The following is a 144,179-nucleotide window of genomic DNA, read 5'->3' as shown; positions in this document are numbered from 1 at the left end:
CAGAGCAGTATTTTGATTCATTCTTTATTATATGACGCAAGCGAAGTTGCGGGGGTCGGCTAGTATTAAACATACAAGGTATTTTATCTAAATACATTGTATTATCATGTATCTGCAATTGTTTGTATTTGCATATCTGGCTCTAAAACCGTTCCCGTGTTTCCGAATCTGTATCCAACAACCAACAATGTAAGACACGGATGAATCTACCGATAACTAACGACGCGATGTACAATTTCACTGGAATGTTCTATGCAATTCAAATTTGAAGTTTCTAGTACGTGTATCTATCTGCTTTGTTTTCATCTCAACTGTACAAAATTCACTGATACATCGATGCAATGGTTCGACAAAAAATAAATAAATAAATATTTTTGGACAACTCACACACGGTCATCTAATTCCAAACTAAGCAGAGCTTGTACTATGGTAACCAGACAACTGATAAACATACTTATATACTTCTAAATACATACTTATATAGATAAATTAACATCCAGGCTCAGAACAAATACTCGTGCTCATCACACAAATATTTGTCCCGGGTGGGATTCGGACCCGCCACACGCGGCACTACGGTTATTGCGGCGAGGTGACCGCTTAAACCACTGCGCCAAACGTGCAGTTAAATATAACCTATTTGTACAAATTTGATGAAACATACGTACATATGACATGGTATTATATTTATAGTTGTTAAAGAAACATCTGTAGTAACACTTTTGTAGAGCTTATAAACCTTTGATAACTCATAAAGGCGTATTCTCGTATTCATCGTCATTTTTAGGCATTCTCATTTCTCCTCTAACTGCTGTTAATTTTCACGGACAAGAAACACAATTGTTAATTGTAAAACCTTATATATTGCTATTAATGAATAACAAACTCCCCGTTCAAAGTGACTTCTGTAAAAAAATAGATGAAATTTCAGTTTTATTACTAAGTTCCTAGTACCTATTCTGTTAAAGTTTGCTGTCAAGCTTTTCATTGAAAATGTTGTTGTATGTACCTACATTAAATATAAATAATTATCCTTATTTTGTTTACACATACAAATTTCATTAAATCTATCACATATATATATCAAACTATTAGATATCGTGTGATTTATTTTTGTGATAAAATATTATAGGATTTTGATACTTTTTCGAACAGCGTATCTATGAGCTCTTGTCCGGGATTACAGTTGTATAGCTTACTAGCTGACCCGGGTAACTTCGCTTGTGACACATAAGAGAGAATGGGTCATAATTTTCCCCGTTTTTGGTACATTTTTTACTGGTACTCTGCTCCTAATGGTCGTAGCGTGATGATATATAGCCCATAGCCCTTCCTCGATACATGGGCTATCAAACACAGATTTTTTCAAATCGGACCAATATTTCCTGAGATTGGCGCGTTCAAACAAACAAACTCTTCAGCTTTATAATATTAGTATAGATAGATGTTATGCAACGGACAAAACCGCGTAACAACGGACTGACATACGAGTAAGTTGTACAATAATATCAAGTCGCGCAACTGAGTTCTTCGGCCATAAAAAGTTGTGAGATCCCTGAAAAGACATAATATCTCACAAGTTTTACAAGTTATTCATTCCCGGACGAAACCACGTTAAAAACCTCTTATTTCTACAGCTTATGCGTTTTTATACCTAAGCTGCAACGCTGCCAAAATTTTTCAAAATCCGTTTAGTAATCAAAACATATATACTAAAAATATTAGTTTAGATTGGAATGTACCAAACCTTAATAAACTACCAAAATTCAAACTAACTAACAGTACATATGTTTAACACTAAAATATTAATTGTGAATATAGGGTTACCTCTCGCTCGTAGTATTCTCTGAATTTCAGGAATTTAAACTGTGGCTCAGAATTTAAAGGCATTTTAACGTGAGAACACTTTTTCTAAATATTTTATTATGCAGCTTGTAAATTCGTACGTACGTTAATAAAGGTAATTCGGATTGGTAGTATAAAAATCAATTGCAGCTCTTATCAAACAAGTATTAATGTTATAAAGAAAAATATTCAAGTTATTGCAATTTATTTGGCTTATTACACAGTAATGTGGCATTTAATCAAGGTTTCCTAGTTTCTATAGCCAATTGAATCACCTTATGCTTGAATTTCTACGCTATTCAATACTGAACACGGCCTTTCAATTGGAAACGTAGTCAATTGCGCAATATGCCAATTTGTATCCTGCCATGCATTTGGGACCAAAATGCAGCTAAACAGAGGCTGTTTGGAATGTACGTGCCGACTACCAACCTGGTGTTTAGTTCGTTATGACGTCAATAATAATATTTAACTATTTATGTAACCCAATTAGTACCTGGCTGTTTTATTCAAGCACTAAACTAGTGTTCTTTATTTTTTTTTCCTTTATTTATAGATTTAGGAATGATTTCATTCGTTTATGAACAGTTTATTATTTTTTATTTTATACAGCTTGTATTGACATACTTCTGAGAATAGGTTTTCAATACATTTCCAAACTCGAAACTAATCACATACTGATCTCCATAACCCATATTAATAATGAATGGTTTTCATGCCAGTAATTCTGTGGTCCTCATTCAAGATGATTTCCATCTTCAGATACTCAGTAAATGCTAATCCTTGGTTCAATTAAGATGATCCTTAATGCTACAATTGTTTTGGAACTTTGTTTCTTTTTTCTGCATCTTCACTTGCAAAAAATCCCGCGACATCGATTGATTTATTATGTGTAAAAATTCATCGATGATGGAGTTGTCTCTAAAAATCAATTCGCATGTTTCAAATTGAAGCAAAACTATGCATCCATAAATTACTATCAATATTCTATAAGACGCACCATACATCAACTTCTTCAGTAATCTTGAAGACATTATTACAAGTAAACGATCCACTAATCATTTGAACATCGAAGCACTCGTATTCATCAATAGTCTAGACATTCGTAAGCTAAATTGATTGAATAATGTTTTGAAACTGCAGTGATAACACTTGAAATATATTGCGTGGAAAGTTTTTGCTCTACGTTGTTGAATCATTAAATTGTGGGTCATTTGTATCTTTCTAGGCGTCAATAGACTAATAAAACTACTTGAAATGTAGAGACTATTAATCTATAAAATAAAATACTTTTGATGCATAGGTACAGTTGTAACTGAATGGAGCCCGAAAGTACAGTATAGCAGATTGATGTTGTATATTTTGAATGATGCTATAATTTTAAAAAATAGCCAAATTGTCGTAAAACCTGAACGGCCTTTTAGCTTAGTATAAATGGCCTATCATCTTCGTTTTCTTCTCTCTTTAATCCCGTCTGGCGACTGTCTCCAATTTCCTACTGCTCTCCATTAAATTAAGCCATATACAGAAGACATCATATGCCTTAAGATCACATCAAATGTATAAATATTAAATATCATGAATCATTACAATTCTTCCATTAGTATCACAAGATCACGCCACCGTTCACGATCACGATCACGTTCGCGTACAAAGCACCGTGTTTACGCGTGATCATATTATTACACGGGATGCGGTTAGTTTCCGTTTAGGAAAGTAAAAAACAAATAGACTGCCTAAAATGATGCAGTTTATTTGCAAATACTTTGTTGCTGACGTCAAAAAATGGCAATGACTGATTTAGGTACATTTTTGATTAGTAAAACATGAGGTTGAACGGTGACTGAAAGTCAGGATACATACTTACATACAGTCTTTAGCGTCGGGCACAAACCTGTTGATTAAAAGTAATTTACATTATATTTTTGCACGTTGTCAAGCAATTATTTTGTCAATATGTATTGGATTCATAACAACTGTTCCCTGTTTAAATCGAACCTACAACTGCATGCGCCGCAAAAGCATCGTTTTCGGCCCAGTCGTTTCGTAAAATTATTTTGGTGTATTATAACTGTTTCAACTAACTAGCAAACATACGGATGAGTCACTTGGTCAAAAACTTCCTACGGCTTTAAAACTGTATCATACAGCTATCTGAGATAAGAACAAACCGGAATACGAAACAAAAACCATATCGTTTTACTTATCTTGCTATTTTTCCATAACACTTATCGATGGTAGATTATAAAGTCTGCGTTTCAAAGTACAATCCCTTACAATCTTATAGACGTTTTGACCGCAAGTTCCTACCTCAATTCAAAGACTGTTTGGCATCTAATAAGTGCGTGTTACTATTAGCTTATATTCTTGATAAGTCCTTATCGTTATTAACGAACAAACACACGTTTCCGCTAAATGATAAACAAATAACATTTTATGTTTTCCAAATACTAATATTGGCTAAGATTTGTACAAGGTTAATGACCATAATATTTGTGAACTGGCTATCCTTAGTCTGGTAACTTGTAGAATATTCTCAAAGTGACTTCCGCTCCTTTCTTTGGTTTTAAACGATTGTTATTTGTAACTTTCCCCTGCTGGTTTTTATCTTTAAATGCATTTGTTTTACAAACAAAAGACATGATACCTTGCTGATTTAGATATTTGTTAATATAATAAAAAAATATATCATTAGTAGGTTTGGTATAAGATACATTATGTCACATTTGTTCGGATTAATTCAGTAGATATGTTTTCGTTGATTAAATAAATACCGCCTCAGTATATTCTGGTTATATATGATGACAAAATAAATTCAAGTTCTCTTTTTGGACACTTTTCTCACAAATTAACAAAATACTGCCAACAATAGAGGAACTTGCATCACGTTTTTGATCTCATTATGTACCAATTGGCTTTAAAGGAAACAGCAACAATATAACTTATAGTAGCAGCAGAAGGGTAGAAAACACTCGATAACTACGTGGCGTGGCTAACGAATACAGTGTTGTTAATTTCCCGCGAGCCTCGTAATTGCCAACTACAGAACTAAGCTGAGAGGACAGGACACGCCACAGCAATGCGCTGGTCTTTGATGAAAAACAATTGCAGAGTTTGGGTGAAAGTTCCTTTAAAATTATAAACTTTGGATCCGGCTTAATAATTTTGCTTTTTTATCTTCGAGATAGGCAATAATATTGGTATACTAATCGCTATTTATGTAGGACACAAATCAGTATTGTATTTTATACTAAAATTGGATTCACTACCCCTTTTGGTGTCGAGGTACCCATTGTAACCACTCGTGGCCAACGTAACCATTGGCGACCAATCATTTACATCATTAATAATATTTAATCATCAAGTTATTTTCTAGTTGTATTTCTCTTACTAGAAAATGCTCTGCAACGAACTTAGCATTCTAGGTGAAATGATAGCTGTATAGAGCTGAGTTCATAATATAATAAGTATTTACTTGTAAAATAAACTACCATGAACTAGCGTGCACTAAACTAATTCACTATGTAGAAACAAATTGCCACTTTGCATTTCTTACGACGTCATTATTACACTCACATTTAGTTTAGCTACCGTCAGAGAAAATTGTTTGGAATTTCGCAACTTTATTTAGTGTAGTGCAAGTTAATATATTTTAAAAGTGTCTGAACCTGAGCGCAATAAACAGCTACATTGTATATTTCTACACACTTACAGTCCCATGAGACAAGAGACTAACAAGATTGGTGAAAAGTCAGTTGCAGGACCGACCAGCTACGACCCCAACTTTTATACAACACCCGGTCAACCACCAAAAATTTATTGATAGAAAAGTTCTGCAAAAATCGAAAATTATATAGTTAAAGAAGAAGACGTTTGAAAATATGCAGATTATCGTACATAGCAAGATTCATCGTCCGTAAGTCAACGTTGGATGAAGAAACCCTAGAATGACTTACACAGATCATATCCATGATGTCTTATAATAGAGAACAGTTGCCCGTAACGACTGGTTACATAAATATGACACAATACAATTATATTTTATTTCTAAATGCAGGGAGTATAACAAGCTACGTTCTTTGGTTGTTGCCTACTCCCATGGGAACCAAGCGTGATTTTATTTATGTATGTACATAACAAAATTACAAACAAAAATAAATGTTTATATCCTTAGGTACCTAACTTGGTAATGTTTATACGGTAAGTGCTGCCTCGGGCCTTTCCCCATAATAAACGTAATGGTGGTCATAATTCTTAATTCACTTATTCACATGCGTCTAATGGGCGCTTTCTTTTAGGTAACACGTGGTGCGTGGAGAAAATTGCAATTAAAAGCTTTTTGGAATAATTTGGTCTTTTTTTAACTGCAGTTATTTGTTTTTAGCTTTTGTAACAGTCACTTCAGATACATCAATCATTAATAAATATTTTTAAGGACAACATCATAGATTACCAGTAATACCAGTGACCTTACGTATTGACAGGAACTAAGAATCAAAAGCATTTGCGGTTGTAGCTTCTGCATTTCTTCACAAACGGTTTCGAGAAATCTGATGCATGCAAAGATTTTTTTAAATGCTTCTCTTCACCTCTCTTAAAGAAGAAGAAGAGCACAGATCAATATTGCTAGTAGACGTTTAAAATATCGACCACTTGCATGGCAAAACCCTTCAAACACGGTAACTATGAACTTACATGCCATCATTACAGAAATTAGTCCCCCTCTACTTACTGCATAGAAACATAATATCGTATATAATGTTGTTATGGGACAATAATATTACCTTTAACAGGTATTTTCCGGGATGCAAGATCGGTTATTATCGTATTATGTTTGGGATAATCGTTGTACTATGACGTTATAGCACACTGAATTATTTTACAGCAACTATAAATGAGATTGTATTTAGAAGGCTTGAGTAAGTAGAGAGCTGACAAAATATTTTTTTGTAAAAAAATATTTATTTATTTCGTAGGTCTGTAACAGAAATATGTTTGAAATAGCATACACGAAATATTTGTTTTCTTCATCTACGAGAAAGACAGACATGCTAATTCGAGCATGCATTAAATGATGCACTTATTGCCAGGAGATTTTAAGCATTGTTCTTTTGACAATATACCTATATAATATAGTATAACACATCAATTCTATTGACAGAAATACGCTCAGCTATGAACTACAATTTAAAGTTTCTCATAAAAATTTTGCTGAAAGCATTTCAGCTTATATTTATAAACCTATTGAATCCTTTCAGAGCCGTACGTTCCTGAAAAGAACAACACAAAAGGTGAATAGTACAAAACTTCTATACAAGTTTTAAAAACTTTCACAAATACTATTTAAATCCGGGGAAAAATGGAAAAATATCGACAACAAAACTGTATTACAAAAGAAATGGAGTGGCGCATATCTGAAAGTTGCCATGCAATGGATTCAGTGCAGAGAGAGGCGGAAATTGGTATAGCGGGGCGCATTTGTTGGATTTCATTGTTACCTACCGTGACGTGTGAGTTTGGAACAAGCCATGAGGGATTAACATGCTGCACAAACGATATAAGTTTGAAGCTATCAGTTTCACGTTATTTAGCAAACTCTAAGGAGGAGTAAAATTATGAATACTGGCTATGTAAAAAAAAATCATATCATCTATTAATGCGTGGAATACTAAATCAAAAAAATCTTCTATTTCTATAGATTTCCGTGCCCCTTCTACTTCAAAGAAAAATTGGATTCACCTACGCGACGACTCTGCTATTTATATTTTATACCTGAACTTTGGATTCGCCTTTGATTTTTTTTTTTTTTAATAACAGTGTAATATTGTATTTTAATACACTTCGTTTAAGTGTCTTTGACGCACTTCTATTTTGTAAAGACTCTTTTTTAAAGCAAAACGCATTCACTCATAACTTGTACATGCAAGGTAAATCGTTCCGTCTCTAAAAGCGTGGAGGTCCGCGCAGCGCCTTAAGTAACATTTTTATTGGTTTCCCCCAGCTCGCCAACTGCCTGGAGGTGCCAACAGTTTATTTGCATCAGAACCGCACAATAATATCGGTTTTCTATTGAGTTCTAGCTTAATAGCAGTCATTAACAGAGATATTCGTATAAATCTAAAGTGATATAGGCATATTTTAAAGTAGTTACGTTAGTACAACCGTAATGTGTATATAGTAATATGTTATTTGCAAAAAAACTTTGTATACGTATTGATAATTGAGGCAAACATTTATTAAAAACTATGAAAAATCTATACTACGATACTGCTTACGTTTTTTTTTACGGTTCATTAATTCAACTAAATGATTTGCATACATATAATTAACTAAAGTAACAGCAAAATGGTTTAAAAAAAATAGATAATGCTACAAGATTTCTCCGCAGCTCTCACTTTAATTTAGATTTCAAAAACGTTTATTAACTTCTAACACATGTCACCGAACAGCCGCCTGAGACTCAGTACATATAATATTGGCACCAGGTGGCAAATACTAGGTATTTTCATTTAAGATAAAACGCCAAGGCTTTATCTAGATCGGATTCAGGCAACGCGTGGAAAATATACTCTGGTTGATTAAAATACGCAAGTCATTCATCATAGTTTACCTTTTTGAGGTTATTTGTGTACTTTGTTCTGATTAAATGTTGCTGTTTTTAACTCTGTAAGGTCATCAAGATAAAGGAAAATCTGAAAACATAATCCAGGTCAATGTCGTGAGGTGGTCTGGAGCTTACTCAGAACCATATAGGTTGGAATGTGGGGTAAGGCAGGGAGGATTATCCTCTCCCAAGCTATTTAACCTCTATGTTAACGCGCTGATAGAGCAACTGAGCGGCGCCAGGGTCGGTTGTCATATTGATGGAGTCCCTGTAAATAACTTGAGTTACGCTGATGACATAGTGCTGCTTAGTGCCTCTATATGTGGCTTGTCTAAAATGTTGAGCATTTGTGAACGCTATGCTCTTAAACATGGCTTAGTTTATAATGTTAAGAAGAGCGAGTTCATGGTCTTTCAAGTCAGAAATAGAGATCTATCTGTCATTCCGGCAGTGAAAATGAATGGTAGTGTCCTAAAGAGAGTGGAGAAATTTAAATATCTAGGGCACTGGCTCACCTCTGACTTGAAAGACGATGAAGATATAGAAAGAGAGCGTAGGGCGTTGTCTGTCAGAGCAAATATGATAGCCCGCAGGTTTGCTCGCTGCACGGTGGAAGTAAAAGTTACTCTTTTTAGAGCATACTGTACCTCATTCTATACCAGCAGCCTGTGGGTTGATTACACGCAAAGACAGTACAGCGCCCTTCGTGTACAATATAATAATGCTTTCAGGATGTTGGTGGGGTTGCCACGATTTTGCAGCGCCTCGGGTATGTTTGCAGACGCGCGCGTCAACTGCTTCTACACACAATGCGCAAACGTTACTCGTCTCTGCTAAGCAGAGTACGGATTAGCCCTAACAGCATCCTGAAAGCATTTGCGCAGCGTTTCGACGGTTGTTACTTGAATCATTGCTGTATGATTCATATGCTTCCAAACAGATGATCTTAATATGCTTTGTTTATTTTAATTATTTCTCTAATTTTGTTCTTCTGTAATATATATATTTTTTTTTCTTTTTATATGTGTATGATCGTTTGGTCGAAATAAATGATTATTATTATAAAAAAAATATTTACAAGCAAGCTATCCGTATTTTATATTATATTATAAATACCCTCATATAATACTTTCTGGAAAACGATTTAAATCATAACACAGAACATTAACCCAAGAAAAAAATAGCTCCACAATATCAGCGATGTCTTGCAAAAAGGTCAGGTTTCTAGTTCTCTTAACTGGCGGACCTATATGACGGGATTTGTAGATGTGAATGAAGCAAAGGAAGCCTGAAAGGATCGTACGAAGTGATTTTCTCTGCCTACCCCTATGGGAAAGTGTGACTTTATGTAGAGCTATTAAATACGTACCTTATCTATACTAATCTATACTAATATTATAAAGCTGAAGAGTTTGTTTGTTTGTTTGTTTGAACGCGCTAATCTCAGGAACTACTGATCCGATTTGAAAAATTCTTTCAGTATTAGATAGTTTATTTATATTGAGGAAGGCTATAGGCTATATCATTACGCTACGACCAATAAGAGCGGAGTAGCAACGAGAAATGTTACAAAAACGGGGAAAATTATGACGCATTCTCTCTTATGTGACGCAAGCGAAGGTGCGCGGGTCAGCTAGTTTTTTATACAGCACAAAAGGCTGAGTACTTTTAATGCCTTCGCCACAGTAGCTTCACAGTCGGACGTAACCAGAGCCTCTAACACTTATTGCTTGCGAACCTAAAATCCTAATATGTACAAGTCCTTTTCAGTCCCGTCGTAACTTGTTGTGCAACGAATAGGGGCGGCAGTTGTCAATCCGCGTGACAATTTAGTAGCAACCCGAACCCGATTGGTTTACAGGCGAAACATTGTGCCAACCTTAGGGAGATAATCGTTTGTTTGGTAATAGATAGTTTGTTAATATCATTAGATGTTTATGAGGTCGGTTATAAATTAGGAACAACGAGTATTCCTAAAGAGTTAGTAGTTAGTCCTACTGATATTTAACCTTTCTGTCTCCGTAGTCAAGCTTATTTTCTAAAAAAATATGTTTATTACTTAATCACACCTAAACTTTTTGATGAATTTAAATGAAATTTGATACACATATTGTTTATAACTAATAACAACATAGAATAACACAAACAAGTTCTTGTCCCAGAGAATCTTCTCAGCCGGACGAAGTCGCGGGCAGAAAGACATATTGAATGACTGGTGTATTTTTTGTACACATACATAATAATAACTGTTATGTACCCCCTTTGATGACACAAACAAATCCCAAGTGTTGCACTCTGTTTAAAACCAACGTAAGCTCTTACACTTCTCCAATCTAACGTAAACAAATGCAATATGACAAACAAGAAGTAAAAGAACGACAGACCGAACAAATTGCAACAAAACAATAGAAGCAGAAACGCCATTCAAAGCGGCAGTCTTGCCTTCTATAACAACGTTAAGACGGGAAGCGGAGGCGAGACCAGCAATTCTATTGACCAAGGATGTTGAGTGCCTTCATAACTGTAACCGAAATTATCGGATATCCGAAATAAAACACTACGCTCAACCATAACCAATATTTATTTATGTATATTTTCAAGTTGTATGAATTGTAGTGGTACTTAACGCATCAAGATATTCTCTGCCAGTCAACTATTTGTAGTAAAAATGTAAAAAGAATTAAAAATAATATAAACCTTTCGGATAATTTCGAATAAAAGTTATAGGTTTTCATTTTGGAGTCTACCTTTTTACCGAAACTTTTCAAAACTGAGAAGTAATTCAAAATAGTTTCTCATTCGTCACCGTATCTGAAACTGATAATGTTATTCATATCAATATCAAATCCGCAAAAACATCCGAAACTTCATATCTATACCATCCCTACTATTGACTTAATTATCGCTAACGGTATTCACTGACTGAATATAATTCGGTAAATTTGAATAACGCAGTCTTTAGGTTCCTAATCCAATTTACACGTTTTTCGATACTAAGATTGTAGCCCTACCTGGATAAACCAAGATGGGAATGGATTGCCTAAATTTGGGTTCAAGGGGTCTATTTGATGAATTGATACTATTTATAAAGTTTGGTTATTTCTAGGTCTTTGAGTGGATTGGGGTTTCCACAGTTCTTGGTATATTAAATGAATGTTGATTCAACAAATCATTCGTTGGAAGTTATAGAGTAAGTAAAGCTAATAGCAACGGAGATAGAAAATGGCCGGGAAATTAGGTTGGTTTCTTTGAAGGATATTTTTACTAAGGGTATATTCGTATAATTAAGATTATATTTACAAATTGAACTGAAATGTTTAAAGATTTGGGTAATAAATTAAGGCAATTTACACTAAACTCAATCGCAGTTTTATTTAGACTTAGACACCTTATAAATGTAGGCCAATCTTTTAAAAGATAGAGCAATACCCTAAACTATTTTCTGAACAGTCTTTTGTAACAATTCTTCTCCTTTAATTGAAATCAGGTATACAATTGCGACGCTACAAGATTTCGATCACGTCCCCAATTCAAGTATTGTCAACAGTCTCCTTAAAATCCGTGACCTGATTTCTACTAAGTCCAATAATACTAATCATTTAAACATTTCTGCCGATTTGAAGACAAAGTAGCTTATTTGCAAATTCTCAAGACGGAATAATTAGCTTTTCGAGCAATTTAATTAAACAATTTCATTCTACCTGTGAGTATAATAAATTTGAGTTATTACTATGGAAAGTTCACTTTGGAATAGAGGTAATGTTTCCGAAATTCCATTAGTGAAGTCATGAGGGTTGTATATCATGTTAATAGTCAATTGAGAGAAACGGGCTTGTGTCATGACCGATATTTTAGTTCTGCATTGAATAACTTCATGAAATAACAACTATTTGCTGTAGTGGAAAATATGTTCGTCATTGTGAAATAAAAAAAATATTTTGGCTACGTAAATAGTGAAGGGTAAACACAATACTTTTACGTATTATATACTAATTATTATTTTAATGAAAGCTCCGCGTTGTATATTGTCTAATTACGAACGAAACGAAAACTCAAATTGTGACAACTTCGATGAAGCCATGTTTTTCTAATCGACGCAAAATAAATAAAGCGTGCTTCTGATATCTAATATTTCATCATTTATTTTAAAACATTTGCATCACTAACAGAGTTCCGATCCAATTACGTAAAAACATCCACTTTGCTGTCAACCCTTTGACCCATAACTCCCGCAAAAAATATCTTAATAACTTCCTCAGGAAGGGAAGTTTTTTACTTGTTCTGTCTCAACCAATTTCCAATTTCATCGCACCACCGAGTCCTTTTACTTTCATAATTGAAACTAAGTCAACTGAAGTTTAAAAGGCCAATATCTCCAATGAAAACGATAGCGTGATCAATAAGCATGGCTTTTTCATCACAAGTTTCGTTCAACGAAATAAAATTAAACATTTTGAAGAAGGTGAACGAAAGTGAATTATATAAATTCGTTATGATGAATACTGTAGAGTTAATCCTATTACTGCGAGTTAAGTAAATGAATAAATTTGAAAAGAGATATGAAATTTCTTATTTTAAAGCATTGAAGGGTGAAATATCATAACTTAGTTCATTAGGATTAATTAATCAAATGATTTATAACACACGTTTTAGCATAAAGCTGTGAATATTTTAAATTTTAATTTTAAAAAATCGCTTCTATATGCTTCTACACTTAAGAAAAGGCCAGTTGTACTTACGGTATTAAGGTAACATAGTCAATGCTATCCAATAGTCAAATAAAACCACACATGAGCCGATATATTAATTAGTGCGTTGGTCAACAAAGAGAGAGTGTAGCAAGGGTGATGGATTGATAGTGTGACGTCATACACAGTTTTGAAGGTGGTTATTATTATTATTATTATTTGTATGTCTGTTCATTATCTCGGGACTATAGAGTCCCGGACATTTGGAAGGCGTGCGTGGGGCCGAAGCCAACACGTAGAGGCCCATTTAGACAGCTTTAATATTAAAAAAGTATGTAAGGTGTCACAATGCGGTGACTATCCCTGTCTACACTATAAAGTGCACCCAAGGACAGTCACCGGACTGTGTGGGACTATGGCAAAACTAAAGGGAAAAACTACTTGGGCTATTGGATGAGGTGCTTATGGACTGGGAAACTAGGAAATTACGGGAACTATGGCGCCTGCCGTAAACAATGTCAATAACATGTAAAAATGGCAGGCGGAGACTTGCCAACTCACAAACTGGGCCACCCTAATCAAGTCGCACGAATAGCAACAAGGGGGCAACAGGGACGTGAGCGGCTGAAGGACGGAGAGGCCTCGCTGGACGTTAAACTCAGATCACTTGCTCCCTGAGGGTCCGGTATCACTGGCCCACTAGCCACTTACGCTCAGCATCCGTCCTCCGAACAGAGTGGGAGCTCTGCTCTCGCGACTCCACTCTGGACGGCCAATGAAGGCAAGCCAGAGGCGGGGGACCGCTTCCTCGTCAGTTTTCACTCCGACCAGCCAACTAAGGCAAGCCGGAGATGAGGAAGGGTGACTTCCCCCTGGAGCACTCAGGTACCGCGGGGTCGCTACTCCCCGTCACCTCGCCTCAAGGTGCCCTGCGGGCTTATTATTATTATTATTAGCCTATATCGTCCCACTGCTGGGCAAAGGCCTCCCCCATTGCTTTCCACTGCAAGCGATCGTCGGCGGTCTGTACCCAATCTGGTATCTTTGAAGGTGGTTGCCAAGCTAATATTTGTATACGCTATTTTATGATTGTGAAGACCTCCGTTATGGTATACTCCTGTAGTTGTCAATATCTTAGGAAGCAGTCACCGGTTGGTAAGTGATCTGTGGGCTTATGGTGACTGCTGAAGAAACACCGTCAGATTTTTTGTCGGTATGACCAAATTTAAAAGCCGGAACGCCTAGCCGGTGGGAGAGTCCGACAGACCCCCGCTTCCTGCCTGGAGCAGGACATGCAGTATGCAGATCCGTGGGCTAGGTAACTTCTGAGCTAACCTATAAAATGATTTCCATAGATGACTTAGAAGTATGTGAGCAGAAAGTCGCTGTGTTTCACAGAGCACATACAAAAGGCGGAAGCGGTACTCAAGACTTGTCAGAGGCTTTTCTGGTGGGTTGAACCACTTTGATCATAATGCTATAAAAAAAACACTTGTACAAAAAGTATAAAATAAGAGTAAATAAATAAATAATTTTACCCATTAATGTCCCACGGTTGGGCTAGTGTCTCCTCCCGCAATGACGGTTTAGACCTTGAGTCCACCACGCTGGCCAAGTTCGGGTTAGAGACATACCACGTTGTGTTACGATGTTTTCTTAACTAAATAGTAACTGTATCAAAAGTAATAAAATAAAGTACATTAGTACTGCAGGTATTTACTGAAGTATTCAAGATTTCAAGAGCAGTTATAAAGTAATAGTACTGTTTGTAAGTAGCATGTTTTCTTAACTAAATAGTAACTGTATCAAAAGTAATAAAATAAAGTACATTAGTACTGCAGGTATTTACTGAAGTATTCAAGATTTCAAGAGCAGTTATAAAGTAATAGTACTGTTTGTAAGTAGCTCTTCAAACTGGTTGTAAGTTATTCAGAACTAGTTATTGTTTCCCGTTTTCTCTTATAATGAGTCTCAGTAATCCTTGTGTTGTTATCGTTTTCAATGTCGATATTTGTTATAAGTAATACTTTAAGTACTTGACTGACTTGAGTTTAAGGCGATTAATAAAATATTGACGCTGGACTCAAAGGATCATCAGAACTCAATCGGAATTTCCCAGAAAAAAACATTATTGAAGTTGCTTTTATTGATACCAGTCTTTTAATTGGCGCTGACAGTGACTGCTGGTTCAATTTATACAATTTTATTCAACAATTTTAGTCATTTTGGCAATTCTCGTATTAATGTCGCATACATGTGAAATATTTATTAGAAGCACGCAACAGAATTTGATGGAATGGTGTCATATCAAAGTTTAATAGCCAGTATCGCATACAAAAAACAACCAATTACTTTACTAGATTAAATTCTGCGCCGAAAAACAAATATTTTCTCAATTCCTAGTAACGATCGTAATATCGTAAAAAAAAATTTAAAATTATTTGAATGCACGAAGTGTTTTAGACTGAAAGCGATGGCTGTATTTTTTTAATATTTCAGATAAAGTAGATGCCATCAAAAACATCCTGTAAAAAACCCAAGTCTCGCAGCTCGCAGTCACTCTGGCGTAAAAAGTTGTATATGTAATACCAAGTCGATTAATCTATTTAGTCTCTCCTTAAAGGACCTTCTGTCTTAAGTTATTACATGAGTTGTTTTCATGCCCATATTAAAAATATTTTACGTTTAAAACAAATAAATCGACCTGGCTTAAAAACCATTCACAAAAGTAGTTCTACATTATTCATTGTCTCTATGACCCCAAAATTGTACGATGAACTAAATGTTTAGGAAAATTGAATAACGAACGTAACATATTGTACCGGGTCATTTACTCGTGAAACAATTGTTTCGACATGATTCGATTTTGTCGAACATCGATACGGGTCAGGAAATTGAATATTTTTTGTGCTTCATTCATGGATAGAAGTAAAAAATGTATAGCAATTTCGGCTGGTGCCAGACATATTTTAAATATTTCGGCTTTTTTATGTAGGTACATTGTCTACGATTTTCTTTTTACTTAGAGCACTATACTATGAGTTCGCATGTAGTGGCTAAATCAAACAATGTCAATTGACAGTCTAAAAATATATATGTATACATTTATACTTTGAGTACATTGTGTAGCACAGTTGACAACTACTTGAATGCCACTTTGCTGTACAAAGTTTTCTCCCTTAAATTATGGTTATTAATGCGTTACATCAATGTAGTAATGTACTGGATAGTGACTTTCATTTGGACCTCACACCATCTGGACACTAGCAGTCACGCAAGCAATTATAGTACGAAACTATATTAACAGAAATCTAATTCGATTAAATTCAATCCTGTGAGGAGTAAGCCAGTAAAAGTGCTCACACATTTGTCGATACCCATTGGATTCAGTCGGATGTCTATTACCAGCTTTACATACGTGTATATAAAAAACGTTTTGCTTTCATTCCCCTGTTTACACTGAAAAAGGATCCTTTTAATCTGAATCTTTTAATTTATATGTTTACCAAGTAATTTGTTTGTATTAGTAATGGAAGCTTTATGTTCTTTTATATGTTAGGCACCATTGAGTTTTTTACTCATTTATTTTTGTAAATTACGAAGGATTTGCCGTTAATAGATGTTTTTATTTGGACGGACGCTTTTCAGGGAAATTTTGGATTTACTTCTGTACAAAAAAGTCGATTAAAAGCTCGTAAATGTTTTAGATAATAAATTTAACTTTAATTGTCCAATACACTTCCAAATCTGAGGATTAACTTGTGTGTATATTTTTACATACAAACGACACAAAATATACTCAGTAACTAAAGTATTCTGTGGCTCGATTCTCTACTACTATCGGCTACCGACAATCGGCCTGTCATCGAGAAATTTTGTATGAAAATCTGATCAGCGCCTCTGCCTGGTGTCGTAGAAAATAATATATTTTGGCAGTACATTCTAAATGTCATACTTTCGATACTCGACAGTACTGACTGTACAGAATTGCTACTGCTAAAGCGACTTATGAATTACCGTCAGAAATATATAGCATTACTTAGAAAGACTTTATAGCGATATATTGAACTGTTTCAACACCTCACCAAACAATTGTGGACGACGGAAAATGTAACCTTTATTTAGGGTGAATATGTACAATAATATATTATTTACAACATTAAAAATAAGCTTACACTGAACGAGTATATACCACGCAAGTTAATACATTCTTCAGCTGTTTTCTTATACTTGACTACCTGAAGTAAAAGAGGTTCAATGGCCTTCCTTCCTCTCTCCTTTATTACCTTTATATAACTTGCACCAACAACATTTACATGGCATTCAGAATGCCATTCGAAGCAAATATTATTAAAACATGAAAGACCTCCCTTCCACGAATCTTTCGTCCTTTACAGGATTACAAGACCGTGGCATTCTTATTAAAAATAACAAGCTTAGAAGCTTTACGTGAAATGAGGATGTTTATTTAGTATCTTAATATAGAACGTGTTACCTTAGAGTACCCTTCATTATTGAAGAAATTTTCCTGTTAGTGTCATGGTAACACGTGTTATTTAGATAGTATAAGAATTTGGTTGAGTAAGATCAGGATTCACAATCTTTCGGTAATGAGGAATTATTTCACAGTCACACCCATTTAAGTATAGTAATTGTTACGTGCGAAAAGGATGGCTTCATCAAGGTGGAGAAGAAAAAGAGGAAGCCATCTCGTCGCAATCAGTGCGGTACTGCACCGACCGGACCGAACCATCTGCTGCGTCCAGCCGTGCCTGCGACGCTGTTGTACGTGTCCCGCCTGCACTACTCTACAAAAGCCGAAAACATTGTAGAGTACATCCAACTGAAAAGCAGTTTCAAACGGTCGAGCAGTTGCAGTCTTGTCACAATGTGAATTTCAACTCATTTGTGGTGAGAGTGCCGACTGAGCATCTGTCGACCTTCATGAAGGAGGAATTTTGGCCGAGAGGTGTTGTGTTCCGGCGGTACAGAGGACGGCTACCCGACACCACGCGTCAGGCGACACCTGGATCACGTGTCACTTAGAATAAGTTATATTTTGTATGTATTAGTCTATTTATAGTTTGTATTTTGTTTATTGTACTATGGGCCTTAGTTGCCTGAAATAAAGGAATAAATAAATAAATAAAATAAATAAATAAAATAAATTGTATTATATTTACCCGATATTAAAGCTATGTAGGGGATGTTGAATGCCTAAAACTTGTACTCAGGTGTCATTTACATAGTGGCCGCAAATCACAGTTGAGCACTCCGGTAACCTAATCACTGAGTTAAAATGTTGCAACACTTAAATAAAGAGATATTAAACTACACTACGAAAGAAACATTTGCAAGAATACAAAAAAATAAATTGTCATAATGATTGCTTGAAAATATTCACAACTAAGACTGCACTTAAGACTACACCACTCACAAATAAAGTTGTTCCAATAGAAACAAGAACTGACAAAACTTTACAAGGGAAAAAACCTCGCAAACGGAAACTTTGTTCTTTAAGGAACGAAGTAATTAGAAAGCACATTGTTTTTATGCGGTAATAACAGCAACGTTAAATACAAACAACTTTGTTGCACAGACAGTTCGTGTTTTAAACTGTAAAGAAAATGTAGACTATTAAAGTTACATGACGCCGCTATAAAACTTATCAAAAAGTTAAGTTATAACGTTCTCCTAAAGCCTCAATTTCCTTAATTTTTAAAGCAGGTCAAGGCTATCAGAACGATATAAACAAGTAAAAAGTATCAAAACATTACAGTCGCTTCACAATTTCCATAAAATAAAAGAACGAAGATGACTGATTGATCTCAAGTTCTTCCAAACTTACTCGATTTTTCTTCAAAGAGGACGTAATGAATAACATTATTTTGTGTGATCAACCAATAAATATAAATAAGAAGTGATTGCAACGCGCTGAAAGATGAATCCGTATGATATATCATGTTTACTTCGGATATCGGATTCAGGTCACTGTGACAAACCTTTAGGAGAATCCATTGGTGGAATAAATTCTGCTTCGAGGTCATATGTTCGGATAATATCTTTGTAGATTGTTGATAGACGTGTTTTGGGGTCTTGAGGAAATCTTGGACAAATGTGCTTATGGGTGTCCTAGATTAGGTGTTCACTGTCCATATTTTATTTTAACAGCGAAACAAATCATGTTTGTCGGACTTTTATTTATGGGATAGAGATGAGAAAGACATAAGTTTACAAAAAAAAGTCAGGCGAACCTCGTGAAAAAAAAACAAATAATAATAGTCTTTTCTAGCAGGAAGCACACGATATACGAAATCGACTTAGACATAATTATCAGTGCTCAAGCTACTTTCTAACAGACATAAATCTATAGATTGCTTACTCCTATAGCTAGTTTTAAAATGCAGAGCTAAGATTCGAAGTTAAATAAGTTGAGTAATATTCAAAACGTATCTAAGTTGGCACGTGTGGAACATTAGGCAAGTGATCAATCACCTAGCCGCATTGCACAGTTTGCACCGGGTTCGAATTCCCACCGAGACATCAATTTGTGTGATTGCACGCTCCTAATACGTGTGCATGACTTGTATGTACCTATGTATAGTCCTGCATCTCAATATTATTCATTTCAGTAACTGTTCTAGCCAGTCGTATATTAATTTGAATCTAGGGAATATACTTATACATTGCTGATACCCAGTTTCTGACGTACATTGAGCGGTAGTTTATCTATTCAATAGCGTTTAAACTCATATAAAAAGAACGATATTGAATTGATAAACCGGGGGTAAATCTATGTGTACTTCGTGAATAGCCCTGAACTAACTGTCGTTGTGGTGAAATTAACAGCTGTCTAGGTGCTAAATGAGCCCTTAATTGGTGATACCAACAGAAACTGAGGATACCATCTAACAAACAAAGTTATACCAAGGGTCTAATAAAACTGTAAGTCGCGGGTGATATTTGGTATCGGTCTTTCATTCAGTTTCCATACAAAAAATCCAGTCCTTTCACCAAAATCAATCGTTAAAGACTTTAGTACCCCTGAATAGTATGACATATAAACTCTATAGTAAGCACAAAGCTTCCGAAAAGGCCCTGTATTTCTGTCAAAGAAAAATATTGTGAGGAAATAATATATTCGCAACGTATATCGCCCTTTTGAATGGCAATAGGACTTAGAATATCTGAATGAAATAAAAAGATTTATATAGAAATGTGAAGGAATTGTAGCCGTCGGCATTTTCACTTTGCCAGTCTAGTGAATAAGTTATGCTTGAATACGTCACTAGTTCTAGCCAGGGGCGATTTATTAATGGACGATTTTTAAATTAATAATGGCTAAAATGCACTTCTTTTAAATTTCGTATAGCAAACGAAGTATGTGTAATTTTATACAGTTTTTTTTTTTTATTTCAATCTTTACCAAATTGCATAAACTATAATATAATAGTCCAACTACCCTAAAGTTTGCCATTACGCTTCAAATTCTAATTTGTAGTAGGTGCATGGTTCACATATTATTACGTGAAACCCATGAATCCCTTAACTAAAAGGTTACATCCAAGTTACAGAATAAAACCCTTTGTAAAATATAACACTACATAAAATGTTCAGCAAACTTTTCTCACAAGCTAAAGTATTTTTCCGCGTGTATGAGAAATAGGGAAATTATACGGACCACCAGATTCCATTAAAACGTTTCGCGGTCCACTGAATATCTATATAGTGTTGTTACAAATTTAATATTTCCTACAACTTTATTCCAAAAGTCTTGTTTCATCGGGGAAATTGAAAAAGCTGAGAAGTTTTTGTTTTTACGCTATTTTTTGCTCGAGCCTCGACAAGTTTCTTTTTAGTTTAGTCTTAGGTCGAGGTTGTGGAACGAAATATTGGGTTCATGAAAAAAACGTAGCCTTAAAGGGTTGTGTTTCGGCATCATGATGAAGCGATATAATTCAAATCAGCAACCTTAATAGAATTAAAGGAGGTTTGGATTCATATTGCAATCGATAAGACTGTCTAACTTCGCTCTAGTTAACTTTGTTGTAAAATTATAGTTGCTATCATTGATATTTGCTATCATAATTCTGGTTACACAATTTGCTTCAAAATTGTTGTTCACACTTCTGCAGTACAGGGAAAATCGTGTCAATACCATCACACTACACAAAATGCAATCAATAAATGCACCTATTTCCACCGAAAACGAGATTAAATTCCACATTCGAACCACAAAATTCATCTCAATTCTCGCATCGTATTCCTAATTGAGTAGCCATCAAACATCCCCAATATTCGCTCTCAAATATGAGTAGAATGCACCAAATGGCTAACGTAATTTATTCTAGAGAACTTAGGTGTATGTAACGTGAAGCATTTCACGCTAATGGTGCAAACGGTCAAGTACTTAATTATGCCAAAGTTGGAGGTAGCAGTTTGAAAATTTTCAACACACGATCTAACAGAAGTTGAGAAGTGCTCCAAAGTTCGGATTAAAATAAAGTTTGAACATTTGGCAAGCCGTCAAAGTGGACTGCACTGGGTTGAGTGTAAAGAATACGTTTTCACCTAATAGGTTTTGAAGACTGTTGTTTCAGTTTGGTATACTACAAATTATTTGGTTTAAGATCCAATATAAGAATTCAATTTTGGATTTGATTTTTGATTGAGATATAATAATAATAAAAGAAAATGCATTTTAAAAGAACACTATATCACATATAATTATCTGATCTCGAGGTTTATAGTAGTATTCCTCTTTTTTGTTCCCATACAAATTTAAGCCTAGATAAGAAAATTAAGGTAAGTAAACCGTAACCTTGGCTTACTGTTCCAACTACCGGTTCTATGAGCAACTTTCTTCTGAAATCTATAAATATTCTCCAGCCGAACAGCTAGAAAGTTGTACAAACAATCCATGTTTTACACTCAACCTTTCGTTGGAAAGCATTGAAGGCGCTATGAAAAATATCACTGCATACGGGACGCGGCGAACTCATGAATACATTTACAAAGAAACTATTGGGAATTCGAATCACTTATCGATGAAAACTGGATGCTTTTTATTGGAAAATATTGGTGTTAAATGATGCAGAACTTTGAATTGAAGTATGCTTGTTTTGGTTGCCCATTTTTCACTGCTGTTTTCAACTTCACTAGTTCTTTGCAGCTCTGGTTCTAATGTTGGTCTTTTTTCTAGGAAACAAGACTATAACCATATTGATTAAGTTCCTAAAATTAATCTAAGATTAATAGTACTCAATAATTAGATGCCGCTCCGCACCGCTTGAACCAAAGTTAGTACCTGATAAACAATACTAAGTAATGAAGTATTACCTAATTTTTGAATATTATTTATGTATTTATTATTTAAGATGAGAAAGCCATATACAAACAGTAGCTATATTATTGTTTCAAGCGAATAACTTGAATCCCAGTGCATTATTCTTAAACATTCAGAGTTTATTCATACATCTTCCAAAGCATTCCTTTGTTGAGTGAGAATGACGAATGTTTTCCTTTTCAGCGTAAAGCGAGCAATTTTAAAAGGAAATGTTGTATGTAGCGGACCACTGTGTTGTCACTTGTAAATTATATTTATTGTAGTCAAAGTTTGTTGGAACTTTGAAATAATATTACCGTTGCTTCTCTGTGAAGGAGCATGCAAAGCATTTTTCGTTTACTTAAGTTAGATTTATGCATATTGAGTTGCAACAAAGTAAGATTTTTTTTGTTATCCTTTATTTAACAGAGGTATCACTAGTTCTAACAGTGAAAGAAAAATATCGTGTGCAACCCTGCATGCATGATAATTTTCTAAAACAGTTCTTCGAAACATGCGTACAAAATCTCCAACCGTCTGACACTATGCCTAAATTTTATTCCAGTCTGAGGGTAGACCCATACAAATCAGTGGCACAATAATGAGTTTTCTTTTTTATCTAATGGTTGCTAATTCCGCAACCCACATATGAAGCAGAATGAAGCCGATTTCAAGTAGGGATTTAGTAATGGGTTGAATAATTATAAAGAATTGTTTTTATGTGTAGGTTTAGTGTTTGGAGCTTCGAGGTCGAAAAATATATCCTAAATCCCGTGTATATGTAGCCAATCCATTAGAAGCCGCCCAGATAGAAATAAGTATAAATGTGTACCATTTTTTAAACCTAGAAAGTCTAATACAAACCTATGAAAATAGTCTAACTTCGACCAACCCGTCACAATCAAGATCAAGTTTTGATTTACCACAATTGTAAAGTTTTAGGAGTATTATTCTCTTACATTACTAATATTACAATTAAATTACAACTTTTTATTGAAAACAAATCAAATCTTAAGCTTTATATCAGCGTATGTGCTTGAAATATTTAAGTTACCCTTACTTTACTTCCACATCATTTATTTGGAATAGTATCAAATGCAACACGTCAAACAGTACCACTCTTTATTACAATTTCGTAAGTACTATACCAGTGTTTACTTTTTTCTTTAGGTCACTGGAACTTCTGTCATTTACCTGTGCATTAGACAAAGGATAGTGGTGAGGATTGCCAGCGATGAATTGCTAGGGACTGTAACATGGTTTAGATTAAAAAATACGTTTGAAATCCTTTGAAACATATCCCTTTATCCGCACCTGCTCATCACTAAGTTGATATATGATGTAAAGTTAAACATTTAAATGACTATTTATTTTGTTTTAGGCAAAGATATACGAGATTCACCAACTTTACGCAATTTTTAACCAAGAGTAGGCAAGTCTCTTGACAATACTAATTAATATCTAGCACTTTGCCTGATACGAAAATCGAACCCAGTACCAAGCGACTAGCAGTCGCTTACACTATCAGTCCAGCAACTGAGAAAAGCCTAATATTTTCTTGGTGGTTCAGCAAAAGTGTATTCACACGTTTCGATATGCTTTAATTAGAAATAGCAATAAAGATTTCAGCGCTGCAGTATAAATATTATAAAATGTCACTTTATGTGCGATACTCAAAAAACAAAATAATACAGCGATCAAAATAAACTTTGATTTTAAAAGTACAGACGGTATATAACTAGGCGATAGCTTAAATACTTTTAAACTAATAAAGCAATGTTAAAGTAGCCTCTAATAAGCCCACTTCTTTGTAAGACTTGTTGGTATTTATTTCAGATTTTGCAAAATATTTTCCTATACTCTATAATCTAGCAAGCTATTATAATAGCTAGTTAGTTCCATTTCAATAGACATTGAACTAAAAGCATATTTGATATAAATACTAATTAATATCAGAGAATATCGGATAACGCTTTGTTTTAAACACATTCCATCGCGCTCCATTGATATGCATTATTCATTTCACAATGAAATATGATATTATGGAGCACAATTTACAAAGTTCAAAGGTATTTTAAAATACATTTTTACTGAAACACAAATTGAAAATAACTGGCTGTTAGTGACTTTATTTCTTTTGTCTGATTGCGTGTAATGTAAGTTATTAATCGATATGATTTTATTTCAATAGAATACGATGCAGACGAATTGACAGGTGGCGTTTTTATAGTCGCCTACGACCCCTAGGATATTGGATAGAAAAAAAAATACTGTCAATTTTTATAGTTACAAGTGACAGCAAATAATCATACTGTTATTGTCATAAGATTTTTAATAAAATAAAGCAGGGTACATGTTTCTAAAAATGTATACAAATTATAGTAGTCAAATAGATAATAATCTATTCAAAGTGGTTCAAACAACTTTCGATATTTTAACTTATCTGTATTAATTACATAATATTTGAGCACAAAGCAATCCCGCACAAATGCATCAACACTCAAAATTCACTAAACAACAATGGAGGTGAATCTAGAAGATTTCCACTTGCAGCATATCGTATGACGTGAGCTGCATCTAACCGAAAGATAATGCAATCCAAGGCTTTCAACGTGTATTCCGTTTCACCTTATCAAATATACTGGGTTTCGAAAAGCTCTGCGCGCTTCGTATTACAATGTTCATAGATTTTCTGAGGAATATATTTTGAGTTAGACGTAAAACCTATAGTGCTTCGGGAGAGATCTGTCGAATCTGGTTTGAATTTTAATCCGTCTGGTACTGAGTAGAATGTATACCGAGAAATGTAATGTATGTGCTCGTTTTGCGAATGGTAGTCTACAATCGTATGCACCTAGCGGCTAGTACAGCTTTAACAGAACTGAACAACGAAAACATTTAAAATCATGATTCATTTTGTATATCGTTATGCCCCTTTCCCCCTAGATGTAGATCATCATAATCGTTCATGAACTTAATTAGCAATTTTCAGAATGGTAGATTTTTTTGCAAACATTTTATCAGGTTTTTATATTGTTCAACCACTTGAACAATACAAAAATCTGAGAAAATGTTTGCAAAATCTATCCACATAGAAAGCAAGTTTATTGACACATTAACAATCCCAAGAACTAAATCGAGAGCGAGCTCCATAGGTTAGTTAACTAATAATCGATTATCCATTTTTCCGAGCATCTTCTTTCTTTCATTTCTTAACACCTTGCAAGATCTTTATCATCTACATGTATGAAAGTACTCTTAATACAATAATACCACTCATTGTAATATAAGTAAAGAAACATAATATCATGAGCACATTTATTACAGCGCTTGTTTGCACGCCCGAGGGATGTTGCTCCTAATGTTCGAGATTTGCCTGTATGGTGTTCGTTATCGGCTTATAAATATTGAAGAGGCATTTGTTCTATAGATTTATGGTTGTTGAACGCAAATAAGATACTTTATAGTGACGTGTGAATATATTATGAGGTTTTGTTTGTGAGGAAATATGGATCTTTGTGTTGTTGTTTGTGTACTGAGTATGAGAAACTTTTGTTTATTTGTTTTATGTAGAAAATAAAGGATAAAAGTAAATATTTTTTACGACACTTACTTTATGTTGTTATAAACTGAACTTTGGTAAATAAATTAAATTTCAAGATGTTAGTTGTGCACAAATGTACTGATACAGCCCTTTAGCTAATAGATTGTATTAGTGAATTTATACTTTTGGTTTTTATATTTTTGTCTCCCACAGAAATGAACGTTTGAAACAATATCAATCACATTGAAAAAAAATCTTCTAAAACTTTCCGTTAATTTCTTTTACTAAGTTAAAAAATAAAAAAATATACGACTCTTTAAATCTATATAACGCATTTATTTAATATTTTAGACAGACACAGTTTAAAGCACTCTCCATTATTATAAATTCATTAATTTCTATTCTATGTGGTTAGACACAAAAGTCAAACTCATCAGAATATATTATTAATCAGACAACAAACTAATATGTACATTGGTGGCTGTCTGCCAATGTATTTGTATTTATTATGATTGATAATTGAAATTGTTATCCATATCGAATGTGAACACGCAATATCATATTTGTTCTACAATCATTTGGCTAAATAGAAATTGTAATAAATGGAGAACGGTGGATTTGTATACGAGTACAGTGACTTTGAAATGTTACAAGCATTGTGGTATATAATAGTATTATATTGTTTTATAATCTAAGCGTGTTTGTTAGTATTTGGTAACTCTGTACTATAAACGATTTGTAATAGACATGCAATAATTATTAAACTACTTACTCAGCGATTCAAAACTTAATAGTTTTTTGTCAGTTTTTCTAATAGGTTATATTTTCCGAAGTGATGTACATTTATTAAATGTAACCCATGCAATTATAAGTATAATGACGTGATTTATGATTGTGGTAAAACGAGTGTAACGCTAAGGGACTCACATTTACACAGCAAAACTGTAAACCTATTAATATTTAACTCGGCAGTGCAATAGGTAGCAATTTACCAGACATCAAGCTTGATAATGTTCACATAAGGCGATTGCAAGTCACCAAAATCGTAAACATCATCTGTTAATATTATATTATTACTAGCTGACCCGCGCAACTTCGCTTGCGTTACATAAGCATTAAAAAAATTCCCCGTTTTTGGAACATTTTTCACTGGTACTCTGCTCCTATCGGTAGTAGCGTGATGATATATAGCCTATAACCTTCCTCGATAAATGGACTATCTAACACTGAAAGAATTTTTCAAATCGGACCAGTAGTTCCTGAGATTAGTGCGTTCAAACAAACAAACAAACAAACAAACAAACTCTTCAGCTTTATAATATTAATATTAATATTAATAGTATAGATTACTCAACCAAAATTATAATAACATTTAACCTGTATGTAGCACAGATTAATTGCATACGGTCGTCAATTGCAAACTAAATCTGATATAATCCTATCTATTTGGGGAAGCGGTTTCAATATTACCTGCTTAATAGGTTTCATTTAACCTATAAATCAGTACTAACTATTGTTGTTGAATGTTCTTTATTACTGTAAATGTTAGAGTTGATACTTTTGTCTGATAGAAAAATATCTCAAAATAATCTTTGGAATACCCTCATTCTATATGGCAAATTCGAAGGCTTGATAGGAAAATCTGATAAGGAAAAATTTCAAAATAAATATCTTAAAAAATACATGTGGATTCCTATTTATTTGCTTTCGGACTCGAAACAGAAACTTGTGATCTTCGTGCAAATGTATACAGAAAGTTAGTTAGCTACCAAACGCGAAAAATATGGTTATTGTTATTAAAATGTCAAGAACAACATACTTTGCTTGGCCACTGTAAATTGTACACATGGCTAAACGTCCTATTTAAAATTAATAAAGAAAGAAATAAGCACTTTTACTTACGTTAGTAAACGTAGACCTAAGAAAGCTAGTATGTAATCTCTTGTTTTAAATAACAATAGTTTAAAACAGGTCACAATAACGTAGGTGCGTTTAATCAAAACATGTACTTAGTGTTAACATTTCCAAGTATTTTCTTAGAAGATACATGAAATGAAAATTGCAGCTCGACGTTTTCTTAGAATGAACCTGGAACAATTTCTTTTCAGATTAGTTTTGAAATAAGGTCACATTTTTTTTACAAACCTGTATTCTTCTAAGAAATCTTATAAACCGAACGGAGTCGCCTCGTACAATAATTATTTTCAAATTCGTTTTATTCCTTATTTTTTTACGCTTCCCCTACTGGGCAAGGGTATCTTTCAAAACTCTCCGAAATTGACCAAGTTCGAGATGGAACTGTTAATACCTATTAACTTTTAACGCACTCATATAAAGTTACAACACATTGAACAGATAATAAGCAAACCACGCTATCTAAAAACATAGGAAATACTAATAATACTCGTTTGGCCGGTTCCGTAACATTAATTTTGACTATCTTTGTCGTGGTTAAAAGGAAAACCAAACAAATTTGTCGACCGTAACACTCAGCAAGTTAGATAACTACAAAGTTGATTATAACATCTAATTTAAATGCATTTTGCTAGCACTATGCGTTTTTGAAAGGATTAATGCTATTGCTAAATTATGATTAAATTTAAAATCGTGGAAAGAAGATTATTTTTGCTATTAATTATTTATATCGTAAACAAATAAGACATAACATATGATTTATTTACTTCTGGCCACGTCACTTTATATTTGCTGAAAGAAATACTATATGATAAATTAAATAATACCCGAGTATAATTTACCATTTACATTAGTTTTGCATTCAGATTTTTTGTCAAATAATGTGAATGACCTTTTCTCAACATCGAAAGTCTGTCACAAATCAAAGCTTACATTCCTACACATTTATATAGAAAAACAATAAAACTCAAATCCCTCCAATCACTTCAACTGTCAAAGTTAATACAGCACCTTTGTCTCTCAGTCTTAGCTAGAATAGACAAAACTTTGCAAAAGGTCAATATCAAAGCTGACCTTTTCTAAATATAGTCGCGATATCAAGATAGATTGGATTAGTAATGGAAGCAGAGATTTAAAACTTATAGAACTTTGGATAACAAGCGATCCGTATGACTCCGCTTGCGTACAAACCTTCATCTGCGAATTAAGTCTCTAATGGAGAATCTTTTGAAGGAACCGCACATTCGGTCTATGGACTCCAAATAGGTACCTCAATATAAAATATTATCAGAATTGCTTCAATAGTTTAACCGTGAAAACCTAACAGACAAACGGACTTTCGCATTGATATAAGTAGTAGATGGTATGAAATCTCCTTAGTTTTATGTCCATGGATAAATGTCAAAATTGATGCACCACCTTTGGTTTATGACTTTAGGACAGAAATAAAAGTTAAATGAAAATCGGTGGGTACACAATTGGAATTTCTTGTTATAAAATAACACGAAATTAGAAAATGGGCATTTTACGAGTTTGGTTATTAAAGAACGTGAAAACTAGTGCTCGATTGATCCGGTAGTTTCACAATTTTTTATATGAATTTGATTTGCCTATGACCAGTATGCGCATCACGTATCTCAGTTATAACGCGTCTACAGTGGAACTTAATTATAATGTAATTGCCCACGAAACAGTAATTCTAGAAGCTTACCTTCCAAGTTATTAATTAAATAAGTTGGTCCGGTAAGGGCGCGAAACTTCGCCAAACGCCGCATATTTTATAACATACATTTTTAATGGGATATCACATGGATGCTTGAAATTTTAATGCGAGTCCGTCTGGGCACTCGGCCGGTGGAAATACTTTCATGGCTGCTATTCAGCTTAACACAGAGATAATCTGAAATACGTTTTGTGGAAACATGTAACTATTTCTAAGCCTTATGTACTTATTTTGATTTAAAATTTAAAGCCAATGTTTTTAGTACATCACTATTCTCAATGAACTGTTAGTTTTCATATTACGTTGACAATTTATTTTAAAATCACATAAAATAACCAACCAAAGCAACCAGAACAACATGCTTCACTATAGAAAACTATAGTTATTTCTATCAAAGATAATCTCATTGATAATACAATCTTAAATCTATATAATATAGTCTCATAACTCCTCCACAAAAATGTCCACAAATATTCGACCTATAAATATCGACGTCCTATTATCTTAAACTTAACCACGCACTGTTCTAAAAATAGACATAATATTATCAGAAAAATATTTCAGATACTCTCTACATTAAAAGATAAAGGGTGATCAAGACATACTTAAGCCTTTTCATATTTTTTGTATCGACTACTTAAGTACATAAAGCAATATAAACTGGTTCTTTGCTACTGTTTAGCAAATAATATAATATTATAAAGAAGAGAAACGCGCAGTCGTTGATGCTCCTATACAACTATCACTAGGAGTATTTAAGACTAAGACAAAATTATGGTGAAACACTTTCTATTCTACGACGTAGCAAGTCATTAAGGCAATCATTGACTGCTACGTAACACACTACGCGCTACGCAAATTACGCGCTACGATCCGTAAATAGCCATTTTTCATTACGAATTTCATTGCCTTTGAACGTTATGAAGCGATTTAAAATGACGTATATTGGTTGTCAAATCAAATGGAAAATATATTGTGTACCATTTAACTTATAATACATGGTCAAGTTAAAGTAATATTTCATCTTACAATCCAAAGAATTCAGAACAAATGTCTGCAATAAAAAGAAGTCATCTGGTGTTCGTAATCTATAGAATGTTGACCCAAACGATATATCAATGTATCTAATACTTCAAAAAATGTGTAATTTTCCACGCAATATAATACACAAGCCGTATCGGTTTATTTGACAAATAGTTACTAAGTTTTTTGTATTTCGTTTTTTATCCGAATGTTAGTCAATTTAATGGAATCGAAATTGTTATAGATTTCAGTTTAATTTGACAGCCTTCTTGTTAGCCGAGTGGTATAAGTTGGCACCTCCCACGCAAGTGGTCGCAGGTTCGAACCCGAGGCAACACACCAATGACTTTTCGAAGTTATGTGTGTATATTATATTTATTTATTTGTTTAATACATTTATTGAGGGCATGCAAAGTCCCCAACCCGCACTTGGCCAGCGTGGTGGACTCAAGGCCTAACCCCTCCCTCATTACGGGAGGAGACCCTTGCCCAGCAGTGGGACATTAGTGGGTTTTATATATTCTTGTATTGTATTTGGTACTTTACTATCATGATGTTAGCTAATTAGCTTTAACAAACCAATTAGCCTTTAACGTAATTACACCAAATTTTATTTTTAACAAACAATTTTTTTTGCTTGCCAGTATTATATTTTGATATAACTTTTACCTAGCTTCTACTCCTTAAAATCTTTTAACTATCTCCAAAATTTTGGAGACTGCAATAACTTTAGATTTCCCTACAGTAAACAGCTGCATCAGGACAGGAAAAAGAAGAAAAACTACTTCTAAAGTTTCGAGTCTTTTAAGTAATATTAAATGAAAACTTTCTAGACAATATCGTTGAAAAACTGACGTATTTTATTATTAAAATAGTTCGTTGACAAGTATTATTGCAATACTTAAAAACTTGTAAACGAAACCTGTTAATGAATAACTTTTTTTTAGTTTATTAAATTAATCAATCATTTCCATTTTAAAATTTTGCAGAAATGTATTAAATAGGATAGCGGCAAGACTTTCCCAGACCGTTTTTTTATATTTAGTAAAAAAATATTATCAAGTTATCTATGAAGTAACAATACAATATCAAATATGTATACGTGTATAATTTATACATTTTTATTAGTAGTATACTCATGTTATATTTGTCTCATAGAACTCGTTGAGATTATAGAAGCAATGCAGTATTAGAAGCAGTATTAGAGTAGTCACATATTTATTCTCTACTTTGTATCTTTTATCTTTACATAACGCACCACAATACACATACGCATTATAGATAATGGTAAAGTAAAAAAAATCTTACCATTATTTCGGACTAATAAGCGTATCTTTTTCAATAATCAGCAATCAACTGCTCAGCCAAAATGTTCTACAGTCAGTTTAAAAGAAAAACATTTTCACAACGTTAACATGTAATGACCAATCATCCCATATCTCGTTTTCCAACTGCAGCAAAGGTAAGCACAGATAACACAATCCGCCCATTATTTCAACCAGCACCTGACACGCTGTTTAAAGTGTAACTGTGTTGGTTATTGTGATTTTTATGATGTCCCAACACATTCGAGTCCCCTACAGAGCCGTTATGGGAACCTTTTCTGAGAACATTCGCAAGCAAACCATAATCATTGCGTATACTGCAGAAGGTTTTTAAAAAATACATAATATTATGCTTGCTTTGCTGTTAAGGGTTAGGTCAATATGTACATATAGGTTGGTATGAAGAATTTCATGTACAAATATTTTCTTTAAATGATATATAATTACCCCCCCCCCCCCTCGTTTGCGAGGAGACCCTTGCCTTGCCCAGTTGGTCAAAAAGAAAAAAAGTACAAAGTTAAATCACGCGTTATAAAAAAAGATTGATCGCCGTTCGATGACATCGATCGAATAGCATCGACTAAAATCTACTATGATGATCATTGTCCATTCAAACTAGGTCTCTTTAGAATTAACATTCTTTATAAAATATTTATTACAACCAAAATAATAATCCTACATGAGTAATAATATATTTCATTAAGCCAAATAAAATAAGAGCTCAGCGGTCCGTAATTTTTAATTTGAACGAGAAAGAATTTACGACGGCAATGAATTAAACACATTATCTCATATTTCAACGCAAGTTATAATTTCAAAAGTTATTTGGGCGGTTTAGGTACTCGAAAATGGCAATAAAGGTCCAAAAAACCTTTGTAATAGTGCTGATTGCGGAATAGTTGCCAAACTGTTCTTATTTGGGAAACGAGGTCATATGAAACTAGTGTCCGCTTGCAGTTTCTCTTGTGTATATTTTTTCACTGCTTTTATAACATTAAGCATGATATAAATTGTATCGGGTTCATATCAAATGATTGTCGTTTGGACGATACTATGATCGTGATTTTCTGCAACCTATTCGGTAAAATTATTGTAATTTTAATTTGTTTATATATAAATTCGTTCCTCTGAAACCCGCTAGAACCGCCGTTCAGTTCTCTACATAATCTCTCAACAGCTACTTGGAGATAGATATAAAACTATTAAACAACTCCAGGAAAACTTGTTAATACGAAACATGTTTGAAAATGACTAAGTAGAATAAGAAAATAATTTATTCTGATTACAAAACAGACGAGCAATAAAAGTGTACAATTATTTACTTTTTAGTGCGATAATGTATTTTTTTAACACTCAGTAAAATGAGCTTAATTTATTTATTTCTACCAAACAAAGTTGTTATAAACTTCATAACTTTAAATAACGTTGACTAGATTTAGACAAAAAGATCATAAATAAAATAAATATGACGTTGTTCACGCGTGCACGGGGGGCTACAGACGCGCGGGGCAGGCTCGCACGGGGGGCTACAGACGCGCGGGGGAGGCGACGCGAACGGCGAGCGGTCGCCGACGCATGCATTCGCCCATGAATCATACTAAGCTACGGTTGTAGCGTAAATTATTAAATTTAATTTTGAATTATTGTATTGTACTTGCATTTGTTGAAGTCAATAAGAATTGTAATAGTGTCATTGTCGTTTAATTGAAGAGGCCTTCCTCCCTAACATTTGGCGACCGTGTACTAAGTGAGAAGCTGCAAGGAAGCGAAGGGCCAGAGCGTGGCCATTTTCGAGAGTCACCCACGCGGTACGCCACGCCGCGGCGCCGCGCCATCGAGACCACCTAGTACTACACGACGGCGAAATTGCTGGAAGCGGGACCAGAGGAGGCTGCTATCACCTATAGTGGGCACCGCGGCACGTGGTTTGTCCTAGGGAAGTATTGCTCGTTCCTATCACTTTCCGTTCCCGATTTCTGCCTATATTTGTGTACTAAGGGTTTGCCTGCTTCCTCGGGTATAACTTGGTTACTATTTTAACCGCATTTGGCATGCTATTTTATCTGGTGATTCAGTTTACGTAAGGTGATTCAGTTTACCTATTTTAAATACGTCTATATACGTGTGTTATTTTTTTTCTAGGTAATTCAGTTTACCTAGGCTGTATTATATTATTTGGTGCCTATACATAAGCCATATACCTAAGTAAGGTTTAGGTATTGTGTTAACAGGTTACGCTTTTTCTATTTTCTATTCTGTTAGTTGGCTTTTTCGACTGCTTTCCTGTATGTACTAATATTTAGGTCCCTATTCAGTGTTTATATAAAAACTGTTGCACCGCTTCAAGCCTTGCACTGCATCCGCTTCAAATCGATTTGCCGAACGCTTTCAGGAATCGTCGGCTGTACCTACGCGCTCCCTCCCGGGTCCCTCCAAAGACATCACGCCTCGTGCCGCGCGGGCGTCGCGAGAGTAGCAGGGCGGCCATCTTGTCGTGTATCGTGCGCACGGCGGGCGGCGGCGCCGTGTCACCACGTGGCTGCAGCCACGCCTGGAGTTTTGGTTTGATGCACAAATCATTACCTATTTCATTGTTTGCTTTGTCTCAGATATTGTGTATTTAAAATGACAGATACGGAATGCAAAAGTGAGTTAAGTGAACTTATTAGAAAACGAGGGAATATTAGAGGACGTTTAACTAAATTATGTGATTATATACAGGAAATTCAAAAGTCAGGTAGTGCTCTAAGTAGTGTTAACATAAAAGAATTAAGTAGACGGTTAGATAACTGTCAAGAACTATTCAGGCAGTTCGATCAAATTCAAACGTTAATAGAAAACAGTTGTGATGAATCCGATATAAATGATCAAATATCTCTAAGGGATTGTAGCGTACTTACCATACATATTACCACCAGTACCAAAATACCAGAATACCACACCTTACATTACCTCCAGGACAAGCCATTACCATAAATAATAGACAAACCAGAAGAAACCTTTATTCAAAGAAGAGCAGTTGACTTTTAATGTTTACGTCCTGACAAGGACCACAGAAACAAGTTTGACTTTCACCAGAAACAGGATTGACTTTGATGTTTACGTCCTGACAAGGACTTCAGAAACAAGTTCGACTTTTATGTTTACGTCCTAACAAGGACTGCAGAAACAGGAATGACTTTCCTGTTGGCTGTCCTGAAAAGGACAATAGAAACAATAAGGAGCTTCGAGGATACACAGCAGAATCAGCAATTCTTCACGAATACTCGTATCGTCGCCGACTCGCCGCAATCTTCCAAGACGTCCACACCGCGCTGCGCCGCCGATCAAAATGAGTGCGCCCGCGCGGAAGACGCCATATTTATACCGAGCCGCGAAACGCGGGGCGCGCCTGCGCGACAGTGACTCGCGCCGCGCCCGCGCTACACTAGCGCCGCGATGCGGTGCACAACACCCACTACTTCTAAGCTTAGTTTGTAAGATATATATACGATCATTTTGTAAATAAATTATGGTTATACTCTTGTCAAGTTCTTTTATTTAACTCAAGACCGTTACTCTGCTCCCTACATTGGTGACCCCGAAGAACCATCAAGACTCAAGCAAGCCGTCCTCCAGCTCCAGCCACAATGGAAGAACAACATGAAGCCCAACACAAAGAAGAAATCTCCACCATCGCTCTGCAAGCTCGCATACCCAAATTTTGGCGCGAAAACCCCAGCCTCTGGTTCATACAATTTGAAGCCGCCGTCGCCGCACAGAAAATCAGCGAACAACACAAATACAACATAGCCATCACTATGTTAGAACGACGCGACATAGAGCAGGCAGCGGATATTGTAAGAAACCCGCCCTCCACCGGAAGATATGAAGCCCTCAAAACTCGTCTCATAAGTGTGTACGAGGAATCTGACGAACACCAGCTGCAAAAATTGCTCGCAGGAATTGACCTCGGTGATCAAAAGCCATCACAACTATTACGGCAAATGCGAGAGTCTGGCGGCACTCTACTCGGCGAGCAAGCATTGAAAGTCCTGTGGATGAACCAACTGCCAATTCAAATCCGCGCTACACTGTCAATCGACGCCGAATCATCACTCGACTCACTGGCATTTAAGGCGGATAAGATGATTCAACACACAAGTACTAACAACATCGCCGCAGTTACATCAACCTCCGCCGCAAGTAACAATCAAGAATTCGAGCGCCTGACTACACAACTCGAGAAAATGTCAATCGAAATCGCCGAACTTCGTCAGCAACAACGACGTCAAGACTACCGCCGAACCCCTCCTGCATATAATTTCAAACCACGCTCTCGATCACCAACACCAGTTAGAAGCTTTCGCAACGGGTTATGTTTTTACCACGCAAAATTCGGGGCCAGAGCACGTCGTTGTGAACCGCCATGCACCTACACGTCAAAAAACTGAATAATACATCGAATGTGGCGGGCGTCGATGTACCCATCTCAAACCACCGCCTATGCGTCGTCGACAAAAGAACAGGAGAGCGTTTCCTCGTGGACACCGGCGCCGACATCTCCGTGCTCGCATCTCGCTCAAGAAATCAAAACCGCAGCTCTTCTACACGCGACTACAAACTATACGCCGCAAACAACACGCCGATACGTACCTACGGAGAGCGCACACTCGAGCTCAACATAGGTTTACGTCGAAGTTTCAAATGGACTTTTGTCGTCGCCGACGTAAAAACATCAATATTGGGCGCTGATTTTCTACGTAACTACAAACTTCTCGTCGACTTACACCGGAGGAAATTGGTAGACAGCGTAACAGATATCACTATCAACGCAGTGCGAATACGAAGCAACGAATCAAGCATTTATCTGGTTAATCAGAACCACGCTTACCTCGATATATTAAAACGCTACCCAGACGTCCTACGGCCAATGTCACTCAAGACTCCTGCAAAACACAACGTAACGCACCACATCGAAACAACCGGACCACCGTTATATGCAAGACCACGCCCACTTCCACCCGATAAATATAAAGCTGCAAAACTCGAGTTCGAGCGCATGATGGAGATGGGAATATGTCAACCGTCTAACAGTCCCTGGGCAAGCCCGTTACACGTCGTTAAGAAAAAGGATGGCTCACTACGTGTATGCGGCGATTACAGAAGACTAAACGCGGTAACTATTCCCGATCGATATCCTATACCCCGCATTCAAGATTTCACATATCAACTACACGGCAAGAGGATATTTTCAAAACTTGATATAAAAAGTGCTTACTTTTGGATACCTACTGCAAAACAAGACGCACCGAAGACTGCAATAACAACACCGTTCGGGTTATTCGAATTTAATTGCATGACGTTTGGTTTACGCAATTCCGGACAAACATTTCAACGATTCATGCACGAAGTGTTAAGAGGCTTCGATGATTTTGTGTTCTGTTTTATCGACGATTTACTAATCAGCTCGGAAAACCAGGAAAAACATAAACACCACCTCGATCTCGTACTTCAACGTCTCAACACCTACGGAGTCACACTAAACATCGACAAGTGTAAATTCGGAGAAGAACAAGTAGAGTTCCTCGGCTATGAAGTTTCCCAACACGGCATCAAACCAACCGAAGATAGAATCAAAGCAATTGCAAATTATCCGAAGCCCCGAAACGTGCAAGAACTACGAAGATTCCTCGGTATGATAAATTTTTACCGCAGTTGTTTACCTCATCAAGCCGATCATCAGCACGAGCTAAACAAATATTTGCATAATACAAAGAAACACGACAAATCACAAATAACATGGACGCCGCAATCCGAACGCGCTTTTGAAAATTGCCGCCAAAGCATTCTCAAAGCGACAACACTCACTCATCCCGTGCACAACGCGCCTCTGTGCTTACTCACCGACGCCTCGGATACCAGCATAGGTGCCGTGCTACAACAGAAAGTCAACAATATATGGAAACCGCTCGCCTTTTATTCAAAAACTATGAGTGAGACACAGCGCCGCTACAGTGTGTACGACCGCGAACTATTAGCGATGTACACAGCTGTTAAACACCTACGAAGACTAATAGAGGGTAACGACTTAACAATATGCACGGATCATAAACCCCTAACGTATGCACTAACACGTGGTCCAAACAGCACCGACACACCGCGACGAGAGCGCCAACTTCACTACATTAGTCAGTTTTGTAACAATATCAAGCACCTGCGCGGAGAACAAAACCAAGTAGCCGATGCATTATCTAGAATCCATGCAATAGAGTGCCCAAACAACATCGATTACGACAAATTGGCCGAAGATCAAGAACACGACGCCGAGCTGACAGCACTACGAACAAAGCCGAATTTAAATTTCACGACAATCTCACTGCCGGGTTATCAGCGACCGATAACGTGCGAAACATCGACCGGCAAGATTCGTCCGTACCTACCGCGCGACTATCGCGTGGCTACGTTCAAAGCGCAACATGAACTTAGTCATCCCGGAGTGAGAACTACTAGGAAAGTAATAACATCGAAGTTCTTCTGGCCTGCAATGAACAAGGACGTCGGAATATGGACTAGAGCGTGCATCGGTTGTCAGCGCGCGAAAGTACATCGGCACGTCGTGAGTCCTCTCGGCGAGTTTCCCGCTTCTCAACGGTTCGAACACATACACATCGACATTGTCGGACCGCTGCCCACATCAAACGATTATAGATATATTGTCACAATGATTGACCGCTGTACTAAATGGCCGGAAGCAATACCTACGCAAGACATAACCGCGGAAACCGTGGCAAACGCGCTCTACGATGGGTGGATTTCAAGATTCGGTTGTCCGCTTCGCTTAACCACGGATCAAGGACGTCAATTCGAGTCATCGTTATTTAAAGAGCTCACTAAGAAACTGGGAATAACAAGACTGCGCACTACACCCTTTCACCCACAAGCCAACGGTCAAGTCGAAAGATGGCACCGATCTTTAAAGGCAGCGCTGATGGCGAGAAGTGCAAATGCAAACTGGAGCAAAGAATTACCAACCGTGTTGCTAGGATTACGCACCGCTCTGCACGAAGATTCAAAAGTTAGCCCCGCACTAATGACGTACGGAGCGACATTGCGCCTACCATCCGATTTTATTATGCCCGCCAAATCAAATATCGACGATTGCGAATTTGTGCGACAACTTACTGAAACAATGGCAACACACTCACCAGTGCAAAAGTCTCACGCGTCGGAGAAAAGCACGTTCGTGTACAAGGACCTCGCAACTTGCAGCCACGTGTTTCTTCGCAACGACACAGTACGAAGCCCGTTAACCCCACCTTACGACGGGCCGTATGAAGTCCTAGAACGCAACCTCAAAACGTTCAAAATACAGCTGCCACTACGTACTACGACAGTCTCAATCGACAGACTTAAACCCGCACATATATTCAAGGAAACTACTTCATCGAACATGTTTTCGTCGCCCGCTACAGCTGTGAGGTCAACACTCTGGATGCCTACGCCGCCAGCCGCGCCGCAACCGCCACCGAACGAACGATACATTACGAGGGCCGGCCGAACCGTCAAGCCAAACGTACGCTTCGCTAGGGAGGGAGTACTGTAGCGTACTTACCATACATATTACCACCAGTACCAAAATACCAGAATACCACACCTTACATTACCTCCAGGACAAGCCATTACCATAAATAATAGACAAACCAGAAGAAACCTTTATTCAAAGAAGAGCAGTTGACTTTTAATGTTTACGTCCTGACAAGGACCACAGAAACAAGTTTGACTTTCACCAGAAACAGGATTGACTTTGATGTTTACGTCCTGACAAGGACTTCAGAAACAAGTTCGACTTTTATGTTTACGTCCTAACAAGGACTGCAGAAACAGGAATGACTTTCCTGTTGGCTGTCCTGAAAAGGACAATAGAAACAATAAGGAGCTTCGAGGATACACAGCAGAATCAGCAATTCTTCACGAATACTCGTATCGTCGCCGACTCGCCGCAATCTTCCAAGACGTCCACACCGCGCTGCGCCGCCGATCAAAATGAGTGCGCCCGCGCGGAAGACGCCATATTTATACCGAGCCGCGAAACGCGGGGCGCGCCTGCGCGACAGTGACTCGCGCCGCGCCCGCGCTACACTAGCGCCGCGATGCGGTGCACAACACCCACTACTTCTAAGCTTAGTTTGTAAGATATATATACGATCATTTTGTAAATAAATTATGGTTATACTCTTGTCAAGTTCTTTTATTTAACTCAAGACCGTTACTCTGCTCCCTACAGGATTCTATAGAATCTAAATTTATTTCTGTCATGTCAATTATTGAGGACATTCTAGACAAACAAGGCGTCGATAAAGACAAATTTAATGATGCTTGTAGCCAAAAGTGCTCCCAGGCAACTTGCCTATCTCAACATGGTTTAAACTCAATAAAATTGCCGACAATTAAATTACCACTGTTCAATGGAAATTACTTAAAATGGCTAGAGTTCAGGGACACTTTTCAATCATTGATTCATCAAAACAATGCTATACCAAATATCAATAAATTTCATTATCTGAGATCCTCACTGGAGGGTGGTGCCATTGAAGTCATTAGATCTTTAGAATTTACCTCTGCAAACTATCAAGTAGCATGGGATTTACTTTGTGACAGATATAATAATGAAACAATTCTTATAAACAATCATCTTCAAGCGTTATGTAATATTGAAACTTTAAAAAGAGAATCGTTCAGAGATCTTAGAAAGTTAGTAGACATTGTTTCAAAAAATTTAAGAGCGCTCAACACTCTAGGTTTGCCAACTAGTCATTGGGACGCGTTATTAATATTTCAAATTACTGGCAAGTTAGATACCAAAACAGGTGAAAAGTGGGAGGAATTTAAGAAAACTTTACCTAAGTTACCTACCCTAAATGAGTTTTTTAGTTTCATTCGTAACCGTGCTGATGTACTAGAAACTACAGCAGTCACATCACAACAAAGTAATAGTGATAAGAGTAATTTTAATAAAGGTAGTCAATCCAACAATTGGAAAAATAAACAACTTGTAAGGTCTAATTCATTTGTCTCCTCGGCTGAGAACTTATGTGATTATTTGTGTTTATTGTGTAGCGAGCAAGGTCATCGTATACACCAATGCAATAAATTTAAAGCTATGAATGTACAAGATAGGATTAAAGAAACAGCTAGATTGAAGTTGTGTTCTAACTGTCTCCAAGAGGGTCACAGGTCTTTTCGTTGTCGTTTGAAACTCTCATGTAAGTTTTGTAAACAAAAACATAATAGTTTATTACATATAGATAAAGCAAAAAATTATAATAACACTGAGGAAGGTTCTAGTTCTACTGAAAAACAATTACCTGTGTCATTATCTGCACTCTCTATGAGTCAGGTGCTGTTGTGTACCGCTATAATAGAGCTAGTAAATGAAAATACTCAACAAGCTTACCTTGTTAGGGCTCTGTTAGACACAGGCAGCCAGTCTTGTTTTATTACAGAGCATCTGAAAAACAAGCTGGGGCTATTAGTTAAAATCACTGAACCGTTAAGGATTTCAGGTATTAATAATGTATGTTTTAATGCATCAGAGCGCTGTAATGTAAAGATTAAGTCAAGATTGAATTCTTTCAAGTTAGATATTAATTGCATAATTGTACCACAGATTACAGGAGCATTACCAAGTGCACCAGTAAATATTTATGATTTAAATTTACCTAAGAATATTGCACTGGCTGATCCGAAATTTTATTGCCCATCAAATATAGATATGTTATTAGGTGTAGATGTTTTCTGGAACATTGTAGGCACTAAACGTATATCTTTGGGTAACGATAAACCCATTTTACAAAACTCCCACTTTGGGTGGTTAATTAGTGGTCGATTAAATGAATATAGTAATGAGACAGTCTTAACATGTAATTTTACTAAAGAGATTCACGATGATCTCAAAAGGTTTTGGGAAGTAGAAGAAATTAATTGCACTGATAACACTTCGCCCCAAGACAAAATATGTGAACAACATTTTTTAGAAAATATGAAACGTCTTCCAAATGGTAGATTTTCGGTAAAAATGCCATTCAAAGAAATTCCTGAAGAGGCCTTAGGCGATTCTTATTATTTAGCTAGGAAATGATTCCTTAATCTTGAGAAAAAATTCAGTAATAATCATAAACTTAAACAAAATTACACTGAATTTATTAAAGAATATAAGAATTTAGGTCATTTGCAGGAAGTTAAGCGTCCTGTGTTTGGATATTACTTACCACATCATGCGGTATTAAGAGAACAAAGTGAAACAACGAAATTACGTGTAGTTTTTGATGCCTCTGCCAAAACAACTTCAGGAAAATCATTGAATGACATACAGTATGTAGGTCCAGTGGTACAAGATGATTTGCTATCCATTCTATTAAGATTTAGAACTTATAGGTATGTACTAACTGGTGATATACAAAAAATGTATAGGCAAATAGAAATTGATCCCTCTCAGAGACATTTACAACTAATTCTATGGCGAGATGAGAGTTCTGAACCAATTAGGGTCTATCAGCTAAGTACTGTGACTTATGGGACAGCATCTGCGCCTTTTTTGAGCACTAGGTGCCTTATTCAGTTAGCTCAGGAATGTGATAATCCTATAATTTCGGATATTTTAGAACATGATGTCTATATGGACGATTTAACCACTGGCGGTCAGACAGAGGAAAATATTGCAAAAATATATGATGAGGTCAGTAGGGTTTTATCCTCAGCTGGTTTTCCTCTTCATAAGATACGCACAAATTGTCCCGAAGTAATACAAACGGAGACTACTTCTAAATCTCTTGATCTAAGTAAACACTCTTCTGTTTTAGGACTCAATTGGTCACCTCAGATGGATACATTAGATTTTACTGTAAATATGGATGGGAGTAAAAAACTTACCAAGCGTACTATTCTGTCATCAACTTGTAAAATATTTGACCCATTAGGGCTGTTAAGTGCATGTATAATTAAAGCAAAAATTATTTTACAGCAATTGTGGAATGAAAAGTTAGGCTGGGACGATCCTGTGCCATCCCATATAGAGAAAAGATGGGTAAAGATATCAGAGAATATAAATGATCTCTCAAAAATTAGTATACCAAGATATGTATTGTGTGATTCTCCTATATCAATTGAATTACATTGTTTTGTAGATGCTTCCCAAGAAGCATATGGAGCTTGTGTTTATTTAAGGTCAATTCATAGTGATAATTCTATAACGGTTAAATTGCTTGCTGCAAAAGCTAGGGTAGCACCTTTGAAATCTTTAACTATTCCTCGCCTTGAATTGTGTGGAGCACTACTCGGTGCTCAGTTATCGACAAAGGCACTACAATCTATTAAATATAAAATATCTCAGAAAATTATTTGGACAGATCCGACTGTGGTTTTAGGCTGGATTTCTGCTCATTGAGCTGCTTGCTGATTGAGATTACTGAGCTAACACAAGGTTTTTCTTGGAGGCATGTTCCAACTCACCTCAACCCTGCAGATCTCGCTTCTAGAGGAGTAGACCCTCAGCATCTGCAAGATGAACCCTTGTGGTGGGAAGGACCCTCCTTCTTAAAGGAGGGATCAGCTGCCTGGCCACAGCAATCCTGTAATAATGTTGACTTACCAGAACTAAAAGTTCATGTCCATATAGATTCAACTCATAATTTGGTAGTAAATTTTAATAATCACTCTAGGTATAATCATTTAGTTAGGTCCATAGCCTACGTATTACGATTCATACATAACTGTAGGAACACTACTAAATTAACAGGTTCACTACAGGCTTGTGAGTTGAATAACTCAAAACATGTATTGTTGAAATTAAGTCAGCAGGAATCATTTGAGATAGAATTAAAATCGCTTAGAGAAGGTTTGGGATTATCAAAAAATTCAAAAATAATTAATTTAAATCCTTTTATTGATTCTGAAGGTTTATTAAGAGTAGGAGGTCGTCTTGACAATTCGGATTTTGATTTTAACAAGAAACATCCTATTATATTAGATTCTAAACATAGACTTACCTTTCTAATGATGAAAAATGAACATCAACATTTATTTCATGCAGGTCCGCAGCTGCTGCTGTCTGTGGTGCGAGAAATGTACTGGCCAGTAGGCGGGAGGGCCTTAGCACGCAAGGTTTATAAACAATGCACTATATGTACTAGATTTCGTGGTAAAACTATACAGCCTATAATGGGCAATTTACCAGCGGCTAGGCTAAAGGCTACTTTTCCTTTTCACTCAACTGGTACTGACTTTGCCGGACCTTTTCTAATATCTAGCAAAAAGGGTAGAGGTAATCGTATAACTAAATGTTATCTTTGTTTATTTGTTTGTTTAAGTACTAGAGCTGTCCACTTAGAGCTGGTGAGCGATCTTACTACATCAGCATTTATTTTATGTTTAAAACGATTTATATCTCGTCGAGGTAAGCCCTACGAGATACGATGTGACAATGGCACTAACTTCGTGGGGGCAAACAATGAACTGGGTAAGGTGCTTCGCTCCAGTCGTGACTCAGTCATTGATTTTAGTAGTCAGGAGGGCATAAAATTTAAGTTTAGTCCAGCTTATTCACCTCATTTTGGAGGGCTCTGGGAGGCGGGTGTGAAGGCAGCCAAATTTCATTTAAAGAGAACAGTAGGAAATACTTCTCTAACTTTCGAGGAACTGTCGACCCTTTTTACACAAATAGAAGCAATTTTAAACTCCCGACCTCTTTCTCCTTTATCTACCGATCCTCTTGACCTTAACCCTTTAACCCCCGGGCACTTCCTTATTGGACGGCCACTGACCACGGTGCCCTCTTTCGCAGCGGAAGACACCAGGCCGAACTACAATGTCATCTGCAAACTCAGACTGGATTTCTGGAAAAGGTGGTCTAAGGAATTTATAGCAGAGCTTCAGCAGCGTGTCAAGTGGCAGAAGAACGTTATTGGCCCTAAAATTGGAGACATGGTGCTGCTGAAGGAGCAAAATTTGCCTCCTCAGCGCTGGCGGCTTGGCCGCATAACACGTCTACACCGTGGAGCAGACAGTACCTGCCGTGTCGTAGACATTTTAACGACACGTGGAACAATTCGCCGTGCCATCCATTACGTTATCCGGCTGCCGGCTGAAGAAGAAGAGCTGGTTGAAAGATAGTCTTTCAACGTCGGGAGCATGTTCACGCGTGCACGGGGGGCTACAGACGCGCGGGGCAGGCTCGCACGGGGGGCTACAGACGCGCGGGGGAGGCGACGCGAACGGCGAGCGGTCGCCGACGCATGCATTCGCCCATGAATCATACTAAGCTACGGTTGTAGCGTAAATTATTAAATTTAATTTTGAATTATTGTATTGTACTTGCATTTGTTGAAGTCAATAAGAATTGTAATAGTGTCATTGTCGTTTAATTGAAGAGGCCTTCCTCCCTAACAGACGTTATGAGGCCTCTTCATAATTTTTTCGGATATTTATTGTCCATTTATTTTTTTATTCAACAAGATTGAAATCCATATATTTCGTTCAACTAAACTATACGCCCAATTTCGAAAAGTTTATTTGATTCGTATCACAATATAACTCATATCGTTGACATTACAGAACTACAATAAAGATTATATTATTATACGGTCACAGAAATATTTGTGAATGAAAATTGTAATATTAAATATTATTAAAAGTTGGATTTTTTCCATGCTTAATACTAAATTGATAAATAAGTTTTAAACGAAATGAGAATTTTAAGGTTACGTTACCTTATTTGTTACTCGATGTTTCTTTATGCTTTAAATATAAAAACTGCTACACTGGGGCACAATTCTCTACAGTCGGTGCTATCGAGTGTCGAAAATTTGACATTTACAAAGTACTGCAAAAATAGTTCCCATGGCGACTACTAGAGGCACTAATCAGATTTTCTTACAATATTTTTTTAGATAACTAGACGCTTGTCGGTAGTCGATAGTGGTAGAAATTCGAGCTACTGTGTAGTCTTTTTAAGAACGAAGCAATGATCTAAGCATATTTTTAGCAGTATGAATATATTTTCTGTTAACAAATTGAGCAATTACTACGTCTTTACTCATAATTACAATCTAACCTAACTTATTGCCTAAAAATCTTTAATTAACTCTCACTCTAAAATACGATATTAACGTGAATGCAATTTAGTACTACATTATAAACCTAAAGCTTTCTAAGAAATAATATTATATTTGAGGTTGATATCGTAAATATATGGAGTTTTATTCTTTATTGCATTATACTAGACTTAATTAAAAACGCAATTTTCGGTATAATTTTACTCAATTATGTTTTAAATACACTCACACTCACGTTTACTATTAATGTTGTAACATTACATTTTAATGCATAATTATCTTTGTTTTGTCTTTCATTTCGTTAAGGCGGTCGTTGCGCTAGACACTATAAGATTTTAAAAAAATCTACAAAATTAATAAAAAATACCGAAAATAAGTCTGATCGATTCTGGAAATTAACTGCAAGCATGCAACAGCAATTATGATGTTTCATCGCTTATTATAACTTGTTTTATGGTTTAACTATAGCATCTTGTTCAATTATTTCTGAACAGGTTCAGCTCGAATAATTTAATCATAACCAGCAGTATCAAACAATTTACAGCGAATGATTCGCATACTTATGAAGCTCGCCACTTTTCCTTTTAAAGGTTCTTAATATAATACTTAACAAAACTACCATAAAAATACAACCTACCACTATCAGCAAACTACAGAATAACATTAATTTCGAATCAAATATAAGCCCATATCTGTATGCCACATAGATGTAATATCATCTCTATTACTTGATACAAACATTTGAGTTACACAAGTACTTTATCTAGACCACGCATGAGTCTATTTGCATAAACTTATTGCTAATAGCTGGAGTGTCTTCGTATTAAAATATAAATTCATACGACTGTGACTAGTTGAGATTTATTTTGTAACATACTGCCGAGAGTTATTGCTTTAGAAATTAAATTTAAGTTTTAGTTTATTGTGAATTTATTTTGTTTTGGGTTTTATCTTTGTTTTGTTATTAATAAAAACATTTTTGTGGTGTATGTAGTGATTTTAACTGACTGGTAGTTTGAGTACCACGGCGTTGGATGTGTACGTAAAATGACTGATGCGTAAATTCGTTAAATATTGTTTAATAACTTTTATTTAATTATTACTTAAAACAGGTTTTTTCTTATACACTATGTATCCATAGCGTGGTGTATAATACCATAGTCTATAAAATCATCAAACACATCGACTAAGCGCGTGATGGAATCGTAATTACCTACTATGTTATAGCGAGTACGTTCTATCGAACTAGACATCTTTAAAAAAACACAGAGCTGGTTTTTATAAACTTTCATAACAGCAATGACCTTGGTTACATACATTCATAGGTTATGTTCAAGAGATACAGCCAGTGAATAAAAACCCGCTTTTCCTAATAAAATTGTATGCAGTTTCAAATGAACATTTATATTAAAATATACCAAAACATCACTTGTGTATAAAGCTGTATAATAATTTCAACATAACTTCTCTATGGCACTTACCACAACAACAAACACTGAACACGAATATACAAAACAATATCAGCATCATTATTAGTTATACACGTACTAAGTACCTTCCAAAACGTTCTAATGACAAGAGAATTCAATATTAGCGAATTGTATTCCCAAACTTTCAGTATAACATGAGTATTATGTTAATTTTGTAGGAAAAGGTGTCCCGATAAGGGTCCACGATCGCTATGGGATTTCAAATTACAAAATCAACGTAACTAGCGATTCTCTATGGGGTATGTTTGTGGGAATATTGATTTGGACCTTTGTATTATGGATTTTTTTTCAAGGGAAAGATCTCAACGTTGTTTGTATACTAATAAGCTAGAGTTTTTAAACTTATGAAAGGTCTATAAATAAAGCGGTAACAAGATGGTAAAAACATGCTGAGTACAAAAAATGGTTCATACTAGTTGTAATAAGTTCTATTAATAATTTTTCATAGACGCAGACTATTTAAAAGCAATTCAACTTAAGTTAATGTGCAATACGACCTAATTTTTTATAATAAATGTGCCTACTTACAATGAAGTTTGCCACAATTACAAGTGAACTGATAGTCTTGCCTAGTGAAATTTGTTCAAGGGGGCAGTAAATCGCAAGGATGACTTAAATCAATTCACGTAAGTTGTGCCGAAACGTCAGGCAATCCAAAGAAAAAACAAGTTCGCGATAATTTCCGCTAATAATAACACAATATACAAGACAAACTAAGCTCAGAAATAAGTACATAAGGTAAAATAACTCTTCACAATTACAATATTATCCGGCAATACACATTCAAGGAAGCGTGGTAATTCAGGAAGCTAATCCCGAGGACACAAATATATTTATACCTCAGTTTAACTCTGAATACTATTCCATTTCAACACGGATGTATGAAATTATAGAGCAGGTCTTTATAGGCATAGTACTTTAAAGCAACGACAGCGTGATTATATTCACTCTGTATTTGAAAATCTTCCTGTTCAAAATATGAAGGGCATATTGTGTTGCCCCATCGTTGACATCAATTGGCATTCAGGAACCTATTATGGATTATTTTAAAACTTGACTCGTACTAGTAGTACTCGTGCAATATATTATATCAAGCGGTTATCTAAAACGGACTCGGTAGGAATTATTAAATTGTATATTTCCAGCGTAACACTTCATCCAAAAGTTATATTACAATTTACAAAAGGTATTTTAACTAACCAAAACTAAGTGGCAAACAAATTAAAAATATATATAAATGCGTGAGGGAGCATGCGCTATGCGTCGTAGTACTCCTCCGCATCGCCGTCTACCGGGACCGTTCCCAGAAGAACATAAGCCGTAATTCCCCTTCGTTTTCAATTCTTTCCTTTTAATCTTGAAATGGGTAAAATGTTAAAATTATACATCCAAGTTACAGTATTGCCGTCGTCCCGGCATTCGGTAATTACATTAACATATCGACACAGGTGCTAACGCGCGAACAAACCAACATTACTATGTATCGAGTTTCTAACAAATGAATTAAAAAAACTCAGGTCAAAGAGAAAATAGGCTTTATGAAAAGCTTTTAAGATAAGGGAAAGCGTTTTCTTTGATTGTGTATTTCTATGGAAATCGGTGGAAGGCTATTTCAGGTCTGGTTGAGATAAAAATAAAGCCTGACTCGCTAGAATAGTGTATTGGCAACCTCAAACTAAAGTTTTCAGAACGCCCTAAAAATGTAGTAAAAAGAGTTTTCTTCGTACAAATCAGATTTTATTTCTTGCAAAGATCTCGTCAAGCGATGCAAGAAAAAAACAGGATTGAATTTGTAAAACTGTTAGAAAATTGTGGTCAAGTATAGAAAATGAAGAATCAAAAAATTCTATGAGCCAAATTGTATTTTACAGAATATTTTGGAGATATCCATACTATGTCTAGGGATGCCACGTTCTCATACCGAATTTGCTTAACTGATATTTACGGTAAAGAAAACATGGTGAGATGACCTCTCATACCTTGAAAATTTTTAAAACATTTCTCAATGTGCAGCCTCCGACACCCACTTGATCAACGTGGTACGTGGTGGACTTAACGCCTAAACTCTCTATCAGTAAACAGTTGTTACTTTCAAGAACAATTTATACCATTAGCAAACAATATAGATTATGTTTTTCAGTTTCTCTCTTTTGCGCTGAAATCACTTCACGTCATTAAAACGTTTACAGTACTTTCCTGCAAAACATTTTATTTCCTGAACAGTTAAATGCAACAATATTATTTTACACTACGGCTGCAAAACGATTCTCGCTATTATCGGGAAAATGTAGTTTTAATTTCTCTCACTTCATGTTGAAGCAAATAGAAAACCATTAGCAAGCTAAAGGAAAATATTTTGTGGTCTTTAGTTGTGCTTGAAGTTCTGTTCAGGCGAAAGCAAACTATCTTTTGCTATTAGATGGTTGGTTAGTTCAGTATTTTTTGGTATTGCTTCTTCTATGGCCTGTGATGCGTCAGGGTTTAACTAGAACAATAAGAAACAAGATACTCAAAATACTTAGTTGAAGATAAAATGTGTGATTAACGTAAAATTTAATCTGTTGCAGTATATTATGGTATATTAAAGAAGCATGCCAAAACTAGGCGTATTAAAAAAGGGCCTATTTGTGAAGTTGTGATTGTATAAAGCCTTTGTGATAAAGGCTAAACAAACCTAAAAACGGATTACTTTTAAAGGAAATCCCAAAACTTTTGACTGTAGAGCAATCCAATAAATACAATCTCAGTTGCAATTTAATTTAAGGAAATTATTCACTACAATTTAACGGAACCGTCGGAACCTTAATTGTCAATGAAATATAAAAAGAACGATCACAATCTAAGTTTCGGTTCATACAATTGCGAGTTAACACCACTCTAGGGTAGCCAACTTTAATAATCTATCTGGCTGAAGTATCTAGACTTAGGGCGTATTTTTCAGTCACCATTTATATTGAAAGGCGTAAATTGGACCGCCGACCATTCAGGAGCTTTAACCCGAATTCATTTTATGATGCACGGAGGCGATTTCCTACCCCTATCAGCTATCGATAAACTTTATACATATGTAAAATAATTTACGCCCATAAGGTTTTTTAAACCTATTTTATTTATTGGATTTTTTATGTCGAACACAACAGTCTCACGAGAAAAAATCTGATATGAAGGAACTGCATCTTTTTATATGACATTGGCTAACAAAAAGACCACCAGAAAGGATTTGTCATCTGGGTGGATTAACAATTTTTTCGGAATGGAGATTGTTTATTTTGTCACAGAAAGTTTACCATCTGCAATAAAAGCCATTAAATACATATTTTGTATAATTTTCTGATACTAAGCTGCAATTTTAACTATAAATTTCAAGCATTGCGACTTATACGAGTGCATTATACTGTTTTATTTGTACTCTTTTATTTGTAAATGAGCCCTAAGATTTTGAAAATTCGCAACAAAACAAGTTGAATTGCGAAACAATAGCCAAACTTTCAGTAAAGAAAAGATACTTGATATTAGTGTTGAAAGAAAAACTTTTTGTAACGGCTGTCCCTGTTCATTGTCTCGCGCAATTTATTTTTAAGAATTGCCAATTAACCCACAGGGTGTCTCAAATTGAAATGAAAGAAACTTCATTTTATTACGTCTTCAATTCAAAAAGGAATGCAATATAAACAAATATTAAAAACTTGTCTGTTTTAATAAAAGAGTTTTGAACAAAGAGATAAAGAACTAGAATTTTACATATTATTTACTCGTTTATTTATTTCGGAGCACAACAAGTCCTTTTTTTTTTTTTTTTTTTTTTTTTTTTTTCGTGGGGAAATGCGTTACGCATACCCTGCGCCCTGGGTGGAGCCCAGGGTTATGTGGGACTCTCCCGCCAGAAGGGCGGTCATACCCACTAAAACCCCACGAGTGCCTGCCTGATCCGCGTATGTGGCGTGCGACGGGATAACTGCTTGCGCTTAGAACCGCAAGTCGCACGCCACGCGGTTGCCCCTTCCACGGGGGCCCTTTCTAGACCAGTTGTTTCGTTGGACCGGACACTACGGCCATCGACCTATCTTGGAGTCTCGCCTCCAAGTTGACAGCGGACGCCCAGTCCACTGTCAGAGACCCAGTTTAGGGTGGGCGGCGGTCATGCGCCGCTCTCCTCCGTCTGACGCGGCGTTGACGCATCGGGTGTGCATTCGGGTCTAGCTCCCGGACCCTCTCCGCATCCTCTTTTTGCGCGATTACAGTTTCGCTGAAGGCGAGCATCGCGCTCCAGGCTTCGTCGCTGCCGAGCATAGAGCGAATTACGGCCGGCAACGACAAATCGAGCCCTATCGCGGCGATCAGTGCTCCGCGCTCTGTCGCCCAAGCCGGGCACTCAGCCAATGTGTGGGCGGCCGTATCTTCGGTATGCCCGCAGTGGTGGCATGCTGGGGAAGGCTCTCTCCTTGCGACTACAAATAAGTATCGGCCGAAGCAGCCGTGGCCCGTCAGAGTTTGCGTCAGTCGGTAGGTTACCGTTCCATGACGTCTGTGTAACCACTCCTCGAGGACCGGTTGGATTGCGCTAATGAGTAGAGCACTAGCGCTGGGGTGCTCCAACCGCTCGGCCCAGGTCCGGAGGATATTTTGGCGTGATTCGCGCCTCCACTGCGCGACAGCCTCCGGATCCGGACCGGTCCCCCGTGTCCGAGCCTCTGAAGTCTGGCGGTATACATCCGCCAAGACACGGGCTTCAAGGTCCCACGGGGGAGTCCCTGCCAACACACACGCCGCCTCGAAGGATACGGTGGAATATCCTCTTATCGCTCTAATGGCTAAAACGCGTTGCGGCCTGCGCAGAACTGCCGTGTTTTCGCGCTTGAGGGCATCCACCCATATCGGGGCGCCATAGAGCGCCATGGAACGAACGACGCCGGTGAAAAGGTGACGACAAACGTCTGACGGACCTCCCAGGTTCGGGAGCAAGCGACCCAGAGCCCCAGCGGCCCCTACAAGACGGGGCGCGAGGCGACGGAAGTGCTCCCGAAAGCTCCAACGACTGTCAAGGACGATTCCTAAGTATTTCATCGTTCGACCGATACCTATCGCCACCCCGCCTACGACGATTTCGTGCGCTTCTGCCGGCGGTGCATTCCGAGGCCCGAGGAAAAAGAGAGCTTCACATTTCTCGAGAGCCACAACCAATCCTAGACGTCGGATGCGGTGGACCACGTCGGCGACGCCAGCCGTCGCGATATGTATTGCCTCACGGTACGTACCGCCGCGGGCGGTTACTAAAGTGTCGTCCGCGTAACACGTTAGGTCGACCCCAGGTATTAGTGAGCCCCTCAAAACCCAGTCGTAGCCGATGTTCCACAGGGTCGGACCGAGAACTGACCCCTGTGGAACACCGCACGACATTGGTCTTTCGCACCATTCATCTCTCGCGGGGTAGATTACTGATCTCTATGACAGATATGATGCAATGACTCGTCTAAGGTACTGCGGCACGCGGTGGAACTGGAGCGCAGCTGTTATGCAGCTCCAGGGGAGGGTGTTAAATGCGTTGGCGATGTCGAGAGACACCGCAACGACCACTCCCCGCCCTGCGACAGCATCCTCCGTCAGGGCCCTCACTCGCGTGATTGCATCTATCGTAGATCGCCCTCGGCGAAAACCAAACTGGTTGGGGCTCAGGTCCGGGCCGTGCTCCTCCATATGTTCGACGAGGCGGGCTGCCAATAGACGTTCAAAAAGTTTGCCCACCTCGTCGAGCAGGACGATAGGGCGGTACGCCGACGGAGACTCAATCGGACGGCCCTCCTTCTTTATGAGAGTAAGTCTACCCGTTCTCCATCGCCGGGGGAAAGTTCCGTTTGAAAGGCATGCCGAAAACAACCGTATCACTCTCGGCTCGAGCGCGTTAGGTATGGCGAGCGTCCATGCGCGACCGGGCACTCCATCGGGTCCCGGGGCGGTGTTACGGCCACGGAGCTTAGCAACCGCCCGTTTGAGCTCGGCCGGAGTTATTTCGGCTATGACCACCTCCTCAATCTCCGCGATGACCTGGCTAAAAGACTGGCCCTCCGAACTTGTCATCATTGATGGTGGAGAGAACTCCTCTCGGTGTGGGAAAAGGGTTGCAACCACCTGCTGCAGGAGCCCCGGCTCCATACTCTGTGTCACTGGGGGTGCCCAAGGGCGAAGTTTGGCGCGCACCAGCCTATACGGCCGCCCCCAGGGATCGCGATCTAGGGTCTCTAGCAATTCTTTCCATGCTCTACGCTTGGCCTCTCTGATGGCCACCGAGAGAGCTTTCCGGGAAGCCTTGTATGCGGCATAAAGTTCCGCCTCGCGAGTCTCGTTGGGACGACGACGTCGACTCCTGGTGTATCGGTGGCGCGCCCTCTCGCAAGCAGTACGTAGTTGGGCTAATTCCGGCGACCACCAATACACCTGACGTTTGGGGAGGCGGTTTTGGGCCCGGGGCATTGCCGCGTCGCAGATCCGCGATATGCTGCTACCAAGCTGTTCGGCCTCTAGCTCCACGTCGGCCTGACCCTCCGGTACTGGAGACCAAGACTCCACCGAGGCGGCTTCGACCAATAGGTCGCAATCAAGCCTTCCTAACACCCATCTTGGTCCGTCGCCTCGCGGGACACGACCCGGCCTGTTCGGGGTAACTGGAGAGGAGAGGATTTCGTAGCGGATGTACCGGTGGTCGGACAATGTCTCGACCCTCTCCAGCACTTCCCAGCCCTGAATACGGCGCGCAAGAGCGGCGCCGGCCAAGGTGATATCAACAATAGATCCGCCGTTGTGCCGCACGCACGTGTGGGTCGTGCCCCTATTTAAAATAACAAGACCAGACGAGACGGCCCAGTCCTCCAAGGCCTTTCCTCGGGCGCTTGTAACCGGAGATCCCCACATCACCGATTTTGCATTAAAGTCCCCCGCCACTAGTGCTGCGGCGGGGTGAGCCCAACGAATCAGTCTGCCGACCTCAGCCAGAAACTCCTGAAAATCGGCTAGATTACTGTTAGGTGAGTGGTAGCAGGCGATAATGACCACTGTTCCCGTGAACGCCGCCACGCAGCCCTTGCTCTTAGCTACTCTGCTGAAATGGGGGGAGCTGGATGCTGTATGCCTCACTATGGCCACCAAGTTGTCGGTGTCCCCGACCCAGTTGTCGCGTGGTAGGATGTTGTATGGCTCTGCAATGACTGCTATGTCTATCAGCCATTGCGCCATAGTTTGGATAAGGAGATCCTGGGCCGCGGCGCAGTGGTTGATGTTCGCCTGCAAGATTTCGGTGGCCATTATTGTTGGTCGATGGACATTGCTACTTCCTCGTTAGCTATCCCGCTCTGGTTGATGGTGGATTGGGATGCTCTTACACCAGCCATCACTTTCGGGACCTTCCCACCTTTTGATTTCGGGGCCTTACAAGCGGGACCCCCAAGTCAGTGATCTGCTGGTTTCTTCGCTTCCGCACATAGCAGACAGCGAGGACGATCGGCTGTGCATTCCGCTATCTTGTGGCCCGTGAGCCCGCAGCGGTAGCAGCTGTTGCGACGGTCCTTGTCGGCCTGACACATGGCCTGAGCGTGACCGGTGCTAAAGCAGCGGAAACAACGAAGAGGTCGGGGCTCAGCAATTGTGACACGTGCCGAGACCCAGCCGACAAGAAGCTTGCCGGATTCCGCTATCTTTTTAGCTGCCGTCACCGGGCACCTAACCCAAGTCGAGCCGAGACCCCAAGGGTTGCGACGGACCTCGCTAACTTTCACGATTTCCGCGAGGCAGCCACCGGCGCGCGCTACCGCTATCGCGACCTCCCCAGGCGTAGTTGAGTCGTCCAGGCCGTAGATACGCATTTCAGCGGTTTTAAAGGGCCTGGAGATGATAGCGTCCTCTGCAAGGACTTGCCTGAGACTTGTAGCTAGGGAGTCTGCCTTGTCATTGCAGTTCTCCCCCGCCACTTCTAACTTTCACGCGCCGGTAGCTGCCGCGCGAATTTGGCACCCTCCGGAGATGCCGTGGTCACCTAACACGATGTTCTGTTTTGCCTTTTCAATAATGGAGGCATATGTGGTTCCCCGAGCCACGGCCTCCGGAGTCAGTGTTAAAATGATCACAGCGGAATTTGGGGGCCGCAGTGTGGCCTTTTTTGGCGCTGTTGGCTTGGTGACATGAGCCGCAGGCACACCTTTCTTTCCCACTTCCTTCTTTTTTCTCGCGACAGTGCTCCACTCGCCTGTGAGGGGTGGAGGAACTGGTGGTAGCGATGGTGGAACAGCAGGAGCAGTGACCGGATGGCGTGACGATCCAGTTCCAGATGCGCCTGTGGTGTTTCCTTTCTTATTTTTCTTTTTCTTTTTCTTCTTCTTCTGTCCTTCCTCTTTATCCTTGGACACCGACGTTGGGTCTTGTTGGGCCGCTGGTTTAGTTACCAATACTGGCGCCGCATCCGTCCTTTTATCTGCAGCTAGGGGGGGGGGCGGATCCGGGGTTCCGCAGGAAGCCGGGCCTCTATTGCTCCAAACCTAGCATCAATCATAAGCCTAAGGTCGCTGATGGCGCGGTCAATCTCAGAGTTGGTGGTTGAGGGTTGACATGCCCGCTCTGAAGACACACCCTGGACTCGTTGTGATTCCGACAACGCCTCGACCAGCTCCCTCAGAGCTGCTACCTCCTGCCGCAAGACGCTAATCTCTGCAGTGAGGCGATGGTTCACAGAAGTTAATTTCATTGTTTCCTGATTAGAGGATCGCCGAGATAGCTCTGAGGTAGAAATTTTTATGGCTTTGGCGGCCTCCTTCAACCGTTTTTTAAAAGTACCTTTCACGCTAAGAGACTGGTCCGCCATAATAGTCACGTCATCTAGTCTCTCGTATATTCTTTGAGCCAAGTCAGTTGCCGGTAAATCCTCTGTTGGCGCCGATGTGTACCCAACAGTGGAGCTGGCTGAGTCGCTCATTACGGACTCCATTTCTCCTATAGAGGTTTCCTCCATGTTTTGATCTTCTGTCGTAGCTGAAGGGACACGTGTTGATGGTGTGCGCACCTTCCGCACTTTGCGACTCTTAGTCGGATGCTCCTTCGATTCTCTTATCGGGGCCACGAAGTCGTCCAGAACAACGACCGGACGTTTTCTAAGAGATCTCCGTCGGTTGTCATCCACGTGGCCTGAGGTAGCCTCAGCGATGTCTGAGCATGATCCGTCGAGGCTTAGGTCCCCTACCGACCCACTGCGCCAGTATTTGCTCGTCGGCTTTGGCTCTCCTGCCTCCCTGACCTTGTCACTCTTATTTGATGGAAGGAGTCTCCCACGTCCATCCATGCCGAGAAGGCTTTCCTTTCTTGTATTACTGGTATTATGAGTATCAGGGGCTCCCAAAGTAGCCCCGTCTCCAGTGCCCGGTGTAATTAGACTCTCGACCTTTTTCCTCTCTCCTTCTGCCTCTCCCAACCCAGGACCTCCCGAGGCGCAGGATGGCCCATCGACGACCGCACTTTTCAGCCGGTCGTCGGAACGCATTTGTTGCCCCTCCCCAGAGTACGAGGGGGCTCTGCCCGCCGGAACGGCGGGGTCGGATTCTCCGGCAGCGGCGCTGCCGGTACCGACCTGGGGTACCACAATATTACAAAGTGCGTGCTCCATAACTATTCCTTTTTTGTAATTAGGGTTGGTCCCTATAAAACCTTAAAAGCTAACTTAATCCTAACACCCGCTAACGACCGAACCACCTGCCGGCCACGCACCGTCTCGGCACGGGCAACCTTACGGTTAGAGTGATTTTTTATAGAGGTTTTCTTCCTCGCGACCGCTGTCTCCCCGACCTCCGACAAGCGACCCCCGATCCTGACCCAAGGAGTTGGGCCAGGCTTGCGGTTTGGGTCCGCCGAGAACAGTACTCAACGGACACCCCCACCCCGGGCAGGACATGAAAATCCGCCCCCCCATGGTTTTTTATAGAGATTTTCCTTCCTCTCTCGTGCAGTGACGCTCGCGCCCCACCGCACGGTGTGAAGGGACCTGGTTCTGAGCCTTACGGCCCGGAACAGGAAGGTCCCTTCGGATCTGTCTTAGCTTCGCTCAGCGCTACTAAACCCCCTCACCACGACAAGGTGCAGACCCACGAGGGGGAGCACAACAAGTCCTGCCAATGGAACAATAAAAGCAGTGTAAATTCCAAGAAAACCGAAATTGTATTGGCATTTGTCACCTGCCTTAGGAATTCCTGGACTTGGTGTTAATAATGCAGACAACAGAGTACGACAGACAACATTGTTTTATTCTAGTCGGGTGTATTGTTGTGATAAAATTATAACCTGAAACATGAAATGTTTCCTTATGTGTTCAACGGTATAACTGTGTAGTCTGTACAAGTAGTTTCGGCCAAGGTTAAAAAGTACTTAATTTTAGACAATTTTTTACAAATTATACACAAAAACGTATCTCAAGAATCACTCTATCTATCGGGAAGAATCTTAAAAAAATCCGTAAAATAGGTTTTAGATTTATCGTGACTTTGTTTTATAATGTGTAGTAATAATAACGTTTTTTGATATCAGCTCATATTTATAGAGAACTTTTTTCAATTACCTCAAAAAGCAGAATCCGGAAACATCGTTCTCTATCACAGACTCCATTCGGCCAGTTTGCGACAGCGTCCCATTACTCTTTTAGTTGTCATCTTGTCATCCCATGAGATCTCGAGAGCGTTTACCCTAACTAATAACTTAACGCTAACCGACCTCTACTTTCAACCAACCTTTTTGTGAAAAGCTATAGATATAACTACAAAATTTGTTGTGTAAACAAAGTAAATTGCCCCTTTTGTGAACGCTTTTTTATTTATTATTCTTTTTTAGTGATATTTTATAACACTGTCCGCTATGCCGTGAATTTTTTATTTGTATGACAGCATCCATTTAAATGTAACTGTCTATTACTAAACTGAAAAGTAACTGTCTTTTACTAAAAAATAAAATCGGTTTGGATTTGTTAGATAATCTCTCTACTAAAGAATGTTTTCCTCGCTATAAAAACCAATCAAATAACAGTAGCGCGATTATTTACAGTCTGTACTATCGAGTATGGATTGTTTTTGTAGGGCCCGCTCGAGGCGTTAATCACATTTTCGTATAAAAATTCTCAATAGCAAGCCGGTTGTTAGTTAATTGTAGTAGAAAATCGCCTCACACCAACCAGTCACCAATCGACAAAAGCAAGGTATTTTCTTTATTACATTTTATTCTTTAACACAGGTTTTCTAAATTCCAAATTGCAGCACATACAAAAGTATTTTCTGAAAACCCTAACCGATACTCTAGTTTACACGAGAGCTGTTATTTGGCGACGTGAGAAAACCTGAGTGGTTCTGCACTATAACGACTCGACGTAATGCCTCCTCAAGTGTATAGTCAAAGGCAAAAATATGTATACACTGACACATTTTCAACGACATCTTTATTAATAGAAGTACAGTTAATTAACTCCAATGTATTTTCACAATTACTATGTATTTATTGGCGACTAAAAGTTATAATAAAAATTATATTTTCATGCAAAAACTTGCAATTTAATATGTGAGATTTTTTACATGTTTTTGCTCGCAACTGTACAAAATTGCAAAATACAGAGATTTCGTCGTTCACCATTTATTCCGTGCAAAAATGCATTCGACTGTTACCAGAACTGGGTAACGAGGTCTCGGGGAAACTAAAGGTGCTTTTATTTTAGGTTTTCTTTCGGAAATGTAAGAAACGAATGGTATTTTGTTCACTTAGTTGTTACATCATGTTACTTTAGTTATAAGTGCCTTTATATTGGAAGGAACAAATGCTGACTTCTAGCGTATTGTTAACAGCATTCAAACGTCACGCTAATTAACACTAAATGCTTATAAAATTACTGGTAGCCTATGTGACTCCTAAAGAATGATTTGAAACCAATATCCCTGGTAGCCGATGCAACAACTAAAGAGCGATTTGCTACCTATACCTATTCAATAATAATAAGCTATAAAAAATATTTGTAAAGCTGGCCAGTTAACTGGCAAACTATATCAAAGATGTAGTGGATAAATTTACGCTACAGATTCTCGAAACAAAATATCATTTACTTTACCAATTATAGCCTGAAATTCTACGAATGAGAATGAATACACTCTATTTTTGTCTTTTTCCATTATTTCAACGCATCTAGTTTCTTAGAACTATAATCACAAAGTGTATCTCCAATTCCACTCTTATTAAAACCGCAACCATACACTAATATCTCTCATTAATTCTCTTCACAATTACGTGATGTCACACGTACATTACGTATTCTGTCCGTGGCCCGCTCGGGATATTAGAATAAGAGGTGTAATGTACTTATAAGTGCCGCGGTTACATCGTACTAATGGCCACCAAGACAGATGGGTGAAACTAAAGCGCATTCTGAGTTGGAATGCAAAGAGAGTTTCTTCGTGTGTTGTGAAATAGTTCAATGATCATTAAAAGTAACAATACAGTAATATAGTAGATAATTATAATTAATAATAATGACATTTTAGTATGAAGGATGAATTATAACAATCTATTCAGTTTTTAAGTTGCTAAAGATTATAATTCTAACTAATTAATTAATTGGTAATTGTACAAATCTAGTTGTAAAAAACTTTTCACAAAGCTGACTAAACCTTGCAGTTTTATATGAATTTCAATAAAGTGATACCTCTTCGCAACAACACTGACATTTTAAACCGTTTTTAGTTTTTTCAATTTATGTAAATGAAAAGTTTCTATCAGTAACTGGCATGTTACTTATATAATAATTCTACATTTAAAACCTATTTGATACAAATTAGTTTATTCAATTTAAAATCGACCTAACACTACTTAATTCCTAAATTTTAAACCACAAATCGCCACACAATATGATGTCCAACACGCTCACGTAATAAAAACTCATTTGTTTTACAAACGGGCACATGAAACAATTACAATGTACCTTTATTATCTCTGCGTGTAATGAAACGGTACCCTTTACAGTTTAATAAAGTGCCGACGTTCGATAACTCAATTGGGTACTACATGATAATGTTCGAATTGGTTATACCTTTTGTCGAGTACTTGGAATCTAATGATGTATAAATTTGTGAGTGTGGTCGTTGTTATTCTAGTATTTTTTATAAGAAGCCCTAATGATGCAGCGACACGACACTTCCACATCTATAATTTTAATATCTCATAGAGCACGAACATCGTATGTTTTGTGATCCTGTTGAATATTTGCCGAACACGTAGCTTCAATTACTATTTCACTAACAACTAGAGACAATAGCCACCTTTACACACACACTCTATCGCACGTTCTTAGCAGCGTACAGGAATACGCGAGGGAAAGCAGCGCGGTTTTCGCTTGCGATTTTCTTCGCGGGCTTGACAGATGAGTGCGGCGCGTGGTTTTTTCCTATACCCTACACGCGCGATTGTCGTCTCACGCGCGATATAGTGTGTGTGTAAAGGGGGCTAATGCTCCATAGAAAGAATTTTAAATGTGGAGTAACTAGGTATAATACAATACGGATCACAATACGCTACTAACACGTTTTTTTAAGTATCTCAAAAATATGCATAAAAAATAATTGTTTGGTAGCTCAATTGTTATCAGAATTCAATTGAAATCATTAACGGTGTTAATGAACTTTTGCTATTGACTGTATAATGCTGTCCCTAACATAACTTCATAAAAGGTAACGCAATATTGCAACCGCACCTGCCTATATCTATTGTTAACAGGCCTTTATAATACCAAATTACGAGTTGCTATTAAGAATTTCATAATAGAATATCAAAAATCAATTCGCAAGTACATTTCAAATTTTGGGCAACACAATACACATATTGAATATTGAGCCTGTCGTAATATGCCAAATGAATACCTATTTGAAAGAGAATATTATAGTATTATAGGTACCTTTACAAACGTCAATCCGTCGATGACCGTTGCAATACTGTTCATCAACTTCAAGCAACTTTTAAGTACCTATCATGTTTTCTGTTTCACTTTTACGTGTATTGTAATAACTTATGTATTGTGAATACATTTGAGCATCACTTATGCCCGGTTTCGGCCGTTAAAGGTACCTCTACCTCTAGCGTTTTTTTATATGAGGTTAAACGCTATTGAATAGATAAACTACCACTTAGTATACCTCAAAAACCGGGGGTTACTAATATTTGAAGAATACGGTTGATGCAGAAATAAATCTTGAAAATTAACTACTCATCAGTAGACTTCACACTGTTAATTCTGTTATAGCTACAAACAAATATCGTTACTCGTACACAATAAACCATTCTCCTCTAAACCGATTAGTACAATAATCCACTAGATATAATCTAATCGGAACTAACAAATAATGCTAAGTTATTCACAAAGTCTCTCTGGATCTGTTCGTGTCTTAATCAAGTCGTTATGGAGTAACAGATGACTGGGAACTTCGTGCAAAAGTTACCGTCACGAGGCCGGATCGCAACCACTTTTCATGTCAATTTTATTAGTAACAGTTCTGCGGAAATGTATTATGATATTAGATTACTTTTAAATTAATATAATAAGTGACAAAACTAGGTGTACTTTTAACGTTTTTTAAGATTAAATAAAGTTATAAGCGTAAACTATGCGATGAGAAGAAGAAGATAAGAGTAAACGCTTTATATAATAGATGAAAGCGCCATAATATTTTTAATTTAAGTAAAGATACCTAGAATAAAAATTTTGATACCTAGACGACAGTTACTACTGCAGAATACGTCATTTTATAGCAATTCACATCTGTTCCAAAAAAATACTAGCTCTTAAAAAGATGTATTATTAAAGAGTGAAAAAGTACATAAAAACGACTAAGCTTATAGTATCATAAGTGGCAAATGTCGCCACAATAAACTGAACAAATGGTATCACAGAGCGAGCAATAAATAAACAAAATTAAACGCTTAATAACACCTAAAGCTAGTCATTCCAGCCTAATATTCCAGTTATCAAAAATAATTGCGTGTGACCATAAAAGCTAATTCTGGAATACTTTTATTCCACTCCAATTCACCCAAATATGTAAACGCTGTATTTTAAACGGGATTAAAATTACTTATCCCGTTCAATTTGGAAACGGAAAATCCTTTTACGAATTTAAAATGAAGCGCTATTAAAATTTATACGTATATTTATATTCGGGGGCCAACAAAATGAAAATTTTTCGCAAAATTGACCAACGTTTGGTACTGCCGTTAATTACTTGTGCAATTTATTTTGTCACTTGACGTTTATGACTTTATTCAAAAGATCTTCGTAATTAATGAGGTTTTTAAATAATTTCCCTTTCCTTATTTTCTGGTCTGTTTACTCCGGATTCACGCCTTGGTATCGTACTAAATCTAATGTTACATGAATGGATTTTAAAACTAATATTGTCTACGCAGAACACTAAAAGACTTAAAGTTTTAGCTATGCACACTTTCGTTTGCAATTGAATAAAATTAAGTAAATTACTCAGGCCAATTATATTAACACCTAATGATTGACGAACTAACAGTTAACGAATTTGACTTACAACATTATAACCAGCATATTATTTGATACACGTTGTACATCATGAGTTGCGAAACCCGCGATTCCGTCCTCAACGGGCCTAAAAATATACGCGCCGTTTTAAAATAGAACCTTTCTGCAAAAATGTTTATCAATCTTCATAATAACTTTTATAAACTTCGCTGTATCTATTTTACTGTGCAAATTACAAATTACTTTACAAAGTAACGTTGTTTTTTAATATTTTTGATGTTTTTCCCCTTATTCTGTACGCCGTTGGGACAGCTAGTTAAAAGTTGCCAACTGCGACTTACGGACTAGTTATAGTTTTGAACTTTCGATGTTCGTGAAAGATATCCTTGTCTTTGTCGGCTAATTGCCGTTTAAAATGTTATTTAATAAACTGCACTTTTAGTCGCGCTTTATAATATTTTGCAGATAATTTTAGATTGCAAACATATTGCAGCGTAATGCGTATCTGTATTTTTAAAACTAAGAGGGTTAAGGTGCATCACTACAAAGTATAAATCAAAGTCGCTTCCCGCGTATGTCCTTATGTTTGTATGTATGTGTGCTTAGATCTTTGAAACTAATGAACGGATTTTGATGCGAGTTTTTTATTAGGTAGGGTAATTCAAAAAGAAGATTTATGGTTCCCGTGACTAATCTTATCTTAAGACTGATGACAACCGAAAAAAAACGACACGATTTTTTCATGAAAATTGGATGTCGACATCAATGAATAGATAAGTAGAAAAATACCCTAAGTGGCAAAAACTTTGCTCTTACCAATAGACTGAAAGTTTCGAAGTTACTTGTACCAAAAATATTCAAGGCAGGTGCTATTTCGATATCGCAGAGTTTCTCAATTACATTTTGTCTCGTTTTTATAAACACTTTTGGTCACGACACGACACGATACGGTATCGATGCGGGAACGTAAATTGGTGCGTTGAAAATCACGTACGCAAGCGGTTGTACAACTGCAACTTAATTGGAAAACCGAAACCTGGCCCGAAAGTTTTAACAGTATTTTTTACGCAAAAAAATATTTTACACGCTTGTACAACGTTTTTTTATTTTACAAAAACTCTTGGTAGACTTCTCTGTGATTTTTACTATTACATTAGCACGTTTTGATTAATGTTTTAATATGATGCTTTATCAAGTTATTTTTTCGAGCTCATAATATAATATATTTGTAAGAATCGTTTTACGAATTGATTTATGTTTTATGATATATTTTTATTATTTTGTGTATGTCTCAGTACAAGACCATAGTTCGTTTCTAAATATAAACAGTATTATAAGTAACGATTTATTCCGATATATGATAAAGCCCTAACTCCAAAATGCTACGTCACTATTTGCCTTAAAAGGGCGCAAGCCAACGCACATAAATAAAAAACGTCACCAGAATGCTTAGAAACATGTGTTATTACACCAAACTAGTATTTTATTCATACAATGTTTCGCCTATTCCAACAGTTGTTCAACAATAACTGTATTTACTGGACACGCGACACAAAATAACAGACTTTTATTCGGCCTCGAATAACTAACGATGAATACATTTTGATTCCTATAATTTAAAATGAAAGAATAGAAAATAGTTTTACTCGTGAATACATATTAGAGTTATACGCATTTATTAGGATGTGTACTCATATGAACACAGTAGCAAGACGCGGTTGTTAGCAGATATAATTCAGCCGCGCGCGTCGGTGACTAGATCTCCGCCTTAGTGTATCATAGAAATAAAGGATTATGTTATTGACAGGATAGTGGCTTAAAACAGTACCTCGATTCTCTACCACTATCGACTACCGACAACCGGCTACCTATCGAAATTTGACATTTAGAATGTACTGCCAAAATGTTTCCTACGACACCCGTCAGAGGCGCGATCAGATTTTCATACAAAATTTCTCGATGACAGTTCGGTTGTCGGTAGTCGATAGTAGAAGAAAATCGAGGCACAGAAGTGACTCACATAAATGGAAGGACGGAAGGCTTGCCCCGCAGTAAGGCGACGATAAAATGAATGATTATAAAACTAAAATTTCACGCTCTAAAGAAATCTCAAATTAAAAATAATGTTCTATTGTACACTAACCTTAAGACGAAAGGCAGTTGAACTAACTTTTACACACGCTATAGTCTTATCAAGAAAGTATAGGTATTTAGAACTTAGAGTAAGTGTAGTTCGGAAGTTTGATGCGAGGTCGACGAAAGCTGAACGAGGGATTATTGTTTTATTTGGTGAATTGTTTTATGTAAAGACTTTCCTAATATGAAAATAAGTAATGCTTATACTGACCAATTTACTTGTGAGTTTGAAACTTTCGCTTTTAAATACATAGGTGCACTCTACGACACGTCATTTCAAGTATTCATTATAAACTCGGCTTTCTTTTAATAGTAGTCGCTACATTATGTACATACAATCATGCCTTTCATACCAAAAAATGTAGGCAGAAGTGTTTGAAATACACCCAAATATCACTTTTGACCAACTTTGCCTCATGTTATAGGCAGAGCCTATTGTCATTTACCGGGCACGTTACCAAACTACTATTAAGTACCTAATATTTTCAATTTAATTAGAAAATACCTTTGTCAAGCCTGAAAATCGGGCTGACATAATCTATAATAATATAATTTGTCGTATACTCGTATAATATTACATAATAACCATGCAACAACAAAAAAGTTTAACCGTTAAGTTCGCAAGTATCAAGGAAAATACACAAACAATCTATTTTTTTTTAAGTCAACAATCAATAAAGGAAACTGCTAAGAGGGCGAAGTAACATCATTATATCACATAAAATATTCTAAGTACCAGTTATCGATATATCAGATACAGAACTTGTTTCATCAATCAAGTCAAAAATACTAGTACTTACTTTATCAATACATGTTTCATTTCATCTCGACATCTATGTTAGGTAACAGAGTCTAGGTGGATCAGGGATGGTTATTACAGCTATCCGTTTTCGAAACTGATCGACCGAAAACTATCGGATATCCGAAATTTTCGATCCATTATCGTCACTGTTATAAAGTTTCGAATAATTTCGGATAAGTCACAGTCTTAGCGAATATAAATATAATAATTGATTATTTTCATTTTTATGTTTGTTTATTTATTCATGATACAATAGTGCAGTCTCATTGTTATTTTCTAATAGTCAGTAATATTATAATAAAAAATAACCTATCATCAAATACGTATTCGTTTTTTTTTCACTTCAACAATTTCTTAAAATCCTTATATCCTCAACCGAAACTAACAGATAATCTGTAATCGTATCCAAAACCGATATTACATGACTAGTATAACCGTATCCGAATCCGAAACTTCTTATAGACTACATCTCTAATCTAGACTTATTCAATTATCCGGCAAGAACTTTCCACATCCTTGATCATTGCTCTGTTATCTAAAAGTTTATATTACCTAAATAAAACTTGGTTTTGTTCGTTCCTTGTGTTAATAGTTCTCGGGTCTATTCAATTTGGCCGTATTATCTCTCGTCTGAGTTTAAGGAGGCAGTTAAACTTGTATTACACCTAGTTTAGGCGATGTTACGGTACTTAGCTTTTATCTCGCATTATAATATCTCGTTGAATACATTAACATAAACGTTGAATTCGGCTAACTATTCTTGCGAAAACTGTGATATGCTATAAGTACTTAAGGATTTTTACAAATCAACAGCATCATAATAAACGATGTCATAAGTAATGTAAATAAAATCAGTAATACGAATTATAATACAAAATAAATCCACCTTTCTATATCCTTCAGATTTTCTATATTATTTCGATACATTTGGATTTATTACAACGCGTTTTAGTTAGTTAAAACTATCGAATAAAACTTAATACATTTCATAGATTTACATGATGATTTGAATGTCAAATTCATACACATAGATATCAATTACTCTTTTCAATTAGTAGTTTAGTTAGCTTCAGAAATCTACATAGGAATTACATAAGATTTTTTACTAACACTGATAGTGTCTATGGTCCTAAGGTTATTGGCGCACATTTTTATTCTAAAGATCCTGTAATGGCAGTTCTTGTTGCTATAGGAAGAGTTTTGTCTGGGTATATAAATTCTGGATAATCGTAGCGTTAGGTCCATTTGAAAGTTCAGGCTATAAGGCTGCTGTTGGCTTTGAATACTAAGCTGGATTACTTGAGAAAATTACTGTTGTTAGGTTTATTTCATATGAAACACTAATACTCATATTGACTAGCGTGCTATTTATTTCAGGTACTTACTACTACTTAAGTATACTTACTATTTAAGGATAACGAATCGTATTGTCTTACTAATATCATAAATGCAAAAGTTTTAGAGAAGACAAACGTCTATTCAAAAAAATGGATGGCTGTCACTCAATCTCGCCAAAACTGCTGAACGGAGTAGATAATAAAATATACAGATAATTTTTAATCCAGGTATAATATACCCCGATACTTTTATTATTCGCCGGGAAATTTTTCTAACCGGAGAAGTTTCGAGCAGAGCCTAGTTAGAAAGAGTAGAATGAACCAAGAGAAAATGTTTAAGTAACCAGTGTCCAGAATTATAAAGTTTTCCAATACACTTTGCATCGATAATTTTTTTTTCAAGCCTATGTACTACAGAATTACCTAATTAAGTAGTCACGTATACTGAACTATCAACTCCGTTATCAAACAATACAAACATCATTGTTTTGCCAACTTATAAACACGGACTGCAAACTTTCCAGTCGTCAAGCGAAAGATTTGATAACAATCACTATCATAATATTATTGTGCTTGCCCACAATTCCATTCACTAAAACAATGTTTTTCTTTTATGTTTTCTTTCAGAGATAACCCTAATTATACTTTTGGTCAACCTTTTTATTGATGTTGACGAACTTGCACTGAGCAAGGTCTTTGAATTTAAACAAAACAAAATTATAATCAAAAGTTATCAGGACCGTTATTACAGTATCCAAGGGGCTCGTCAAGCAAGACTTAAGCTACAAATGATCGATCTTGCCTTCTTAATATAACGATTTATTTTTAAAGAACTTCAGTGGGCTTCATTATTATCCACAGTAATTTATTGTAGACAAGTAACAGGACATACGACAATTGAAAATTCGATATTGTGCGCCCGGTATAACAAGTCAATAGGCTTGCTTCTTGTATAATATATAATGAAAAAAGTAAAAAAGGTTTAAGGTGTTTTTCCCAGCTCATGGATAAGTGTCGGATAACCTATCTTCTTCAGAAAATGACGGCAAATGTATTAAAACTATTTTTCCAATTACATCTGATAAACTATCGAATTATCATATCCAGAAATAGTTGAATCGAGCCCTAATCTAACATTACGGTTTTCCGATCAAGAAACCAAATGGACGGCGTAAAATCTCAAAAACTGCTTAGTACTAAGACTTAAAGTATGGGTACTGTCTTATGCGCTTGGAAGGATTTCAAACTAATGTTCATAGTTCTTTAAAGTGCATGTACACACTAAAGAGTAGTTTATTTCCTTGATAACTACTGTTTTACTGCAGCAGCGGCCATTTCATCTTCTAGATTAAACTCCAAATATACACTTTAGGTGATAAAACTCGAAACACTTAGGATTAAGTACATTCCTTTGGTATTATTTTGCAGAATTAGTTTGTTTAATACGTTTATCAGTATTACTGCACTAGAGTCATTTGAAGTAATAGCGTCTTAAGACACTATTCCATTCTAGTCAGAACTATATTTTATATGTAAGCACTTTAATTTCCTTAAACTATGTTTGCTAAAGTCATGATGAAGCAGAAGATGGGAATTCTCGCCACTTATTCCAGTACAAATTTTCCTTTTTGTCTTTAAAATCGTAAGTGGTCTAAGGATTAAAAATACTCAAAAACAAGTGACACTAAACATAATTAGACACGAAAGCATTATCTTTGTATGCCTCAAATATAAATGTTTAATGTGAGTATCGTGTGGTACCTATAGTATAAACAAAATTATTACTACTTTACTATCACCACATATTATTATGTGCATTGTTCCATATACGCAGCTTTAATACTTAACAAAAGTATTCACTATCAAAGATCATCACTATCGCAATATTTGTTCAACACATAATACGAACGTAGGTAATAGAACTACCAATTCAACTCAAACGGTAATCTTAAGTTTCAATTGACTATAGTCTATTTAACGCTAACAAGATTTTCTCAAGCTGTGAGGATTGAAATAGGATACACTAGTCCTCATCGGCCTAAGTAAATAGCCTATCATAGCATTATATTCTAAGACAACATATAGACTAGCCGTGTTAGTATTTATTTCTATAGAACTGATAATGAAAAATAAACTAACCTTAAAAAGGAAGGGACTCTGTGGCGCGGTGGGTGGCTTATTCGCCTGCTCATCATGAGGTCTCCGGTTCAAATCCCCGGTAAGGCGAAGCACTACTAATATTTTCTAAATTAGTTTCAGAAAATTAACGCACAATTTTATTGATCTTTCCCAAATTGTAGTAAAATATTATTTATACCTAGTAGTCCGGAGTTTGGTAACGTGCCATAGGTTTGCCCCATATTTCATGGCACTAACGTTGTTAATGGCAAAACGTGGGTGTATTTTAAAATTTCAGCACACATTTTACACCTTCGGGTAAAAGATCTTATACATGTATGCTATGCATAGCAATGCCCATCACTAATATAAACTTATTCGCTTTTCCCCCTAAACATAAGTTGTACTCGTCAAGTACCTCCGATGTGAAAACGCCCTAAAAGTAATAAGGGCTATTGAAATTTGGGATCGTCCATTTGAATGTAAATTATGCGTAAAGAATAATTATGCGAGGAAATTATGAAGGGCTAAGTGTTTTAGGATACTAATTCCTTTAGAATTTCTAAAGTAATGGCCTTGAAAGGTCGTGGAGTAATAGAGTTGATGAACTGCTGTGGTCTTTTGACCTTAAAGCTGTAGAGACAGTAATATGTAAAGGGTAGTATATCAATGCTTTGCTAATTGTTTTCTGCTTTTCTCTTTATCAACTAAAACCGTCCTTCCCATAAATTTTCTTTTATTTTATTTTAGTAGGCTTTTCTTTTCCTATACGACGATGACGTCACCTTTTTTTAGAAGTAGTGTCTCGGTTTTGGATTTTCATATTTAAATCTATACCTAATGCATATTTCACCACGCCGCTACCATTGCACCGGAAGGTAGTGGTAGTAGGTAGTAGCTCAATTCCCACTCGAGACAGTTATTTGTGCGATCCACTAGCAATTGTTTCGGGTCTGGTTGTACTTTCTGAATGTTGTTTGTATGTTTGTAAAATTACCCGCGACATCAGAGCAATTCTTAGTGCAGGAGTTGTCTTTTTTCAGATCGACTAAAATAAAACCTAATGCAAAAGCTTAACCGACAGCATGTTATGAAAAAAATAATACATAGTTATTACATAGTAACTATACGGGATAGGCATTCCTCAAACTACTCTTATGAAGAACAGTTTTATGCCTACAGTATTCTTTTTCGTCCAGCCTGTACGAATAATCGCAAAACAATTTTATCTCCTAGTGATAGGAACGTAATACATAAACAAAGAGATACCTATTTGTCTTCTTATAACAAATAGAAACAAATACTAGGCTTAGCTGAGACCTTGACTGTTCTTTTACTAATATTATTTGTATGTATGTTTGTATTGATGTATGTATACATCTGGGAATTCTTTGTCTAGACTCTTTAATAAGAGGGTAATTTTTTTAACCCCGATACAGATTTTTCTAAATTATTTAAGACCCCAATTTTTTGTAATGACACTATTAATTCTTTGATGTGAAAGTTAAACCCGTGACATGATAATTGATTAAATCTGGGGATTTAATAAATTATTGTATATTGTATGTATGTATGTGTATTATAATGTATGTATGTACACGACGTCATTATACAAACCACGATTTTGTTTGTTTAATTAACTTAAAAAAAACCTTACGTTTTCTTCTGTATATATTCTTCTATTTTTGACGCAGGCAGACAGAGAGGTCCCCGGTGAAGGGTGGACAGTCAGTGTACCGCTAAGTAAACACAGTGTCTAATATTTTGTATTTGTGTTTCTAAGCTCTGAAACTGATTAACTTTTCCTACATATGTGCATAAAATCACGCCTTATTTCATAGGAGTAGGCAGGGACCAAAAACGCTAGATAATTTTATGGAATTGAAATCCATTGGCGCAAAACGTGTTAATAAATATAGGTATAGTAGCATGGTAACACGATTATTAAGAGTTTCTCCGTGTTAAAAGCAGTACCAGGTAAATAAAGTCACAGGAAAATCTAGTATACTATCAAGAAAAATATATTCGTACTAAGAAAAACTAAACAAACTAGCTCCAATTTGTCTATCGGCGAGGAAATTCGGTGCTAGCTGTTCAATCGAAGGCATATGTCCTAGATAAAGTTTTATAAGACAATACGTATTTGTTACTGTCTTAGTACAAACAATCGGGAGTACTAGTTTGAAGTGTTTTGTTCGATTCTAAGAATTGTGTTGTACTTTCTTGATTATACTAAGATTCTTAGAAAATTACTTTGTCTTCTTCTTCTTCATCAAAAGTCCATCCTGTGTTAAATAGAGGGCTAATGTAGTTTTCTATTGGTAGATTTTCGGAACGAGTTCAGGTTTTAGGTGTAACACTTACTATGAAATTGACAAAGTTGTCTTCTTCCGCATTCTTGAATTGTTTAACCCTCAAAAGCCTGAAATGTATGACATTGTTAAATAAACGCTGTATACTATAAAAATAGAAATATTTAAGTTAGTGACCAGCAAGAGTCAATGTCCAGCAGTCGCAGCCCAATGGGACTAATATGTCGTTAGCTGTGTCAACTACTACAGGGACAAAAATACCACGAAAGGGACCAATGAAATGCACCTCGATATAAATATACATGCTTAGTATAAAAAGCATTATTCGAGCTTATATCAAGCTCAGTGATCTTTTTATTTTAACATGCTCCTTTCTAGAAAAATATTAGACGAAACACATGAGTACAAGAGATAAACCGCAAGGTAACGCAATTAAAGATAAATTATTGCACACACTTCTACATACATTGGTGGCTATTAGAAACCTAGTAGCGGCAAATTTAAGAAATAGGCCTTATTGGGACATACTCCTTATTTCAGTTACCCACCCTACTTTAAAGTAAGTAAGTCCACAGGAACTGGCCACACATTATTCCCTCCTCGATACGAACAGTTATTGCCTTTAACAAGCAAAATAAACTTACATTTAATTAAAAAGAATAAACAGAGGAAATTCTCGTTTTTTAATTACAGCACAAATGAAAATGTTCAGCTCCATCTTTATTTCGTTTATTGTTGAATATTAAAATATGAAAATGGTTGGAGCATCTGCGATATTTCACTACAACTTAACTTTTGATTAAAACGTCTTGTTATTGCTTATCTGCATAATGAAAGAATATTTAAAAGTACAAGTATTTGTTTAAAGGTGTTTCGTATTTTCATATTATTGGAGTCCGTTTTATTTTAAGTACGTTTTACTTGGTATATATTATGTTGGTGAGCTGAGCTTCGATGACTTATGTTTTTCCTAATTAGTTTCGGGCAATAACAGTACACCATGTTTATTGTAAAGTGACGAACATGATAGACTGTAACCCTAATTATAAAGCGGTCTTTTTTTTTCTTAACCTATAGGTAGGGACGATATTTGCTTACATATCTAAATGCGTACGTATAAGCGCGACTTATACAACATAAAGTTCACAAGGTGCAGGGCTATTATTTTATTGTTTGTACTACATAATAAACAGGTATACTTTCATAGTAATACCAGTGACGTCGCCCACTTTTGAATTACAATATGTAATATTAAAGGTATAAAAAAATATTATACCCTTAATATTAGATAATAATTATTGTAATAAAATAAACTTTATTTTATTAAGCTATCACCAACACCCTTATAAAGAGGCAACGTTTAAAAATAAACTCCACTTAATATTTAATTATCAAACATTTTATTACTAAAACTTAAAATTACTTTGTCCTTTCATTAATTCAATGTACACATTACGAGAACTTTTATTAATAAAATTTATGTATGGTACTAAACATTCTTAAATACAAAAGGTAATTAAAGCTAATTATAAACTAGGTTCTTAAAATAATTTCTTTCGGAATAAATTTTTCAGATTGAACTTAAGTCCTTTTGGTTTTAGTTTGGCTAGTCAATTGATGGGTAGTGTTTCATGGAGCCAGTTTCGTTTGCCTTCGTTGAATTCTGCTGCGGTGTGGTCGGTACCTTCGAGGATCCATTTGGTGGTTAACAGACCTTCGACTCCTACTGGTCCTGTAAGTAAAAAGTGGTGCGATTAATGTTAAGATTGAAATAAAATAGAATTAAGTTTTAGCTTTGCTAGAGACATTTTTTTAAGTCGAGTTAAGTAATTCTATTTTAAGTAATGGATACTTGAAAACTAAGATTTTCGTGTGAAAAGCGTAATTTAACGCCTTCGTAATTATAGCGGCACATAATATGTCTAATACTTTAAATTATAAAATATTGGAGAAAGCACTCATACAATTATTAGACCTTTGAATGCAAGCCCATCAAAATGCATTTTTTTCATACTGTAGACATCAGCATTGATTGTTATAAATACATCTTGCTTATTACAAAATAGCATTAATATTCATGTTTACATTCTATATCGTAGTAACTAGTAAGTAAACGTACCTCTAGCGTGTATTCTGGCGGTAGAGATGCCGACTTCAGCGCCAAGCCCGAAGCGGAATCCGTCAGCGAAGCGAGATGACACGTTGTGGAACACACACGCGCTGTCTACTGAGTTCAAGAAGCGCTTCGCTGTGTTGTCTGGAAAGATACATTTTCAATGTTAGTACTGATATATCTATACTAATATTATAAAACTGAGGAGTTTGTTTGCTTGTTTGTTTGAACGCGCTAATCTCAGGAACTACTGGTGTGAATTGAAAAATTATTTTACTGTTAGATAGCCTATTTATTGAGGAAGGCTATTAAACATCACTCTACAACCAACAGGAGTAGAGTACCAGTAAAACATGTTACAAAAACGGGGGAAAATAAGACCCATTCTCTCTTATGTGACGCAAGCGAAGTTGCGCGGGTCAGCTAGTTAACAAAATATACAATATTAAAAGGGCGCACTAATATTACAAGTTAGTCTGTATGTCACACTTTCACAGATAAATTGCTGATCTAATGTGCCCTTTGGACGTGAGTTTTCTGCTATATAAGCCATATAAGCCGCATCAATGCCAACCTGATTAAGGAACCAAGTGGTCGCCATGGCCGAACTCTGTTGGATCTGACTCACAATGGCAATGTAATTTAGCATGAAAAAGAAGATAGTTGAAGATAGCACCTATGAAAGTGCTTTTTTTGATAAGAATAAAATACTTCTAAGAATTCATTAAAGGTGACGCAAACTTGTGCCCAACTGGAACCGGGTGTGAACTACTTATAAATGAAGGTAGGTAATTATTACTCATTTCAAATGTATACTATCTAATTATAACAAGAGATTCCACTTAACCAATAACAAATTCAGTGATAATTGTGATTATTCTATTAGCAATTCTGTAAACACGTATAATTATAGATCGTATGCATAATATATTAGTACAGTAATGGATCCCACGCTGCATAACGATGAGATAATAGCAATCAACTATCAAATAAATATTAATCTGAACGCGTATTTATTATTAATATTCCTTTGTTTGATTTACTGAAATTTCAATCGCCAAAAAATAGTATTTAGGAGCGAAATAAATATTTATTTTTATTGGTACATATGAAATAACGTTATGGACATAAAATAAATTGTACTAATAACTTTGACGTAAAACACGTTGCCAATTTTTGTCAGTAAATTATTAATGGCACGGGAATATACAATTGTGATTCGTTTTTTTTTTCATTCAATTTTGAAAGCTGGGATTTTTTGGTGAATCTGGAGCAATTATTGGAAATACACCACAAGGGCGTTCTTTAATTCTTTGACAGCTAAATAGTTGAAAAATTATGAGTCGATTTTGTTAATTTTTTTTGACATTTAGTCTGACATTTAAATGCCATATAAATATCTGCATAATACCGTAAAAATGTCCAGTAATACTTATTTGTTCGAATCCGCGGACAAAAACTAGTTACATAATAATTAATTATAATGAAATTTACTCAATACCTTACATATTTCATGATATAATCAAAACCTCTCATGACTACAAGTTCAAGTACAAATTATCTAACAAATAACAACAAGAGATAAGTAATAGATAACAATGGCTTCCTAAAACATTATAATATTAAATATCACGCACCAATAAACTGTTCTACGTGCAATTAACTTGTTTGCCTTGAGTTCGTTATCATTATTATAACTACTTCCCTATTTGTTATAGAGTAAACGTAAATTATATTATTATACTCTAGTAAATAATACTGATTAGGCATAGATGACTGACATCTATGTAGAACTGCATCATACTGCTAGTCTAGGGATTAAATTAAGATCTCGCCAAGTGTGGGTTATTACACAATAACATTAATCATAGCCCGGAGTTCGGCAATTTTGTTTAAAAAAATGCATAGGTCTAGTACTTATAAATACACAAACCAAAACTATTTGTTTGTCTGTAAAATATTCACAAATAGACTACTACTGAATTACCCAAAGAGCACCAAGAAGCAATTTGTATTTAGATGAAATATCAGTGAGCAAATGAATGTACAGCAAACACTAGTTTCATACTGGTCACCGGTGCCTTATACTCTAAAAGAGTTCCGACAGATTAAGTAACGCAAATAGTACTTACCATTTTCTGTAACGATGACATCAGTATGAGAGCTACCGAATTTATGAATGTGGTTGATCGCCTCATCCATATCACTAACAATCTCAATGCAGCATTCCAACGCTCCGTATTCGAACTTCATACTCCTGGCAGCGGGAGGACCGAATGTCAGCTGACTGGCTAGTCTCGGACCAGCATGGATCTTTACTCCTTCCTTCTTCAACATGTTGCAAAGGTCATTGAACAGAGTACCGCTCATATGGTCTTCGTGAATGAGGAGAGTCTCCATAGCGTTGCAAGCAGCAGGGTAGTCACACTTAGCGTCACGAACAATCTTCAATGCCTTTACTGGATCAGCATCCTTATCTAAGTACACATGGCAGATACCTTCCGCATGACCAAGAACTGGAATATGCTGTGATTGTTTCTGGATATTTCTTACTAAGTCCGAAGAGCCACGAGGAATGATTAAGTCTATATGTTTCTCCATGGATAGTAGATCGCTAATTTCCTCCCGAGTAGATACAAGGGAAATAGCATCGTCAGCGCCAACAGTTTTAAGAGATTCTTTAACCAAATCCATTAAAGCTTTGTTTGAATGAGCTGCTTCCTTTCCTCCCTTGAGAAGGAGGCCGTTAGCTGATGCCATAGCAAGCGCAGCCACTTGTGGTAAGGAATCAGGCCTGGATTCGAATATGACTAGAAGAACGCCAATAGGAACTGTCACTTGTTGAAGAACTAAATTCTCTGCTAATTTAGTCTTTCTTAATACTCTGCCAACGTTTTCGTAACTGGAGTCAGCGATTTGTTTCAAGCCAACTGATAAGGTCTTCAACTTACTAGGGCTTAGTGACAATCGACTAAGTAAAGGTGCAGCAAGACCGCTCTTAGTAGCCTCTTCCAAGTCTTTTGAATTGGCTTCCATGATTTGTTCTTGTTTGTCTACTAATAAATCGGCTAAGGAATGGATGGCTGATGCTCTGTCCGCAGGTGACAATCTTTGGAGAGCTCGACTACCGGTTCTCGCTGAAAAAAAACATGTGTATGTGAAAGGCTCGTTCACTATTACTAATTGTCTTGGAGAATTTTATATAAATCGTTCAATAAACGTACCATTTTCAGCCAAAACGTCGACGGAGGTAGGAGAACTGGTGGCATAATCGGTGAAGAATGTGCCGACCTTTCTTCCACTGATAATAGTCTTAATAGCCTTTTCTTGCATACCGTTGCAGATGACAACACTTACTCCACGAGCCATCGCCCAGGTAGCTGCGTTTACTTTGGAATCCATTCCTCCGGTACCAACCTAATAAATAACATTAAAATTCAATTTACATGAATATATTTTTATTGGTTTAATTATTATTATGTATATCTCGATCTTTATTTCAATCTAGATTTATCTAAATTTTCATTTTTATGATTTTCAGTAAAATGTCCAAATAAAAGTCTATATATAAGTTTATATGTATTTCTTGGCGCCCACTTTATTTTTCAGGGCAAGCCTAAATTTCGTTTCCTTTTTCCATTTTAGCATAAAATGATAAACAACGCCCACTTCGCTAGTTTGTTGTAATAACATCACTCAGGCGATAACATTATACAGACACTTTTGGAGCCTAGTCCGAAAATATTTTTAGTAGGAAACAAATTGTAAATAAAACAAAGCTTAACTTTTTTTGGGGTTCCCCGCGTCCAACCTAAATCTCTGAAAATCTCTTGTTTATTTTGAAATACTCCATTTTTTTTATCTTACCTTGGATTTCTGTCCAAATTGCACTTGGTCTTTCTCCTTTGAAGTGTATGTGTGCATCATCCTTGCACCGTCTTCCCATGGAGGTTTGTTGTAGATGCCGTCAACATCTGACATCATGATCAGCAGGTCTGATTGGATCTCAGCAGCCAGCAGTGCGGATAAACTGTCGTTATCCTTGATACCCAATCCCTATACAAAACAAAAAAAAAAGTAAACTTTAGGCTGCAACAACAACGCCTTCATCGTTCATTCAACATTAGACACCAATTAGACTTTTCTATGAAAACCATCGCAAGCAAGACGTTCGAAATATAATTGGAAAATACGAAATTTATTTTCGTGGAAGTTTTCCAAATGCAGGAAAATTTCCTATGTCAGCATGAGATTGCTCCAAGAAGTGATGGGTACTAAACAAAGAGGAAAATACCGTAGTACGACTTCGAAGAAATATGTGTGATAAAGCCGGATAGTTCCAACTAAGCGGAATAAGCCGAAAAAATAAGCCGTACAATATTTTTGGAAAAATTAGGTAAATACACAAAATACTACATGTTTTTGCAGACCGGTTCCCAGAAATGGATTTAGTCTGGCACAACACTTTGCGGAATAAAATAATTCTTTCGCAGATCTAAGTATCAATATATTTTTTGCTTTCTAATAAACATAATTTGGAAGGAATGCTCTTCAAGCGACATTCAACTTTAGTACTTTCAAGCTAAGGTTTAAAATTGCTTACCTTTTTCCCTGTTCCTGGTACGACGGTATCATCGTGGATGTACATGGGTGGACTGACAGCATCGTTAGTGTTCACAATGGGTACTATGTTCAGCGATATCAATTCCGATAATGTGCAGAATAAGTTCTTTCTCGTTTCGTCGTTATAGAAATCTGGTTTCGTTACAAGAACCTGTGGAAAACATCAGCAGATATAATATTTGTTACGTATACCTATTTTTCTGATCGAAGTTAGTTTGAGAAATATGACAAGGGAAAATGCGTAATGTTGATGCCAATTTATATTTGGCGTTTCAAAAAGTATTGAAAATATTTGTTTTATTATTTGATTAGACTGATTGACATAATAATTACTGGACGATCTGTTGGATGCTGCATTCTGTTTTTTTCATTATGTAATTTTCTTTTAGTAAACTTTATCTTAATAACAGACGTCTTTCGCTAAGGCACGTGTAATTTCATCAAAATATCAGAAAATTAGCGTTATAAATTTGTTTTTACAATTTCCTGCCCTCATACAAGAATACAGGATATCGGAACCTATTCTCGTAAGTGGCAAATTGGCGATATTTGCTATAATATTACTAAACGAGATCTAAGAAATCTTGATTGGTTATGTGCCGTTCTGGCACGTGTTTCCTTTAACATCTCCTTAACCTTTGAAGCGCAATACCGGGTTGCTCGAGAGATTAATTGCGATCCAATAAATATTTTTTCCTAAGTTGAGATTGAACGACAACCTGAAAACCGAATATCTCTTGATCATATTATAGAAAAATATTACGAAAAAGACCTTTTAAGCGCAGAAGACAGGTGACTACATAAAACTGAAGGAATGATACCGGTAATAACTGGAAATAAATATTGTGAAAAAAGGAAAGCCGAATTAGTTGTATTTATTTCAGTTCGTCAGACGAAGAATTAACATAAAAAAGAAGCAGCATTTGTAAATCAAAACATATATTTCCATTATTACTAAGAGATAGACACTATCTGCCTTTCTATTCAAGAATTGACAGGAGATCACGTGAACAGCTGATAGCCAAGTTAAGGTATTACCAGCTGATAGGATAAACCGAGACCAGCTGATTACACAAATAGAAGGTATTATTACCAAAAACGTTAATTATTCCATTGGTAAAGTTGTTATCGTTACAACCGCAATATTTCACAAGTGACACGTTGGATTCGATTTAGATTTTGAATAGATATCGAAATTAGCAACGTTATTGCTACGGGATTATTCTCATTTGGACCATCGATTTTGGCGAATTGCTTTTGTAATTGACAGGTTATTAAAATAATGTATTTAGATATTTGAATGTATTGGAGCGACAAATATTGTGGAGCGTATGTTTATATTTTATACAACATGCAAAATTGTGCTTATGCAATCTCAATCATATTTCAGTCTCACTTATTTTGGAAATACGGTACCCTGAAAACATGATAAACTATTATCATAAAACTAACTTGAAAAGAGGACATATTTTCAAACAATTAAAGTATTATAGTAAAAATATATTTTTAAGTAAATACATTTCTAAAGCTTACTAAACTAGCCTTATTCAAATTACTTCCCAGAAGCCACTGGCCGTTGCCGGGCGACATTTTGTAAACGTGTTCAAAGTTCCATAACAAAATGCATCAACAATAAAAGCAGTCGTCTTATAAATTCTCTTTACAACAAAATTACAAGTGGAAGGTTTTAATTAAATTATTTGGGTAACTCATAACTCTTTAGTTGCATTCTGCTATGTAGCTAATCTTGGGGATTTTTGCGAGACTGCAACAAATCTTGTGAGATTATACAATATACTGGGAAACTCTTGGGAAATATTAAGTTTTTATATGGTTGTAGCTATTTAGGATAAAAGGTTTAGTTACGGAAAATGTTTAGTTTGATGCCATTTAAAAGTTTACATTGCATAGTTAAATTGTTTATCATTTATGATTGAATTTATGCATATTTAAACTCTATATTTCAGCTCAACAAGGATGCTTAACATATTATATCAGATGAATACCTTCCAATATAAACTAAAAACTAAATTCTGCTGATCAAATTACAGTTTCAGCAGTAGAAAACAGTAAGTAATTATCTCCGCTTCGTTTCAGAAACTACAATTTGCTGGCCACACTTTAACTGCAGCGATTGAAAGCAGCAAGATATTTTAATATCCTTGCACTAAATGCGTCAAAATTGCAGTCAAACTTTACCAATTAACAAAACAAAGGGCATTAAAGACAAAAACAAAGGAATCGCCACCACATTTGTTGATAGTTGGCCCACAGTTTGACCAACACAAACATTTGGCCAGCCGGAACACGAAACAATTATAATGACAAGCAAAACTTGTTCCAACTTCAGTTTAGTTGTTCCAATTTGGGACGGTTAAGGAAGTTTGCAACTTTGTTTATTTAATAACATGGATAGTAAATATGGGTGGATTATGGCCACTTTCTTGTGGCAAGGCTGGTAAAATTTTAAAAAGGATTTCGGATGTGTTTACTACACTGCATTGTATAATGCGGCCTGCACGTTATGCTAAATTTAAAACACTACAGACTGCATACGCTAGCTTTTTTGTGAATATCATAACCTAACCGACAACGTAGGAAGAGAATAAATTGAATACCAAAATATAAATTTGCCACATTTTGCTAAATTTTGTCTAAGTTTTCTTGACGTTTCGGCGTAATTGACGGTCATTGTAAATTGACTTAAATTTCCTTATTTTTTAAACAATACAGTCAACTCACTGTTTCAACATTATTAAATTAAATGTGATGATGTTAATTAAAAGTCTTTCTATTTTAGATTAAATCAGAACATACAAAACCTCATTTTGCAGAGAGCAAACTTTTTCGTGTACATGTTAATGAATGGTGCACATTTGCGTAGGTATCAGAATTAATTAATAAATTATTTTATTCAGTCCGCGCTTCACAAAACAGTGGCGACGGTGCTTGTGTTTCATAAAATATGCATTTTTATTCGGATGACAAATATTTCTGCGCATAATTTTGCATTATAATATGAGGGTTCTGTAAAGCTTTGATGTCGGAGTACTAATAGTACATTTTATTGCTGGCGTACTTTTTTTGTTTTTCAAAACCATTTTTACTGTTACTTTTGTGTTTTTTAGTAGTAAAAGATAGAATAAATAATGTCATATTTTATGGCAACATATAAATCGTGTCTGGCGTTTTTATTTCAAACTAGCTGACCCGCGCAACGTCGCTTGCGTCACTTAAGAGAATGAGTCAAAATTTTCCCCGTTTTTGTAACATTTTTCGTTGCTACTCCGCTCCTAATGACTGTAGCGTGATGTTATATAGCCTATAGCCTTCCTCGATAACTGGGCTATCTAACACTAAAAGAATTTTTCACATCGGACCAGTAGTTCCTGAGATTAACGCGTTAAAACAAACAAACAAACAAACAATCAAACAAACAAACTCTTCAGCTTTATAATATTATTATTAGTATTAGTATAGATAATATTAGTATAGATTGCACAACATCACTTTATTCGACTATACACGAACATTCTATCGGCTTATCAGAAATCCGGCTCAAGATTCGTCTATTCGGTCCTATCTGGAAACTTGTCCGTGGCTCTCGAAGCGTTTCGATTTCAATATTACTACAATAACAAGTTACTAATCGCCAAACAAATCGATATCTCCTAAGTATGTATAATGAGTCAACTTACATCATAGTAATTTTACAGGAGAGCGATTTGTTATCTTAGTAGATAACAGCCGGGACCGACTTTTTACGTACCCTCAGAAGCACGAAGACGCCCAGCTCAAATACCACTATGCGGTCACCCATCTATGTAATGACCGCGCCAAGGGTTGCCTAACCCACAGATCGTTTACCGACCTGTGGGTCTGAGAGCAACTGGCTATGGGCGCCTTATTTGTTACAAATACTTGGTTATTATTCTTGATAAAAAAAACACTAATATTAAGGTTTATTATGTACGTTTATATAAAACTAATAAAATACCTATATTTGTTAGATGACTCAGTATAGCTACTTAGCAGGTATCGAAATGATCGGTTTTCAAGTTAAGCTGCTTACTTTATGCTGGACTTAAGTTCTAAGAAGTCTGGACAGCTGTGATAATCCCGCCTTCAAAAACACGTATTCAAACGAAACTTTGTATCAAAATATTCAAATCATAAATATCTTAATGCATTTAAGACGTTTGAGTGAATTTTAAGAAGTTCAATATTATGTTTGAATATTGAAATGTTATTGAAACCACTTGATGTATACAAAATGCGAATATTTTGAAAGGCTTAGAACGCATTTACAAACTTCAAAGTCATTTGACATTGAACCGAAAGTTTATTTACAAAACAAATTGATATTTTATTAGACGATTTATAATAATAATGAATTAGGTATTTTATTGTATAGATAACTTGCTTTACTTTGCCAATTGTGCCTTGCCATTTTTTGTCCAATTGCAAGACAAATCTTAGTAACAAAATAAATTCTGTCCTTTACTTCGAAAAGAAAACTGCATTAATATATTTTAATTCATTTGAATCTGTATTTAAATCTCATGGGCCTAGACTAGACAACGAGCTTAAAAATTGTTTTAATTGTGTGGCAAGTTTAGGAATAAAAGAAATTCTGACCTTTTTTTCAAAAGAAAACTGCATTAATATATTTTTATTCTAGGCGTGACGAAATCTCATGGGCATAGACAACGAGCTTAAAAAGTTATAAATAAGTGAAAATAAGTCCCAAACAGATGCTCAAAATACAAATTACGTTGTATTTTTCAACAATTTTGGCTTTCAACTACAGCAACTACTACAAAATAAGAACAAAATATTTGAGACTCAAGTTCATTGACCTTCACAATTCTCTGCGGTATGCGTCTAGATTTACTGAATGACATGATTCGCCGAGACATATAATAAGTAAGAGAAATCACCTCCCATTAAATACTTTACAGCTTCAAAAGAAATATTATTTGTGTTAAAAAATCTGAGTCGATTCGTTCGTGTTACTTTAAGATAGTATTAATTCCAGGTTATCATAAAACTACATTACTTTTACGATTTAATTTAGTATAAACTGTTTCTGTACTTGGATTTTTTTTTATTACAATGCTATATGTTATAGGTATTTTTTATCCCCGTTCATCTGCTCTGAACTTTAAGGTGTTGCTATTAGTGTAGGATGGATGTTCCTAGTATCTATCTATGTTTGTGATAAAATTATAATTAAGAACATACTTAATGAAGCAAGTACTGTAGTTTAAGATCTTGCAAGGTTACCGCTGATAGCTTAACTTTTTCGCACAATTTCGACTCATTCTCCGTACATTACCTGCCAAAACCATTCCTAACTTTAATTATTAATTACTACTAACCTGAGCAATCTTGACATTGTACTGTGAGAACATAGCGTCGTACATAGACATGAGCTCCGACTGTCCTACAGCAGCCGCCGCTCTTGGGTCGAGGATACTGCCCGCGTCCTGTAACAAAACACACGCTAATTGCCTTCAACACTGAATAATTGTACGATAATATTCACGTTTTGTGTGAGATTGTATTCTTGTGGAATGTGGATGCAGTTGTAGATATACTCGGAACTAATTGCAAGTTTAATCTAAACAATCCTTTAAGGTAAAATTGCAACTGGAATCTAAAGAGCCACAGCATTTCTATGCAAAGGCCAGATTCCGCAATATTTTCAAAACGATAAAGAGTAACCTAAGAAATCAATACAAGTCGTAAACTCTGAATCCATAGATTGTAACTGACTATTATACAAGACAGTTAGTTAACCAGTGTTATATTAACATTGACTCCATGTGTAAACCGTCGTGTCTATTAGAAAATGTTCCCAAATTTCAGGTCACATAGTAACCGCTATCCACACATGATCCTGTAAACATCCATACATTGCTGGTGTTATCTTCTTCAGATAATAAAGCTGCTTATAACCAATATATTATAAGTTAAACGTTATCAAACTAACCTCTCTAGTATGATCGCTGGGAGACAAAGTCTCTCTCATCGAGAGCGACATGAGTAGTTCTTGTGTCAGCTTCTGTCTGCCAAACGCCACCGCGCCGCTCGTCACCATGATGCATTCTCGACCTTCGTGATGGCATTCCGCTACCTGGAAATATCAACCTTATTTATATTGTGATACGATATAGTTTTGCTTGAAAATTTGGTGAGCATGAAAGCCTATGCACGAATACATTTGACTTGAGTATGGGATTTTCGAAAATAGATTCTATTTTGTTGTTTTTAAGGTGGGTTTTGCGTTGACGTTTGTAAGGATCAGGAAGGTACGATTTGAGTTAAGGTGTTCTTGAAACGTAATCCATTGATAAAGACTTTTCCTGTATGTAGGAGGTTAAGTTCAGGATTTCGTGACAATCGGATTTTGTTGAGTGTTTCGGGTAGTTCTTTACTTAAGGGTTTTCTATTCGCTACGTGAAAACCTTCGGCTGAGATTACGATTTCTGATACACTTTGCTTTTATAACAGGTAAAACGTGTGGCAATTCAAATCTATTATGTTTCTTGTGATATTATAATGATGGATTTTGTGATAGAAAGTTTCAAAGATACACATTTTCACATATTTTTAAGAATATCACGAACCTGTGTTATTCTTAAAAATATGTGCTTGAATTTGTTGACACATAGGCTGTGTTTAGTTACAGACGTATGGGACGGCTACGTAATAGTATGCTGCAAAGCAATTTATACGATACAATATAACTTCTCAAAAAACAATTAGTTGATACAATCAACAAAATCCAACTTACAACACATAATAGAATAAAAAATCTTATTAAAAATAACAACAGCTTAAAACCCATTTCGTCCTGAAACTCAAGACAGTGTTTTAATTTAAATGAAACCTTAAAAAAAGTTCATTTAAAAATGAAAATCAAAACGGGTAGACGAACTTTGAAAGGAGTGTAAAGAGATTTTATTTCAAGTGAACCAAACACTAAGTATTTACAAAAGTTGGTGTTTATGGTCGTTTTGCATTATGGTACAAGCCTCTAAAACATTCTAGTCCATTATAAGTCTTTGATTTATAAGAGTTCTGAAATTGCGTAGAATATTCTTCGGTGAGCGTTTGGACGTTAAATTAAAAGCATTTCAACAAAGTATCTAAGTAATGCTGTTTGTATACAAGATAAATACATGAAAATATTTTGTAGATTTAATATTCATTTAATGTTAAAAGGTCTATTCGAATTAAATTCTTGCATGACACGCGCAATGCAGATAAAGTCTTAAATCTTAGGGAAAAACATCGCAATGAACGCCTTGGTTTGAAAAAGGGGTCGCTTTCTTTATTGATATGTCTTCATTAGTCTTGATAATACATTAACCAATTTATTTCAATTACCCATATTCAAGCAAAAACAAAAACTAGCCGCACATTGATCTAATGTTTCCAAGAAGACATTTTCACAAACTTACCTGTTCGACGATAGACGCCAGCCTTCCAAGCGCAAGTCCGTTGCCATCTTCTCTAGTGATGACAGCACTGCCTAGCTTCACGACCAGTCTTCTGGCGTACTTCAGCTGCGACCTATCCGTGAAGGTCCTCTGTTTGCGCTCAGCACTCGCTAGGGTTCGTTTGTCTACATTCAGACCCTGGAACAACGATACATAAATTTGATTAACATAAATTAAGTTACTATTTTAATGGATCGAAAGTGGCAGTCAACTCAGCATTATAGCTTTAGAGTTGAGTGTTGTAGTATTTAGTAGTTACTTAGACTTAGAACATAAAGTACTTATATAAAGTATTACTCATATGTTGAAGACAGTAAGCCCAAAAGTTTCGCGGCATTTATCTCTACTTATATCATAGTAAGAAAAGTCAAGCTGTATTTTAATTTTGTTCATGTAATCTGAACCTCATGCAGTATCGTCTCATTTAATTTTAAATAGTATCATTACACGTAGTATGTGACATACTGTCACCTTTAAATTCGTTACACAAAATAAACCTCACACGAAAGCCTTGATATATTCTAAAATTGAAACAAATTTCATCATAACAGCTTAAACGAAACTGTCTCCGCGCTAACTTGGAGACTTCTCTCAACAAAATTGTACCCGCGAGCAATCTTCATAAAGGAACACTCACAAAGAAAACACTCTGCGCCTCACAGGAATACTTTCCGAAATTCCTTCAATATTTATAACAGCTAAGTTGATTAAAGTTGACAAGTTTGAGATTTAAGTTGCAGGTAAAATTTAAACTTTTAAATATCCATGTAAATTAGTTAGTTAGATTTTTTGGGCTAGTTGAGAAAGACGAAGTTAAAGAAAGGACGAAGAGGAGGTGAGTATAATGAAGGCTGACTCGAACGCCATAATAGTATGAGACGAATAGTCAGAATTAAACAGAGAGAACCGCGGCGATACAGCTATCCCAAGATTGGGCAAAAGTTCCCACAAAAAAATTTTGATACTTAATAAAATTATTGGCAACAAAAAAAATTATAGATAGATTAAGAATGGAGCTAGTTACGAGTTAGTAATGAGTAATAAATCATACGTTTTGCTTTTGCCTGGATTATTTGTAAAAATAAAATGTATAGAATGTAGTAATGATTGTTCTAAAAAGCTAACGATGTGATTGCCTTGGATCGTTACTTGATATATGATTGTTTTTTGATACACACGTAAATACTAATATATTTTTTACAAAAGATCGAAATCTGTTAATTGTAATTCAGCAACTCATTTGTTTTGAATCAGCTACCACATCTATCCTTTTATATTTTCAACATAAAATTTATTAGAAAATATTCTTCATGCGACTCGACTTTATGTTCATTTGAAGTTCAACTTCTTAATAAAAAATATCAACTGTTACCGTGTTCCATGTACTGACTGTATTTCGCTTATCCGTAACAGCGTGAAAATTGAACTAGAGAGAAGCAATCACAGCGAATATAAAGCTTTGTAAATTCAATTTAAAACAGGTAGTGAGTAGCACCTCCCACTGTATAAGTCGTAAGCCAATTTGTACGTCAACGTAATAGCACTCGGCAAAGTATCCTAGCCATTTTACAAAGATACTATATTCATTATCCACCTGCGACTTTTGCGTAAGCTTTGGTCAGATATAAAAATGTTTGGGCACGATAATCTCACAAGTAAAACGAGGTATTTGCATTCTGAGGGTGTATTAAGCCGGATCGTGGGAGTCACGGCACCTGCGCTAACTATTGTGAATGAAATAACCAACTGAAAACGCCGTAAAAGTTTAGGCAGAAGTATAGGTACAAATATTATTTATGCAACAAATTAATTGATTGCCTTGGAGACTGTAAAAACAGCATGTATAAAAAAACTTCAAGTTAATATAGTATGTTACGAATCTAATTTTAGGGGTACTGTTACTCTCACTTGTGTACATATTTTAAAATTGTAAGAGTATATTATAGGACACGATATTTACAGAAATCATCAGCAATAGATACATCGATGTATCTTTATCACATAGGAAAACTTTACTCTTATAATAATAATATGTCTCATTACTTAGGCTTATATAATACTACTAATTAATACGCCAGTATATAAAGAGGTGCAAATCTTACGTAGTACTTAATCTATCAATACATATAAAACTTAAAGGTGACTGACTGAGTGACTGACATAGTGATGTATCAACGCACAGCCCAAACCAGATAGATGTTATGACATAGGCATCCGCTAAGAAAGGATTTTGATAAATTTCACCCCTAAGGATATAAATAGGGGATGAAAGTTTGTATGAAAATTCTGTCTTAAGTCAAACCAGGCGGACGAAGTCGCGGGTAAAATAGTAGGTACTTCTGTAAACATGTCTACAGTGGTCGGAATGAGGAAAACTAGAACGGTCCCGTTTGGCGGAGTTTTATCTGAGCTCAAACTATTCTTTGTTAAAGAACTCCGGTACGACCGGTACCATATTTATGGCTGTCAGATTTATTTACTTCTCCCTAGACTAGATTTAATATTAAGCTTTTGTGAAGTAACTTTAAACATAATTTAAGGACTTCGTAACTGTCTTTAGAATTTCGATACTGAACGTGCGAGAGAATAAAGTGGTGTCTTTTTGTAAATATTTGCATTCGAGGTAGCTAATTAAATAGGAAAAATAGGAACACAAGAAACCAAACTAGAAACATGAATCCCAAACACAGTAATTTTCTTATAAGTATTCATTTTGTTCAGAATGTTGATTGAAAAACAAATGTTGGTTGTTTACAAATATTGTCTTTTTTGGATATACGAGTAGATAACTTTTGACAATTATTTTAATAGAAAAATAAAAACTTCGTCTAGCTAACGTAAGCTGGATCTAAAAACTTAATTTTAATCATTGGCCATATTCTATCAGCACAAAATAATCATAGTCAATTCTTCAAAACGACAACATTTCCAAATATGAAACCGACCATTACTCTCAAATATTAATTGGTATAAATGTTATTAGGAAAGCTTCCTAAATAATTAATAGCGTCAAATTATAAACGTTGGGTAATTTGTTTCTCTTCAATTTGATACTACGGCCCTTTTAACGTTGCAATTAATACTTAAACGTAGAAACCGCATATTTTTGAGCACAAAATTTCCTGAAAAATAACCAGATGATTTTCTGTTCTTATCTAAAAATATGTTCGAAACAATAAAGTTACGGTTAAAAAAACATTTTAAATATTTTTTTGAAAGTGTCTCGTATGTCACATGATATAATTTCTTCTTTACCGAAGCCGATAAATTTCTATCTAATTACAAATTGGAGCCTAAAAATAAGCAACACAGATTGAACCTATTTTATATCTATAACTGATTACTGAAAATACATATTTCTAGAATATCTTAACTTTAAATATACGGCGTAGATATAAATAAATAAACAACAATATCGGTAATTGACCGATAAAAAATGGAGATTATCACACACGGTCAATGCCTATTTAATCGTGCAAGATTTTTGCAAAGATTACAATTATTGCTATTATAGTATTTATTACTTAATCAAAACAATCATATCAATAGCAAAACAACATGACGTTATATTTGATTGATTGATTAATATAATTTTATCGCGATATAAAAGAGCGATAGGCGTTAAAATTGTAAACTATAAATACGATCATAATAGTGCGGACCTGTAATAAGCTTTTAATCTAACTTATTCTCAAATTAGATTTACCTGTCGGTCCTCCTTAAATAAATATTACAAAATAGGGGTAGGCAGACACCAGAGAATGCCACTTAGTACGATCATATTCGTCTTGTCAAATAGAACCACCGATTACTAGTACTACGCATTCGATCCTATTGCAAAATCATACATTGAAAAAAATTGGTCATAAATATCATTAGACAACTCTCACACGATCATTTGATTTCAATCTAGGCTTGTACTATGGTGACAAAATAACTGATAAACAGACTTATTGTAGTTCTAAATACATGCATCTATAGACAAATTGACAACCAGGCTCAGAATAAATACTCGTGCCCATCAAACAAAGATTTGCCCAGGTGGGATTCGAACTATTTTATATGAACACCATAGTACCAAACTACAAACAGTATAGAATGTATATTAGGTAACTACCCCTTTAAGGAAAATCCGTGATGATTAATTCCTCTGTTGTGCAGAAATAGGGATGGTTTTGACGGAAACCAAAAAAACTTCAACCAGTTTTTGTTTCTGCATTAGGGAAAAATGACTTTATGATCTATTTCCCTTCCAAAAGTTAGGAGAAAATCTTTATAATGTTCTTTTCTATTATAATTAATGAGATTTCTTCCTTAAAAAGTAATATTTATGATGCAGGTTGTGAAGCAAATTACCTTAGATTGTTGCTAATATGGACTTTGAATCGCTGTAACATGGTTCATTTTACATTGTTCAGTTTTGAGTATATGGCTGCAGCTAAAAAAAATAAGATTAATACACTCACGCGGTTTTTCCAAGCAATAATTGGCGAGTTAGATTTTTTTCGGACAGCACTCTACCTCCGAATTCGAGCGCTTTAAAAGAGAAATATTGATAAATTCGTCCAATCATTCATTCGATTAGGACGTCGCAAAAATCTGCGCATTCTACATATTATTATTAATACTTCAATCGAAACATAATATCACACCTGTTATTCCCCTTGGTGTCAGCAGAAATGTATGAAAACACATCCATCCAAAGATGCATGAATCTACCCTAAATCCGAAAGTCACGAATAAAAAAAATAGCTAGTTTCAAACATCTTCAACTGCAGTGTAAAATTTTCCATTCACATCTAGCAACATACCCAGTAATTGATACACACAGTCCTTGCACACTGACCGCAGAAGTGTCAATATTCATTGTAGCCAACGATAAGTATGTACGATGTAAATTAATATAGAACACTGTTTGTTCTTGTCTTTATAATCTTATCTAAGTATGCAGTTAACGGATTATTGCATGACTTGTTAGAGAATAATCACTCCCTTTTTGCCTTCGGTTTCAAAATGAAAAGGAATAAAACTTTTCTTGCTGTTGGATCTAGGAGCATTTCAAACTGAATTGTATCATTATCTCGGCAAATTAAGTGGGAGTTATACAAAGTGAAAGATTAAAAATGAATTAGAAGACAATTAATTTATTTATAGACCTTATATGCAAAAAAGAACAAGTCTGACTTAATGCCTTAGACATTATCTGACAGTGTAGCGGGGCGCAAATAATACGAATTAGGAACAGTTAATAGAACGAAGATGATATCCTTATTATTAATTCAATTGACTACAAACAATTCCAAAATCTTCATGAAGGTATGAGTCTAATATTACTATGAGAAATTAAAAGACTCCTATTTATTCTGCATCCGAATAATATTTAATATGCAACAACCTTTTACCTTTTAGATTAAAATCGACCATTCTTATTCGTAAACAAAACATTAGTATTCAGTACTGCTATGATCCTTATTCTAAGAAAAACATCGTCTTTGAAGCAGTTAGTTATTCTAGATCCAATATAACGGTAATATTGTAAATATTATATTAACATGAATATTGCTATATCTATTCTACCATAGAATTCCATTTGCATTCAAGACGGATCACTGGATGCACAAATAAATGCGATAGAAACTCGCTTCAATGGCTCAAGAGAAGTGACCTATATACGTGAGACCACGCCTGAAAATACTTTAAAGAAATTAAAACACTATTAATTATAGGACTGAGGACAAGATTAGATAAGCTTGAAGTTAGCAGTAAAAAGATTACGTAGCCTAAAATCGAAGTAAAATATACGATATATTATAATAGACGATCATACCTTCATGTGTCTGCTGACTGAACAGGCTAGTAAGCATGGGAAGTTTAGGACTGGTTAAGTTTTGACTGCAACATATCGATTAATGTCTCATAAAGTGCTATAATTATAAGCCTTTATCATCCGACTACTGGGAAAAAGCCTTTCCTTGGCTTTTCGATGTAACTGGTCCCGCAAAATCTAACTTTATTTATAAAGACATTTGTTTCAGTTTACAATGAAGCAAAGATACATGAGCAAAATGCATATTTTATTCACTTTTTCGCTTGTTGATTGGTTAATGGCCAAAAGCAAACGACATTCACTTAAGAAGCAACGAACTCATTAATAACTGCTTAAGAAAATCACATAAAAACCCGATAAAACAATAAGATTTGTTCCAATAAAATACCTCCTAGACATTTCGACTAGACATTCCTAAGTCTAGACATTTCGACACCAAAACAAGCACATTATATCAATCGTCAATTAATTGTCAATAACAAACTTGAACTTTTCCTTGACTACACTTAAAACAAACGACTGAACCTCGATGGGCAATTGAAACAATTGATACAACACTGTGATTGATAAGACATTGACTTGTCTTATATAAAAGTAGAACATTTGCTCGTATATCTATAATTTTAGAGACGTTCAGACAACCAACGCAAGATACGAAGAAAAAGTAATCAAGCCATAACTGTGACACATATCTTTACCGACTTTAGTATTTATTGTACCTATCTCTCATTTCAGAGCAATTGTATTGTTGATGATACCAAAGATCTGTAATCGACCAAATAATTACTTAACAGCACAACCAAATCAACTTTATTAAAACTTATTTATTTCACCCATACTAAGGTTTATTAAACACAACTTTGCTCGCTGCAAAATATGGATTACTAGTACAACTCGAAAAAAGTCATGGCTATCTCCCGAAAGGACACTATTTTTACATAGCATTCAACATTATAGTTTTAATAAAGAGTTAAAGCAATTCCCCGCGTAAAAGGAAAGGTATCATCTCTGAAACATATTATTAGGAGAAAAAATGATAAACATTATCATAGTTCTAACTTCTAATGTAATGTAATGTTCTTATACAAATAGAAGATAACGCAAAGATATTTGGGAAACAAACTAACAGATTTAAACAAACATATTTTTTAAGATAAGTTCACTGCGCTTCCGTAAAACATGTACATGATAAATGATAAACACGGAAACTTAATTACTACTAGTTTAGAATTAAAACTATAACTAGAGAAAAGCCAAGGTTTTTCCTAAAATCGTCACATCGGTGTCGTTTACACACCAAGCTACTACTATTTACTTAATATGTAGTTTAAAAGAAGACAGGCACGGCCCAATAATGGATTGAACATGTTGTAGTTACTAAGCGGATTTCAAACGTATTGAACATACGTTTAGTTACCCAGGTATTGAGCGTTATCTTTATATATAATTCTTCTGTAAGTGTGTATGTCACTGAACTTCTCTTAAACGACTGGACCGATTTTGATGAATTTTTTTGTGTGTGTTCAAGAGGATCTGAGAATGGTTTAGATTATTAAAAAAAGTTTAAAAATTTCAAATTAAAGACGTGTAGACAGGACAACGTCTGTCGGGTCCGCTAGTATATTATAAGATCTTCTTCAATACATCTTAGTTTCAATGCACGTTATGAAATCCATATACCAAACTACAGAACTACGAACAACTGAGACATAATTATATTAGCCTACACGAGGAGTAAATTTACTATGGTATGCCAACAAAACATTAAATAAAAAAATATACACAATTAGGTGCATTTATTCAAAGCTAAAAATACGCTACTGTTGTTGTTACTATTACCTACTTTTCAGTTAAATTCCAACATTATTTAACACACATTTCCCGGTTAATCCCCGTAGTGCCCGAACGAATGAGCTAGCCAGCGCGGCGGGGTGTAACTCTATTTAGAAATAAATTGAAACACCCTGTACCCCACTGCGATAAAACACGATGTATAAGAAATGTGGTGCATAAAAAACGAGAGACTTTAAATTGTTTGTTTTTTAGAAATAAAGAGATTTAATAGGTTTTTATTTTATTTTATTTTATTATTCAAAGGAAAACTCACAGCTAGACAGTAAGAGTACACCAATTTAAAACATTAAATAAGGCCAATTACAAGTTTTCACTAGTAACACACAACACAATATAATGTACTTACTAACTAATCAACGTTTGACACACAAAGATATATAAAATAAAAATGTAATGAGACAATTAGTATTAGGTATGTTGAATTAAATATGTATATATGTAATAATATGTAGGTATATATAAATAAAATAAGTATTAACTGAAAAATCGTTGACAACAAATATTTTTCAATTTGGATACATTTGTGGTAAATAGATCGATATCTACATCCTGGCACATCTCGTTGTACATTCGGCTCGCTCTTACTAGGTATGAGTTCTGCCTGTAGTTAGTACTCGCCGCAGGTATGTGTAACAGATGGGACCTGCGTAAGAATGCAGATGGAATGCGCAGGCCAATTTTGCTCACAAATTCTGCTACGTCGACAGTACCATTTGTGATATTTAACAGAAATGATAGATCAGCTATTTTACGCCGTTCATGAAGAGGTAGTAAATGAAATTTCTTACAGCGAGTTATATAATTAGGCAGATAGCAATTTGAACGATATTGTATGTATCTTGCAAATTTTCTTTGAATGCTCTCCATTCGGTTGATATAGACATCGTATTGGGGATTCCATACTTGGGAAGCATACTCGAGGTGACTGCGAACCAAGGAGCAGTACAGAATTTTGATGGTCTTAAGGCTTTTGAATTCGGACGAGATTCGGCAAATAAATCCAAGCGCTTTCGCAGCCCTTTTAACTATATTCTCTATATGAACGTCAAATATAAGTTTCGAGTCAAATGTAACGCCTAGATCTTTTATTTGGCTTACTCTACATATCGGTGTTTTTTTAAGAGTGTAGTTATATGTGATAGGATTAGGTTTTCGAGTAAATGAACAAATATAACACTTAGATATATTTAAGTCAAGGCTATTGAGATGGCAGTACGTTTCAAAACGTTCCAGATCCTCTTGTAAAAGAGCAGCGTCCTCAGCACCTCTGATTTGTTTAATTATCTTCATGTCATCGGCGTAAAGGAGTATTTTTGAATGCACAAAACATGAGCCAATGTCATTAATAAATATATTAAACAAAAGAGGGCCGAGTAATGATCCCTGGGGAACACCAGAAGTAACGTGAAACGACCTTGATGTGTATCCACTCAACACCACAGTCTGACACCTATTTTCAACGTAAGACGTGAACCACCTGAAGAGGTTTCCTCTTATTCCCATACCAAATATTTTGTGCAAAAGCGTTGTATGATGAATACGATCGAAGCACTTGCTATAGTCTGTATATAATACATCCACTTGTGTGCCTTGCGCCATAGCCTCCGATAAATAATCACTGCAGAGGACTAGATTTGTTGTAGTAGATCTTCCCATCAGGAATCCATGTTGGCGTTCGCTAAAATCAAGCTTAAGCGCAGAATAAACTTGCTTATGTACAATTTTCTCTAATATTTTAGCGAAAACACACAACTTCGAAATGGGTCTGTAGTTTTCTACACGTTCGTTATGATAATAGGCTTTGATGCTGTAAAAGTTAAGTAACCTCATTGAGATCAAGGTTATGATGGGTGAGCATTTAAATACATTTATGGAATCTGCTTAAGCGTTTGCATTCTGGATTTCTAACGCGTAAAATATAATTATGATTGGCAGACTAGCCTCCTATCATTATCATTCACTGTTGCATTTTTTCGTCGTTTGTAAGTAATTGTAAGTCGCCGCTTTTTATTCTCTCAGTTTCAGTATGGGAAGATTGCGATGTTAGAAATTGTATGTATGATAGATACATTATAATATATTATTATGTAAAACTCTCGTTGCCCTAAAACCAATCTACAATTTGACAAAACAATTTAACCTCCAATAAATAATATTTATAGATGAAACGTGTACACATCGTACAAAAATATTAAAAAAATGGCATTACATTAAAACAATAAATAATTTAAGCTTCACATGTTACATTTTAAACTACCATGGCTGAATATAAATAGCACTATTAGTAGCAAAAGTTTAATGTGTATTATTAAAATAATCGGTGCAGTTTACTTCACATAAAAAATAAAATATTATTCACAACGAATTTAAGCTGTAACATTATTTTTCTAAAAAAGAAAAAAGTGTTTTTTAAAGACTTAGAAAGTAGTAAAAATTGATTGAGGATTGCTCAAACAAAATGTTTAGCTTTTATTTTCTTCAAGAACTAAAACTAATCCCTATAACTTAATGCTCTACACACATAACTTTTATAACTTTTAAACTCTCGCGTTGCATGTTTAATGTATAATAGAATACGGGAATTAACGCGAACACGCATTTTACCTTAAAATGCCTAACGTTTAATGCTCTACACACATACTATTACATATCTGTAGGCAAATTTCTCTTTGTATATCAAGTATGACTATAAAAAACTGAAACCTAACAAACTAAAAATGGAAGCTTTAAGCTCACAATAGTTAAGTTCTGTTCAGTATTTAAGAGTATTGTTTACGCCTTTAAAAAAAACGTATAGTTTGTAAAGTTAAAAATGAAACACAAAACTAAATTAAATAAAAAATACCTGTAAAATCTTCGCTCTCTCAGCAGCAGTTCTATCCCAGCCGATGACAGTAAAAAACCTCTTGCCATTCACTTTATTAATTACATTTTTATTTAACCGAAACATTGTCACTATTACACTTTTATACTCATTTACTTCAACGCATTACATCCACCGCGCTCGGTCAGTTAATAACGAATGTAGATAAATGAGAACTTTATCATTAGTGCGATAAGAACAATGATGATTATGACTAAGATTTAGTTTTATTAAAAACAATTACCCGTAAATTTGTTTACTCATTTGTTGTATTTACTTTGCTAATCACTTTTTTGGAAACGTTCAAAAGAGTTTTTTTTAATTTTCTTATGAAACTTAAACTACAATTCTAGTAATATAATACTTATTTTAAGATTCTTGGCTTCCTCACTAATATTTCAAGTGCAGAAATCTGTCTGTCTTTTCCGCTTTTGCGGCATAACCACCAAGCCAATGTTGATTAAATGCAGCACACGAGTAGTTAAAGAGTTAGAAGAACAGAATTAAAAGAAAACAACTTTTTATGCGAGCTGAGAGCTAATAAAAAATATTTACACTGCAGTCTACGTGTAGGTTGACTAAATACTGAATGATTTTCCTTCATGAATATAATGCATGCACTCATAGATCATTTGCTTGTAGGTAAATTAATTGAACGCTGCAAATAAACCCATTTGTAGTCTTCACTCGTAAATACGTTTGTACTGGTGGCCTAGTGACTGCATCTTGACTGATTAAGATTTATCTCGATGCAATTCAATCACGTTTATAATCTCGTTGTGTTGTGGGTTGGTTTTGCATACATAACAGGCTGAGAAACACTTACTATAGTATTTCTTTTAAACACTTTATCTGCTTCCTCTCAATACATATTTTTATATTAACTTATGCACTAGGGATAATTCAAAGTGTCTTTTGAACAGGCATATGACATCCTCGTTTTTATTGTCACTTATCATTGAGTGAGGTGGGAGGCTAATGTCTCATACAAAATTTTATGTTTATCAAATTAAGCTTTCAAGAAGAAAAAAAATGTGTCCATACAGATTTCAGTCAAAGACAAATCAGCGTTAGGTTTTCCATCATGGGAAGAAGCAATAGGACTAGTAATACCTACTTATGTGTGATGACTAGTACTGACTGTACGCTAAAATCTTTCATTCCAATTCATACAACCCATCATACATGATTGCTTACTAGTACTACGTATCTGGAACATAGCACATTATCTATGAACGCAGAGTCCAACATTCGACGTATCGAGCTGGAACATAGATAAGCGGTGATGACGTCAACTCTTGCTGAAATGATTTTGAGAGAAATTCAATGCAATTTACAAAACATCACTGACATCGCAAGCATGTAAAACCCCTCATATGATGCCAGTTTAAATTCAAATAGAAATGGTAACCATTTTTCGTACATCCGACAGATTAGAAAAAAAAATTGGGCACGTATTCTTATAGGTAGGTATTCCGAATTTGGGCGATGCATTAAGTAAACACGACTCATGACCATACAACATAGCACATTTAACAGACAAGTAATGGATAGGTATTAGCTTTAATAGCCACCTCTTAATTACATAAATCCTTTTCAAATAGTTGTCTTATATATAGTTGAAATAGCAAGACACCTATTTTTATGTGACATATATCTTAATCTTAGACTTGTGGACCTCTATTTTTTTGTATTTATGTATATTATTCTACGCGAGTATTTGAGGCGCCCGTAGCGAGTTACGCTCACCGGTCGGTAAACGATCTGTGGGTTAAGCAAACCATAGATGGGTGACCGCAAATTGGTATTTGAACAGGGCGTCTCCGTGCTTCGGAGGGCACGTAAAAAGTCGGTCCCGGTTGTCGTCAATTAAGATAACAGTTGTTAAGCCACGTCAAAGGCCTTCGGGCGGCTTGAACAACTTTGACACCAGGTTGACCACTAACCATACGACAAGAAGAAGAAGAAGAATACGCGAGTATTTATTTTAACAGCTTAAGTACAAATCGTATTGTGAAACCAATTAACTATTTACAAACAGTATCAAAGTATTTGTGTTGCAATAATCCGTCTGTTCTACAAACATCATTATCTGCGATTAACTACTAGATTAAAGAAATACAAATAACATTATCTATAAATCGTAGACTTACTATAAAAAATACTACGCTTAATATTATTGTTACATGTAGTATACGCAGATAAAGTATCAGTGAAAGAGAAGCTTAAATAATTAATTAGCCAATTTGCTTGCGACCACAACGAATGTCACAATGACATAATGTGTCGAAATGTCATGCAATCCAAAGTAAAGTGCATGATTGTGCCAAATCCCATATAATATTATAGTAGCGTAGATTATGGATGTGAATGAGGCAAAGAAAGTTTGTAAGTGTCAAGTGGCGTTCTTTGGTCTTTGCCTACTCCTTTGGGAAAAAGGCAAAAATAGTAAGTTAATAATGCTATGCTGTTTTAATAATGAGAACTGATATTTTCAAGCAACAAATACAATCTCTACGAGATATACATATATTCCAAACGCAGTTACGTTTCAATTTCAGCCATTTACTAGGTAATACTTGAACTGAATAAACACGGATTAAAGAAAGAGAGATTAAGGCACTTAAGACACGAGATTAGTGAAGTCATTGACATCTTATCAGCATTGTTTTACTGTTGATAATTGACCACTATTGTATAGGTTTGTTTTCTTATTTAAGATTTTTTTGTATTTGAGACCTAATTATAGACGTCGCCAAACAACTTGAACATAATTTGCTGTATTAGAAATTAAATAGAATGTAGACCCAGTGCAGAGGACGCGTGGTTGGCTGTTATACCAGTCGGGTGGTCGAAGCTGAAAGGCCCTCGCCTTTGCGCAAAACTATTATACCTAAACTGACCCTAAAATCGTTCACTAAGATGTAGCGAAATTGTTCAAGTAGTTTGGCGGCACTTATATCTTAAAGCTAAATAAAATATTGAATATGTTCCCAATGCATCAAACAGTTTGCAAATCGCAATGGTTTCTAAACGATTCCAAGTATTCAATAAACAAACTTGTATTGCACAAGTTGATGTCAATGCAAGGCGCGGCTGCCGCAAAACAATGTATTACTACAAGTATTATACAAAGTACAGTCACGAACAAAAATAGGCATACAGTTTACTCTTTCAAACTTGCTGTTAAGTTATAAAATATATTACCTATGGATCCTTGGACCCAAATCTGACTATACTGTTCCTGCTGAGAGTCTTCTCACGGAATGACTAGTCATTCTTGGGAGATAGGGAAATCTCCTCAGCAGTGGGATAGTAATGATTGTGTTAAATTGATTTGTTAAGTGCCACTACATAATTTTTGATGACATTTAACTGTGTTAACACAAGCATCGTAAGATAATCATAAAGAAATCTACAGACCATAGAAATTATTCTTGTTAATGGAAGAAATAAAGAAATTAAATAAATCTGTAACAGTGTACACATTTTCATACTTCGTACTGTACTTACTGCTAACCGCTGAACATTTCTTTGCAGTAATTTGAAATTGTTTAAAGTTTTGTAGTGGTTTTTGCAAATGAATTTCAGACTTTATTGAACAGCGCAGTTGCCAAATCTGGTAAGAAGCTTTTCTTTCCAAGTTTTAAATATTGCCTAGAGTTGGAAATGTGTTTGGTAGATGTTAATATCTTTGAAGTAATGCAACCAAGTACATATTTTTCTATTTCGTTATAAGAATTCCCGGGCTTATACGAAATTTTGAGATAATTACATTGGAAACCGTTATCTATTTCCTATTCACGCATAACTTAAGTCAATCAAATTTTGCGTGAAGACAGATGAAGGCTGGGTTCAAACATAGGTTATAGGCTTTTACTTTTAATTATAAAGTATGTAAGCGTTCGGAGCCACGCAGAAGAATTCATAGCATACGAAGAAGATAATTTTTTACTCTATTAGTATAAGATTAGGTTTAACTAATCGATCGTTATGTTTTCCATAAGGGGTTAAATATAACAGCTTTAATATTATAGCTATATTATATAATCTCAAGTAGGTACTCGTGATACAGTAATAAAGTGTGTAAAACACGTTTAGATTGAACTTGTCGTATGACCTTCAATCTAGCGGCTATCAGTTGATATAACAATATGTTATGATGAACTCCGCAGTTAATAACTTGTGTGATAAGCTGAAATATTCCGCAGCAGCTGACTACTTGTATTATTAGTTTATTATCCCTACAAGTTGACGGTTGGGTATAAATAGATGAAACTGTTCTTTGGTAAAATTACTTGTTACTGCCTCTGTGAACACTCACGAGTATTTTACGAAGGAACACGCACGTAACTATATATTTCGACATATATAAGTGCGTTTTACAAATACTTTGATAGCTACCGAAATAAATATGTTCTGTATCTTAAAATCTTAGCTCAATCATTTTAAAAGACTTTAGAATAATCCAACCCGCACTTGGCCAGCACGGTGGACTCAAGGCCTAACCCCTCCCTCATTACGCGACGAGGCCCTTGCCCAACAGTAGGACATTAATGGGTTACATTTTCTTTAATTTTTACACTTACATCCATATGTGCCATAGATTCAACTAACATACGGTTTCCATTTGAAATCTGCGTATAAGGGCTTCTCTATCTACGAATTAACAATTCCTATTGCCCAAAATCATTTTGTTTCTAGCATAGATAGATAACCAACTGGTCCACTTCTGCTGAACTATCCATGTCCGACGATAGGTTACTTCGGAATTCGCTAACGAAAAAGACGTGTGCAAGGCCATAGCAATAATCTTCCAAAAACAATTATGATTTGGTTTATTTAACTAACTAGCTGACCCGCGCAACTTCGTTTGCGTGTATCCCGCTACTTCGACAAATACAGTCAACGCACCAACACATATTGGATACTAATTTTCAATTAACAATAACTTCTCTTTCCCTTAACCGCGTTTAAAATATTAAAATGTTTTTTGGTTTCTGTGACTCTTCTTTGATCGCCCCCCCTATCAGTTTTTGGAAAAAATATTTAAGTAATGTACAGATTTTTTTTGTCTTATATGTATAGATCAAAGTCGTAGTACCTACTATTTAATATTATTTATTTTTTATGTACCGTTTTTTAATATTTTTTGTTTTTTTTTTTTTATGTACTTACCTACTTTTGTTATATACATCTAACTATTATTTTCTTGAATGGTCCATCAATCTTTGAAAGAATCAAGTTATTTACTTTATCTACTTGTTCGTTAGTTGGTGACAGAATTAAAAAAAAAGGTTCGGACGCTGCCCCCGCCGCCGCGGCCGGCCCGTACCGTGCCGCAATACTAATATCGTGATATCTCCTAAACTATATGTCTAAATAACACACTGTAAACTGCAAAAATAATCTAAATTAAATGCTCGTGATGATGAACTTACTTATTTTGATAAGGATATATGTATTATTGGTTATATCACCAGTTAAACATCACCCAACGAATTAAATGTTTTTTTAATACAGAAAAGTAGTTTTTGTGACTTAAATAAAAAAGCTGGATATATGTCATCGCGGACTTTTTTGTAGAACTAATAAAGACCAATGTTTTTGCTATACATTGTTCTTACTTGTATCCAACGGTATAAGCGGCGCACGCACAAATGCAATCTTCAATTAGATTTTTTTTCTGACTTCTTGGACATAAATCGCTATAACTCAGCTAATATAGTTTCAATGTATTTCAATTATATATAAAAACCTGTCGGAGAAAATACTCTTTCTATTAGTGAAAACCGCATCAAAATCCGTTGCGTAGTTTTAAAGTTTTATGCATACGAAGGGACTACAGACAAAATGGGCGACTTTGTTTTATACTATGTAGTGATGTACAAGAATAGATTTTAAGATAAAAAAATTATGTGTTTGTAATGTTTTGTTCATTGTCATTCACAATTTAGTTACGTAACCATTTGAAATAATAAATCTTAAATAAGCATCTCTTCGGTTTCTAATGATGCCATTACCTGCGTTTAAGACGTACCTAATATTGTGCGAACGCACTATTTTAATTTTAAGACCACATCAAAACTTCCATTCGGAATATTAGCATTTCATGAAATAAATCTGCTACTTATGTGGTGATGATGATTGTTAATTGTATATTACACAACATTATTACTAATTTATATTATAAAATTACTTGTACAAATAAAATAAAATTCAAAAAATATATTTCCTTAATTCATAAATAAAGTTAACGAAAGACTACATCTCAAAGAAATTAAAAGAATAAATGTTCAAATTTAAAACAATAAATACTCACACTCAAAGAAACTCCTTTCACCGTAAAACATCTTTTCTGAAAACCATTGCTCAATATTTTGACCCCACTCGCGCCGCGGAACAACAACGACTTATAACACATTTTTAACAATAAATAACCAACAATTTTCCTAGTATTTAAGTACTATTTTCGTAATAATAAGTATTATTTAATAAATCATTGTTAGAACAATGTGCTAGCAATAATATGTGCGTACTGAGTGTCCGTCTAGTGATACATTAAATGATATGTAATGACGCTTCTGATAAAATGATTGCGGAATACATGGAGCTGTATTTACTAGGTTTTATTTTACTATAACAAGTTTATGCTTATCATTGTGTATCTTACAAACGACTTAAAAATCGTTTACATTGTAAGTAAAAGGATTTTTTTTGACAATAAGTACTCATTTCTTCATATTTATGTTACAGCATTATCGCGATTCTATACATTCGGTACTATCGAGTTCCTAGAGTTTGACTTATAAAATGTACTTTAAAAATGTTCTTATAGCACCCGCTAGAAGCGCTGATCAGATTTTCTTACAAAATAATTCGATAGCTACACTGTTGTCAGTAGTCAATAGTGGTAGATAATCGCGCTACAGCGGTTCTGAAAGATGTCGCTGTGATTACATTACGGATCGCGATTTGCTAATTTCTGTGCTTTTCAAGAATAGATGGTCGTATAGGGCGAGAAATCTATTGTAGTTCCATATCGACTTATCAATAGGGGGACACTTGAAAATCTAGCTTAGGATATTACAATTATATTAAAAATATATATATTATGTATCTTTTTTTCTGCGATGACGCAGAATTATGTTTTTTATATAAACAAAAAAGCGAATTCTCACATAAAATTAATGTAAACGTTTAAAAACCATTTATGCTTGTGTCTAAAATAGACGACACATTGTAGATTAGCCACATGTTCTTATAAAAAGTAACAATTATTATGTTAATAGGGTTCAGTAACATTCAGCTATATACCTGGTGGGCTTCGGGATAAAAAAAATTCTTTAGTCTGTTGTACAGTCCCAATGCTGACATAAAAATGTCCCCCCTCCCCTTTTCGGATAGGCAATGAATTCCGGCTATTAATTTTGGATTTCGTCCGAGTCGATAAAGACATTTTGCCGTCTCGGTTTGATCCTTTCACGTTAAAACGGATGTATTCTATTTTCTATGGATCTGAGCATCTTCTGACAAACTAAAAGTAAAACTAACAGGGGTTACTCACTCCAAATCTGAAGTAAGATCAAAATCCATCACTTTAATAAGGTAGGTGTTTAAATTTTGCTTTTCAGTGATTGCACTATAAGTTGATGACCTGAAAACTTATGATCGCTGCAACTCAGCAACTGTAGAAAAACATTCTGCTTTTGGTTAAAGAGTGGAGTCTCCATTCATTCCTGAAACACGTGATAGATTTTTAAATACTTACTTATAGGTATCCAGGCTAAGAATAACATTATTTTTATACAAAACAACTCAAAATAACAAGCACAATCGTTTTCGTAAATAACGATTGTCATCCTCTTCGTCTCATTGAGTTTGTTTATATTACATTATACTATATTTATAAATAACTGTAATAAGTATTTATTATTTATTTTTTACGACTTAAAAATCACGTTACCTAACTTAGAAACAGACCAACTAAAACGACGAAGTTTATATGAATAGATGTTTGTAACTCTTCTAATCGACCAAATTAATGAAAGTATAGTTTTTACGAAATCATATACTGTTTCATAAACATCTTTTCATTAGCCTTTTCGCACAAAAGTGAAAAGTACTCGTACGTGTTCTTTTCTTTCCACAAAATCTGGCCAAGCGATTGCGGTCATAGACCGACGCTAGTGACATTTAAACAATTCCCTAGTTAATGAGCAACAATATAATGTTACTATTTCAACTGAAATCATAAAGTATTTAATTCATACTAATGTTAACGAGCTTAAAATAATCAATTCTCAATATTCCTCGAAGATCTATAATGAGGTTGATGTATGGCTGTGCTTTGACAAACTAATTTAATTATGCCGTAATACACAAGCGCGCTGAGTCAATGTCTTAAGCAAATACACTATTAATAATGTTCTCTAATTACACTACGAAACAAAGGAAAGGTATCATTAAATACATAATATAGTAAGTATATTTACAGTAAATGTATTCAGGTATTTGTAAAATTATTGGCACTGGGGAGTACTCGATTTAACGCAGCGTAGCGCCAGCAATTTTCTCTATAGAAATAACATAACCAATTTTTTTAGGTAGTAAGTCGACGTCTTGTCCTTTCGTTACAATAATGTATGCTTCTTGAGCCTTTTAAGAGGTATACTCAAATAGAAAACTTCCTAAAATCTTCTGCGATTAATAAATAAAACGCTCTGAGGTTGACGAAATTCCTTATTGTTATTTAAGAGCAGGACGGACTTACTCGACTATTTTAACTGATATTTTATACTGAACATAAAGCTACCTATTAAGTTTAGCGCCTGCTTTCTAGACATTTTAATCAGTTGCTAAATAATATATTTATTTGCACAGAGTATTGGCTATATTTACAACAATCTATAGTAATAAAACGAACTATTAACGCAGACAGGTTTCCAGTGTACCAGAGAGACTGGAATATCAAGTGCATGCTTATTTGTATACAAATGAGCACAAATTGCCATCAAACAAACAGTTGCGTCAATTGACAGTACACGTTAGCAACACTGCACGATGCAAGTAAACGCATTCATTATCGCTCAACATAGATTGTATATTGATAGCAGATGCGCGATTAGGTATTAATATTATCATCAGTTTATACTGCTTTACTGTAGAACAAGGTTGAACAAGATGTAGTTATATTTATTTTCGACGTCTCGGACAATAGTTGCCATACAAATTTTCGGGAGATTATTGATGGATTCAAAAGCATTTTTATCAATAAAAATGGTAAAATTAACTACGCTGATTTTAAAATAATTCTACAATAACTGTGTTACTGTTGACAGATAGCAATAATTAAATCAATATTTTTATAGGAAAAGTAGGACTGAAAGCATGACAGATGATACATATTTATGACGCTGACTGTTCACACAAAGCCTTTTAAACTTACACAGGTCGCTCTTTACATTGACAAAACACCTAGATATCTCATATATCTCAGTATTTTTTTTATTTATACTTTATCGCTAAGATAAAAGAAGAGAAAAGAAGAACAGACCCAGCAGGAGACTTTGCTTAAATTATGTATCTAAAGATCTCATTACGATCGCAATAATAATTACATATTAATTGGCTACATTCCTACCATTTGCAAATAAACCAATGAATTATACACCTACACGGTGTTTGCAATAATACAATAGATGAGGTATCCCTTTGTGATCGATTCCTTCACGCTAACCTTAGCGTGATAATTGAGGATCGTAATGCGATTAGTTTATATACGAGTACACTAATTATACAAACGTACAAGCAAATTGAAAGTAAAATTATGTAGTATAGAGCAATGCTAAATAAACTTTCAATTATATTTTTTATTGTTTATAGACATTTTATAACAATACCCAGATTTTAAATTACAGTACCAATGATCATGCTCCCCGATAGTTTTCGGCGACCACTTCTAGTTGACGCTTATGTCCTCGAAGATGGCAAATCGAGCCGTTTTTTTGCATACACCCCCAAAAATAATAATAATGTGCTTTTGAACTTAATTATATGTATAAGCACTATCATATGTCTCTACTAGATTCTCAAATCTAATTTGTATTTTAGTTGCACCCTACCCTGTGCTGTACATAATAATAATATGTAATTATGTTAAACCTAGCAACAAACTGTTCTCATTGCCCGTAGGCTAATATTTAAGTGTAACGACTACCAATTAGGACAATTCCTAATTAGCGAAAACCGATACCAACTCACAAACATACACAAACTGACTAAATCCAGTAAAAATAGACTTATTATTGACGATAATTCAGAACAAAACAAAAACAATAACTTATCAGCCGTAGTTCTAAATGGTAGAGAATATTTATGATACGTCAATTACGTCCCGCACTTTGTACAAGACAGTTTTTATGATGCAATAAAAATTATCAGTTGACCTTTTTATTCCACAAAAATATTTTTATTGACAACTTTATGTAGGCTGATCTTGAATTAAAACCTTCGTATTCTTGTCAAAACTTATTTCTTACGGTTGAGTGCTTATATTTTTATAAAAATAGCTCCAATATGTTTATTAATGCATAGGCCTGATTAACGTTTTTACGCTGCAAAAAATATGAAGTTTAGTAAACCTTTTTATTGAATTAAAGTAAATTTGGTGTTTAGTTAGAACTTAACAAAACAGCAGAGGCAGTTTCGCTATTTAGATTTTACAATATTAGTCCCACCGAGGTAGTAAGGAGCGAGTCTATAACAAGTGGATTTTACTTTTGTTCAGAAGTTTTCTTATATAAGTAAGAAAAGACCAACAGTACTTTGCCCTACCTGGGAAATAAACCCAAGACTCAGTAATCAGCAGCCGCACACTACACCCAAAGCACAGAGACAGTTCTTAAAGACAAATAAACTAACTTCATAGGTAGAATACTATAAACAGAAGTGTCTTAACTGCGCTTAGTTATTCTTTGACGTTATCTGCACGTGTGTCCAATGTCCACTTTGCTACGTAAATAGGACTTATTTATAAGTACTTATTAAATAATATGGCCTTAGTGTTTAATGTAAAAGGACAGGTCTATGAGTGTTTAACGAGGTTAGGTGCTATTCTAACATAGTCTACCTGTTTGATTTCTTCCCGGGTGGAGCAAAAGATTTATTTTCACATTATTTAATAAGCTAAAAGACCACTATTCCCGGCTACAGCCGAAAAAGAAAACAATATTATAATATCTAATCTTTGAAGAACATTTAATTTGTAATTATTTGATAGTCAAGACTTCCTATTCCTCTACTCTACTAGGATATTTTTAACTTAAAAAGTCAAAATATTTAGCTAGTTATTTCAATAAGCAGAAGATATCTTTCTTGAACAACACATTTTCTTCGAAACATACGTACTTTCTTTTGAAAAAACACAAGGAAAAATCTTTCATTACTAATTATATATAAATAACCAGAACTTCATTATTTCCAACGAAAAATACAACAAATGAATAACCCGAACATGATCAATGACCATATTCAATGAAATATGTCCAATCAACAGTTGACTAATAATGATAATATTATCTGAAAAGGATATGATTGATATCAGACCTGTTTCCATTCATTGTTTACATATTGTTAAAAGATCGTAAATTATTATCTACCTTTTCAGTGAAACGAGTGAGTTCGTAATTTCTGAAAACTATGTCATCAAAGTAAGGCTCTGTCTGAGTAAGTAGAACAGGCACCACGACAACTTCGTTGAAGCGATGGTCGTTAACTCGTTTCGAAATCAATAGTGCGAAGATTCATAAATTATATTTATATCCAATAAACAAGCGGTCCGGTGATCCACTAATTAAAGGAAGGCAGGTGTACGAAGTTTCTGATTGAAATAAACTCAATAACAATTTTTATAAAATGTCCATGTGTAAAATTTGACTGTTCTCTGTCTCTGATGCATAATAATATGGAGTATAGAAAGAAAGAGGGGTCTAAGGTTGGCCTAAAACATCTGATTTATCTTACTTTAATATTGTTAACCAAACATTGAAATATTCAAATTTAAAAAACCAAATCCTAGATTAACCACTGGTGTCTACAATACCACAAGATATCTGGATTCCCCTTAATAATAATAGTTCTACTATAAGTACGTGTAAGCATGTAAATTCTAGACCGAACAGTAAATAGACATAGTACCTAAGTAAACATAGGCATGGATCGCCGCAGCAACATTCCAGAGCTAAGTTCCGAATGCCAGCCGTTGCTAACGGCCAATGAAATTATTGGATTTAAAACTTAATACTACTAAGTTATGGATGCGGTATAATATTAATAAACGGTAACTTCAATCACATGTTGCTATAAGCTGAAATTACCTTTAAAACATGGCCAATTCTTAAGGGGTAATCTAGATTATTTTCGGTGGTTACCTACCGTACCGTATCAAAACTAACAATAGTTTATCAGAGATGAGATCAGTGAAAAAACATTTAACAGTAACCAATTCGTAACTCACAACTCTAGATACCTACCTGGTGGTAGAACCTCATGCCACTTTAAAACCTTATTAAACTATCAAAGAGTAGCAAAGTATGTTATAAGTCTTCTCATTCGAAAAACAATGTAAATGTACAAAATCTCTAGGTATATACTAAACTTTTAATTTCAAGAAACCCAGAATTTTAATACTACCGCATCTAAACATCGTTTTCCTTAATCTCAATAAATACATACAACAGTAACTGCACTGGCTTACACCGTCTCGCAAATTAAATCACCGCTTGTTGCAGCCCGACTGAGCAACTTGTTAGCAAGTCCTGTATGACCCACCTCACCCAACTATTGATAGAAATTAACGTCGAACGTTCACTCGCCGCTCTAAGACGATGAACTTTGTAGTAGCTTCGATAGTTTGTTTGTGACAGTTTTCAGGTGGATAGATTATTTGTTAGATAAAGATAGTTCGATGGTAGATTTCGTTGTTATTGTAATGATAAACATAAAGTAAAACGTGGTTAAAAGTAAGTATTTTAAGCGATTGTTGATGACGGGATCTTGTGGAGTTCTAGATTGAGGCTACTGTTCAGTGACTATCTGTTATGCAGAGTCTTTCAGAGTCCAAGGCTTGTTAATAAGCCAAAGGAATGACCAAAGGCCAAGAAATAGCTGTAACTTGGGCGTGTTGTACTTGTAGATACTTGGTTTTTTTTTTTTTTTTAAAGACAACTCCCGCACTAAGAATTGCTCTTGTGTCGCGGGGACTTTTACAAACATACAAACAACGGACACAAAGCACAACCAGACCCGAAACAATTATTTGTGGATCGCACAACTATTTGTTCCGTGTGGGAATCGAACCCACGACCTCCCGACGCAGTGGTGTTGGCGTGGTGACCTAAACCACTGCGCCACGGAGGCAGTCAAATTCAATTCCATCTTGCGAGAAGCATTATTACCAATTTCTAATAGCTAAATCTTTCAGTACGGAGACCCATAATAGCTCATTTTTCTAATGTGCTTCTATCAATCAATAGGTAGGTACAGTATAAACTGAAATATTCTCAGTAATTATGTAGTTTATCTATCAAATGAGACTAAACAGTTTACTACCAATAATGTCAGTTAACACAGCCCATTAATTCGTTTGTTGGCTAGCCCATTTAATAGGTAATTCTAACGAGCCTAGCGGATAATTTATTCATAATATTCTAGTGTTAATCCCACAGCTAGGATGGCTAGTTGACAAATGTAATTTATTACCATATATTACAAGGGATGTTCAATATGGTGATAGATGACGGTTTGGCATTAAGCTTTAAGGGTAATTGCAAAAGTTATACTGATTAATTTGAGTTCAACAAAGGGCAATGACATTTTGTCCAATCTTAGCATAACCTTTAAATACTTTTGTTGTCACCCGGATACCGCGTAAATGTGGTAAACTCCGATACTTTTGGATGGTTTTATCTCGTTATCTTTTAGAAACATCGTTCCGTGTGGTAGACAGATAGTGTGCTCCTTTGGCCACTTGAAGAATCTCATATTTAAAGTAAAGACTGCTTTAAATAATCTTGCTGCTCTATTTGTAGAATTGTTGTAAAAGTTTCAACAAAAAAAACCAAGAAGAATTTTATTAGGTTTGAATATCCATAAACAATTTAGAAACAATTTAGAAAATTGTTTATATAAAAAAAAATATATCACGACAGTTCCTTCACTACAAAATTGAAAATAATTTACAACAAAAACCAATAGAAATGTATTAACTCAGCAATGACTATGATCAATCCGTACAAATTCTATCGAGTTACAATTGAGCCACGATTCTCAATTAACTCGAATCCAACAAACTCACTTTTCCTATTTATGTGAAATGATGTGAAACGTTTTTGACATGTAACTGCAATAGCCGGAAATATGTGCGAAGTGACCACAAATGGTAAAGTCAAGAGTTAGTAAACGTGCGGGCAAGCGAGGATCATGCAGCAAAACTGCCGGCAGGCGATGCGTAAAGTAAAGACAAACAGTTTGCCATCCGTAGCCTAAAGGCAACTAGTTGCAGGCAAAATTATTATACGGCTGTCCAAGCCGTTCACGAATAGACTTTGATACTTGGCCCTTGTAGTAACAACGTTATTTTGTCCTTTAATCGTGCCTCACACGAAAATACCATTAGCGTAGAAGTACATTGCATTCTAAACTAGACATCGTCCTTAAGACAACGAATGGCAATTTTTTCCACATAGTTTTAAGTCCTGTAGTTTTTTTCTCAGTTTATAATGCTAATGTTACACTTGTGCAGAACGGGTTCCAGCTAAAACTAGGACCAAGTTTTGTGAATCCGAGGGCGTTCAAAACAATCCCTGTATTGGAGAGTAAACAGGGCTCGGAATCAGTGGGTGTGCTTTTTCACTCAATACGAATTAACTGATATTCCCGCTGATCGCGTCGTTAGAACATCTTGAAGCTTGTATACTATTATAAAATTATGTGGTTATGGTTGTTTTAAGTTCTGCTTCCCACATAACTGTGTCCCCAATTTTGCAGAAACACAAATAGAACCGAACATCAATGTTGGATTTGTTGGCAGACCGCACGTGGCTATCGTCGAAGCTAGTCGTAAGCCGCCTGTGCCAGTACACATCAGTGCTTACACGCCAAAGCCTACGACAGTGCATTTCCTCGGCCGCCTTCGGAAACATACTCCCGTAGAAAGACTGTCAAATTTCAGCCTCTCCCAATGGTACAAAAGAAGGAGCTCCTTGAAAAGACTCGACAGATATCATCGGAAAGAATTAAAGAAGCAAAGGAAAGCGTTAAAAGAAGAAATACGTAGACAGAGAGATACAGAAGCTTTGCATGAGCTACATAGAAGGGAGAAAGAGTTTATTCGCCAACAAAAAAAGTATAGTTCGTATAATAATCCGCCGGCACCCAAGTACAGTAAGAAGGGAAGACAGGAACCGATTGAAGTGAAACCTATATCTGCGTCAAAATTCTTGGCTACCACGTTGGTCGAAAAGCGGTAAGGAATTAGATTTCAGAACACATCGACTGTCCTATTACAGGGCAATTTTTACTTGGTGACCAACACTTTAATTTTATATTCGTTGTTCGATTCATTTATCCGATTATTTGATTTGAGATGATTCGACAATCCACACAATTTTACCGACTTACGCTATGTATAGGCGAATGGCAGGCATAGTATAATGATCAAAATAAAAACTAGGCAACTATTCCCGTGGAAAGTTAATATAATACCATTGCATTCAAACCTTTAATCATCACGTACAGCCCAATTTCCGGCGTATCTCAGCAGATGCATTCTCTAGTCTAATCCAGTATGGAACTACTGAGATTTTTTTATCCCACAGCTATATATAGGTCTCTTACTTTATTGTTATTTCCAGTGCATATTACGAGCAAGTATCATGGAAGCGGAGGTGCAAGAACGCATTCTACCGCATCTGTTGTAAGTTCTACTGCTGCATGACTTTCCTCTTGATAGTGACTGGTGTCATCGTTTATTTAATATAACTATAGACTCTGTGCAATAAAATAGACCATTCCCGTTTACTTTTGACTTGTTTTATTTGTACTGTTAAGTTTGTGAGTTTGTTAGCGGGCTCTTCGGAACGTCTAGACCGATTATTAATTCTGGAAGTTTTCAAAAGGAGCCTTGCGTAGAGGTTAGGCACCGACATAGACTAAATAAGAAATAGAATAATTAAATATAATTATAGTTCGATGCATTTCGATGCCGAAAATCAAATTGTTTTATTATACGCGGTTAGCGATGCAGGACAGTTAGTTGTAAATAAAAATAAGTTTTTCATATTCGTATACTCACTATAATAATATTTGTAAACGTACTTATAACTGAATTAGTTACAATAAACAATAACATTAACCATGCGTCAATCATTCGCTCATAATCATAATCTTTACATCAAAATCACATTTATTACAACAAATTAAAGTTCAAAATTGTATCAACTAGAGTGATGTACGAAAATACTTTACAATAGTTTCATAATTATTCACGTAATAAAATCTTAGCCCCTTTACACACTAGCGGTTAACCGCGGTAGCAGCTACCCGCGCGGTTACAGTTGCCAAAATGCAGCCGCCTGATTTTCGAAGCTGTTTAGTGGGTACAATCACAGACGATAAAATCGTTTAGTCGCGCGGCTAGTCGGTCCCACAGTTATTCGTTAGTGCGTAAGGGTGTTTATAGGTATTTCTAAATAGGAATAATCTCATAAATTATGCAACAGTCGCCTGTTTTCAACGTTTTTGTACTCAGAAAGCTCTTTGATATTGCCCTAGTGGGTAAGGCACTTTAAAAAAATTAAAATAAACGATTTATTTTTCATAAAACAAAATTATCTCCCGTCTTTATTGGAAGAAAAGGCATAAGAAATAAAAAATGAGACCACTTGTACTGTTTTCAATAGAACTGCAGAAACACTTTTACACAATTCGACAGGTTCATGCGATAAAGTGCGTATACGTCGGTGCACGTCGCTTACACAAACATCGACAACACCAGAAAAAAAGGAGTATTCGAGCTATAAGGCGCAATCACCGAAAGAACACTCCAAGAATGGGTTTTAGTTCAAATTATTCATCAATTAGCGATACAAATTCTCAGACCTGGGACTGTACTACGCCATCTTAAAGTAGTCTTATTTCCAACGTGAAAAAGAGAACGCTTTAGAGCCCGTATAGCATTGTCCTTGTCATGGGTACGGCCTCAGAGCTACGTTTAGATGTACTCATTTCGGCATCTTTTGTTAGACATTGTTTCGTTAATATCACCAAAATGAAGGCCAGGCTGGTCCAAAAGGCACTTCCACTTAAAAAAATTCAAATATAATGCACTATTTGTGTTCAAAGTTCAGTCTCTCTAATTTCAAACACTTTTTCTGTGAAATTCTCTTTTTCAACCAACGCCTTTTTCTCGACTGTTGGCTCATCAGAACAAATAGCACCTCTTTTCCTATTCGGACTTTTATCGATATTTACATTAATATTCGATAACGGCGATCTTAAAGCTTGATCTACGGCTAGATTACTAATAGATAAAGTTAAATCGGAAGGGACATTGCCGTCCAAACAATAGAGTAGCGAATCCGTAATTTTATCATCGGTATCATTCGATTTATTAAGAATCGATAGATCGACTGGTGTGGCTGTTAGTACCGATCTGCTAAGTAAATATTCTCTGAAAGGTTCTGTAAGGGACTTCGGTCTTTGGTCGTTAATTTTTGGTATATCTTCTTCAGTACCACATAGAGTAGTGTTTAGATCTTCTATTATGTTCGGTCGTTCGTGGCTTAGTATGAACCGAGTGTTTTGTGATCGCAGCGGACTGACTTCGCCGTTTGAGATCGATCGCGCGTCGAATTGGTTTCGTGGTAGTGAAGTGCTGGCTGAACGATTGGATCTGAGAAATAAAATAATAAAAATTCAACAAACTTGTAATACATTGAATATAGTGTAGTTTGTGTATAATGTGAAATGTTGTCATTGTGTACCATGTTTGTTCTGTAGATTTTATGACGTATTTGGCTTCTGCTGCTTTCGATTTTACATCATTGAAACGATAGAAATCGGTTCAGTTACGTTGCCGGAGGTCGTTGACATGCGAAGTGTTATTCTAAAAATTTCCAGTAAATGTAATAGTTTAAATATTTTATTTTAGACATTAATTCAAACCAAATAAGAGTATGTTTCCTTAGACTCATATCGTAAAAAGCATGTCACCATTTTAGATAACCAGAAACACAATTATTTCTAGCTTTCGGAAACAGAATTCAGTCTTTTCAAATAAATAAAGTTTAGCACTTTATAAATTTTATGAAGCTTCTAGGAAACAGCAGTGTTTGGGTATATTTCCAGTTGTCCCCTCTACGCTGTCACCCCAGGGTGACAACTAGTAATTTTCTTCCTACCATTATTCCCAGTTGTCACCCCCAGGGACAACTGGGAATATATCAGTGTTTGCACCTCATGTGAGCTAAGCATGATTTTATACATGCATGACAGTATTTCGTACGATTACGTTAACATCTCAACTTAGTACCAACACATTTAAGTGTATATAATCAGTGTCAGTGAATCTAAGTTCTCACCTTTCACATGAGTACGTAGACCGACTGCCTTCATCATCAGACGATACAAAGTCACTATCGTTCTTCGGCGACATAGATCTATACAGTCCATCAGACTTGCTTGTCTCGTCCTTGTTTGGTACCGTCTCCGGCATACTGTCGCGTTGTTCCGATGTTATTATTAATGGCTTGCGGGAACGGGGCGTCATTATTGATTCCTGGAATGTGTTTTTATTTAGTTAGATTGATGTATTGTTGTGTTATGTTTCTGAAATTTTTTGAACACAGGCAAACTGTGTTCAAATTCGTTAATTAACGAGTTGTCAGCTTGGGTTTGTGTTTTGCCACTTTTTATTAAATTTATAACCTGTTATTAGTAAGATACAACACAAATCAACTATTCCGAAATTAAGCTACACTTATTCGCTTATAAAGTATAAGATGATAAGATGATTCGTGTTTACATTTCTAAATAATCTGATTTCTATAAAATAAAATAATAATCTAAAGACCAACAGACCAGCCTATATGAACTACAAATTAGGGAATTTATGTTACATTACATTGATTGTCACATTGAACAATTTCTTAACAATTAAATCAATCAATTGTGAGTAACAGATTGAGAAAAATGTCGTACAAATAATATAATAATATTTATTTATTCAAGTGACCAGAGACTCATTCAATCATCAAAGAAATGATTATTAATTTTATACAATACGATAGAAAATGTTACGTTACATAAAGATAAACGATTTTAACATGAAAAGCTAACACAAAAGCGTAAGAAAAACAGATGAAACATGCAAACATGCGAACGGACAAACCTGCATCGCTTTGGACAACTTTTGCGTGGACTTCGTTATGGGCGACATAGAGGCTCTTCTGAAATTCATCGTGTACGGAGTAGCGCAGTCTTCATCAAACACAGCATCGGAGATACCAGGCGTACTGGTCAAATAATGCTTTACATCGCTTTCTAGAACTTTCTTAGGCGTATCTTCTATAGGACTCCTCTCATTACTGATATCCTGGTACGAAATTTCGTTCTCCGACCCTGTATCTTGATCTTCGAAGCACGATACACAAGTCGGTGTCCCACGAATCGCGGCACGCTTTTGGTACTTCTTATTTATAGTATGATTTGAGACTATTTTCGATCTGAACAGTCTATTCCCTCGCTTCTTTTTAGGCGTTTCATCATTCGTATCTAATACACTCAAATTGGGTTCGGAAACGAATTTCGGACTCATTTTCCTCGGGCTATTCAACGCGCCTTCAGATAACGTGCTTTCGTTACTTGCATCAGAATCGTAGTCATCATCTAAAGACTCCGAACTGGCAATTTTGTTCGCCAGGTTTTTGAGTACAATGTTTTTATGTGAAACATCGACTTTGCTATCGTCCGAGAACCTGAGCTTTCCTTTGGTTTTCTGTAAGGGTTAAATTATGGTAGAAAGTTAGGAAGAAGAGAGACAGTTAACACAATGCACGATCACAGTGTTAGTTACATTGACATACATGCTTCAGCTTCACTAAAATATATTATGAGGATATGTTTAATGTGAGTGTTGACATAGTGCTTGTTAGACACTCTACTGGTTATCTTTATAATAGGCATTAGAGAGTTGGCGAAATGTTGAACAAGGCTAACACGAATACACAGGCTGAGGGACCTATATCGACCTCAGCGGTTAAATAGACTAGCACTTTAGCAGCAACAGTATGAGAATATCCTGTCTTCTACAAGTAAATTGAGATAACTTGTTCCCAAACATCAGTTTTAGACGAAAGAATAATCTATAATTCTGTCTAAAAGCAATTTTTTCGTCGTCTACGAGTCGTGCGTACACGTATACGTTCTTACACGCATTTCGAATTATCACAAAAGCGCAAAATAAATACTTAAATATAAGTCATTAAACAAGTCCTCATAATATTTAAAACAGTTATTTCATAGCTTTTCAATAAGACAAACACAACACAGCAAAGCTTACCTCGTCTATAACATTAATATTAGACCCCGAGCCTTTCTTAGGCGTTTTGTTTAACAATCCCTTGTTGAATATGTGCCTCTTGATGGAATCGCCGAAACTTCTAGAACCAGCCACTTTACCTGTTCGTTGAATTTGTATTGGTGTTCCTGGAATATGTAAAATGGCTTATTAATAAAACTGTTCCCAACTTCATAACATTTGCTATTTTGACCTGATTTTATGCTCATATAGATTTATAGATTTTTTAACAATAGCAACCCAAAACTAAAATTTATAATTGCTCATGTGCATGTCATAAACTGCAACAATTACAAGAATAAATGGAAGCTAGTAAGTAGTTTAGTTTCTCGTCGACGGTCTTAGTTATAAAGCAAGCTAACTGAGAACTTTGGGAAAACCCAATACTGTCCCATTAAAAGAATTTCAAGGAGTCAAAACACAGTAGGTATCTCCAAAATACAAATATGATTGTTTTTACAAAAAAACCATTAAACAAGTCTTACCATATCCATTCTGTCTATTAAAATGTTTGATAAGTCGTCTCTTATGCTGCGAGTCGGGTAGTGCTTGTATATGCGCATAGAGTTGTGCGAGCGCAGTGTCGGTGGGGTTGGTCTCGTTCTCGGCGCGAGTGCGGTGGCGGTCTACGAACGTGTACACTGTGTTGGCCGCCGTCCTGTGGTTCAATAATTTCATTAATACAGATATAACTACAATATTCATAACTTTTAAACTCTCGCGTTGCATGTTTAATGTATAATAGGATACGGGAATTAACGTGATCACGCATGTTGTTAATATATTGTTTCGACTGCCTCCGTGGCGCAGTGGTTAAGGTCGCCACGCCACTACGATTGCGTCGGGCGGTCGGGACCGATTCCCACACGGAACAGTTATTTGTGCGAATATGTAATGTTTAAATTTTATATTTGGAAAGGCCCCGCGACACAAGACTAACCTTCAATGCGGGATTGGTCGAATCTAATGTATAATAGAATATGAGAATTAACGCGAACACGCATTTTACCTTAAAATGCCTAACGCTTCGGCGCAGGTTGCACTCGGCGTGGTCGCAGGCTGACTGATCGATCGATCGGTCGAATCTTTTTTAAATAAAAAAATGCGGTGCGTCGTCACAGCGGAGTATTGAGACTTAGACCAAATTTACAAACAGACAGTCATAAAATCACGCCAGACCAAAGAATGCTACTTGGTACGATCCTTACAATCTTTCTTTGCTCCATTCACATCCATACATCTTCCATACAGTTCCACCTGACCTTTTTACAAGACATCACTGATATAATTTGTGTGTCTTTCTAGGACGTCCCCTCCCGGCGTTACCAATTACGTTCGTGCAGTAAATAGTAAAATAGCCTAGCCCATATTTCCGAGTAAAATATAGCTATTGTCATAAAGCAAAAATTTATTATCAAATGTGAATATAAAAACACAGAATTCTTACTTATCAGTAATACTCTCATCGAGATCCACATCAGGCGACATCGCCCGTCTCTTCTCCCTAACAGTGAAGTAGGCTGCGGCGTCAGTAGTTAGTTGTGTCGGTGCGTCGAACAACCGCAGAGATTGACGGATCATGAAGCTGATGACTGGAGATAATGCTATTGAATCCGCGTGGAACGTTTCTGGTGATAACTGGAAAGAAAAATCGAGGGATCATTATTTTGAAGCTTGTGGTTGTAATGATAGTTTTAGACAATGGTCTATGACACCATATATTTGTTGACTCTACTAGCAACTGGCTTTACTCCTCAACAACAGATTGGATTTAATAGTGAAGATACATAGTGTAATTTAATCTACTGTAATGAGTGTTGATGTTGAGTAGACTATGTAAATAGATAAGCTTAACTAACTACACAGTCACAGCAACAGTCAGCACATTAATGAAAGGAAAATGCCACAAACTTGAGACCATCATAAAAATCCTGATATAGTACTATGACCAATAATAATGAAGCAAGATCCCTTTGATAGGCTCTTTGATGCCTTTGCTGGCAAGCCATTTTAATGACATCAATCATGACATCTTCATTTTTTAATGAAGTAGAGGTAGGGGCTATGAGATCTAGCCCGACCCATATGTTGAAGAATTGATGCTGTTATAACAGAAAAATCTTAATTGCACTTTTAATTTCCAAACTAACCTTCCTAGGACACAACAAGTGTGGTGTGAACATCGTAGCCAAAGTATCTGGTGACATTCTATTTGAAGCTTCATTGTCTGCCACCAGCCTGAGTAACCTTAGTAATCTTTGTAGAAAGTTCCTGTGTGATGGTGTGAGAAGTAGTAGCAATAGTTGAAGAGCCGTGAGGAGTTTCACTTCTGATGTTTCAGCATTTGGTGGGTATTGAGCTGTAAAAAGTTTTATGAAGACTTGAAAAACAAATAAGTTGTATTATTATTATACTATACTTCACAAAAAATATATCTAGGTTTTTCAAATGTATAAAAATTCTAAACAACATTATTTGTATAACAAGTTTTGATTGAAAACAAATTAATACAAGTTTTTTTGTATCAAATTATAGCATGCAGTGCAAGTGTCAGTGTAGGAACATTTTTACAGGCCCTTAAGTCTGCTTAAAATTAAAAATGTTTGTTCAGAAAACTTTCTTATAGGATCTCGCATTAATCAATTTGCTTACGTGTTTGCCAACTATGTGGAAAATTTCATTGTGCTGTAAAGTAGTGTATTAATTAACTTAGATTAACTTAGAATAATACTGTATACAATTTATCAAAAGTGGTTATTCTTACCTGCCAAAGTACAATAAGTCTGATAATACTGATCCATGAGCAAAGGCTGTGGTAGTTCTGCAAGGAAACCCTTGAGAACAGATGCACAGTCATGTACTGTAAACTTTCCTTCATCAAGACCGAGGTTGGAACCAGTGAGAAGTAAGTTCTTAAGCTCTTGCTGACGAGATAGAGAGCCGGTACGACGAAATATACCTTCTTGTGTTACATCTGAAATTTAAGTTTTTTTTTTTATTTTAATCAGATCTTCTAATGCTGGTACTTTGGAAAATGTGTGTTGTTTGAAAAGTAGAGAATCAATGCAGCTTTAATAACTTACAAGGAATTTGATTGCCAGTGCTAATCTAGACTTTGATTAACTTAAATAGTGACAAAAATTGATTTTTGGACACCATAAACAGAACTTCTGCACAGTTACCTATTTACAATTTAATTTGATGCCATAGCTGAGTATCAACTAGGAGCACACTAAGCCTAAGGTCTCCAAAGATGATAAACTTATAAGATTCACAATACTTACTATCTGGCTTAGATAGAAAATCTATCAGCTCATTAACCCTTAAAATTCCATCTTCAGTTATAGAATTGACTTCTACAGTGCACTTTACAGGATTAACATTAATTTGACTAGAATTTGTATTAGAACTCTTTGCTTTCTTGTGGAAGTTCCACCGGAACTGCTTTGGTTTGTCAGTTGAACAATCAACACTGAAAGAAATATACTTTTTTAATATAAGAATCACGGCATTAAGTGATAATTTACGCAAGCTTATGTTTAGTTTCTATTAGATACAAACTTGAGGCATTTATAAGTAGGATATCTGGAGCATCAACAAGAGAAAAATACTTATAATTAAACATAATAGGAACATGTTTCAATGATAAAGAAACGAAAATGAAAGACGAAGAAGGTTATAACGGACTTTCAAACTTTTATACTTACTCGTCAGAATTTATATCTACAACAAACGATAAATGCATGCGCACTAATGTAAAAAACTGTTCTAAATTCTCTTTTCGCAATCTTTCAATCAATGTTAAGTCCGCGGAAGTCATTTTTTTCAATCACTACAAAGGCACGAAGAAATTGTAAAATAATTATGATATAGAGTTGTATGAACACATATTTATGTTTGAATTGAACGACCAAGAGTTATATTATATTATTTTGCCACAATATATAAACATTTTGAGAGAAATGATATAAATTTTAATTGAAGAAAATATCACTATTTGCATTGTTTTCAAATGTCACTTTATCACAACGGAAAAACCGGTTCGTTCTGAAACGCAATGATCAAGCTGCCACCAGACGTAACGAGCTTTTAATGTTTTGATGCCCATTTGGAATAAGCACTCTGTTTAACTATGTTTTCTTAGAAATCGCTTTTTACTAATAAATTACTTACCTTTCACTAAGTTAATTAATTTTAATTTTTGTTTGCAAAAATCTGCTAGGAATTATTTTTCTTAAGATTCAGAACGAAAAAACTCCTGTTACGTTTCGTTTGTCCCAAGCGATGGTTAACCGAAAATATTAAATAAAAAATGCAAATTATGGTTATAATTAACCAACTGGTACTCAACTTCATGCAATTTATTTCTGAATCGCTAAACAAACAATATTATTTTAAGGAATATACATTAATCTTCATGTCTTCAAATTTTAACTGACCTGTTCTTATAAGTGACTCCTCTATTCGTACCTATTTTCTATTTGAATAGGCAGAGAGGGACTAAGAACGTCAGTTGCAATATTCTGCTTTGGAATGGAGTGATAGAATTTGGTCACATGTTTTTTCTTCATTACACATATCCATATCTTTCTTCAGATTTATTAGAATAGTGCAAAGAAAAAAAAAAAAAAATCTAATAAAACAAAATAAAATGATAGATATAGTTTTATTACATAATTACAGTCTTAGCACATAGAGATATAAGCTTATGGGCATTTAAAACATATCATCATGTCCCATTTCAGCTAATAAGTTGAGACCTCTCTCCTTCAAGGCTTTTGAGAGTAGTTTCTGTTGCTCAATCTTGGCATCTTGTTCCCTCCTTTGAGCATCAAGAATATCATCAACAGAGACTTCTGTCAATGGTAAGTTATCTTCTTTATCTTTATCCTGTAAAATATGTTAACATAGTACTTTAAAACATTAAAATTTAATAGTTTTTAATTGTTATAGCATAATTTTGTTTCTATTGTATGATTAAGTTCAGAAATTAGTTAAACTGCTGTGTGTGACATAGAATGAATATATAATTCATTTTAAAATAAAATAATACACAAAAATTTCCTCAATAAGGAAAACCTTTAGCATACCAGAAATTATGAATATTATTTTTAATTAACATTATTTATTATTGAAAGTTTATTATATGATACAGTTTGAGAAAAACATTGTAGCTTTTATGGTAAAGGCAACAATATCTAAATCACTCTTTTAAGTGACGATACTTGGACGCTTCAAAATCTAGGTAGGATTTTGTAAACAAAACTGGTGTTACTCTGAAACTTTTTAATTAACTTGACAAAAGAGTGATTATACAAAACAATCAGCAACTTACAATTTCTCCCAGAAGCACTACATTCTCTCCTCTGACGATAAATATACCTCTGGGAATGTCACCATACTCTCTACCAACATGAATCCTCTCTATTGTCTTGTGGAGAACTAAATTTGCAAACTGGTCCACGCAACGAAGGTAACCGATCAGTGTTCTCCCATCTCGCAGCAGCACCATAAGCTTTTCTTTATAAAACAAGAATTGTTTTGATAAAAATTAAGAATAAATGTGCGAAGTTACAGACAATGTTTTGTGACACATACTATCCAATTCGTCTAATAAGTGTGCGGTTCCAGCTAATGGGTTCACATTGCTAGACATTTCGTAGATGGTTTTATTGTTAAATACTATTTAATGTTATAATTTTAAGTTGATATGCTTCTCGAAAACTTATAGAGATTTTTGTCAAAATAGAAATAACACGGTTCACCAGAGTGACACATATGACAGTAATGACATGACAGCGACAGCTATTTGACGGAAAATAAAAATTATTGTAGTGATGCCGAACGGCCCAAAGACTGGTAATAGTCGATATTTTTTATAATGAATACGATCGTTGCGGTTATTCTATGCAGTTTGGGAGGCCAATGTGCAGCGATGACTATCTTTTAGACGTGCATACACTCCACATTTTACATGATATATATAAAACGTTAATAAGTTAATTATTTAATAATGTTTTTAGTCGAATATTTAATTTCAGACGAGTCGACTATAAGAGTACTCATGTTTGGGAGCACTATCTGTTTCATTCTTCGTAGGTATTCGTTTAGCTGCCTGTCTGTCATTGAAACGACACTGTGCATTCACATTTTCACACGAATAATTTTATTGTGAACTTATATTACTTGCATGCGTGTAAACAGCAATAAAGTATTGTTTGTGCTATGTTTTATAGTGTTATAAGATTCAACAAAGTGTTATTACATTTAGAAAAATCGAGCGGAGAAAATGGAACAAGACGATGAGATCAAATCCGGTTGTTTATTATTTCCGCCTGCCGGAGGGAATGTGTTTAGTAAATTTCCCAAAAAGGTATATATGAAATGTTTATCATATTTACTACACTGTGGGATTAAATAGTGCATGTAATTTATGCATATTGTTGTAATATCGCGTGGTTATGTGATCGTAATTTGTAATCAAACTAGTCATGACTCAATGCGCGAATGCATACTTGCCGTGTTGTTTAAAATGTCGTTTCGGCAACATTTCACTCGGTATTGATGTGTTTTAGCATGTTTATGTCATTCTTAATCACACAGCACGCAATTTAATGATCTGATCAACTTTTTCATAATGTAGAGGGATATTCGTAAATGTTTTAGAGATCATTATTTTCCTTTAACACATACTTCCTGCCTACTTATGTATATAAATCATGATAACATTGTCATTCCTCAATTGTGTATATTAATAAAAGCATTAAACGGTTGGTTGGGTTTATCCCAGTTTGAAAATCAGATTTTTGACTCAAATCCCACTGATATTCTGTCAAATTTAAATTGACTGACTCATTTTAAATTTAACAGCTTATGAAAAGTATATTCAATACCAATCAATTAATTAAATAGAGGAATAACTTTCAGTATCTGAAATCTTAATCAACTCAGTTTTAAAGACACTCTAAAGGCTTTATATTAAATACATAGGTAGCTAAGTTACTTAATTGCTGTTGATTAGAAAACCTATTAACTCAATATTTGTGTTATCTAAATATAAAATTATTTTGAATAAAAGTTATCATTTATTTTCATTTAATTACAGAAAAATTGGCAGCAGAAACATTGCATACTCTTCACGGCAAGCAAGCAAGGGATTGAGCGTCTTGAAATATATGACAACAAAGATGAAGTGACAACAGGTGCTATCCCCAAAATCATAACCCTTGAAAACTGTATCAAAATAACACATTCTAGTCCAAACACAATAACGATACTTACTAAGTCACACACGCAACAACTCAGCACACAAACTGAAGCAGAAACCTTAGAATGGGTGACAGCTTTGCAGTCCGTTGCTTTCAGAGTAAGAGACTCAAGTCCTATTGCTATTGATGAAGACAATGATTTATATTGCTCATCTGGAGAGGGAGTGTTCTCAGTCAAAATGTCTCCTTCAGATGCCTCAATCAGATGTGGTTTTGAACCTATCAGATATCTTCTTTTGCTCACATCAAATGCCATAGAATTAAGAGATGTGAATGATGACAAGTTATATGCCACATGGCCCTACAGGTACATAAGGCGCTATGGATACAGACAGGGTAAATTTACTTTTGAAGCAGGAAGGAAATGTGACACTGGAGAAGGTATTTTCCATTTAGAACATCCAAACCAGTCAGAAATCTTCAAGTGCTTGTCTTTGAAAATGAAGACTATGAAACAAATGATTGGCACTGATAACCTAAATAGTCCTGAACACAGTGAATTTAATATTCAACCAAGTGTTAATCTTTTCCCTGGGTCCAGAAGCCCTTTAGTTGCTGCAAGGCCTGATGATTTGAATTTAAGTTCACTTTCATTCAAGACTGCTTCAGTTTCGAGTCAACAAAGTATTTGCTCAGAACGAGATACAGCACCACTGCTGATGCCAAAACCAGCACTGAAACCAAAACCAACGAAACCTCCCCGAAAAATTATTAATTTCCCAAAAAATAAAGACATTCCAAGCTCAACAGATGAAAGTGTAGACTTTGGAAGGTATAAGAAGTTGGACAATTATGAACCAGTTGAACAAAAGAGAGAACATAGCCCACCATCAGTGCCATATGATAAAATTGAAATAAGGAGTGAAGCATGGAAAACATTGGGTATTGATACTCCAGATCATACAGAGTTTACACCCAATTTGAGTGACAATCCCAATTGTATGAAGTTGATTTCAAGATCACAAGATAATTTGAATACTACTGGACCAGAGGCTTCTAGAATCATATTGCTACCAAGTCCAATGGTAGATCCAGAAGATGAGAATTACGATAGGTTGCAATACTTTGGGTCGACAAGCAAGTTGAATAAATCGTCGCGATATAAAAAGATAGAAGCGCGACCGACAACCTTAGCTCTTAATGAGCCTAAGAGTAAGGACACATGGAATGACTATGATGAGGTTGAAAATGTGATGCAAACTGCAAGGTTGGCTGATGATTCTCATCTTGGGTATGGTATGATAAGGAAACCGAATACTCCTGGGCCTCAGGTTCCCACTGCTGCCCAAGTACAAGCTCTACAGAACCAAGTTGGGTTGGAGGATGTCAACCATAACAATTGCAACGGTACTGACTATGCTATTGTAAGCCGTCCAAAAAGAGTATAAAATTGATTGTTATTCTGAGATGAAAATATTATTAAGACTGAAAATTTTGTCAGTGATTGTTTACTCAATTACTTGTATAATTAGTATAAGATTAATATTTCCAAGACAAAATGAATATCATTGTCCGAATTACTAATTATGTACGAAAAGAAGAATGGATATTTACTTATCTTAACCATGTACTATTGTGCACTTCTTTAAGCTAACTTCTGGAACATAATATTTTGACATAAAAGTATAAAGGATTTTTATATTTTCGGTCTAGTTAACAACTTTCAATCTCAATCAAATGTTGTCCAATGTTCAGAGCTGACTTAAAATATTCCATATAAATCCATTCTCTTTGAGACAACCTTCCAAATAAGATTCTTTGCATTCCTTATAACATTCTTTTTTAACATGTAAGATCCTTGTACATTAATTTTGTATATGTAATTATCGCACAAATAGTAAGTTTATGTATTTATAAGAGATTATGAAATGTATTACATTATGTGATTATATTGTGCCTTATTTTTATAGAATATTATTCAGGAATGATTACCAAGTGGTGCCAATAAAAAAATATTTTTAATAACTATTTCCTGAGTGGATTAAAATGTAGGCTTAGTGATAAATATCTGTAGTTTTATATGTAAAGCAGTATTCATATTGAAAAATATGTGTCTAGGAGGCAATCTTTTTTTCATTAAATAAGTTTATTTGAAAAACTTTGTTGACTTTCGAAAAGCAAGATTTTTATTAGTATTATAGATTAAATATGCACTGAAATTCGATGAATTATTATTTGTTTTGGAACAAGAATCTTTATTGATATGAATGAAGCTTTACAACAGATTTTGTTTCAATTTATTATAGTTTAGGTTGGCCATATTTTGATTTGTAATCTCTTGTAATTTGAATGAGAATAAATCATGTAATCTTTTCAATTTAATTTTATTTCTTTCCCTCTGTGACTAATGTGTTGTAGATAAAAGCTGCTATTATTTATTGTACAGAAAATTTATTATACATCTATAAATTTATAATTTATCCTTGCTAATAGGAATAGCATATCGTCCCCGTAGAACGAAAAGTCATTAAGTAACAAAATGTTCAAAATCGACTTATAAATACCAATAAAATCAGTAATTTTTTCTCCATATTTCTGTCTTACTCTCGTATTCATAACGTAATTATTTAGAAAAATGTAAATCGCGAGACTTAATTAAGTACATTATTTGATTTGTGACAGTTGAGTTACAAGTAACTAAGTCACCTGATTACTTTTTCTCTTATTTGTTGAAAAAGATACTTACGCATTAAAGTCCCTTATCTACTTTTTCCGCATTACTCCCTATAGGCATGTCTTAAAAAATAGTAATGCGAAAACTCATCAAAGTGACTTAGTAATTTTATTGTATGTGATATTTTGTGCGAAAAGTAACTAACTACCATTAATTATTTTTCGAGCTATATTATTTAAGACCAGACGTTTAAAAGAAAAAACGACAACTAACTATAGTGTTCTGGTTAATATTTTCCCTGACTGTAGATGACATAACACATTAGAGTATTATAATTAAAATGTTTTGGCTACTTTTCACTCAGCAAAAACACTACTAGATGAAAGGTTGGTAACTATGTCCCGTGATACGATGCTACTTAGTGAGATTACGCCCTTTGACCTTAGGACCCTCGCCGCGCCCGCGCATTATTGCAGTCATTCGCAGAGTCGTATTTTAAGATGGCACGCCCTGGGCTCCGCTAGCTTTCCGCCCCATCAAGGAATGAAAAAACTAAACTTTATTTTCATTTTTAACAAATTAGTTTTTAACATTGTCCTGATCAATTTTATTTATTAAATCGGCTTTAATCGACCTTCACCTCCTCTGGGCGGGCTGAGTCGTCAAGACCTGTAATGCTCAGTTCCGCGGTCTTTGTGGGCCTGGACACTCGGAAGGTGTCCTCCCTGATAACTTTCCTCAATTTAGAGGCCAGGGCATCCGCTTTTCCGGTCCCTGACCCCTGGGAGCTCAACATTCGAGCTCCCGTAGCCGCAACCCCGAAGCGGACTATTTCATTGTCGGCTTGGTTTATTTTGTCCTTTGCGTCCCTAATAATGTCTCTATATGTCGCACCGCTTTTTGCCGCCTTCAGCTGCAGCTGGAGCCCGAAGATTGGGCGCCTTCTTCTTCCTCCTTCTTTTATTACAGAATTGATGAGTATCTAAACGACAATAGCTCTTGGGAATAGTCGCTCGCTTGATTAGGATTCTTTGAAATTAGGGAACTTTGCCATAAATTGTATAAACTCAGTAGCAGTAGGTCTAAATATTGTAAAATATGGGCACTTAATGATGCAAATAGGTGATGTTACATACAATTTGATGTTAATCATAAAACTGTCACTTTTTTTCTTTTATATTGTTCACAATAATGTGCTCACTTGTTGCCCATATTCTTATTATCACATGCTAGTAGGTGCTCCCAACATACGGTATGATCAGAGACTAATAAATAACCTAACTATATTCATTTTCCTTAATTGACGTTTAGTCTATATCGCTGATTGTTGGCAGCTCCTCGCATGATCAATTATTGTATCAACCACATTGTAAAACTTTTGGCGATTGAAAAGAGTGGCCGTGAGTTTCTTGCTAGCTCTTCTCATAAGGCTCCACCCCCTTTCCGAGCTAGTGGTAGATTCAGTAATTGTAACGACTATCATAAGTGTCAATATTTGACCTAAATGAATAAATGATTTGATTTTGATTTTCTTGCCCTTTTTGTCGGCTTCCGTAGCCTTGGGCGCCTTGCTATTTTTCCCGACGAACTGCTACTCTTTGGCAGCCGTCGGTTTAGAGAACGGCGGTTTGGAAGCCACTGCACTGTAAGACGCGGCTGTTTACCCTGCTTCTCCTTGGTCCGGAGACCTGTGAGCTGCGGTGCGGTGGCGGTGGCGTGGCGAATGCGTTAGCAGGTACAGCTGAGGACGCTGCCCCTGGTTTTTCTGGCGCGGGGGTTGATGCCGTTGCCTGTGACATGTGATCGACCTCCTCTTGCAAGCGATAATTCTGGGCCTGACGCGCCAAATTCTCCTTCGTGACATACTGCCTGCTCGACTCCGACACTGCCAGTTTGACGTTCCTGGCAGCGTCTTTGAGGGACTTTATAAAGGTCACCCTTGAGGTGACCGGATTTGTCGGCCACCTCCACCACTGCCTAGTGGTGAGTGAGGATGGTGTCCGCCAGCTGGATGGTGAATTTGTCCTTAGGGTCATTGTCTGACACTTGCTAAAACTGGGCGTGCTCCGACCCTCCGCAACTATGCTATGCAGTCAATACGGCTGGGCTTCTTGCCCCCGATCTCCTCGGGTTTGAGCTTCTCGCCTCTCCCACTTACATCATTTGGGTTCGTTTTCAAATTTATATTATCCAAACAGTTCCCGCGAGTGTGGTGGCAAGTATCGTTCCACCGAGGTAGAGGCCCCATAATCCGGTGACCCTTATACTACTGGAGAGCGGGAGGTGCCCCAGTGGCCGCTTGCGTCTGGTTTTTCTGGCGCGGGGGTCCCGCAAAGCGAATGAACTCTGACCACGCAAGGCCCCTAAAGGGGGCGCCACTGCTGGAGTTACTCGGGATTTTCACAGAGGTGGTCTCCTCGCGACCCAGCCGGTTAAGGCAAGGCCCTCGGTCAAGGATGGACGGATTTACGACAACCGACGGTTGACGAGGGCGGCAGCGGCCTGGCTCTTCGTCAGCTCGGGGCAGTGTGAGTGCCTACTGAGCCCGTCCTCCCACTGACGGCTCACCTGTCCCGCACCTGTGTCCTCTGCAAACAGAGGGACACGCGCAGTAATTTTTTGTTACTCGCGATCACTGTTTCCCCAACCTTTCAATTCTACTAAGCCCCCTCACCCCGACAAGATGCAGACCCAAGAGAGGAAACCGGCCCGGGCTATAGCCCTTCTAGCCCTAGGGTAAATACACCCCTGCAAGGAAAGATTTGTTAAATCTTTGTGTCAAAGGTGTCATACTAAGCGAACTTTATCCTTGGTATGAATCTTTACCTGTTAGTAACGATGTGTTGGATAGGCTATGTGAGCCTGACGTCACTTAGCTCGAGGAAGAAGAGGAAAATGATGTGGCTACATCATTAATGCTGTTCTATTGATGATTTTGTAACGTGTTCTTGTTCATTATGTTTTAATTAGGTTTTGTATACTTAAAGACAGTTTTTTTTTCAATAAATGTTGCCTAAGAATGTTGTTTTACTTTTATACTTTTCAACTGATAGGACACTAGTTTTAAATTAGGCAATAAATGAATAAATAAGCAAAGTCTATTTAGTTGGGTATTTTATTTAGACACAGTTATGTAAAATATGTTTTACTCCTAAAATAACTAACTGATTTTAGTTACTAGTATAATATTTAAATGCTGATGCGAAAACTAACTAACTACATGTGAAAAGTAACTAAGTGACAGATAAATAGGAAAACCTTGGGGTAAAACAAATTATCCTTTACAGTTAATAATTTATATACTATTTTCGTGGTTTAATACATATAACATATACTTAATTAATATATCTTCAAAACAAAACCTTTCATGCATCGATAACTAATCTCCGAAAAAAGTTATATTTTTTTTTGTCATTTAAGACATAAAACACCTCGTATCTCAAAATCACTTAAGTGTTAGTTAGTGATTTTTCGCTCTACGGGGACGATATTTTGTATAATATTCCTGTTAGCGAGGAAATATAGCTATTTGAGACATGACATGGCTGTAAAAATGGCATAACTGTAATTTAGAACACTGAGTAGTTAATGTTTGTCAGCCATTATAGTTGCTTGGAGTGTAGAGTCAAATGCAGATTCAGCAAAGACTAGCTAATAAAAGAGTAGACATGTTTAGTGGTGGAATATCATTTATTGATAGTTACAAATTAACTTCATAATATCACATTTCTATTTAATTTTTATACAAATTATAATACCTAATATAACCATACCCACCTTAGAGGATTCTAAAGAGGTGTATGTGCTACTTCATAATTAATTTAGTTATTGAAGTTCCAGCCTCCAATAACTTAACATTGAATAAGACCAAAAATAGGTCCAGTGCTATTTTTACTTTATAAAGATAATACATGGGATCAGGACATGTAGAGTACACTTGTCTTCACTCTAAGGAAGGATATGGCACACAAATAATACCTTCCTTTGAAAGCCCAGCAGAATAATAATGGAAGAAGAATAATATTTTCAACTGGAACATACAAATGTACTCTACCAATTCTGATTGACAGACAAACCTATTCAATAAATACAGAGATTTGGTGAACAGTAAAATCTCTGCAAGATTTGCTTTATGCTTAGAAGTTTGTAACACCTTCTTTAATTTAGCAAACTACAAAATAAGCACTAATACTAAACAATACAGCTTTATTCAGATTTATCTTTCAACAGAACTGTTTTATCATTATTGTCGCCATTCTTCACCATTTCTGATGCAATATATTGAAGATCTGAAGACATGATTTTTTGCACCGATTCTCCTTTCTCCGCCATGATATCTTCGATATTTTTCTTACCATTCATATCAGTAAACCAATTTAAATTGTCTGCTATTAAGTGCTTGTTATCACAACCATCACAGATAACTATAACAACACCTTTGTAGTACGCCTGTTTCGATATAATTTTACTATTTCTTGTGCTACATTTTTTGCACGTAAACATCAGCTGAAACTTTCCATCTTCCTTCTTTGGTTCAGTATTTAGTTGGATTTCATTGAACTTCGCTGTTGTTGTGCTGAAGTTTCTCGGCGACTGGATCTTCGGTGCTGATGTAGACACAGGCACAGGAACCACTAGTCTTCTTCCAAAATAAGAGTTTCCATTACTTGGAAAGAATACGACGTTGTTCAGTAAACGTGGTGTGTGATACTTTACCACAAAGTCTATTAGCGTTTTATGAGACATTCTGATCGTATTAAATATTCGCATTAATTTCAACTTATTCACGGACGTTCATGCAACAAACTCTTGAAACGATATTCACTATTGCACCACTTTTCGTCAACCGAGCTGAGGAAAAATGAAAATAAAAACATAACCTTCAAAATCGTATATCATATGAGTGACTGACGTCATAGAGAAATGAAAAGGATGGAAGCTGCGATTTCGCAACAAAAGTGAGTGAGATAGCACGTACCAAAGCAGAGTAGTTGTAAAATTATGCAGAATGTTCAGCATAAGTTTGACGTATGTTAGACTATTAATCTGACAGAAGAGGCTGCATGGTTCAATACGTTTGTGAAAAACGACTCATCTGACAGTTCATTAAAAAAATAGATTAACCTCAAAATCTGCTTCACAACAGTATCAATTCGTGTAATTCACCGTAAAATCATCAAGTGTTTGCAGGTCTTGACGCCATATACACTTCCAGGTCTTCCAAATATGCTTATCTCTATATTTTAGAAACAAATTAGTTTTGTTATAAGAGTTTCATAAAATCCATAAAAATGGATTCAGTTTGGTTTAAACCTGAGTTAGCAGAGGCTATAATGAAAGATAACGATATATTTGAACAAATACCGAGTGTAGTTACTGGTAAGTTAGCGATTAAATTATATTTAGACATACCATCTTAGTTTTATAAGTGCCACCTATACATCTATACTTTGTACTCTGTTTGCACATTCATTTTTGTTTCTTGCTCTTTATTTGTAGATATATCTATGTTTATGCAAGTGCATAACATTAATGGTTCTAATATATCCTTCTTAAAATAGCTGTATTAAGTGAAACTTGATCATTACAGTCTTTGATCTGTTTCTCAAAATTTTTTTAATTATTTCCTGTATAAAAAGAATGAAATGCCTTTCTATGTATAATATTTGTGGTCATTTAGGTTTCAAAAAGACAAAAACATTGTAACAAATATTTCTCTAAATAGAACATTTATAGCAGCCCGATCATTAGTACATATCAGGCATATTTTTATTTTCTATATTATATAAAAAAAAGAAGAATAATTGATTTTTGTATATACAAATATCAGTCTAATGTTGCAATAAACATAACTAATTACATTTATAATATTTGAACTAATTTCTTGAATGTTATCAGTGTTGGTTTCAGTTTGATAACACTAATGTTATTTCGCCTTGAACTTGTTTTTTTGGTACAAAACTGAATGCCATATCTTGCTTTATTCTAAATTAAATATTTTGATGATCCTCACATCTTAAAAGAATTTAATTGTAGTATAGGTAGGTATATTTGTTTAGAACTTAATCTCATAATCTCAAAATATGGAATAGGGATACCTAGATACCTAAATGTTTTTGACTTTTCTGATATTTGAATACTAGCCATTCATGATCATGTTCGATATTTTAATAGAGTGATCCCTAGTAAAGCTACTGTAAATACATTTACACAAGACCTATGAAGGCAAATTACAAATACTTATTTAATATTGTAATGATCTTTCTTGCAGACATAATCACGGGACATGTAGACCTAACACAAGTAGTAGAAAATATGAGTGCTGTTTTAACGCACAAAGAACCTGAGAACCGTGAAAAAGGCATGCGTTACTACACCCAACTATTACAAGAACTACCAAACAATTACTTGACGGAAATGCAGATCCGATTCATATCAAAATTTTATACTGACCGTTTAAAAGACCATCACAGTGTAATTCCATCGGTGTTAGCAGGATACCTAGTACTGATGAATATGAAGAATTATAATGTGAGTCATAGTGCAGACTTCTTGGCTACGATGTATAGAGAAGTTTCATGCCAGTCACAGTTGCGTCAAGACAGATATAATATTTACATGATTATAAATAAATTATTGGATTTGGATGCTGAATGTAAGTTAAAATGTTTTGTTAAGTTTTCTAAAGAATTTTAATCTAGTTACGTATAACTCTCATAGGTATCTATATAAATACTAACGAATCTCCGAAGTACCTATATGTACTCTTTTGAACAACTGAACTAAATTAGATAATTCCTCTTTTAATGTTTGTAACTATTTATACCAGGTTTGTATAGAATCAATGGGATCTAAATTTCTACTAGTATAGAATCAACCACATATAATAGTACAATACCTGGAAAGTGGGCCAGTCTGCTAGTTACTTATAGGTAATTAATTGCCTTAGAACAAGTAGTAGTTTATTCAGACCACTAGTAATTGGTCAGGCTTGGATACACTCTGTGTCCATTCTTCATTTAGGAACTAAACTCGATTAAAAATATGTTACAACTGTAAGTGTTAATCAATGTTTAATATTTAATTTCAGATTGCAAAAGCCTAGGTTCAGACTTCGTATACGGCGTAATCTCCGCAATGGAAGGAGAACGGGACCCTCGCAATTTACTATTCCTTTTCAATTTTCTTCCTAAATTACTACATACAGTTTCCATAGGCCACTTAGTTGATGAGATGTTTGACGTCATATCATGCTACTTTCCCATTGACTTTACTCCTACGGCCAATGACCCCGTGACGGTGACTAGGGATGACCTGGCAGCTGCACTTGGCCCTTGTATGTATGCGCTACCGGAGTTTGGAGAACAGTGTGTTGTGCTACTGATTGAAAAGTTGGACTCCAATTTGAGGGTGGCGAAGATTGATTCGTTGAGGCTTCTGGTGAGTAATTTTCTGTTTTAATTTAGCTACTACAGTTTATAACAATAATTAAGGGCTTAACAAAATATTCTTAATTCTTCACAAAAGTTAAGAGAACAAAATTTTGAAATTATTTGAAATGACGATGAATGAATCCAGATAGATTTCACCAGATTTCGAAAAAATATTAGATATTTTAAAAATAAGTATGCCTTTATGCAAAACTTTTTTTGCCCATATCCTTATAGAAAGGTTGTTCGTAATATTACATCTCATTCTGGTAGGTACCCCATTTTTATCATGAAAATTATCTAGAATAGAAACTATGATAGTATTTTTGTTAATTACAGGCTGACAGCTGCAGTACATTCACCGGCGCCACATACGGACCATTCCTAAAAGCATTGGGCTCCAGTCTCAATCGGGAAATAAACAACAAATCCGACGACGAAATAAGAATGGCTAGTCACAAAGCACTTTCAGCATTAGTTGCAAAACTGGCCACTATAGCCAACACAGACCAATCATTTGAAACATTGATTAAAAATATACTAATTGTGAACCAAAAAGCGATAGCTGAAGCTACAACCGTATCTCAGTTCGTACAAGCAACTAAAGTTCTCCTAACTACTGCAAATGCTTCGAAAGAATCGTGTGTAGTGATAACAAGGTGTATGGTCCCAGCAATGATTAGTTACTACGAATTTAAAACGTCCCACAGACTGCAAATCGCTAGCCTAGATTTCGTTGGGGATTTGTACGATATAGTCAAACATTGGGAGGTTGAAGACTTAGTAAAAGCACAAGTGAGCGAAATTCCTCAACTCTGTTTGACTGCTGTAAGCAATCCGGGAAAAGACTTCCAAATATCTGGATTTAAAACATTAATAAGAGTGAAGAATGTATTAAAATCTGATTTAGTGCTGGCTTTTGTTGAAATTCTCATTCATAATATACACCATTCTCAAGATACGGAAATTCTAGGTGTGAGTGTTGAGGCTATACACGCAATAGCGAGAAAACATCCAGAATTAATCATGAGTTTAGTCGTCAAAGGAAAATGTAATTTGGACAATCTTATGCAAGACAAAACAGACCTACAAAAACGTTTACACCTTCTTACAAATCTAGCAAGTATAGATGAATTTACTAAAGTAATCATTGAAGATATTTTAAAAATAATCACAGCATATGATAAAGAAACTAATTTAGTAGTGGAAGCATTGAGTGAGTCGATGTCCATGGCCAGTTTTTACACCACAGAAAAAGTTGTTCAAATTGAAAGTGATCATGGTTTGATAGACCCTATACTTACTTGGTTGTTTAAAGAAATACCTACTAGTAGCCAAGACACTTTAGTCCATGGATACACTTTAATATCAAACACTATAAGTAGTTTACCACCGGAGAAGCAGCAGAACATTCTCTCAAAACACACATCACAAGTCTTAGAGAAATGTAAAGCAAATGATGTGTACTTTTTAGTACTAGAAAGTCTGTATTCTCCATTACATCAAAAAGTTTACTCAACATCGTTTGAAGAAATACTGACACTGTCTTTGAAAGTCGCTTTGAATAGTGAGAATGATTTGGTTAGGACTAAAGCTTGTGTGTTGGTAGCTCATTTGTTGAACAAAGCGGAACATGGGCAGCAATTCGAGTTATTGTATGAGGTGTTGAAGAATCAGTTGTCGGCTTGCAGTCGTCATGATGAGGCGTTGTGTCCGAGACTGCTTCTGTTGTATGGATGGTTGACCAAAGCCTTGATTTTTAGAGGCAGTGATATGTTTGTGTTTTGGTTGCATAAGGTGAGTTAATTTTTTTTTTATTTTTGAAGTAAAAATCGATATAAAATATTCGTGGAAGTACCTATTTACTTAAGATAGTTATATTTAGCGTGCTTTAACAAGTTTTTAATTGGAGTCCCAGTTAAACCTGTGAACAAAACACAACAAACAAAACTAACATTTCTATTCATTCAGTATCTAGGTACATTCGGGCCAAACGTGCGATCTATGTTATGTCATTTTAACGGATGCTATTTCTCTACACAAGATTACTTTCCTATGATTAATTTAATTACATGATGACATGACCTAGTTCGCACGTGTGTAACACAAGTAAAGTAAACTTTAATGCCAGTGTTAATAAAATTACTAAAATACATGTTTTCGTTTACAGATAGTACGCACTCTCCCAAAAGCCGAATACAGCAAGAACGCGTCCGAATCCATCCGAATCATAATGACGGACTTTCCCGAGTACTTGAGCTCTAAACAACACTGTAGAACAAGTATACTATACAAACAACGTATGTTTGAAACATTCTGCAGTCTAATGGAAAAGATCGATGAACCTACGTCAGAGACGAAAGAAGATTACCTTCTGAGTTGGGCTTATGTACTGGCTAAGACGCCGAGTGTTATACTTAATAGTAACGCTAATAAGGTGAGTCTTTAATTACTTTTTAGTTTGGCTTTAAAGTGGACAACTATAAAGCCCGTCAATTTTATATTGTTCCTAAGAGAAGGCTTTTTCATTTGAGATTGAAAGTTTAGTACGTTTATATTTTATAATTGAAAGATAGGTTTAACGTATACGTTTGTCTCTATACTCACGTATGTGTCCGTGCACGTGCCCGTGTATCTAACGTGTGAATTTATATTCCGAAGTCTGTAAAAAGATAAATGTGAATGATATAAAAAAAAAAATCGTGATTCTACATGCTTAGAACCACCCAATACGTTCCTCTAAAGTTACTTACCTCACTTTCACATTAATTACTCTTGCAATGTTTTACTTGTCGGTTACTATTTTATCCGTTTTTAGGGAACATTTCTAGTACCTAACTTAAATTTCACATCTTTCTATTCCAGATCACACCAATCCTAATAGACGCGTTAGTGCACGACAACAAAGACCTACTTCTCTCCGCTCTAGACGTGCTATGTCAGTTGATAAAGTCGCAACCAATAGCAGAAAGCCTACAAACTGTCCTGCCTAGACTGATCAACTTGACCAAATACGTCAAGTCTATGGTAAGTTATATTACTACAGAGATTTTACACTGATTACTTTGGAAAATTCGTAGTCCTATTTTCCGAAATAGCCAAACTTAAAAAAAGCATACATGCATAACATCGCCTGTTATACTCAAAGGTGAAGGTAGAGTTGAATGATATACACAGTTTCGGCGCTTAAAATATTAGTTCCATTTAATAGCACTTTTCCTGGGAATCAAACCAGAGACTTCGTGGTCAGCAGTCGTATACAGTACCGCGCAGATGCAAAAGGCAGACTTTTGGCCGTTCTTATGGATGTTGCGCCATTATATTTCTGAGGGCAAATCCTTATCTTATCATTTTCTTTTTCTTCTAGGACGTCCGAATAAAAAGCTTGGAATGCCTCTACAACATAGCAAATACATTCCGGACTTCACTGCTTTTGCCGTTTAAACAAGACATTCTGTTGGACTTAGCGCCATCTCTTGACGACAAGAAGAGATTAGTTCGCAACATGGCCGTTCGCGCGCGAACTCGTTGGTTCCTAGTCGGCGCTCCAGGCGAAGACAAAAATAATTAAACAAAATAAAAATAGTAAATGAAAACGTCGGACTGTTTTTTATTATTTTAGAAAAAAATAATATATTATTGAGCACATAAAATAAGACTATTTGTAATGTGTAATCAAACGCACTGTGTACTTTAATATCGTGCTTAGCACTGATGTTGGGGTTTGTTGAATAACGTTTTTGAACATAAAAAAATATTTTGAGGTGAGCAACCAACATCATTATACTGTTAATAATTTACCAAAAACCAACTCACCTGTATCTTTTTTATAAGATTTTTAGTTCTCTTCCTAAGTATTTTCTTCTAGTCTATCTAAAGGTAGCTTTTTACATAATATTTATATCTGTCCTGTGTGTTCTTGTTCTTCTTCAACTCCGGTAACACTGACATGTTATTCAACAAATCGTAACAAATATAACACTTAGCAATAAAATATTGTTTTAGAATATTTTTGTTATTCCTAGGTCGCTTGGTGACACCTATTTTTATCTTGAAATCCTACAAAATATTAGATATCTGTAAACGATATTGTATTTTATTCGTATGATTTCATGATTTAAATGGGTGTTAACAACCGGTCTTAATATTGTGCCTTTGCAACTACAGTTCTTTAATGTAACAAAAGTGAAGCGACTTTTAAAAACAGAGTTAGTACATTTTGAACTTTATCTCCATTGATTAACGTGTAATTTAGAATGATAAATGAGTAAATTATTGCGAATCCGCAGTAAGCGTAAGACTCGCATTCGTACCATTTGAATGTGGACTTTTATTTACGTAGATAAAGTTCATAATGCAATGTACAATGCTGCTTATAAAAGTCGTTTTGTTCCCGATTAGTAGTATGAGCCTAAATGTATATTTTTCGTAGTGAGAGTTTAACATCAGAAAAATGTATATTCGAATAGAAATAAAGGTCTGAAATAACATTATTCTTAGACGTTATTTATAAAAAAGTGTAAAATGTTGCTATCTTTGTTGACAATTACAATTTGTTGCTAAATTATGTACGATAATAAATTGTATAAGTATTTGATACTTATTGAGACTTTTAATTACCTCATTATTAGTAGTCCCGTTATAAAAATTCATTACTTAATTAAAATTATTATTGCCGATGGAAAAAATAAATAAGACCTAATGACAGCACTTAATGTTTGAATGTTATGAAATCACATTTAAAATAGTAAGGCTTGGTTTCACCACTTCCAAATATATCAGACAGATAGGTTATTATATAGAACTTTAACAGATACTTTCATACCTTGGCGGTCACTCTATTTAGCAGATAGGTTATCTGACACTTAATTGTAAGTTGTGAAAATAGCCCTAACTAAAAATTGGTCTATTTTATTTTACTACTAGCTGACCCGTGCAACTTCGCTTGCGTCACATAGGAGAGAATGTGTCAAAATGTTCCCCGTTTTTTTAACCTTTTTTACTGGTACTCTGCTCCTATTGGTCGTAGCGTGATCATATATAGCCTATAACCTTCCTCGATAAATGGGCTATCTAACACTGAAAGAATTTTTCAAATCGGACCAGTAGTTCCTGAGTTTAGCGCATTCAAACAAACAAACTCTTCAGCTTTATAATATTAGTAAGTATAGATGCAATAGTTACAGCGAAAATTCTAACATTAAACAGAACTCACTACTTCAGTCTGTAAACGTCATTAAAACTCTACACATGCTCCTTCTATTTCAAACCAGACGTACTCGAACACAATAGCCCGATTGTACACCCAGTTCGATAAATATTCATATCGAAAGGGCTAGACGACCTCCCCTATCAAAAGAGTCGGGGCGACAAAATTACAGTGAGTGCAATTTTAGCAAGACTCGCAATATCGCTCGCTTTTGTATGAAACAATCATATTAAATTAACGAAGACTCGTTAGCACTGGGTCTATTTACTTTTGTCAGTGCTTTTTTCTGTAGTTTAGTGGTTTGGGAGCGGTTTTTTTATTTGTTTATAGTTATTGATAGGGAATACTTTAGTTACGGTTTTAAAGCAGACGAAAATTTCGAGGAAGCTCTCTTAATTACTGTCTTATCATTTTAATACAAACTCATAAGCTTGGCAAGGCTCATAAAATCACGACATAAATGTCTTATTTTCTAGATTGGTCATGATTTTGTCAATCCAAATCAATGCTTAAGGCAATTCAATACCTTATTTTGAGACCCAAATCCTAAAGAAATGTATACTCATGAAATACGATTCTGAAATAAAAACATGGTAACTGGCAACATTATTGCGACAATGAATAAAACACGAATGTTGCAACTTAAAATAAATATAAAAAACAAAACACTTCACCTACAAAAAAAACTTAATTAAAAGCATAAAAAACATTGGAAGACACCCTCGGCACGTAGGATTAGTTGAACAAATCTCTGGCCACTAACAATTTGATCCGAATTTGCATAATCTCTTATCGCATTGCGAACGTTTGCACCACTTTAAATGGTAATGAAGGGTTGTCTGCCCTAAACCGGGAGTTTTTAAACGACACTAGTGCGGCATTATACCGTTGAATTATTAAGTTATGAATGTTTCAGAGATAAGTGACCATTTACATTGAGTGTTGCGATGAATGTTATAGGTAGGGTAGACTTCGTTTTCACTGAAATTAATGAGCGTTATTATTCAAAATGCTCGGTCGTAGGTGCTGAAGTTGGTATTTGGGTGACGTTTATTCTAATGAATGTTAAATGAAATGGAGGTGAACGTATCCAAACAAGGTCTCAAATATACTAATAAATAGAAAGTTCAAAATACGTAATTAACTGTCGTCATATCGATGTATTTATCGTCATACACGTATAAATAAATGTGCATGTGTGTCGTAGTGTACATGTGTGTCGTAGATTTGTTATCAATGTTAGTCTACATAGTCATGGTAAGCAAGACTTCGTAAAACCTGTTATTAGTAGATATGATAAGTCACAAGTAGAACCTAGTTTACAAAAATATACAAATAAAAAACTTTTCAATTCAAGTGTTAGCAATACACCTACATTTTCCATTTCAAACAGTCCCCAACACCCATTCAAACAAAACACTTTTACATAAACCATTTTTATCAGCACCAACATCAATCTTACATAGCCAAACGGCTGACGGACTATGCAAATTTAAATTGAATCATCAGAGGCCGGGATTTGTTCGTTTAATCCCTGTAAAGGTCCGTTTGTCCGACATTCGTTCGTACATTCGCCTGTATTATCCGTCTAGAGACCCATCTTCGGACTGACGCCGTGGCACTTTGAATACAAATCGTGTGTTACTGGCTTAGTGGAACGTTCTGGAAGAAATTAGGCTAGCTCAGATTTAGGTCTGAGTTAATCTGATTTGCCTGCGAATTGGTTGGCTTGGAGCGAGGGTTTTTTAGGATTATTTTTCGGAATGCCCGTTCTTTGATGTGGTTTGTGCTTTGTAGATTTTTTTGGGATTATGCTGACTCAGAACTCATGGCTGAATTAAAGTTGGCCTGAGACTTGTATAAGTCAACACAAACATAAATTAAAGATATGGATACATAACTATAGTAACTCATTTTATCCTCAATAAATAAACAGGCCGCGAAAATAAACGGACTTGTTTTTGACTTGTAATTCGGACTTATATATTTCTGGGAAAATCCTTACAACTTTATTAGATTCATGTACCTTATTTATTCTAAAGAATAGTCTTCAATGCCATAGCAGTATTTAATCAATTTCATTCAGTTCTCTATATATCGACCCCTCCTACGTAAACTATGGTAACCCACAAAAAATCAATTTTTCCTTTTTTACGGAAATGCATATAAAATTAGTTAAAGAATGTATAAAAAAAAAATTGTAACGAATTTCCATAAGGAAGTCTATTTTCTCAGTCGTATAATATGGCAAGTTCTGAACGTCCACGATGTAAAATATTGCGAGAGTCGATGCGACCGTTTACGATGGGTGCGCAGGGAAGCCGTGCGGTCGCGAGCGCATTGTAAGTATCAGTAACCGTTGTTCACGCCGGACGAAGCGACTTGCGCAGTTTATTTGCTGAGTTTTACGAAAAATTGTTTGTACGTGTTTATAATACTTTTATAATGACGGATAGATATAAAGTGTATAGTACAGGTAAGAAAATTTTGTCTATGTTAGACATTATATTTAATTTTGCCGTCAACCGATTTAATGTTAGCGGTGAAACAGAAGATAAACCAGGTAAATATTAGCTATGGGTATTAAATTATTACTCATTTACTTCAGTAATTACTTTTTTATAAATATTTAAATACTTAAAACGTAAAGAAGTCGAAGCTGTGTGTGCTATATTACTTGCTCATATCTCCGACGTATTTTATGGTTAGTGATACATACCATAATGTACTTCGGAAATCACATTTTTTCATGTAATGTATGTGATAGTTGTCATATTTTCCATGGGACCAAATAAGGAAACCTTATGTTGTACAATCACTTGCTATACTTTACACCGTAAATTACACCAAAAAAAATATTGTATCTAATACTTACCATAATTCACAGTGGATAGATAATTAATATACGATATATTACGTTCCTAAATATTATTGATTTATGCATATTATATTGATTTTTGTTGGTATTATTATATTTCAGATTCTCCTTTGCCCCCCGGAGCAGATTTAGAAGAAATAAATAGTTTAATGGATAATTTGCGACCCACTTGGCCGCTTGGTGTTGGTGACATTGAGATCTAATAGTTTAGTAGATGTTTCTGCTAATACGTAATTAACACTTGCAACCAATCCTTTAATGATTCTATTCCTAACAGTATGTATGCTTCTTTATTTACTAATTTTAAAATATGTACCTATTTTTATTATTTTGTGTTGGTTTGTTTTGCTGAGACTTTCTTGAGCTACGAGAATTTATTATTTACCTACATTTTTGCATTCTTAAACTGATAAACTACTATTATATTTGAAAAAAAAACATCTCTTTTTTTCCTAGTGCGAGAGATGTAGGTTTGGTATGCATAACGAAAAATATTTTTAACTGCTTAATATCGACAGGTGAAAGAGATGCGTGCAATAAAATGTACTAAGTTTACTCAAGCTAGCTATGACCAAACTATTGTTTATTGGGCATGTTGCAGTGTTTGCTTTCCCTATTTCAGGTTACACAGAGAGCCATGGCAAAAGTTGTTACATTCCAGATTCGGAAACTGAAATATTTTAGCTGATGAAAACGATAATTTAAATACTCCATGCCCATCCACAGAGTGTGATTTCATTAATCACCTAGATAGTGACTGCCATAATAATTTCTGTCCATGGTTCGTTTCAAATAATACGGAAGACATTATGTCCATAGACTCACCATTTATGTGACAAAATAGTTTAGCTTCTACTCCTCAAGCAAACACTCCACTCTCATGCTCATCTGTAACGGCTACACCTCTGTCCAATAAACGAAAACTTCCAAGAAAAGACAAAGCAGATATAAGAAAAAGACACGTCTCTGAATGGATTGATGTTAAAAGAAAAGCTTTAAGGAACACCGGCAAGTAATATACGAGTCGTAATGGAACTATTAGGCCAAAGAAGTCTCAAACATGTCGCATGAAATGCTGCAGCAAAATTGAGGAACAAGAGTACAAGTACAAGTTAATATGATGATGAATGTTTTTAACTTATATTTACGGTCCCAGAAAATTTTTAAAATGTTTAAGCGCTCTTGTTCCTCAATTTTGCTGCAGCATTACAACATCAATCCATTCAGAGACGTGTCTTTTTCTTATATCTGTTTTGTCTTTTCTTGGAAGTTTTCGTTTATTGGACAGAGGTGTAGCCGTTACAGATGAGCATGAGAGTGGAGTGTTTGCTTGAGGAGTAGAAGCTAAACTATTTTGTCACATAAATGGTGAGTTTATGGACATAATGTCTTCCGTATTATTTGAAACGAACCATGGACAGAAATTATTATGGCAGTCACTATCTAGGTCATTCTAGGTGATTAATGAAATCACACTCTATGGATGGGCATGGAGTACTTAAATTATCGTTTTCATTAGCTAAAATTTCAGTTTCTGTATCTG

The 144,179-nt window shown here is 35.6% G+C and overlaps 8 protein-coding genes across 11 annotated transcripts; 3 read left to right on the top strand and 5 right to left on the bottom strand.

Annotated features, from left to right (window-relative positions):
* Positions 1 to 55,010: 55,010 nt before the first annotated feature.
* Positions 55,011 to 55,424, bottom strand: LOC142976273 (uncharacterized). The gene has a single exon (XM_076119562.1). It carries the CDS (start codon positions 55,422 to 55,424, stop codon positions 55,011 to 55,013), a length of 414 nt encoding a protein of 137 aa, XP_075975677.1.
* A 17,765-nt stretch (positions 55,425 to 73,189) lies between these two features.
* P5CS (Delta[1]-pyrroline-5-carboxylate synthase) lies at positions 73,190 to 103,165 on the bottom strand. Of its 2 annotated transcripts, none has more exons than XM_076119067.1 (10): positions 96,582 to 96,769; positions 86,017 to 86,193; positions 84,543 to 84,686; positions 83,929 to 84,036; positions 78,528 to 78,698; positions 77,792 to 77,980; positions 77,149 to 77,341; positions 76,057 to 77,061; positions 73,931 to 74,068; positions 73,190 to 73,543 (listed from the first exon to the last, which is right to left on the bottom strand). In XM_076119067.1, the coding sequence occupies exons 1-10, from the start codon at positions 96,684 to 96,686 to the stop codon at positions 73,422 to 73,424; spliced, it is 2,352 nt and encodes a 783-aa protein (XP_075975182.1). In that variant the 5' UTR covers positions 96,687 to 96,769; the 3' UTR covers positions 73,190 to 73,421. The 2 variants fall into 2 exon arrangements, with proteins under 2 accessions (XP_075975182.1, XP_075975183.1); XM_076119068.1 differs by lacking the exon at positions 96,582 to 96,769 and adding an exon at positions 102,922 to 103,165 and having other exon boundaries at positions 73,191 to 73,543.
* A 7,653-nt stretch (positions 103,166 to 110,818) lies between these two features.
* LOC142976272 (uncharacterized) lies at positions 110,819 to 112,129 on the top strand. The gene is made up of 3 exons (XM_076119561.1): positions 110,819 to 111,113; positions 111,403 to 111,499; positions 111,648 to 112,129. The coding sequence occupies exons 1-3, from the start codon at positions 111,081 to 111,083 to the stop codon at positions 112,127 to 112,129; spliced, it is 612 nt and encodes a 203-aa protein (XP_075975676.1). The 5' UTR covers positions 110,819 to 111,080.
* An 809-nt stretch (positions 112,130 to 112,938) lies between these two features.
* RhoGAP54D (Rho GTPase activating protein at 54D) lies at positions 112,939 to 121,335 on the bottom strand. Of its 2 annotated transcripts, XR_012959642.1 has the most exons (11): positions 120,945 to 121,335; positions 120,522 to 120,709; positions 120,002 to 120,211; positions 119,388 to 119,596; positions 118,685 to 118,875; positions 117,723 to 117,895; positions 117,220 to 117,365; positions 116,050 to 116,655; positions 115,241 to 115,437; positions 114,644 to 114,765; positions 114,419 to 114,552 (listed from the first exon to the last, which is right to left on the bottom strand). XR_012959642.1 is itself a non-coding variant. In XM_076119441.1 (10 exons), exons 1-10 carry the CDS (start codon positions 121,055 to 121,057, stop codon positions 113,997 to 113,999), a joined length of 2,589 nt encoding a protein of 862 aa, XP_075975556.1. In that variant the 5' UTR covers positions 121,058 to 121,333; the 3' UTR covers positions 112,939 to 113,996. The 2 variants fall into 2 exon arrangements, 1 of the variants encoding a protein (XP_075975556.1); XM_076119441.1 differs by lacking the exon at positions 114,644 to 114,765 and having other exon boundaries at positions 112,939 to 114,552; positions 120,945 to 121,333.
* A 554-nt stretch (positions 121,336 to 121,889) lies between these two features.
* LSm1 (U6 snRNA-associated Sm-like protein LSm1) lies at positions 121,890 to 123,026 on the bottom strand. The gene is made up of 3 exons (XM_076119109.1): positions 122,836 to 123,026; positions 122,573 to 122,757; positions 121,890 to 122,127 (listed from the first exon to the last, which is right to left on the bottom strand). Exons 1-3 carry the CDS (start codon positions 122,891 to 122,893, stop codon positions 121,954 to 121,956), a joined length of 417 nt encoding a protein of 138 aa, XP_075975224.1. The 5' UTR covers positions 122,894 to 123,026; the 3' UTR covers positions 121,890 to 121,953.
* A 307-nt stretch (positions 123,027 to 123,333) lies between these two features.
* Dok (docking protein homolog) lies at positions 123,334 to 126,822 on the top strand. The gene is made up of 2 exons (XM_076119301.1): positions 123,334 to 123,610; positions 124,343 to 126,822. Exons 1-2 carry the CDS (start codon positions 123,527 to 123,529, stop codon positions 125,891 to 125,893), a joined length of 1,635 nt encoding a protein of 544 aa, XP_075975416.1. The 5' UTR covers positions 123,334 to 123,526; the 3' UTR covers positions 125,894 to 126,822.
* A 4,489-nt stretch (positions 126,823 to 131,311) lies between these two features.
* Positions 131,312 to 132,114, bottom strand: LOC142975911 (DNL-type zinc finger protein-like). The gene has a single exon (XM_076119056.1). It carries the CDS (start codon positions 131,887 to 131,889, stop codon positions 131,326 to 131,328), a length of 564 nt encoding a protein of 187 aa, XP_075975171.1. The 5' UTR covers positions 131,890 to 132,114; the 3' UTR covers positions 131,312 to 131,325.
* A 57-nt stretch (positions 132,115 to 132,171) lies between these two features.
* On the top strand, positions 132,172 to 139,152 carry Mms19 (MMS19 nucleotide excision repair protein). Of its 2 annotated transcripts, XM_076119055.1 has the most exons (8): positions 132,179 to 132,286; positions 132,367 to 132,498; positions 133,391 to 133,774; positions 134,210 to 134,559; positions 134,889 to 136,346; positions 136,720 to 136,986; positions 137,415 to 137,576; positions 137,917 to 139,152. In XM_076119055.1, the coding sequence occupies exons 2-8, from the start codon at positions 132,411 to 132,413 to the stop codon at positions 138,118 to 138,120; spliced, it is 2,913 nt and encodes a 970-aa protein (XP_075975170.1). In that variant the 5' UTR covers positions 132,179 to 132,286; positions 132,367 to 132,410; the 3' UTR covers positions 138,121 to 139,152. The 2 variants fall into 2 exon arrangements, with proteins under 2 accessions (XP_075975169.1, XP_075975170.1); XM_076119054.1 differs by having other exon boundaries at positions 132,172 to 132,498.
* Positions 139,153 to 144,179: the final 5,027 nt, after the last annotated feature.

Source organism: Anticarsia gemmatalis, chromosome 10 (assembly GCF_050436995.1).
Source record: "Anticarsia gemmatalis isolate Benzon Research Colony breed Stoneville strain chromosome 10, ilAntGemm2 primary, whole genome shotgun sequence".
Lineage (NCBI taxonomy): Eukaryota > Metazoa > Arthropoda > Insecta > Lepidoptera > Erebidae > Anticarsia > Anticarsia gemmatalis.
This window is presented reverse-complemented; position numbering and strand designations above follow the sequence as displayed.

Bases quoted from the DNA above. Each gene is read 5' to 3' on its own strand.
- LOC142976273 (XM_076119562.1), bottom strand. From the start codon at position 55,424: ATGCGTATCTACGGCCTGGACGACTCAACTACGCCTGGGGAGGTCGCG.
- P5CS (XM_076119067.1), bottom strand. From the start codon at position 96,686: ATGTTTCGGTTAAATAAAAATGTAATTAATAAAGTGAATGGCAAGAGG. The intron at 77,342-77,791 runs GTAAGATAAAAA...GTTATTTATTAG, and splicing joins AATTTGGACAGAAATCCAAG to GTTGGTACCGGAGGAATGGA. The intron at 73,544-73,930 runs GTACGTTTACTT...TTTTACTTACAG, and splicing joins CGCCAGAATACACGCTAGAG to GACCAGTAGGAGTCGAAGGT.
- LOC142976272 (XM_076119561.1), top strand. From the start codon at position 111,081: ATGCAGCAAAACTGCCGGCAGGCGATGCGTAAA. The intron at 111,114-111,402 runs GTAAAGACAAAC...ACACTTGTGCAG, and splicing joins GCCGGCAGGCGATGCGTAAA to AACGGGTTCCAGCTAAAACT. The intron at 111,500-111,647 runs GTGTGCTTTTTC...CCAATTTTGCAG, and splicing joins ACAGGGCTCGGAATCAGTGG to AAACACAAATAGAACCGAAC.
- RhoGAP54D (XM_076119441.1), bottom strand. From the start codon at position 121,057: ATGACTTCCGCGGACTTAACATTGATTGAAAGATTGCGAAAAGAGAAT. The intron at 117,896-118,684 runs GTAAGAATTCTG...ATTGAACCACAG, and splicing joins GATGAGAGTATTACTGATAA to GACGGCGGCCAACACAGTGT. The intron at 117,366-117,722 runs GTAAGACTTGTT...TACATATTCCAG, and splicing joins TAATAGACAGAATGGATATG to GAACACCAATACAAATTCAA.
- LSm1 (XM_076119109.1), bottom strand. From the start codon at position 122,893: ATGTCTAGCAATGTGAACCCATTAGCTGGAACCGCACACTTATTAGAC. The intron at 122,758-122,835 runs GTATGTGTCACA...TGTTTTATAAAG, and splicing joins CTTATTAGACGAATTGGATA to AAAAGCTTATGGTGCTGCTG. The intron at 122,128-122,572 runs GTAAGTTGCTGA...CATATTTTACAG, and splicing joins TAGTGCTTCTGGGAGAAATT to GATAAAGATAAAGAAGATAA.
- Dok (XM_076119301.1), top strand. From the start codon at position 123,527: ATGGAACAAGACGATGAGATCAAATCCGGTTGTTTATTATTTCCGCCT. The intron at 123,611-124,342 runs GTATATATGAAA...ATTTAATTACAG, and splicing joins TTAGTAAATTTCCCAAAAAG to AAAAATTGGCAGCAGAAACA.
- LOC142975911 (XM_076119056.1), bottom strand. From the start codon at position 131,889: ATGCGAATATTTAATACGATCAGAATGTCTCATAAAACGCTAATAGAC.
- Mms19 (XM_076119054.1), top strand. From the start codon at position 132,411: ATGGATTCAGTTTGGTTTAAACCTGAGTTAGCAGAGGCTATAATGAAA. The intron at 136,347-136,719 runs GTGAGTTAATTT...TTTCGTTTACAG, and splicing joins TTGTGTTTTGGTTGCATAAG to ATAGTACGCACTCTCCCAAA. The intron at 137,577-137,916 runs GTAAGTTATATT...TTTTTCTTCTAG, and splicing joins CCAAATACGTCAAGTCTATG to GACGTCCGAATAAAAAGCTT.